The following is a 112,761-nucleotide window of genomic DNA, read 5'->3' on the forward strand; positions in this document are numbered from 1 at the left end:
TAGAATATTGTTGTTATCACACACACATGTAAATTAATTTCTAATTCATAAATTAATCATTTTATGTCACAACAACATGCGACAAAGTAACATCAACTCTGTAATTATTAAAGATTAGTTAATATCAGTCATCATGGAGCCTATCCTAGCCATCACTGGGTGAGAGGCAGGACACACCATGAGCATGTTGCGCGTCTACCACGGTGCTAACACAGAGTAAGAGAATCATTTACACTTAAATTCACACCTAGAGCATGGCCACCACCATGCAGCACCATGCTAAACTTTAACTAAATACCCATTCATTACCTGTCAATTTTCCATGTATTAGTTGGGATTATTATAAAGGTTTGTCTCAAAAACCTCCATATTTAAAATATCTGACCTATGGCCATGATTCTGACATGATGTTCATACTGTCAGCCCCTCCAAGAAATATAAGTGACAGAAACAAAGCACGATGAAGCAGCTGACAATTATATGTGTGAAATATGTGTTTATTGCAAACGAAGAAACCACACTATCATCAAGAGACATGTTCCCGTTGAACTAAACGTACGAAGATAACAGTGTCAAAATGCATATATGTCAATATATGCATATATTCTGACTCATACTTAACTCTTATGTAAATGCAAAACATTCCAGTAACATAAGTTGACCTATGAAAAAATGAACAACAAAACAAGAAAACATATCTTGTTTTGTATAACCAAAGGCGTAAAATCCAAGAAAGAAAGATGCTGTTTTGCATGTACGTATGACAGTGACGTAGATGGTTAACTTAAATGGCTGATTAATTTCTATCTGGTGACTAAATGTCATCAGATAACATTCCAAGTATTTTGTCTAGTTTCAAGTATTTTTACCACAGCTTCACTTTTTTGCTCCTTTTCTCACAGCTACCACACCAGCAAACTTCCTGCAGCTTAGAGATTAAATCAGGTTTGTACAGAGGTGACAGCGAAAAGTTACGTTAATTACTTGTTGGAGTACTTTTAATGTCAGCCTACTCAGAGGAGACAAAACCGTGAGTTCAGGTTTTTATCGTTGTACATCGCTGCTGTTTGGTTTTCAAACAGCACAGCTGACAGATCTGTGGATCAGATTACATCCAGGTGAAGCTATAAACCATGTTCTCGGTGCAGCACCTTCGTGCTAGCTCTGACACTACAACTGCAAATCTGTCTTCAGCGTAACTTACCAGGCTTTATCTAATGTGGTCATGTTGTGATTTGTTAAATGATGGCAGTGTGCCTTTGAAAACTATTGTTTGAGAGCTCAACATCCCCTTTTATATATACATTAAAATGGTGTCGTTTTATCTTTTATCGTTTGATTATTTGTGAGAAATCAAGTGATACAGGAAACACATTGACATTAAAATGTGTAAGTGCAAATGTTTGTGTGACACACTAAATGTGGGTGGTGAATGTGTCAGAGGGCTGGCAGCTCTGTAACAAGAGTACCAGGTTTTCTTAATACAAATACTAAGATGCTTTAAGTTTTTCTGTTGATGTTTTGATGTCTTTTATATTTACATACTTGTAAATTTCTTGATAGCAATTCCACCCAACTGCTAATTTTTACAAATCAGTGGCACAGTTTTTGGATACTCTTAGTACCTCTGATTTCTTCACTTAATGGCACTCTTAGCATTTTTTCATATATATAAAATTTTTCTGTAATAAGTGCTACAAACCCCTTGCGTTCCAAAGTTCAAAGTTCTTCACAGTACTGTACTTTGTAAATGGTGCCATGTGTTTTGCTCTGTGGGTTTGCTGCCACCCTGGCATATGTTATAGTGACACATAAGCGTTAAACGCTGCTGAACTTCTCACTAGTTAGTCTTTTTTTTAACATTGTGCTCCGTTTCTTTGCAATCGCATATCAAAGCCTCCTTCAGAAATATTCCTTCTGTTCTGCTCTGTTCTAAACACAACAGCCAAAAAAGGCCACTGTTTCACAATCTTAGCAAATTAGACAGAATTGTGCAACCTGATAGCAAGATATGTAAACAAATATAAGATCAAATTCTAGAACTAAAGTTCAAACTGTCTTCAGTAGCTTGAACCGACCAAAAGGCCTGTCACAGTCTCCCAACACATGTGTAATTCAAACTAAAAGCAAAAAGTTTACACCTTTCCAAAATGCGAAGGCAGTAAAAATAAATCCTCGCACATATTTTTTCAGACCTTTTGATGCCAGCTTACAGTAGACGCTCTCTGAACTTTGTGCTGAAAGGTATAAGTTCATGGTGGTGTACTGTTGGGTGCAGGCTGCTATGCAAGAGGTGAGAGTTTGCATTCCACCACACCACTGTTCTTTTTTCTCAAACCTCAGACCAAGCATTTGGCTTACTTAACCAGTTAAATTAGTTAAACTAGTGCTCATTTCTCAATGTCCTTAAAAATATTGTTGGATGCATGCAATATTCTGTTATATTTTATAATTCTTTCTTACCTCAAATATTGAAATTTATATGTGCACAATTTCTGCTGCTTCACTGATAAAACACATCTGTGTTGACTGAATTTCTAATAACCAGACCTGACATCCCTTCATGGCCTTCTAGTTCAGTGGGAAGGTGATGGTGTTGTGAGATAACGTGAAATGGGTGTTAAATCTAAGAACGATTCGTGGTGGTGACTCAATATACTATAAACAGAGCTGCTGTTTGCATCCAGCAAGAAGCGGATATACCCACAATATAAACACAATCTCAGTCACATCCAAAACATTATTAATAATTATTACAAGTCATTTATTATGTACAGTGCTGCATAAACATGTCAAGCATTGAAGTGACAATTGCTCCAAAAACAATGCTGTGAAGAGTTTTCATTTACCAATTATAGTTACACAAGGTGCAGTAAAAAGGAAAAAAAGCATATCAGTATCTGGGCAGAATCGGAATCAGAATACTTTATAATCCCCAAGAAAATGATGCTGTTAGAGCTGCTCCAATAAGAAAAGTAACAGATTGAACTAAAGTAAATAATACAATGTGTTATAAAGTTACAATCAATTAAACTTAAAGACTGGCAAAGATCAAGGGCCTTTAAAGGTTTTCTAACTATCTTCAGATTTAGCTACACTTTATTTTTTTGTGAATTTAGAGTTTTGCAATGCTTTCCGTTTCTTCGGGTAATTCCAGCCACACATGTATGATGATTGGTCTACCTCAGGCTTTATTGCACTAGTTGTACTTCTAAAATCATACTAAAGAATAAGTTTAGCACCCTTCCGCAAGTACGGTATAATGGTTACATATTTAAAGATTTCTAATGCCCCCAAATTTTTTGTTGAGTACTACGAGCTCGCTCGCAAAGCTAAACAGTTTTATGACTGACTTAACAGATGTTAATCACTTAGCAAACCACAGGGTGAAATGCAGTTTCTGCAGTTTTTCAGCGGTTTTTGGTCACGTTAGTACCCTTTTATAAATATATCACTACACATGGCATACAGTTTTATGATGGCCGTTCCTGTGGCCTATTTACATGTGGTAAATGCTGTGTGTTGTTCACACATTAAACCTAAAATATAGACCATAAAATTCAACAAGAAACATAACAAACTGCTGGTGGTGGAACATATAGCACTTGAAACCACTGCGTCTCTAACTCTTGCGCAGACAGAAAATAATAACTATAGAAACAGATCCAGAACAGTTAAAGTTGTTGCAAACGTCTCTTTAAATAAACAACAAACAAACAATAAAAAAACAACCTCATCCTCAAGCCACTAAATAACAATGCATGATTATCCAAACAGGAAAATATTAAATATGTTGCTTTTGCAAACATTTAAGGTTGGCAGAGAGTTGGAATAATCTCTGTCGATTTCCCTGAACTATTACACCTGAAAGCTGAACCGAAACTTGGGGAAAATAAAAGACAATTGAAGCGTGATTCTGTACGAGAATGAAACTTCTGTCAGATCTAATTCATCCTTACATTTCAGTTCATAGAAGTATCACTGTAAGTGAGTCCCTTTGATGTGAGCTTGCTGGTTTTGAATCCAGGCTGGTGCCTTCCAGACCTGTGTGGCTCTATTGGTACTGTGGTTTCCTCCCATTCTCCATGTTAGCTCTGCAACAGGTTCCTCCTTGAATTCTCAGACATTTCCAGAAATGTCCTTTGAGTGCTTTCACTTGTGGAAAACAATCCATTTCCAGTGTCTACAGATGCTGGGCATTTGTGATGATGCAAAAGTCCATTTAAAGGTTAAAACCTCTTTATTTGAGACACTATCTTTGAGAAAAGTCACCCTGAGAAAAACAAAACGAAACAAAAAGATTCCTCTTATTCTGTGCAGCTCTTTGTCCCTTAATTCTTTAGATCAGTCGTGATAGTGGGATCTTCGTTCTGTGACTGTTCCCATAACTGAGCTGTTTAGCTGGATCTTGTTACCGTCGAGGAAATCCTTGGAGGAACCTTCAGGAGACACTCTCACTGCGCTGGAGAATGACATGCTAACGTGCACCTTCAGGATTTTCAGGAGTTTTCTTTTGTAGCCCTTACAGGCAAAGAAATAGATAAACGGATCCAAGCAGGAGTTGAGGTTCATCAGACATACGGTGATGTGCAGTGACACCTGAAAGGCTGTGAGCTGACTGCAGTCGGGTTCCGACACCAGCTTGCGGATCATGTACTGCAGGAGGTCAATGTGGTAGGGGCTGAAGCACACGATAAACACCACGGACACGCAGCAGATCACTCCGATGGCCTTGCGGCTCCTGCCGGACTTTTCTGTTAAATGGTTGTTCTTGGCTGTTAAGTGAAGCTTGGAGCATAAGACAGAATAACACACCAGGATGGTGACGACAGGGATAACATAACCCAAGCCAACAGCACCAATCAGTGTAGTGGCAATATGTGGAACTTTATCAAGGTTGGGGTATTCCATGCAGGTGATGTAGCCATCAGGTTCATTGTGGCACATGTTAATGTAAAGCAGTGGGAGTGTCTGACCCAGGACCAGCAGCCACACGCCAACACAAATGTAGCGCACGTTACTGACTTTCCTGAGTCGGGCAAAACGCAGAGGCAAGACCACGGCGATGAAGCGGTCCACACTGAGACAGGTCATGAAGTTGACTCCCGCATAGGTGTTGATATAGAAGATAAGGCCTGAGATCTTGCACAGAGCTTCTCCTAGTGGCCAGTGGAAACCCAAAGCATAGTAGATGATCCTCAAAGGCAGAGAGAGGGTGAAGAGGATGTCGGATATGACCAGGTTGAGAGAGTACAAGGTAGTGGAGTTTATCTTCTTCAGATTGGGACGGATTACATGGAGGGCCAGGCAGTTACCAAACAGTCCCACAAAGAACACAAGGCTGTAGAAAAGAGGCATGAGGATTTTGGCATACTCCCGATGAGCATACAGGGTGGTACAGTTAGAGGTACTGTTGACGGTTGTGGTTGCGGCGGCAGAACCCATCTTAAATTTATTGAGTATCTGCATAAAAGAAAAAAATACAATCACACTTGGTTTCAATCTAGAGAGTAACACATTGCTTTGAGTTTTTTTCTTATTTTTTGTATGTAACAAATTAAAGGAAAAAAAATAAATAAACTGAACTGCTGAGACTTTCTTTATGATGATATGAAACTATTGTCAACATTGGTGTGAGAACACATAGAGGGTTACAGATCCATGACCGTGTTTCGAAAGGGAAGTAAAAGGAGCATGTCTCAAAGTCAATTTCCTCACAGTCTACAAAATTGTTGCGTGAATGGCAGTATCATTAAAAAAAAATCTTAAATGGCAATGCTGACATTATCTTTTAGGTTGTGTTTCTAAACTCTAACAAATTATAAAGTTATATTTTAAAAAAACTGTTGCTATGGACAGTCAAAGCAAGCAAATTGACTATTTTGTTCTTCATGAAAGTAAAACCTGATCTGTCAACAGCAAGAGTTAACAATGAGTTGTGAAACAGTGAACACTGTGAACAAAGTGCTGTAAGGTACAAATAGATTTTTTGCTTTGTAGTGCCATCTTGTGGTTTGAAATTTTGTGCAAACAAAGATACACCTGATATCTGAGAGGAACTGGTGACAGACTGGAACTGCAAAGCACATGTAAACAGCCACACGTACAAAGCCTTGGCTTTCAAACATCACAGTCCCGTCGACCCAGATGATTCATAAAATCCTGAGCCAACCTCATAATGCATTACGAAAAGATAAACGAACACCTCCAAAGGTTGTACATTTATGTCCCGACTGGCTACTTTGTCGCAGCGTGAGGTTAGCATATTTAGCTTTTAATCTGCATATGCAGCTCTTCTCCTTTTCTATTCTGACAGATGATTGTGGTTTGTTTTTTTTAATATAGCATATTTTCCTTTTCATACATGAAATTGGTTTTATATTTCTTATATTTCTGTCTCAAGTGACTACCAGGGAAAATAGCACAAGTCAAGTTCATTTCCAAACTGTTCCAATCCTTTATTTAAATTTTTGACTCACAGGACGTTTCTGGCATAGCGCGTGTGGTTAAAAGTGCCATGAAGGAAGTCAGTGAACAATGCCTCTGCTCAACGGCTATTCTCAATGCAGCTGCAACTCTGTCACATAAACAGCACAAAAAAAAAGTTTATTAAAAAAAAAAAAGCGGTGTTACTAGCTGGCCTTGGGTATGAGGAAGTGAGCTTCCCCAAGGTACTCTACCCTTGAAGGCAGTTGGAGTGCCACATTGTGTACATTGAGACTGCCTTATCATTCTATCTATCTGTTTGACCACATGGTGGGGTGGAGAAAAATGTTTCCTGGCCCACCAATTGCATTTTGGACAAACCTGCAACAACACTGTTTCCTTCCCACTGTCGTCAAAGTGCTTGCTCATAGGGGGTCTTAAGATTATTGGGTTTTTCTCTGTATCTATGAAGCGCCTTGAGGCGATTTTTGTTGTGATTTGGCGCTATATAAATAAAATTGAATTGAATTGAACACTGTGTTTAAATAGTTTCAAAAAGCTGTTGTATGACTTCACAAATTTGAAGTGTGTGTGTTATAAAAGTGTGTTTCTTAAGATAGTTAGTAATGTGATTGTGGTAATGTCACGTTTACACAAGTGAGCGAGTATTTTGTTTTTCTGAATCTGCCAAATTCAATTACATTAAAGAATAAAGGATGAAGATTGTAACGATATTTAAAAATGTTTATTTAAAAACACTTTTTTGCTTTGGTGTGAGACATTTACGTGGAGTAAATTCCTGACTCTAGTCTATGCCCTGTTTTCATACATTTAGTCCACGTATATTAATCTATATGATCACCTGAAATTGATTTTGGCAAGTCAAAAGAGACACGGTGTTCACCGTTACACTACAAAACAAGTTAAAGTTTGGAAAAAACACAGAGAGAAACTTACCTTACAGATGGAACGTGCTGCTCATCAGACTTGAAGTCCCATTTATTCAACCGACGTTATTTTTGGCGGAAAGATATCACAGCTGCCCTGAGCGCGGTACCGTCACACTGACCTGGGTGAAAATAACAAGACAAAGTAATCAAGATCAGTATCTCCTGCCAGTAACCATAGTGACAAAATATCCTGTTCTAGCGCTCAGTTTCTCTCTCTCTCTCTCTGTTTCTTTCGCACCGTTTGCCCGTCTCTCACTTTTCTCGCTTTAACTCAACTTTTTCAAAAGTTTTGTCTTTAAAAAAAACTCTTGCAAAACACCTACTGATAACGCCAAAAGACGTGCTCAGTGTCACTCGTTACATCAAAATAAAACAAATCATTTCATTGGCATTTGTGGTCTAAAAAGTGGGTGGTGAGTCATGTGTGACTTTTTGAGCGGGGGGGCAAAATGTAGGTTTCATACACATGCTGTGCCCATGTGAGTACTCATGGGAGGATGTTGCTTCAGGTGCAGGAGTATGACCGTCAGCATTTTTATAAAATCATATATGCAACACAGCAATTTTGTTTTTCTTAATGTATTATTGTAAAGAGACTGGCCCACAACAGCACCGCACTTCTCTCCAGTAATCCTCAATTCAAGCTCAGAGTAATTCGCTTCCTTCTGATCAGTTTTCCCCTAGACTAAACAAATGAGTGATAGCTAAATGAGTGATAAACTTCCCCTTCAGTCCAAAGATACATTGGCTTTGATGTTATTAGCTCAGGCTCACTTTCAAAGTTGACGAACCACACAGATCTGAGACGACACAAATATAGTAAAGAATCCCCGCAGGCAAATGTGGTAGTCGCAAACATGCTTTGGAGTAAGAGATCAGAGACTGGTTTCACTGTATTATGTGGTTATGCTTTGATATATTGCAGAGAAAAAAGAAAAAATGATTTTACATACCTGTGCTTTTAAATGAGCAGGTTTTCTGAAGGCATCAATTAACTTTAAGACAAAATGCTATTGCTATGCTCAAATTAGAGCTTCAAATTCGGTATACTTACAGCTTATAGCAACAGTTATCCTGTGGTTTTAACACCTTTAAATCACCACCGCCCTTTAGGATACTTTGAATTTGAACGCGCACAACTACAGGATGTGAAGTGTGATGGCAACTGTATAGTGGAGAGCATAAATATCTTTTCTGCACCTTTTGTTTTTCCATTCAGTCATTCAGTTCACTGCTTTTAAGGTGTGGAAGAACTTCAACTTCAAACTTCAAAGAAAAATTAAAAAAATCACTAAGAACATCTATTAAATGCTTGTTAAGGTGGTGGGAAATGGAAATATTTCTAAAAGAATTTCTGTTGTTCTTGTTTTTTTGGGGGTTTTTTTTTGTTGGCCACAAACTTTCTTCCTTCAAAACATGTCTGGTAGTGAGAGAGAGGAAGCAGTTAACTTCCTCATGGCCTGTCCTTGTGCGTCTGACTCACTGGTCTTTAGACAGCTAGAACACGCCCGGTGATGACAGACAAAAGGCAAAGAATTTTACCATTGCTATTCATAGTAGACATATTGTACCAGTGCAAAGGCTAAGCCACTAATAACATTTTTACACTCTGTCCTTGTAAATCTTGGGTTTTTGTTAAAGATATCTGATAGTTTTTTTTGTGACAATAACAACAAAATCAGTTGCGTAAAACAAAGACTAATAAAATGAGAAATTGGTAAAAAAAAAAAAAAAAAAATTTAATTTAAAATTAAACAAAATTTGTACATCCTGTGCACATGGAAGGAAGTTTTGACAGAGAAACAGTGAAAAGGATTTCCTCCTGAGTTGCATATTATGGCACACAAACATTGTCACCATGGCTGTAAAGACCATGCTGCCACACTGGCAGCATAGAAAAAGTAGTATGATCTATGTGTCACTTGTCAGTGTATTCAAATAGTTCATAATCAGTTCAGAACTGTGGTTTGGTAGTATTAATATATAGGACACGTGAAACCAAACACTGCTAATTTTTAACATTAAGCTAAAACCTTAATTTTGCCCTCATTAAATAAAAAAAACAAAAAACAAAAAACTGTTCATGATTTACAAATGTCACATATTGAATTGGCTGGTCCACTCACAGGGTGTATAGCGTAGTTTTTACACTAACAGATTTTAAAAATGTGTAGAGTTGCTTATCAATAGTGCGATAGCAATCTTTTAAAGGCTGTTCAGCTTGTGGTTCAGTATAGTGCAACAGCAACAGGAAACTCCTGTGGCTATTCATCATACTGCTGAAAACAAGCCAAAAACAAATCTACCAAGTAACAAAATTCCAATTGAGACTAAATTGTATATACGGTGATTGCATTAATATTTGAGAGCACAATTTACTTTAATTCATTTATAGGACAATAACAGCTGATGCTGTTCTGGCTACAAGAACTTCAAAACCAAGTTCATATAACTACTTTTAAACATATTTACAAATCATCATTTCAACATTAATGCAATTCAGTGGCCTGTGGACCAATGGGTTCCTGTGATGACAATGACTTTATACAGTTTATTAGCGGGAAGTGGGACCATGTAGAGCAGAGGACATGTCGCAATAACTATGCTCTTGCAATCCTTATACATGTGCCTTTCTCGTCATGTCACAACAGTTTTTCTTAACTGTATCTGGCCGATTATCAAACTCTCTCCGTCAGATCAGGAGCATCTACCCAGGAGCAGTGCTCTCTTCTGGCAAGTGGAATGCACTGCGGGTTGAGATATTTAGATTATGTTGCAACAGGAGAAAGAAAACGAGAAGGTCAAAGCTTCGCTCCCAACACATGGTACACACAGTACTTGCGTCATAGCATAAAGAAGTCACAGGATGGCAGTAATGCCTTTACAGTTCTTCTACCTGCAACAAAAAGAGATAAATTTCAAGTCAGTGTTGGAATCAGCAGGCCTAAAAGAGATTTATGTCACTATCTGTGCATGCAGGGTGTACACATTGCCCTAACTAGAGGAAATTGCATGGAATTAATAGATAGATATTGAAATTTGAAAACTAAAATTAACTGGTAAAATGTTTAAAATGTTTCACTAAAATCAGATTTTCCCCCATTTTCCTATCAATATACAGTGTAAAGAAATTAGGGCTGGCTCAAGAGTTTTGCACAATTAAGCTAAAGCAACTCAGAGATAATTGACAATTTCAGGAATTTCTTTGAGATCTACGTACAGTGGTTAAGGTAGTTTATCTTACACAAGTACTTCTCTTTAGTATCTTCTTTGACAACAACCTTGCCCAGCAAATTAAATCTGTTTTTCTAACTGATTGAACTGGTCTGATCCCAAAGGTAACAGAATCCTGTGCTGTTTCATTTTATTTCTACTCAAGAATAAAAGTCAAATAAAAAGTCTATTCAACTTCGGATGGAATGGAGAGAGTATGTAATCATAAATCTGTGCGTTCATCATTTGTTTGAAGCCGGCTCACCTCCTGCAACCACTTTTCCGAGAATACGCGCTTCTTTTGCGGTTCGGACTCCTTCTGACATTTCTTTGGAGGTGGAGGAACACCAAAGTAACTGCTTACAGGAGCTTGCTTCTTCGACATCTTTAAGAGTTCTAAACTAATGTCTGTCCTCCTCCAGAAAATCTTATGTACGCAAACACGCATTGCAACTTCTTATCTGGTGCGCGTCTTTTATTTTGACAGCGAATGCGCACCTGCAGACCACTTATGTGCAGCCCTGTTTATATTGTTGGAAACCCCACTCTACAGGGACGAGCATTGTCATCTTGGAGGACTGAGGCTCCTGTTAGTTATATTAATAAATTGATAAATTAGCAATATGTCTTGTTTATTTTTCAGACATCAATAATCTGATCCAATAACCAACACCAAACAAGCGTTAATAGCAGAATAAGCTGTTTGACAGTAGTAGAGAAGATTTGACGAGTCTTTTATTGGCGCAAACCACATACTCAACTCAACTCTGCTGCTCAACACACAAATAGATTTTCCTTACACGTGTGGCGAGGTGGCTAAAATGCAGACATTCTGTAATTAAGTGGGTTTAAAAATAATCTTGTAAAAGTTGAAGTACTGTTTCAACTTTTACACTGAAGCAAAAGTGGAGTATACGTACAGGTAAAGGCTCTGAAATAAACTTAAAGTAAGAAAGTAAACAAAGATAACTCTTTATAAGATGTTTCTACCAGCTATTTTTGTCCAAAGCAAACTGAACCTTGTGCTATATTAATGTAATAAAATTATATTAGCGAAAAGACAGAACTCATTTTATTTCTGCCTCCTTTTATTCTTACTATATGCTCAACATAGCAGCACACTGAGTGCTATTCATAAGTAGGAGAAAGATCTTACAGTTTTTCTTGATTGCTTAAACACTATAACCAGTCTCGTGAACCCAAATTTAATAACCATAATGACACTTTCCAAAACGGACACCCACTGTAAACACTGAACTGTAAACACTATGCCCCTGCTTTACCACATGAGTCAGATGTGGTGAACTGTTACTGCAAAACTCTACTCAAAAATCCCTACATTTGTCAGTTCTGACACCATGTGGTCACTTAGAAAGCACTAGCAGTCAATAATGTTCTCACATCAGCACACCTTTAGCTCAATAGTGGAAACACTAGGAGTCAAACTGTATCACAGACCAATCAGAAACTTTGATGGATAGACAAAATGGCCAAAGTCAGCTCATTTAGGATGAAACAATGGATCCAAAAACAAGCAAAGGAAAAGGTCAAGGAGGAGGAGGAGGAGGAGAAGGCAGTCTAGGACACCAGTGAGGAGGAGGTGGATGAGGTAGAGTTGGAGGAACATAATTGACCATCGGGCTACTGTAAATGTCCCTGGTCAGCGTGGAGGGAATGTCACTCTGTGTGCAGCCATCAGCCATGGAGGGATACTCCACCGCCATGCCATTCTAGGACCCTATAACACCATGCTTCTCCTTACTTTTCTTGATGGTCTAAGACAAAATATGTTCCAGTTGGACTACAGGGAACCAGCACAGCCAGAGCACCCTCACTACGTTGTTGTTTGGGATAATGTTAGCTTCCATCGCGCTGCTCTGGTTCATGAGGTTTTCTAACATCTTTCTGCCTTCATAGCCTCCCAGGCAGAACCAAAACCATAGGGTATGGTTTTGGGTGTAGAGCTTCATTTTGACCTCAAAATACGATGTTTGGGAAATTGGGTGAGATGTTATGGATTTGTGTTTTGAGAATACGAGGCATAGTTTCAAAAAATTTGTTTAAGCAATCGAGAAAAACTGTAACATCTAGCTGCACGGTTTTGTACAGCTTCACAGGTACCAATGGAAGTTCAATAAATACCGGGGGGGGGGGGGAGTCTCCCTTGGGATCTCAATTTAAAATAAAAAATAAAAAATTGCATTTCAGATTTCACAAAAGTACTTTTTTTTCTCTTTTCCAATGTCTCTTGCTCCATAACTAGCTGTTCTTACCTTTAAATAGAACTCTGTCTTCCTCTCCTTTCCTGTCTTTCATACATCTTGCTCCATCTTTGAGTGACGTGAGCTCTCATTCTTTTCTCCTGTTGGGAAATATCGCAATTGTACCTTTAACTAGCATACAGAGTGTGCCCTAAGCTTCACAGAAACAGTTTGTGTGTTTGCTGATGTTTGTTGAGCTGATAGAAACGCTACATTTGAAATTACCTACCACTTTTAAACAAAAACAAAATGTCACTCTTTGTGCTCATTTCTCTCTGTAGGGGTAGCTAGATGCTGAAGTAAGAACACCTGAATATTGCGCAGTAAATCATGCATAAATTACATGATTTTGTCTTTTTCATTTGCCTTTTTCATGATAAGCCGTGGTGATTGAATCAAAAACATTCAGGATTGAAGGTATACAGTAGCGTGAAATAATAACTCCTCAAATGTCTTAAACCAAAAGTAACTACCCTGTTTTGAAAATGTAAGCAGTAGGAAGTAGAGATATTTGTAAGAAAATAAATGTAAAAAGTAAAAGTAAAAAGTTTCCAGAAAACTAAATACTCAAGGAAAGTAAAGATAATGGAAAATTCTACTTAAGTACAGTAACACAGGATTTTTTGCTTCATTGCTTCCCACCTCTGCAATTGTGCACCTTTTAAGAAGAAATAGGCTTTTATACACTATAGAGAAGACAGATGGCTGGAAAGAGGAGTGAAAGAGACCATCTATGCCCACTGTGAACAAGCATCTTTGAACAGAGGGGGTGTCTTATGACACCAACTCTCTGGCACCTACAATGCAGTTTTGAGATCCCATCCGAGGTGCCTCAACCCCACTCACATCTTGCATCAGATGATCTCAATGGGTCACATAATGGGGCGAGGCAAAGTCTCACAATGGTTTCGCCCAAAACCTTTTTCACACCTTGGAGCATGTGATGAGGCACATGATCAATAGTGGGTCAACGATACTCTTAACAACTCCCACTAGGGATTAAATACCTGGGACTCTTTACCATTTGCTTTTTACCTGAAGAAGCTTCTCAGATGAGAGCTGAAACCTTAAAAAAAAAAAAACGTTAAAGAAATCTAATCACTTTCTTTCCAAGCTCATTAGATATCACAGATACAAGCAGCAGAATTATTTTCCTTCAAAGAGTGGCTCTTAGAGATAGGGTGAAGAGCTCAGTCATGCAAGAGGGACTCAAAGTAGAGCCGTTGTTTCTTCACATAGAAAGTTGAGATGGTCCAGGTATCGGACAAGGATCAGAAAAAACTGTAAATGATCATTTTTTTCCTAATTTAAGGATCACTTAGACTTACAGTTTTTTCTGATTGCTTAAGCACATGTTATGTAACTATTGGCTAATTTAGCAAAACTCTACACACAAATAAAACAACCTGTCACCCAATTATCCAAACATTTTAGTTCTCTTGCAAAAGCAAACACAGCTAGATTAACTCTTCACACCTTTGTAAAAATGGTGTTTCCGTATCAAACAGTACACACAGGCCATCATCTACTAAGCACACAATGCGCCAACTGCACACTGATGGTATGAATACAAAACACATCTGGCGTTTGCCTTCCCTGTGCACAAGGTAGGCTATGTCAGTTTGAGCTCATACTTCTGTCATAGATCCATAAGCATGGAGGGATCCAAACTTCAAGTACTGGTGTTTAGTCAAACACATCAAAACAAACACAAGTGTTTATTTCCAAGTATAGGATTATTTGCAATCGCCATAATGACTATATGGGTTACGTGGTCTGCAGTGAACATGCTTCCTCTGCCCCCTCCTCGTCTTCCTCTTGCTCCTCCTTGTCCTTGTCGTCCTCTTCATCCTACTTCTTCACCTCCACGTCCTCTTCCTCGGCCTCCTCTACTTCTCACTCTTTCTGCTCCCACCATTGTACTCCGCACACACAGCTTACCTGTATTATAGTGCTTAGGCTGATTGCAAAGTGAACGAATTATCTAAGAAAGTTTTCACATGTGAAAGTGTGCCAGACAGTTGGCAAATTAGTGTTAATGATAGCCATACATGTGTATACTTTTGCTAGGAGTGTGTTGGAAATTTGGAAATTGAGTGTTGTGCAGTGAATTGTGCCTACAGTCTTGCAAAGTGTGTGTTACAAAATTGCAAACTGAGTGCAAAGCAGTTTTTGTGCTTTTAGTTTTGCACACTCAGTGAGTGGTTTTGCTATACGTCTGACTAGTTTTAGAAATTGTGCTACAGGAATCACAGTTAGTGTTTAGGCATTCGGTAAAAACTGTAATCAGGTTCATACAATATACAGTGAATTACTGAGCAGATCTCAAACAAATGAAGCCATTTCCATTAATGCTGCTTAATGTTGTTAGTATTATTGTCTTTATTTATACATTTTCATCATATACGTCAAATGCTTGTGTCCCATATATGAACACATAAAATGTTTCTTAATTTACCTTAATAAAATATGTAAAATCATTCAAGGTAATTCGGATTTACTTAGTAGAACTCATTAACCTTTACTATTCTGATCTGACAATGATGTTGCTTTCTGTTTTAATCATCTTTCATTTTTTTTCATTTCACTGTGTTTTCCTCAGAACCTCAGAAGACTAGAAGTGGAAAAAAATTGTTTCCTTGTTTGTGTAGCCCGTGTCTTGACAAGTGAATAAATTCCCCAGCAATAAAAAAAACAACAAAAAAAAATTAGTAATCATTCAAAGCAGTTTAATGTTTCTTTATAGAATAGTTTATGCACATTGTTTTCGATGTAAAACTAAAGGGCAACATCTCCAGAAAAACTCAGGAAATGCGAAAGGTTAAATTTAAATATGACACTTTGTGCTATAAACAGACAATGTGCACCTGCGTAAATTTGCAAGGAGCGCACACACAAACACACACACATACACACATAAAATACACAGTGTACCCTCACCACAAGATGTGGAGCCCAGCAGGAATGAGGCCTATGATAGGGGAGCAGGAAAGGTGGGTGAGGAAGTGGTGATTTTCATCTGCGTACTCCCACACAAAACTCAGATGTGGGTATGAAAGAGAGAAGTGTGACATGTTCTCATTTTGTCCTACCCGCAGTTCTTCCATTTTGTGAAATACGTAATACTGCTGGGATCATATGAATAACATCTTTGATAGCAGGAGCGTATGCTTTACAAATTTGCTCAAATGGTTCCTCTTACAGTGAAAAATTTCACCCAAGACTTGGCTGGGTATGTGCTTCTCTAACAAAAAAAGGAAGTACAAGCTGCTTCCGTGTTGCGTTAATGGCCACAGTATTTTCAGAAAGAGTTTGGAAACAAACACATAGGTTGGGACATTTTCTTAACAATGTACAAATACATAACTATACAAAATCCCTTTTACCACGAAAACATGGATTAGAGTAACTTCCTTTTACGATTACTGTATGACGCTGTTGATACTAGACTGAATACACATTGTAACCAAAAAACAAAATCAAACAAATTAAAAAACTAAACTAAAAAATAATAATAAAGAAAACACATAAAGAAAAAAAGAAAAGGCCATCATATGAACAAAAACAACAACAACAAAACCACTTGGCAATACATACAGTACAAACAAATACTGGGTGCAACACTAACAGCAGAACAAGGATTTAGTTCATTTTTTTACAGCTAAATTAAGGCACATACACTGCATGTGTCCATACACAATTGATATATATTTTAGATGGAAGGGATTTAAAAAAACACATCAGCAGAAGAGACTACGTAAAATAAAGCCCTTTTCTTTTTCTTTCTTTTTTAGTTTAGCATGGGAAAATAGGTCTGTGGCATATGTTCTATATGTGCATCTTGCAGAATCAGCTGTGGTTTCTCAGGTGTTGCTGCTGCTGTTCTCAGCTGTCATTTTGGAGGAGGCGCCGGAAGTATAGAGATAGTCTTTAAACAGGCTCATCACTCTCTTCTTGTATGTCTTAATGGCAAAAAAGTAGATGACTGGATCCAAGCAGCAGTTGAAGTTCATTAACGAAACGGTAATCTAGAAGGTAAGGGTAAATTATGAAAAGGAAAAAAAGAAAGAGAAATGACGGGGACATTTTAAAATCAATTGAAAAAAGAAAACACAGCAGTTCTCACCTGTAAAGACACTTTAAAGGCTCTCAGTTCTTCACAGGTTGGCTGGTGGTGTATTTTTCTGGCCATAAACTGGATGACATTGACGTGATAAGGGCTAAAACATACAATGAAGGTGAGGAGGATGAGCAGAATAATAGTGTTGGCCCTGTGATTCCTCCTTGAGCGACCAGTTACAGAGTTCTTTTTAGCTGCATCTCGCAGTTTAATGTTGATCTTGGCGTAGCAGCACATGATAATGGTAAGCGGGCAGCAGAAGGACACAACGCAGGCCAGAATCAGAAGATACGGAGTGAAGCGGGAGCCCTCGAAGTTGAAGTACTCCATGCAGGTTCGTCTTCCCTGATGCTCATGCAGCATGCTGCGGAACAGCAGAGGCGCTACCTCCAGAAAAACTAGAGCCCAGACCAGGCAGCACACCCTTCGAACAACCTTTACACTCCTTAAACACTGCAGCCGGTGTGGATGCACCATGGCCAGGTATCTGTCCAAGCTGATGCAGGTCATGAAGCCGATACCTGGTGAGAATGTAATGGAAGTGACACACAGCTTCTGCTTATTGCGTTCACCATCCCAGTTGCAATCTGAGCATTTTGTTTTGTTGTTGAACATTTGGAAATGTTTCATGTATTTCAAAAGTTTAAATGCAATGCTTTTTGAGTGTTAGTAGATATATATGTCATATGTGACAGATATGATGTACTGGTCATGTCTGTAATTACTGACATGTTTTGCATGTGTCTTTCTAAATAGAAAAAAGTGAACTAAAACTAGTATAAAGATCTGGCAGCACCTGTACAGACATACACAAAGACAAGCTCCAAAAGTACAATGACAAAATTTCTCATATTACCTGCATATGTGTTTGTAAAGAAAAGAAGTGTGGTCACTTTGCAGAGAAGGTCACCAAAAGGCCAGTCAAAGTGACGGATGTAGTAGGTAATTCTCCCAGGAAGTGCCAGTGTGAACAGAGCATCAGATAAAGCAAGGTTGACCAGATAAATGGAGGTGGAGTTGAACTTCTGTTTTCTCTGGCAGATGACACGGAGAACCAAACTGTTGCCGCATGTGCTGATGATGAATACCACAGAGTAGAAAATGGGGAAAAGGACCACTGCGGCTCTTTGGTATACAAACACATCACAGCTGCTCTGGTTTGATGGAACTGCAACAGAGTCCAGGGTCATGTTTCCACCAGCCATCTTGCCTGTCACTTTATGAAAATAAGAAAGAATGTCATAATAAATCAACACAGGCAGGAAAATGCATGTAAATACAGGAGCAACAGACCACTGTGCTGCTATATAGACAAAGAAAACTATAATAAGGAATACTTACAGTTAGAAACAGAGTAACCAAGTATTTTTTAACTGTAAATGCTGCAGAGTCTGCTAGTTATGGTTGTAAAAGAAGCAGCAAGGCTTGAAATATCTTTGCAAAGTTTATGTGAAGTGTTCAAATCCCACCTCTCCTTTCTGACATCACACATTACATTTGGGTAAATGTCACACATGAACAACAACAGTAGTTGCATGTTAACATCCTGTCCCCCAGGACATGCAATGCATTAAAATACCCTCATTTAAGATATATTGTACTTGTATCAATTGTCATCCTATTTGCCATTTCAGTTTTTTTAGTATTTTTACTTTTTAATTGGGATGACAATGCTACTTTAAATCACAAGCTGTGAGGCAGGTAGTCATTATGTATTTACATGCATATACATACATATATGTGGCATAAATTTACATACATGCTGAGAACATAACAGTAACATTCATATATGTTATTTCTAAAAGTTTATCGTTATTGGGTATTAACACTTAAAGTGTGACAACAAGAAGCCACTTGGACTGTGATGTGTGACTTCAATTTTGTTTTTGTTTTTTTCCTTTATGCAGACAAAATATATATAAACCATCACAGGTTTGCACTGTTTGTGGTGGCAGAAATCTTGTTTGAGGGGAGGGTTTGTGATGCAAACTAAGGGGGAAATCAAATTAATTTAAATTAATTTGAGTTTTTGTTAGTTGCACAGTGGAGTAACTAAAAGATTATGAGATTTGGAAACAAAGAGGTTGTCTACCAATTCACTAGTCAGCATGTCGAAGTACCCTTGGGCAAGATGCTGAACCCTGACTTGGCCCTGAGGCATCCGTCAGCAGCGAGTGAGGGTTTGTCCCTGTGAGTTTGTGTGTGTGTGAGTGTTAAACAAAAAACGATATGAATGTGTGTGATTGGGCGAATGGGATTTGTAGTAGAAAGCATTACAAGTGCTCAAATAGAGTAGAAAGGGTACTACAGTACATAAATACAAATCGTCTTACAATTTAGAAAGAGAAAGATATGACGTGATCTGGGCATAAGGAGAAGATACAATATATCCTATCTTGTCTTATTCTGTCTTGTGTCGAAGAGTATGCACCTCATTTGGGAGCAGGATTGAAAAAAAGGACCGTGTAGGTTGACTAGAACTGATTACTTCTTCTTGTAGAGTCTGAATATATTCAAAAGCAAGACTTACATGCATACCACAGAAGGAGTTGTGATATGATTTGAATTGACTGCAGTTAACATAGGAGTCACTTTCACTGCTGCTGGCAGTGGGTGCAGCGCCGTTTTGAGAAAGGTTAGATGAAGTGATAGAGTGTGAGGTTTTATTACGTTCCCGTCTCTGAGGTTTTTCAAGTTCATACTCTTATGTAGCTGAGGTAAATGCAGAAGGCCTGAGATGGTACTGATGGAAGATATAGCAGGAAGCTAAAGTATTGCTTGATGTGTGAATGAAACACTAACAGTCTGAAGGCAGTTGTGTCTCCATATATATATATATGTGCATGTACAAATCAAAACCACCAACCCGCCTGAAAGATTAAAAACATATAAACACTCTAAACTGAAATACAAGGTGTTAAATTCTGAGAATAGTTATAGCGGTTACATGTGGCAATGTGAATCTGTGTTGGCAAAGGAAGGTGCAACACGAGCTTCACTGCAAACAAAAGACGCAGTGTGCTCATACTACTTCACTGATGGAAATTAGGTGCCCCAACATTTTGGACTGTTTTGTATTTTAAAGTGAAAACATCAAGACGATGAAGAATAGTCCAGTGGCGTTGATGGAGGGAAATCCCCGCTAATTCTAATAAATTATGACTAATTTTAACTGTGTAGCTACAGCTAGCAGTGTCAGCAGCCACCTGACAGCTGGAGTTGCCATTTCCCTCATGACACATGACTGTAAAACCTTTATAATTGAAACTGATGAGTGAAAAAAACAAAAAAGCAAAAAACAAAAGTGAATGCATGTATGTCTTTCTGTCTGTAAATATGTCTGTGCAGGTTCTCAGTCATCCAGGTCACAGTAATCTAAGTAGCTTGAAAAGAGGTATAGAGTGAGGTCATGTTAAAAATCCATTCAAGTTTGGCTTAAATCCACCAAGGTCTTCAAGATAAACTTAATGATTTATTGATCAAAATTGACAAAAAGCCTTAGAACTTAGAAACTATGATTCTTATAAGTGTGGTGTGTATTGTTAACATATAGAAAGTACCATATAAAGATGTCAAATTTGACCTCTGACCTCTCCTTCAAGGTGAAAGTGATAACAGTGTTGGGAAGGTTACTTTTAAAATGTATTCCATTACAGAATACAGAATACATGCCCCAAAATGTATTCTGTAACGTATTCCGTTACGTTACTCAATAACAGTAATGTATTCTGAATACTTTGGATTACTTAATATATTATCATGCTTTTTACAACAACGTGAATGTACTATTGCCGTGTGATTTATTACTATTACTGAAGGTCCGCGACTCCGAGCTGTAGTAAACGGACCTCTGACTAATACGGCGGGGTCCCTGTCGGCTCGTAGCCGAAAGCTAGCTTTACTTTGTTGTGTGGGTCAACTTTTCTTGCGAGAGACAGAGAGAGGCGTTGAAAGACTGCTCCAACGGAACTTATTGTTTTCGGAGGAAAACACGAACACGGTGTACAGTCGAGTCTTAATAGCTTGGCTGAAGTGGTTATTATTATATTTACATGCTTCCAGCTCCCGTTTTTCCTCGATGACAACTCGTACCTTTCCACTCCCCTTTTTCTCCCTCCTCGCGCTCACAGACCCATAACGTGTATGGCAGTCCATTCTCTCTGCGGACTACACTGCCCATGATGCTACATTCTTTAGAGCTATGCTTGTAGCATTCTGCCTGTTAGCTTAGCACAACAACAACAACAACGAAAAGGCGCTCTCTCACCTAGGAAACACACAGTCGCAGAGCGAGAGCGAGCGTCGCCCTGTAACCATGGCAACCGTAACGCTGCCGCCTGGAACAACAGAACGTAGCTGTCAAACAAAACCCAAACAGTCCTGACCCGCGACAAAATGAAACAGGAAAGTACCGCAGTGTAATCCATTTATTTCAACAAAGTAACTGTATTCTGAATACCACCTTTTTAAACGGTAACTGTAACGGAATACAGTTACTCATATTTTGTATTTTAAATACTTAACGGCGGTACATGTATTCCGTTACTCCCCAACACTGAGTGATAATAATGCTAGATTATGAAGTATTCAGCCATCTTTCACAGCCATAGAACTTGAGTAACATCTTGAGTAACATTCTTAATCCATAAGGTTTGATATGATGTCGGCCAATCCTTTGTAGCTATAACAGCTTCAACTCTTCTGGGAAGGCTTTCCACAAGTTTTAGGCATGTTTATGGGAATTTATTACCATTCTTTTAGAAGCATAATTGGTCAGTCACCGGTCAGACACTGATGCTGGACAAAGAGGCCTGGCTCGCCGTCCCTACTCTAATTCCTGAAGGTGATCTATTGAGTTCAGGACTCTGTGCAGGTCAGTCAAGCTCTTCCACAACAAACTTGCTCATTCATAGACCTTGTTCTGTGCACTGGTCCGTAACCAAGTTGGAATTGCAAGGGACCATCCCCAAACTGTTCCCACAAAGTTGGGAGCATGAAATTGGCCAACTTTCTTTGGCTGGAACTGAAGAACCGAGCCTGAAAAACAACTTCACACCATAATCACCCCTCCACCAAACTTTACACTTGGTACTATGGAGTCAGACAAGTACATTTCTCCTGGCAACAACCAAACCCAGATTCGTCCATCAGATTGCCAGACAGAGTACACGGGCGATGTGCTTTAGAGCACTGCATCTGGCACTTTGCATTATGTTTGGTGATGAAAGGCTTGGATGTAACTGCTCAGTCATGGAAACCCATGCAGAATCTTTCCCCTATGTGCCTCAGCACCCACCAATCCCCACTCTGTTATTTTACATGGTCTACTGCGTCATGGTTGAGTTGCTGTCATTCCAAATCCCTTGCACTTTGTTATAACATTACTACCAGCTGAATGTGGAATATTTATTAGGGAGGAAATTTTACAACTGGACTTGCACAGGTAGCATCCTATCACAGTACCATGCTGGAACTCACTGAGCTCCTTAGAGAAACCCATTCTTTCACAAATGTTTGTAGCAGCAGTCTGCGTGCTTAGGTGCTTCCCACATAGCAAAATTGGTATGGCCCGGATCTGGCCCACACAATGTGCTTACACATGGCCCACATACTGCAAAGAATGACAGCCCTTTGGTGGCCCAGATCAGGTTTGCCAGATGTGGCCCACACATGGGCCAGCAGTAGACACACCGCTGGCTCTGTGCTGGCTCAGAACAGTTTCAGCTCTGGCCGCAGATGTCAGCCTAATGTGTACCTTAATCAAGCCATATAATAAAAAACATATGCCGGAACATGCAAAACACTGCAAAAGTAACATGACAAAACTCTGTTCAGACAGTGTATGGACTGATTCTTTTATAGTGCTTTTCTACTCTTCAGGATTACTTAAATTGCTCTATACAACTTGCCCAATTTCACTAAACTGAGTGCTTCCTAACTACATTCACACTCTTGACATGCAGACTGGAGGAGCCAGGAATCGAACCACTAACCTTTCAATCAGAAGGTGACCTGTTCTCCCTCCTGAGCTACAGCCACCCACTGACAGAGATGAGTAAACCGTCAATAGGTATTGGATAAAGTGTACACTCACAAACCTGTCAAACCTGCATTTGAAACGTTGGCTACCATAGCAGTATAGTATTGCAACACGGCATTTGGGTCTTCTGACTAAAATAGGAGAATAGGAATATAAATATTGCCATCATTGCCAGGCCTGGCAAACATCTGGTTGACATACACCCTGCCATGACACCAGTCAGTCAGAAGTGCCAGCTTGATGCTGGATCCAGGGAAGACCTGTTTTCTATGGGCCTGGGCCACATAAACCAATCCACCAGGTCTGGCCCATATCTGGATGACATACCACTTACCATCCCAGAAGTCATCCAGCAGTGCCGACTTGATACCAGATCTGGGCCAGACCTGCTTGCTATGTGGGTTCTTGTACCAAATGACTGGAACACCTTAATTCAGTGATTTGGATGGGTGAGTAAATGTTTTTGGCAAAATAGTGTATTCCTTAAAACTGTGCCAGGCACATTTGCGGGGATTCTAAATATATAATTACTTTGGACATCTGAACTCTTCTTCAAGGTCAAACTTGTATTAAAAATGTCTTTTATCTTTAAAACTATTGTTAAAGTTCTATTGCCTTTGTTTGTATTGGCAACATTTAGTAAATGATACTAGTATATGGGGATTCTAAATATCCCATTATAGTTTGCATCCAAATATCATGCCCCATTTGACAACTTTCTTTCAAGTTGACTCCAACATGTCTCTTTTTTATAACAGTATAAAATTCTTAAAGTACTTTTAAAAAGAACAAAGAAAACAAAATGAATATATACAAAATACTTTAAAGTAAATTCTGCCCAGAGGGCAACCTGCCTTTGCAGAGCTCTGTGGTCTTTGAGTGCTTCTTGTTTTACAGTAAGCTATTTGACGTTCACTGTGGATACACTTAGGAAGTTGCTTTGTGGTTTATTGGTTAATTGGTTAAAAGATCCCCGGTTTGCAACCAAGAGACACAAACCCAGCTTTAGGGAGGTCACAAGCTAGTGTACTCTTTGTGCTGGTCCCAAGGTAAACACAAAAAATAAGTGAGAAGCTGAAAGTACATATTGTGGACACTTATGAAAGGTACAAAAATAAGGGTTTGTTTTACTTTGACAATGCTAACAATAATCCACAAAAAATATCATAACTTAAGCACATCATGTGATGTGAGGGAGAGAGCCTCAGTTTTCGCATCATCAGGGGCTAGCAAATTTACCATAGATTACAATATCTAACTTTGTGATTTATTAATTATTGATCGACGAGAAAGACTTTTACTAGAAGAGGAGGACAGTTAACTGGAAAAAAGAACTCACAATAACCTATAGCAGGCTTCATCCATAAGTTATCTACCTCCTTGTTTGGTATATTGTCTAATAAATATTAATATAGTCACAGAAGGTCAGACGCAGCTGACTATTGTTAATCCACACCCATAAATATAGACCCCTTCTCACCTAATTTTTGGTTCCGTAAAGTATAGTGCAGTAAAGTACAGTAAAAGTACAGTGGAAGCTCTCTGGCTAGTATTTTACTTGGTTATCCACAAAAGATTTCCAGCTTTGCGTAATTGAAATGGATGGCTGCTGGATAGGCAAAAGGTCACTAATTGTCACCAGTCAAATGTGGTTATAATACAGCTCACTTAAGTCACAATAAAAGCTTCATGCAGACAGTGTCACCTGCAGGTTAGGAGCCTGCTGCACTTCAGGCCTAAATTTCATGCTCCATTAATGATATTGTGCCCTGAGTTAAACATCTCATACCATCTGAAAGATGTGCTGGAAAAGTAAAAGACAGTCGTTCGTTAAGCCCTCACTAGGTGTCCTGAGGGTATCTCAGTGTTAAATTCTGTAGAAGCTCAGGAAGACACGAAGGGAGAAGATTATCACCAATCCTACCCATGCAGGGTCTCTACTAAAGCCCCAAAATGGGCTTCAGCAGTACCCACAGAGAGATTTAAAACCTGGGTGTACAAGAGAAACATAATACACAGCACATTGTGCATTTGAATGATATTTTGTGTTCTGACAAACCTGAAATAAAATAAGTGAAGAAAACACCAGTGGCAGCAGCAGCATAAAAAGTTGCACATGGTAGTTTGTAGTAGCGTGCTTGCAGTTCTCTGGGTTGATGGGTGTGTGACATGAAAGGTCTTAGGAAATCGAAAGTGACGACCCAGCATGGAACATGCATGGAAGTCACTTCTCAAAAATGTGACCTTTTTCTGGTTGTTAAGTCAGGGGTGGGCTAAAAAAAAGGAGGGGGTTGAGGAGAGAGGGGAACAAAGTGATTTGAAGAGAATTACACAATACTCAATGGTGCAACTCCAGTCCATAAAAGAACACCCCAGAAGGCATATCGTTTTAAAGGCACCCTCACGGTGGAGGGGAACCAGGGGTGTGTTGGTGAGCCAAACTGGGAATGACTTCTGGTGTCCACAACATGTGTAGGATAGTCAGCGTGGTTCCACAAATGATGCCCAACCAAATTTGGGATGTTTTTTGCTGCCAAAATGAATTGCGTGTGAAACTTGCCCCACTCACACGAGACACACAAAGTGTACTTTATTAACTTCACTGTGCTGCTGTTTATTTGTTTGGCAGCCAAATAGAAGAAATAATGACTGGAAGAAACAGCAGTTTTTTGAAATGTCAAAAAAAAGAAAGAAAAAAGAAAAGAAAAATCTGTTCTTATGTGCAGTGCTAATTTTGGGATAATTGCAATATAATATAAAACCACTAGAGGGTGGGCGAACATTACAAATCCGAAGGATAAACGAACTCATAAGTTAGCAATAAGCAAAAGCTTTAATCATTTTAAAACTTCTTTTTATTAAAACTGTTATGTCTGCATTATTTGCGTTTGCACGGGATCACTGTGGTAGTGTTAAAATTGCGTGCTTGTGTGAATGCGTGCATTTGTGTGAGTGTGTGCGTGCGTGCATAAGCAGTCTGGTGGACATACCGCAGGGGACTCCTGCGTTGTCAGTGGGCCTCATGTGGCTCGTGTCTGGTCTCATCAGTCGCATCAATCGCCGCCTGCCCTACTCAGGCCTTGTCCCCTTTGCCACCATGCTCGCGTGAAGACTTTCCTTTCACACTTTGGTTCATATTTGTCACCTTTATCACTGATGAGTCCTTTGTTGTTTTTCTGGAAACAATTTAACTCCGCTCGCTTCGGAGAGGCGAGGGTGCTACACGACTCTTGTTACTATGGGAGAGTAACGAGACTGAATGAGAGCGTATGTGCGAAAAGCAGCCGTTAGAAGCTGTCACGGGTGTCTGTGATTAGCAGGCCACGATTTCTCTCACATTTCATTCTGGGCCTGTCTTAACGTAGGGGATCACAGCCTGTTTTTAACACGCACCAAACCATTGCGTGTCATCGTTTCACAGCAGTGGACATGCTTTGAACTTACTGTATGTGAACTGTATGCCAAACTCTTCACGTGTATGAATATATAAAAATCAATACAAACTCACAAGAGTTGCAACAAAGCACCAACAAAACGGCCCATCTAACTAACTTAAAAGTTTGAACAAAGTTTTAAAAAGTTTTTAGGTTGCAAAATGTGCACGTGGTTTTAAAACGAAAGGAAATAAGTAAGAAAGCGTGTTTTTGTACATGCTATTTTGCTTTCTAATGCCACTTAACAATATACACTAATCACACTGTAAATAAATGACAATATTATACACACATTTATCTGCAAAGCTACATTAAGCTGGAATATTCAGTTATATTTATAGAATTATAGAACCTCATGTCATGTCGAACCACCCACCACCCCAGCTGCGCAGAAACTAGCACTAGAGGGAAAAGGTATTCAGTGATTTTCTGTTTAACCAGAACAGATCCGTTACCGGAAAAAGGATCTGAGCTCGGTTAACACAAGGTTTGAAGTTAGTGCGGTTTGCAGGGGTTTTCATTTTCATAACCATTACAACAGGAAGCGCGCAGCTGAGCAGCACCATCTTCAGGCTCAGCAATGAAACAATACTTAAGCACTCTAAACTCTGACTTATATGTTCTTCTATGTGTTTTCATATTACCTGGACTGCTGCAGGTGTATTTTCTGATGATTTGTTTTTTGCAAAGAAGTGTATACATTTTAAAGAGGATGTAGTAGTTAGTGAAACTCTGTTTAAAAAAGAAAAGAATAAAGAATAAAGAATAAAATGCAAGCAGCAGATAAAAGAAACACACACAATTTTATGAAGCAGTAAAAACAGTATGCAAACATGAAAATGCAAAAACGTGAAGGTAGACAATATTATCAATGATATTACGAGCTATTCCAAAAGCTGTGTGTTTATGGAATTCCTTGTCACTGGTCTTCCATCAATATTTGTATACCAAGCTTAAACAAAGCATGCATTCATCTGCAGCCGGTGACTCTGATTGCGTTTAAAGATGTGGCCTTGTTCCGCTGTCCACGCCACGGCCAGTTTTCGGGTCATCTGAGGCGATGTGCATATTTTGGATGTCATCTCGGCTGTTGTATTATTGTTTTATTCACAAAGCATGGACTAATTATTTCAACAGCTCTCTTCATTGGGGAGGAGACTGACAGTTGCCGTCATTGGAGTGATCAGTCTGTTCCTTGGACTCAGCCGAGGCTATTTGATGTATATTAACAATAATTGGTGCCACCGCCACAATGATGTTTAGTAAACCTTTGTGCTATTTTCCAGGAGGATGCCCATGAGGAATTTTTTGAGTAGCTGCTCTGTCTACAGACACGCCTTCAGAGGCAGGACAGATGAGATGACTGCTGTCGTCTGCAGATCAGAGACACCACGACCTAATCATCATTATCACCTTAAAGGGCATAGTATCTCTGTGTTTCTCTTCTGATCAACAGAACCACTAATACCCACTAAACACCACACTAATTCTATTACTGTAACATTTAATTATTAGATCATGCAAAAGAGATTTATAGAATGTGGCACTTGTTATTCTAAATAATTGCAAGATGGCTTTGGAACATTATTTAAATCATTATTTACCCATCTTACAATTGTGACATGCAAGAAAGTCATGAGATTAGGTTTGATTAGGTGTGTATATAAAATAGAAAACTGCTAGCATGAGCTAAAATGATTTTTTGATTATTAAAAAAAATATGTTTCAATTAAAACAAACTGTTTTTGTTTAGTCATTGAAACTTTTTATTGCCTCTGTAAGAAGTAACCGTTCTGGTTATACTTTCTCACTCTTCCTGGAAGACAAGGAATGATTAAAATATGTGTGTTTTGTTATTTTATATCAGCTATCAGATTATTTGGTAAAAGCAAAAGTTGGTTAGTTTGTGAGGATTTTTATTTTATTTATTTTTGCAATCTGGCAACCAGTGAAGTAACAGTGTCTCAAGTTCCAGCATCTAGCAGTGACTCCAGCAGGTTTTGAGTCTGCCAGATTCTACAAGTGAATGAAAGGCAGATGTGTGGTGACAGCACTATGCTCATTAGGCCGAATCAGCCTCACACTGTGACAAGTGGCCAACTTGAGGCTTCGCTCGTCACTCACTGCTTACTCCGTTCAACCAAGACCAGCTCGGACTGTCCTACACCTAATTTAAAACCTTTAACTGTTCTGGCCTTTTCTCTTTTGCCTAAAACAGAACTCTAGGTCTGACAAACTAATTCAATTTTTACCAATAATCTCCTGCTCAGGCATTTCTTTAACTCAACTCATTACCCAGACCTAACCGTGATCCAAACGGCATCTCTGACTCTGACCACTGGTCAACCCCTTCTTCGCAATCCCAGCTGTGTGGTCAGTGCTGGCCCTCAGGACCTCTATCCCAGGGCTGAAGCTGTGCTATCTATTTCAGTCCACTACAGACCAGACAGCCGCCACTGTGGCTTCAGAGAATTCTCTGGCCGGCGATTGCTGATGGTCACCCTATCCTCATATGCTTTAGTATCCCCTTTGTCCAAACTGCTTAGCATCTGATGGGTCGCTCTAAGCCATTACGGCCAATCTGCAATTATAGATGTGTGGCTGCTGGACACAGAAACAGATGTGCTTTGATCTATTTATGGTGTGGGTGGATGGGCTTGGTGTGGGGTGTGTGTGTATGTGTGTGTGTGTGTGTGTGTGGGGGGGGGGGGGGGGGGGGTTATAACAGCTTACGTCCATGCGTGGGTCAAGTCGTGAGGGTTTTGACGTCTCTTGTCTTTACGTTCACTTGACATGCACTCGTGTTTTTCAATAAACAAGAAGTCCAATGATGAACGATCACTAAGAGAGAGCAGCAATCGCAGCTGTTGTGGTCGTGTGTGCATTTCAGCACATATTCACTAAAGTGTGAATGCTCTGCATGTGTGTATGTGTGTGTGTAGCACTAATCTCAGTATGCCAGCTGTAACCAAGCATGTGCAGAGGTGAGAACTTGTTGCATGGAAATTCAGACAAGCCTGCTACCCTAAGTAAAAAGGAACCAGTTTGAGCCCCATCTGTTTAAGCACCGAAATTTACCAAAGGGCAAAATAGTTAGTGTTGCAGTGCATTTTTAACGCCTTGTCTGCTTTTTTTTTTCTCCTCAGATTGAAGTGCTTTGGGTGGTGAAAAATGGAAAACAAATGTACTGTTGACAGCTTTCCTATGCCCAGGGTGTGTGAGTATTTATATCATAAAGGTGCCAACACATCCTAGTTTTACAGGCTGACCATCGCTGCGAGGGGGGTGGGGGGGCAAATGGGGAGCAGGGGGGTTTCCTGTAGCTCATTCTGGTAATTACTAGATCAGTGATGAATAGGCCTTGATAAGCCTGTGACAAATTAGCTTACAACAAAGTCTGCTGTTGCATGAAATTTTTATTCATTTTAAAAGAAGTTTGCTTTATAAAAGTGGGACATCTACAAATGGAACCTGCTGATACCACATTCACTCCCGGCGTGACTACAGTACAGTCTGGACTACATTAAGATTGGTGTAATTGCTGAAAGTGCCGTGGCTGTTTTGGTGTTTCGAGCCAGAGTTTTAAGCCTCACTAACTTCCACAGTCATTTTTCTTTCTTGTCACTTATCTTACTGTCGCCGCTATGCTTGTATTAAAAATTCACGGGTCACTTGTATGGCATTTAGTGCTTGTCTCCAGTGTTCTGCATGCCCATGCTAAGTAGTCAGTTGTGACCACTTTACACAGCAGCAGCAACGCCTTGGGCGAACTGTGATTTCATAATAATATGGTGTCAGTGGCAAGCCTGATGGGAAAATGGTAATAACTCCACTACCAATATGAATAATGAATGGACTCATATCATTTCATAAATCGGATGGGATGTACAACATATGGAAATAAGCATGCATATTTTTTTTGCCAGTGGGTTTTACTGTTAAATAAAAGCAATGCAGTTTAAAGTGCTTTTGCAGGCCAAAATACTACATCATACATAAAACAGTGGGCAGCATGCTATGGGAGCCTACTGTCTACTGTACATTTGACAGAGCGCATTTGACAGAGTGCACAGGGTGAGTCCAGCACTGACTTTGCTTTGTAAGGTGGTCTGTCCTGAGGTGAACCATGTGTACACAGCTTTAGGTCCTCTCTGATGTATGTGTTTCTCAGTCAACTGGTGTCGTGTTTCGAGGCCACTATCCCACTGTGTTTGCTCAGTGTCAGTGTACTGAGGCAAGTACCGCTGGAACACTCTTTCATAAACCTACAAGCAGTTCTTAAATTTCAAGAATTAAGAGTGCTGTGATGTTCATTTTTTGTTCGCCATCCAAATAATTTGTATCTATTTAACTTTTTTCCCCACTTGAAAGCATACTAGGAGCCTTGAAGCTCTTTTCTGAACTGAGCGGTTTCTATCATATTTAAGGCCTGAGGTGTCAAAACCAGTCATTAAGTGGGAATGTGGGAAAGTGTAACTGAAGCAGGCCCAAACATGTTTACTTATTGTGAAATTATTCGCATAATTGCTCAATCCCTCAACAAAATACCCAAGAAGTTAATATTCTGAAGTCTGGCTGAACCTGCTCATTAATTCAGTTAAATGAAGTGAAAGAGGCAGAATCAGAGTCAACCGAATGGGAAAAAAAGCCCTTAAGACCATTTCCTATGATTTGGCTAGCATGTGGTAAAGTCCGGGGGTCAGTATATGTCTTTCCCTTTCTTGTTCCTGAGTTTTTTCAGTGTATTAATCTCACATTGGTTTATGCTTAAATCGTTTCCTTTACTGTTCCTTCCCTCTCTCCTTATTCCTCTCATGATTGCTGGGTCAGTAACTTGGTGGTGGATTGGGTCAGGGGGCACACTCTGGTTTTGTCCACCAGCTCTGGGCTGTGAAGACTAATGCCTCCTGACACTCTCAGCTCCATCAGTCCTGGCAGCATCATTTTTGTAATGCAGAAGTCATCAGGGCCTAGGATTGCGTGAGGGCTCTCATCTGGAAACCCAAACAACCTTAACCTCATTGAATTCCTGTTGATGCATACAAAAATTAATGACTGGTTTAAGTTGCTACTTTGTCTCCTGGGATTACACCATATTCCAAGGGATTGCTTTTCAGGAAATCTCTCTAAGGTTAAATAACCGATCTGGTTTTGAGGATTAAATAGGAAAGATTTTAAAACCCTTGATCATGTGTATGAGTTGAGGGTTTTTTTTGTTTTTTTTTAATGATTTCAGTTAAAAGGCCAAAGTTTAATCTGAATTGCATGGCCTCTTTAACTGGTGTGCTGGTCGTTTCCAACCACACTCCACTTCCTTTATGGGCACTCAAATGAATTGTTGCTTAACCTGCGCAGTGACCCTGCCACATGCTATCTGCACCCCTCTACGCAAGATCCACCACTACACTATTTCCCTTCTGGGCAAGGGTTTTGCTCAGTGTCAACCAGAGCCACACACTTGTGAAGGGAAATCCATAAACCTTGTGTTAGTGCGGAGAAAAAAAAGCCAGCACCAGTGCTTACTCATCTGTTAAAAACGGAGTGATCTGCAAAGTTTGTATGAGAGGGTTTTTGACGGTGCCCTGCTGCTTTGTCAGTGCAGCACATGCTGCAGGCACTGGCATCCCCTATTGCCTTCCAGGTCATTGGCCAGGCTCAGCGGGAGGTGGGCTTCTAGCCCCATGACACGTCCCTGATTCACAGCTGGATCCGTAACAAGGTATCATAGCAAATGAGTCGGTAAAACATCACTGGTTTGAAGAGCATGGAAAATTGTCATGATATCATTTGTAATTCCTGATCTGGACTGCCGTTGGTAGAAGAGAGAGAAAGAGAGTGTAAGAGAGATCTGATAATAAAGGGATTTTATTCCCCCGTATCATCACCACCACCACCAACACCACCAGTATCGCCCCCTTCTTCCACACACCACTCCAGAACCTGACCTCCAAACTGATGCCTCAGGGGGGAGATTCAAGCTAATGTAAGGAGGCAACAATTAAACATCTCATGATTCTCAGCCAAGTGGCTTATAGGTGTTTCCCTTGTAACATGAGAACTTCATGACACATTGTCCACATCCTGAATATGGTTTTTGCTCCTCATTACAAACGACTCATGAGTGGTCGTGATGTGTCAGACCAGGCCAACCCTGGTGTGTTGTAATGCTAGAAGTGATTTTAGGAGATTTTATCTAGGTTAAATCAGTAGCAAATATGGCTAAATATTAGAAGAATTTCAACAAATTGACCGATATTCAGATTTTTTTTACTCAATAAATATTATAGTTTCAAAATTTTGTGCAGCGAAAAAAATATATATAATTGAAGTATATGTTTTACAGATCACTGGTAATGCTGCAAACAAAATGAATCATTTCAAAAGAAAAATAATATATATCTTATTTATATTTTATTTTATATAATTACAATAAATTGTCTCTTAGCCAAATCGTGACATTAATAATAAAGAAAATCTTGGCACAGACTACCTTGATCATTTCTTCCCTACATCATCAAAACAAAACAAAAACTTGCTGTATTAAAAACAGTTTGCAGTAACACTGGATATGTAAACCTTTATGATCTTTAACCTTTCTATGCTTAGAGTACAGTTGGCTGTGAGGCTGTGTGCGGGTTTGATGGATGCAAAGAATGGACAAACATCAGCTCCCTCTAAAACCACAATGGAGACCTTGGATCTAAATGTCATGGTTTCATAACGGATACACTGACATTTGTGTGATGGGATTTAGCCATGGGTTAATATAGCCATTGCTGGCACACCGCATTGATGTCCATCTCACTTGGGCTGTGAAGTCTATCTCACCATTTTCTCTTTCTGGTGCACTCGCAGAGGTTTCTTTCAAAGGGATGAATTGGATTCTATGCTGGTTTGAACCAATTATTTTATCAGAAAAAAACTGTTTGATATGTAGGTTTGTTTTATATGATGTTAATGTGCCTCAGGAGCTGTTCAGATCATTTTTTTTTTTTGGGTGAGTGTTGGGCTTGGGGAGGGGAGGGTGCTACTGGGGGAAGGCAGGCGATCAGCATTAAAATCAGAGCCATGTAAATCTAATCAATTATACAGTTTTTCAGATAAAATGTTGGTAAATCAAAACACATTTTCCAAAAGTCACAGTATAATGAGAAATTTAAATTGGAAACAGAAACCATTTGTTTATTATAAATGCCAGGGTGAGGTGGTGACTTGCCATCCATAAATTTTGTTATCCTTTCATATTCCTTTTATCTATGACTACAGCTTTGGCACTCGTTCAAGATTTTAATGAACCCAGACTTCTGAGGCATCAAGGCCTAGTGATGCATTGTCCATTTGGATGGGGGGGGAGGGGGGTACAGAGCGGGACAAAGGCAAAAAGCTTTCTCCTTTGACATAATATTTTATATTCTGTTGCCTTACAGGGGGGTCATTAGGTGATTGCAACATTCAACAACATAACAGATTGACAAGAATAAACACATATTCTGCATATATCTGGAATTAATACCAGACTGATGAGCTTGTGCATGTGTGTGTGTGTGTGTGTGTGTGTGTGTGTGTGTGTGTGTGTGCGTGTGTGCGTGTGTGTGTGGAAAAGGGTGACTTGAATCAAAAAATAATTTTCTGTGCTTCATGAGGACACGGAGAACCCTCCTGCTCTGGCGCGACCTGTTGTCGGCTGCTTTCTTGGGCTCAGAGGTTCCTAGGGGAGACCAGAATGGAAGTTGAGCATCTTGCTGTGATCCAAAGAAAGTGTGCCAAATGCTATCAAAACTGGATTAGTAGACAACAATTGTGTTCGATGAACAGAAGGGGGAGGGAAAGAAGTAGTTTCCAAGTAACCCATGGATGGAATTTTCCAACTCCATCGCAGTTTTATCACATGTAGAAATGACCTTTCTTTGTTTAGTTGCATGTTTTTAAAAATGTACGTTAGCCTATCTAAAAAAGATTTCAGATTTTTCAAGTGACAAAGAGGAACCAAACTTATTTTTTTGTCATGTTTTCCATGTATTATTAGTCTATGACAAAGATAAAGTAAATAATGGCAATCCATTCCTTCAGTTGTCCCTGGCGTTTTTGGCTTTTTAGTCTTGAAGGTGATGCAGTGTCTATACTTTAACCCCGTGTCAAGGGTGTAGTGTACTGTATATTTAATAATAAAAAAAAGAAATTCAAAATGTAAAAAAAAAAGAAGAAATAATGCAGAATAAAAAATACATTAAGTAAAAAGTACTTTAACTTGGACTTTCTACTTTATGTAAAACTGGGGCAATTATCTTATCTTATTATGAGGAGAAAATAAAATATTTTGTTTGGTATGATCTGTAGTGGATAGATTTCTTTCTTTCATTTCTTACATTTCAAAAAGCAAGATAAAAAAAAGAAACAAATCATGAACTTGAGACGTTTTCTCGACTTTTTCTCAAGTTAAGCTAACAGATACATTTGGCTCTATAGCCCTCATGAAGTAAGCTCTACAATAAATCCAGCAGCACATTCACATTTAAATTCAAACACAGCCCAAAGGCTGTCCTCTGAATGCTGACATTTGGAGCAAATCTCCTGCTGACTTAATCATGGCAAATACTATGTGTCATTTGTGCACCACACTTGGACCTGGCTGATGGTAGCTGTAGTAATTCACCACTGCTGCGAGAGACAACTCCTGGGGTGACGTGCCTTGTGCTCAAATCTCACTTTCACTTTGTTTCCCCCATTTCCTTCCATTTGAAGCTCCGGGCAGTCTGTGCCTTCAAAGAGCAGACAGTTCATGTGAGGACCAGTTCAGAGAGACAGTACTCTGAGATGATGTGTAATCCACAGAAACTTTGACTTTAGTTTTTATGCAGCTGCTCTTATTTTGTTGAATTACTCTTTATTTCTGCTACTTTATCACAACTGTTGGACTGGAAACATATTTCATCCGCTGCACTTTATCCTCGACAGCAGTCTCAGCCAGTTACTCTCTGTTTACCACTCCATGTGCTAACAGCACTCCAGATACGCCCCTTCCCAGGCTGTGGCCAATCACATGATTCAAGCTGCACACACGCGCCGCTAGTGAAGCCAATCGCCGCTTGCTCTTGTAGCGTCATCGGAAAACATGGCGGCGCACATTACTAGAGCTGTGAAACAACTTGTCCCACAGTAAGTCAATTTATTTTCAGTTTATCTCGATTGAAAATGATGATTTGACCTGTCGGCTGAGGAGGAAAAAAACAAAACACACTGTAAATATTTAGGCGCTAATTTTTATGAATAGGTTTTCCTGCTCATAGCGTGCAGCTAGCAGCTGCTGGTCAAATGTCACTTGTTTTGTAGGCGGTGGAGAAGCAGCTGTGTTTGTAGCAACATGTTTTTACAGCCTTGCGTTTTCCAAAATAACGGAATACACAGTTTTTGTTTATTTTTATTGTAGCAACGTGGCTGTTATTTGTTGAACGACTTTAGTAATGTAGTGTAAGAATGTGTGACTCATTCTGCCCAGGGTCGCAGTTTTACAGCACATCTAATGTGAGGTGGGAAACGAAGTAAAAATGTTACTGGGGCCAAGAGGTAGTGTGTAATTTGATAACTAAGTAAAACATTAAACACAGACCGTGTGCTATGCAGGTTTGGCTTTTGTGAGGGACATTTGCTTTTTTTTTTAATGCAACTTTTCCGACGACTTTGCAAAGAAAATATAATAACATAAAAGTTTGACAGTTATTTTCTTGCATTGCGGTAGTCGTCCTCCACTCCACTATTGCCCCTTTTCTTTCCCGTAACTTTTAAAGAAAAAGTTATTTTACTGCTGTTCTCTCTAGTGATCATCTTTGGATGAATTCCCATCAAAATCCAAATATATCACCACACCTCTTTTTTATGTTTTTGTTTTTCTAAGACACATATTTCTTATGTTTGTGTCATATTTACAAGATTAGATCACAGGGTTGCATTCTGCTCCTTGAAAATAACCTGGGGAAAAGTTGCCTTCCTTTGGCAACTTTATAAGTTTCTACCTTGGCTTTGCTGTAGCTGCATTTCATTTTCTTTGCTGTACTTTCGGTCATAAATTGTGACTTCACGGTGAATCGCAATTTTCTCCATAGGCAGCAGAAGATGGTGACATTTGCTCTAAATGTGCACTGTTTGATAGACATTTAACACAGTCCCATAATGACAACGTTCCCCCCTTTCTCCTTAGACAGTGGATAAAAGCCCAGTCTAGAAACGCATTCGTCCTGCAGTGCTCACTTTAGAAATGCTGGAGCCAGTTGAAATGCTGGATATCAAATGCTGTACACTTACGCATAACATGGGATACTCTATCACTTTACACTGTTGCAGACTTCTTTGATATGCTGTGGTTGAGTGATGAATAAAAGATGCATATTCATATGAAAATCAAACCAAAACCACATCATAATTGGAGGAAAAGTAAATGATCCTCACTGTTAAAGGAGCTCTGTGCAACCTCGGAGAGCCATTCTTATTAATGATACTCAAATGAGGCTAGTGTACTAATCTTCACCTGCTCACTGACACAAGCAAAATTCTAGGTGAACTCACATCAGTGACATACTCTAAGTGCTCAGAAGCCTTACTTTGATTATAGGAATATAACCAGAATACAAGCAGTTGGCAACCAGTTGAATTGAGTCTCCTCTTCCAAAGAGGTGTCCTGCAGGTGAGTTGTGCTCAGCTTGTGTGCTGATGCTGTTTCACGTTCAGTTAATGGGCAGTTTGTGAGTAAATGTTACAAAAAATTCAGTGCAGTCATCGTGCAACCACTGATTTTTTTCTCCCTTCCTAGTTGCAAGGAAGTTGCCAGTTTCCAGTTATGCTGCTGTGATAAATGCAAATGCTAATGACTTTTGCGACATATAATCAAATCAATGGAACAATATACCAGCCCTGCAATAAACTGGACTTTCTTCAAGGGTAGGGATGGGTATCGAAAACCGGTTCTTGTTGAGAACCGGTTCCCACTGTTTCAATTCCTTGGAATTGTTTGCCATTTTTGCAAACGATTCCCTTATCGATTCCAGTTGCCCCGAATGACGTCATCACGTTGCGGAGCGTCATTTACCTGGCACTACGAGTATGCAAAAGCATTTGCTCACAAAACACGCGATGACCTTAAATGAATGTCGTGTTTTTAATTCCGCTCCGGACTCGTGAAGTTCAACCCAGCAGCAGCGGTAACGTTTGCACGTCCTCTCCCGTTAATGCGGCAGGTAAATAACAGTGCATATTATGTTAGCGCGATCTGCCTTATTACAAAACCTGCCATTACTGTGCATTTAGGTGACCATGATGAGAGAGACAGACAGAGTCTGGCTCAGATGCTGGCAGCTCTCGCTGCAGTCTACCGGTAGCGTCTCCTTTCAGGCCAGGATAGATGAATGACACCAAGCAGTGACTAAGTTTGTGGTAAAAGGCTTGAACCCATTTGCCACAGCAGATGCCCCCGATTTCACTTTGGTAAGTGAATGTGTTTAATTGTAGGCAGGGACATTACTGGATATTCTTGTGTAATTGCCACAGAACAATTTATGTTATACTTTGTTATTGCTACTGAAGAATATTTATTTTATTATTTTACATTTACAATTTTTTTTCCTGGGGACCCTGTGACACCCCATTGAAGAGCCGTAGGCTGGATCTCTTTAAGATCTCACTGCTGGGTTTGTAAGGCCATGTTACTCCTAAATTTCTATCTTGTTCAAAGAGAAGATATAAAACAAAGTTCTAAGCCAGGGGTGTCAAACTCAAACACACAGTGGGCCAAAATTCAAAACTGGAACAAAGTTGCGGGCTAACGTTAATATTTATTGAAATATATTTATTGCTCCAGATATAAGAATGAATCTTTTCTTATGGACTCAAACACGTTTTGCTGAAAAACTGAATATGGAATAAGCAAAGCTTAATACTAAACAATATATATATATTAGCTGTATAATACCAGTAGGCCAGCTCTGATAGTAATTTGGTATGGCTTCGCGGGCCAAATGTGATTAGGCTGCGGGCCAAATTTGGCCCGCGGGCCAGAGTTTGACACCTATGTTCTAAGCTAATCGACCTTAGTGTTCTCCTTTTTTAAAGAGAATCGATAAGAGCATCGATAAAGAATCGAATCGTTAAACAGAATCGAAAATGGAATCGGAATCGTGAAAATCTTATCAATACCCATCCCTATTCAAGGGTTAACTCAGGTTTTTAGGTGTGGTACTTTGTGGTGATGCTGAGTGGAGGTGTTTCTTTTAATTTAACCTCTAAATGTGGAAAATGTGTGCTGAATTGATATTAGTATCTGGAATACTGGTAGACCAATACAGTGCACATAAACTGGTCATTACAGTCATAAAACTACATTTATGGAATTGCGCCTGATTGAATAAAGTGCCTGTTACATTTTACAGTTAGTCTTTTGTTATTATCTTTAGACACTTTTTTGCCATCAGAACTACCTTCATTCTTTGTGACGCATATTCAACTAGGTATTGGAAACAGTCTTCAGAGATTTTGGTCCATATTGACATCACAGCATCACGCAGTTGCTGCAGATTTGTCACCTGTGCATCTGTGATGCATGTCTCCCATTCCACTACATCCCAAAAGTGCTAAATTGTGATCTAGCGACTGTGAAGACCATCTGAGTACAGTGAACTCATTGTCATGTTCAAGAAACAAGTTTGAGATGCTTTGTCACAATGTGTGATATCTTGTTGGAAGCACCCTTCAGAAGATGGGTACACTGTGGCCATAAAAGGATGGACATAGCCAGCAACAATACCGGGGTAGGCTGTGGTGTTTTAATGATGTTCATTTGGTACCAAAGTGTACCAAGAAAATATCCCCAGACTATTAGACCATCAGTATTCTGAACCGTTGATACAATTCAAGATGGATCCATGCTTTCATGTTGTTTACACCAAAATCTCCCCCTACCATCTGAATGTCACAGCAGAAATGGAGACTCGCCAGATCAACTAATATTTTTTACAATCTTTGCTATGTTTTTAGTGTGAAAGTTCACTAAAGTAAACTGCAGGGGGAAACTGAAAATGTTCCTTACAACAAACCTAATGAGACTCTTATATATGGTCATTTTAAAGGAGCTAACACAGGAAAAGTGGCTAAAGACAAAGCTAACCAGAGACCAGAGTATGTTAGAAGGCAGCAGGCTCAATAAGAGCAAATGATCAAAGGAGTTATGGGAAAATTATGGAGATGAGTGAAAAAGAGAAATGGTTGACGTCCGTTTATCTGCTGAAGCTATAAACATACTAGAAAATGATGGAAGTACCTGAAATTTGTTTTGTTATATAATTCTGGGGAACTTGCTGTTGCTTGCTAAGTAAAACCTGTCATGTAAACGTGGGTGTACAGCAGCTCATTTTATCAGTATGTCTTTTCAGTAGAAGAGCACTTTATTATCAGTTGTTTACTTGATATACATTTGGAGAGATCGTGAAGTTTAATAATCTCTTTAAGTTGACTATATATGCAACGGTATTGCCAGGTCACACTTACCGAAAAATCAGAAATTGGAATTAGTCAAATAAATTGAAATCAGTGCATCTCTACACTGGTATCAACAAGGAATTTTCACCCAGAGAACTGCCACTCTCTGGATAGTTTCTCTTTTTGGATCGTTCTCTGGAAACCCATGGATTGGTGTGAAAATTGCAGTACATCAGCTTTTTTTTTTTTTTTTTTTTTAATATCTAGGCAAGCCAATGTGGCACCAACAACCATAAATCACCTTTCGTCTTCACTCTGGTACTTGATTTGCTCTTCAGCACATCATCTTGACCATGTTTAAGTGCCTAAAATGTTTTTGTTTGCTGCCATGTGATTGACTGACTAACAAGTAGTTGAACAGCTGTACCTAATGAAGTGGCAGGTGTGTGTACCTGAACAACAGGCACAGCACAGAGTAGGAAATGACAACAACCAACTTTACCCAAATGTTTGAGAAGAGGAAATGTCCAGACTACAAATAGTAGAATAAAAGCAGGTAATTTCTTTTTGGTGACAAGCGATCTGTTGAAAATTACTTTAATAATGACTTTGTGTTTAAGAATGACAATTTTCAGTCTGTAATTTAGCAACTTAAATACTTTTAAAGTGTTTCATCATATAAAAGCATATAAAATTCTAAATCAAGATTGGAATTTGTCTAGAAGTTTGACAACACATTAGTGTACTTACATTCTTACAGAGACAGTACTCTTGTTAGGCAGGTATGTTTTTCTTTTTCGCTTCTTAATATTGTCTACTAGCATGATATTATTGCCAAATTAACAGGAGGCGAAAACCAGTTAAGCTAATGGGCATGCCTTTATGGGTTTGTAATTGGTATTCATTAAATTAGGAAATAATACAAGATTCACTCATATAGCTTTTTCAGCTCAGTTGTTTGTTACCAAATAATAATAACAATGGAGTCTCTTCTTCCTGTGTGGCACCTGTCAGGCTTGTGGTACTACAGAGAAGATGATGTCCCAAGTCACTAGGCTTCATCCTCTGCAACAATAAATGTCTTTTTTTTTTCAATCTTTTCATTTTCTTTTTGCTCTTTTTTGCTTTTTGTTTTTGTTATTTCCCATTTTGTTCTCTTTTTTAACATTAAACCAGTGGAAAACTGGAACAACTAATAAACACTGGCCACTGACATAGTTGTATGCCAGTATCGGCCAGTATCAGCTGATACTGATATTTGGCCAATGCAAATGGACTAGGAATAGTCGGAATTTTCATAAATAACAATTATTAAGTTATTTAAAACAAAATAAACAAACAGTATATGTGACTATTTTGTGTTAAATATTTTGCATCTTATTACATGTAAAGTGTGTGTGACACTGAGATTAGATGTGACTATATAAACAGGAGAACTCCTGTGTGGAATTCCTGCCAAAATAAATGAAAATGAAGTCGATGTGTAAACTGCCAGGTATGTGTAGTCATTTGAGAGCAGTTTGGTGAAGAATAGTTGACTGAAAATCTCTCTCCTGCGAGCTAGCACAGCAAAACATGCCAATATTGCTGTAAACCATGGCACACAAGGGCAATGTTATAAGATAGTCATGGGATAGTTAAGAGGGGTATAATGATTCCAAAATCAAGACACAAATGTAAGCAATATTTCCATCTCCACGTATCATGATACCCATGTGTAGATGTTAATACTCAGTCAGATTTTTCAGCTAACAAATGAACTGCGGATCTGTCATAGTAATGGATTTAAATGTTTGTTTATGATGTGTTAAAAATGTAGCTAATTCAATTTTGCTGTCATTTATCCCCACTAAAGAAAAAGGGGAGCAATAGTTTTTGTTAATTTCTGTAGGAAAACATAAGGATGAACAAATTTAAATGTAAACTGTCATAAAACAAACAAACAAAAAAAGACCGGTGCTGCCTTCCAATCTGCTCTTTTGATTTTAATCCTTTTTCTTGCTTATGACTTATAAGTTCATAGAATTCAAATATTATATTGCTGGGATACTGCTGCTACACTTGAGTGTGTTTTTGTTAGATGGTTCACGAGATCCATTGACAGGTGGTTAACAGTCAGAGCTGCTTATTGCTTTCCTACATTTGTAAATTGTCATGCATGTCTCTTAAGAGGTATAATGAGACACTTCAAACAGTTTGCATGTTTGTCACAAAGAACTTTTAGTGAGTTTAATATTCTATTAATGTGTCTGTTCAGGTCAACAACATCGTGACATGTGGCTCTAATTCAAGGCATATGAATTTCCAGAGGCACAAAGCTGATGATCCTGCCACATTAGAGTGTGAAGTGACTGTCACGCCAGTCTGGTGTGTGTGTCTGTCTTCTTTCGCTTGTGGGAATAGCATGAAAAAGTTTGAAAGAAAATAGTTTCTTTCCTAATCTTACCTAATATTTGCTTAGCATGTCATGTTTTTAATACCACTTTGATAAGAGAAACTGTTTTAGTGGATCATTTAGAAATTGTTTTTCTCATCTGTGCTGATATGAACTGCAGAGGTGTATTAAAAAGTCCACATTCTTAATAGGTTTCATAGTGAATTTGCACTGGTGTCTCTGGGAAGCAGTACCTGAATGGTTAAATGGAGCCCTCTCAGATGGCTGGAGCTAGGAGAGGAATGTGTGTGCTTGTTTTATGGACAGCCTAGAGCCCTCGCCCTGGCATTGGCGGCAGACTGCTCTTTGTCACAAACACCCTCGTGTCAAAGATGCAACAGCATCCTGGAGGAAACATTGATTGCTGCTATGAAGTCGACAAGTGATGAAAGTAGCCTAGAGGTTGTCAATTAAGAGAGCCAAGGCCTGGACCTTATAAGTTAATGGGCAGTTTCCCCTCTCAGGGCCTGCTAGGGCTTTATAGCACAGCTTATAAAATCCTTAAGTGTAATGCACCCCTATAATGTTTTCAATTAAGAGAAAGGGCATAAAGCAGCGCAGACACTTGGCAGTCGTGCTAGAATGTTTATAAAGTGGCATTTGGCATAAATTGTGAGGGGAATTTTCAATTGCCCCAGTTGTTTTAAGCAGCAGCTACTGTGCAGAATTTTATTTTGATGGCACTTCATGCTGACTGGAAGCATTACAGACTTCCTGTTGTCTTCCCATTACCAGTTCTTTAAGCTTGGTCATATGGATGCACAGCCAGGAGTTTAAAAGCTTCGTATTCCAAGTTATAAAAGAGATTAGAAACATGCAGAATTTGAATATACATGTCTAATATTATAATGTCTTAATTGTAGCGCAAAGTGCTATTCAGTCTGAATACATTAGTAATTTCACACTAAATTGGCTAATTTAATTTCAAAACTATATAATGCCACAGGAATTTTCATGCAAAGCAATTAAGGAAAATAAAATAAAAACCAACATTTTATTAACTGAAAAAGCAATTAGCAGTTGCACGCCACAGAAAGCCGTGTTTGTAATGCTCTTAGAAGTATACAGTTATATGCAATAATTCTAAATGGCTAACGAAAATCCCTCTGCTCATCTGGTGTCCTCTGTGGCTGAGCTTTCTTTGGCTTCCGGTAGGAAAATAAATGAGTGTTAAATAAACACCAGAGTGTTGACACTTCATTTCCTCATTGATTGGTGGTGGAAGCTGAGCTTAAGGTGTGTGGCCGTAATCCAATCAAGCAAGAAAACAACCGTGGGGACCTTGAGTGAGCAGGTTGGTCAAGTAACATCAAACCCTTCCTTTATCCGTTTTTTTTTTCTAAATCTAACCTTTTTTTTTTCTTTACTGTTCATGTTATATGTCAGCTGAGCTGGTGTTTTATCAAGCTGAATTATGCAACACCCCCAAAATACAGGATATGACTTAAATATACCAACTATACTGATACAGCATTAGTGTCTATATTTAAAAGTGACTATCAAGTAGGGGCTTTTCACTTTAGCCTCAGAATCAATAAATTGCTCTATTACCTGTTGTTGACCCAGCTAAGCTCGCCTTTGAAATCTGTTACAGAGCATTAACACATGTTGCTGTGTGAAAACAAAGCTCTGACGACTGGCGTGGGGACCAGCTGAGTAAACAGGGATGAGAGAGAAGAGCTGGCAGAGTAGAGAGGCCTACACTTGTCCCTTAACTGACCAAGGTGGATCCATACGGCCAACAGATGGATATGTTAACCTGTATCTACAGAGGGGGAGGGAAAAAAAATCCAATCAAAACAAGTATCTCTGCTCTAGCGCTTAAGCCTTTGATCAATAGCACATCTTCGGCTCCAGAGTAGGACTTCTTACGACCTCGGTGCGCACATGGAATTGCATCTGTATAAACACGACCAGGGAGGAATGTGTGAACAATGCAACAAAAGAATTTTGTTCTAGAGACATGCGGTGGACTTGGCTAGCGGGTGGTTTATGTGGTTAAGAATTTGAGCGTGGTGGTCGAATTGAATGAGAAGCTGGGGAAATATTCTGTTATTAATGAAAACAAAAGTGGGGAAACTTGTGTTTTTGCTTTTTAGAGATGTGAGCCAATCCAAGTGCTGTGATGAAAGTATAACGTACAGGTATTTTAGTTCTAACCGCTGAAAATGGATGTAATGCATACATTATATAGGTTTCAAGTGGCATAGTGGAAGCTGTTAAAAACTAAATGTATCAGTAAATCATGATCAGCATGTTTTTGATTGATTAAAAGCCAAATTATAGGTCATTTCAATCTCTTTTGATTGCCATGGCTCGTTTTAACCTACTTACAACTGATTTAACTCTACCGAAGCATATATTGTACAGATGACTGACAGTTTCTCACACAGACTCTGTTTGGTTCTTGCTGTTTAGCCCATGTACCATTAATTGGGTAGCAGTCAAAGTTGTGTGTGGGCAGGATATTACTTCCAGGTTTGGAGTTAGCTCCTCTGTCAAAAGGCCAGAGTTTTTTGGAGGCCCGTTAAATTCATAGAGATTTGGATTCAGTTAACAACTCAGAAACCTGTAGGAGTAGATTTGTGTCACTGGGACTGAGCGGTTATTAACAGGGAATGATATATCTTGTCTCATCACGTCTTCCTCTGCCACGATCATGTTTAGGTCTTCTCACGGCACCAAGGTTGGCTCATTGCCATGGTGATGGTCGGCTAGTTCCAGCGCGATGAGGTGTAATTTACCCAGCATTTCCTGTCTGATACACAGCAAACTAATGAGTAAGAGGCCTGCTTTTATAGCAAAGTGTTGCTAACTGGGCACAGCAGGGGGGGATTGAGTGTGTGTGGTGTATGTGTTAGCGCTGTTCCCTGTATCATTTTGCGCTAGGAAGCTTATGTGTATGTATGCCTATATGTGAAAGTATCTGTAAGGGTCAGTGTTGTGGCCACATGGCTGCAGTTCTTTGATTAACCCCTCGGTGTCAGTGTTGACAGTGGGTCTTCTTATGAGAAAGTCTTTTAGAGAAGCTTCTGAGTTTTAGTCTATTAGAAGGTGAAGCTTTATCTCATGAATTTCCCTCATTAAATAGTCACACACTGTCACTAAGTGACTGCCCAGAAAACCTGATTTTCTGCATTGTGGCATCAAATACCTTTAGATGTCTGATATTTTGCTCTACGTCACAAACTAATTATTGAGTTTTGGTATAAAAATGTTTAGTAGCATCACGGTGAGCTTTGACCACACGTTTTTAATCTGATCATAAGTTTGTCGAGTTTGAACCTTTTTTTCTATCATATGTAATGAAGTTTACTCTGGTATTCCTGAGTGTATTCTCAAGAAGGTGTGCCACTCTATATGATTCATAGAAAATTTAAAATTTAACGACACTTAAAGCTAAGCCTTCGGGTGAAAGGAGTAGATAACTTATTCTTCTTTCACCCGAATTTTAAAAAATAAGGAAAGAAAAATATGATTTATTTGGGTGGGAAGCAAAGAGTTTTTGGTATTTTGCAGAATTTCAAACTTGGAAATTTTGGTTTTATAACTTCTCATCAAATCCCTGGCACCAGCACTGGTTGCAGACAGGCAGCCTCCTGTTAGCACTACACTTCATTAGAACCAGGTTTCAGTGGTACCACACACGTTCAAACAGCAGGACCATCTCCCCAGCATCAAAGGATATTTTATACAAAGGCTTGTCTCTGTGTCTGTCTTCCTATCACTGTCTGCTAATGATGCATGCTGCACACATTTAAACATTGATACCTTCCCTTTTTACACTCTCAAACTCTTAAAGCCAGATTTCACTTCTCTTTCTCTCTCTTTTTGGCTCGCTTTTTCTCTCTTGGTGTCTTTCTCTCTCTCGCTCTCTCGCTCTCTGCCGTTCGTGGTGTTTGTTTGGCTGCTGGGTTTTGTTTGTTTATTGTTTCCAGATGGCAGACGCAGACTTCATTTGTGTGGCTTTCAAGTTCCCAGAGAGCTTTTTACTGCCTTGGCTCAAGCGCTTATCCTGTTTCCTCTAGCCAGGCTTTATGATGGGCCCTTTTATATGTAGCAACTGGAAACAACTGTCACTACCAGTCTACGTCGTTGGAGATGGGGAGAAAGCCTGGAGAAACTTTCTTGCTTATCATGGGAACATCTTCATTACCCGGAGAACAATGGAACGTCAGATGAGGACAATGTTTTGGCTTTTTTCTGAGAGGGCTAAATTTTCTAGTGTCATAAAATTAGAAAGAGTACACTTGATGTTGTTAAGATACAGTGCACAAAATGAGAGTAGGGCAGCATGCTTATAATAGTGATGAAGCTGGTAGTGGTTTTTTTTTTCTTTTTTCCTTTTTCCAGGACCTCGCTGAGTCTAGTCTGGGCATCATTAAGCGCTGTGACATCACTTATTTACAGGAACCCAGGAGGGCAACTTGCCCAGTAAATGTGGGGGAGGACCAGTGCATGTCTTTACTCATCGGATGCGGTTTTAAGACGGGGCAGTAATCAAAGCTCTCGGCTATATAAAACCCACCCCTTCTCCTTAAGGAGGCCTTTTCTTCTGGCTGCTGCTGAATGGGTGATTACCTTGGCATACCAACCTGCCTAATCCCATTTCTAGTAGTGATTTAACAGAGTATAAATGGACAAAGCATTGTGTTTACTCACCTACCCCACAAAAGCTTGTCTCTGCGAGGAAATATAAAAATCTTTGGCCTGTTATTGATTTGGGCTATTGTCAAGAAAGTCGGGCAAGCAGTCATGTTTCCTGAAATAAACACCATTATTTGGCAGATTCTGGGAAGCCAGCTGTTTTGCTGTTCCATTCTTCACCCACTAAAAGTGGTAGCACGTGTCTCTGATGATGTAATCGCTAATCGCAGGATAAGTCTTCCGTTTGTTTACGATCAGCAAAGTCCACGGTGGCTGCCAAGGTAGAAGTCGCGTTGACATATACTGTAGGTTGCAAATGGCAGCACAGTCATTTTACTGACCCACTTGTGACCCTGCACAAGGGGATCTGAGCTAAAGTGTGAGGGGATCAGACTTTAATGTTCACATAATCAGTGGTGTTTGTGTTTTACCACCACTGAGCGCCTGGCTGGCCAGCTAATCTCATCAGGGTTTGGGCTGTGGTGCTGGGGTTAGGGAGAGGACAGTCTAGCACGACCCATATCTCTGTGCCAGGAAGGCTACAACACTCCGGCTCTACTGTGCCGTACCATCAGAATTTACTATGAGGCCCTTTGCCAGAGGGTTTACTACTGAACTGTCTGGCTCAACAAGATAATGCCTCTACTAATGCCCTCTAAAGACACAGACACTCTCACATAGGGTTTGCTTTACAGCACACCAGAACCCTTACTATTAGCACATGCTCATGTTGTGGAGCAAAAACAAACATTGCGGGCAAAACAATTATACAAATAAACAATGTTTAAAAAGTCAGAAGAGACACTTTTACCTTTTGATTTGACAAGGTTGGAACAGTCTTATCACACTGGCAGTGGCAGTGTTTTCGATTTAAGATGTCCTAATTGAGTGAATAATATCCATCCATCCCTTTTCTTCCACTTATCCATTTAAAGGGCGCGGGGCAGCTATTCAAACCTATGATCAAACTATCTCGGCTGCTGTAAATGGAAGCTACTAAGAAGAAAACAAACTGTTGGATCAAATAAATAAAGTGATGGCTTTTTGCATCAGAATAATGCACCAACATGTAAAGAGTGCTGATTTTTTGTTTTCTTTTGTTAGCAGGATTTTTAAAAATTCCTGTTATGGAGGGATTTTTATGAAAATTTTACCAGAATCATCAACTGGCTTTTATTTATTTATTTTTTAAATTTTCTGGTTTATTCTGAAAACCATGTGCTTTGTTATTTAAAGTTCAGCAGCTCCTTAGAAAGCCTTATTGCATGTTCTCATCTGTTTAGCCTTCGGCTGTCTATAAAAATACTTTCTCTCGAAATCTCCGACCTACTTGCACGCAGCTTTTTACCATTTTAGTTTTCCATATGCTGACATTTGATTACATAACAGGTGAGACTAAGTTAACAGTGACATCATTTGAGTACGCTTTATATAAAACAACCCAGGATAATGGCATCTCTGACTATTGCTATAAAAAGTCATCGTGACTAAACACGTACCAGGTGACCTGCCCTCAGGCTGGGCATAAGGGTAGGGTTTGGTTGAAGTCCACTCTTTTTTTTTAAAGAATTTTTGGAAAGCGCAAATAGAAAATCTATGTTGCTTCTTGCTAAAACAGAAATCGGCCACAACCTGAGATGAGGCACAACTAATCTGATGGATGACAGGAAAAAAAGTAGGTCATTTCACCTAAGTTCACCTAATAAACAAGTATCTTGTGGTATAACACACTTGTCACAGATTAAATGTGGAGTATCAACAATGCCCCTCTCATTTAAGAGAAAATAAGCATTTCTTCTTGATGTTCTTGATTATAAAAGATGAGTGGGAGGACCCTGCCTTGTGGAATTGTCCTTAAAAATAACTTGTAATAGTTTACTGTTTAGACATAAAAATTCCAGTTTTAGACCCTTCTTAATATTGTCGCATAAGACTAAAAGGTCTTACAGTATGTATTAAAGTTTGCTTGAAATGGCCTATTGCACACATTGTTGTTTTAGTCAACTGACTCCGTTGCAATCACTTTTCTGCACCCGTGAGAGGTCAGAAACCTGCTCGGTCCTCTCCCTCAGTGCACCATCCAACCACAACATACACACATCCACACTCCAACATGTGCACGCGCACACACAGGAAACAAATCAGCAGCTGGCTGTTTGATGGTCTAATTTAAACCAGTAGTTATTTTTGAGTCAGCTTCAATCCTCTGACATCTCTGCAATTGTGTGGATTGACACAAGGGCATAATAAAGGTAGTTCCTTTATGCGAGGCATGGATAGGTTTCCTGTTTTGATGTTAAGACATATTTCTAAATATTTAGTTTTCCATTTTATTGCAGGGCTAGTTATTGATGTAGCGGCCAGAAATAGCAGCACCACCCCTTTGCGAGCACCTCTCCATCCACACTTCACGTTTACGAACGTTTCATCTGCCTCGCTCAGCTCCAAGTAAAGTTCACAGCTAGTATCAATTCACACCAAAGCTAAACCTACCACAGTGATTAAAAACATAAGAGAAAATCTGCACACCCACCTATGCTTACTTACAAAACTATCTTACAGTAAGACATGTGGGTTCAAAAGAAATATTTGTTTTTCACCCCGTAGTGAGGAGAACTGCATACTGAGGCATCAGCATCATCCATCTTTGAACAGGCTGGATAATACTTCAATTTACAATAATTAATGCAGGATACTCAGACATCCATCTGAGAACACGTGTTCAGATCAAACAAACCATTTAGGCGAGTTAAAATTCTCGCCCAGCCTAATTATCACCTAATAGTTGATGTGACAACAAACAAGTAATTATCTCTTCTTCTGTTAGTCTAACCCAGAAAAGGAGGTACCTCTGTGTATGGCAATAAAGGGTTAATGTGTATGAAATTTAATCCTGGGTGCTAAATGCTTTAAATAGATTTTAGCATAACTCTGCCCTCAAACTCACAATTTTAGTTGACAGACAGCCTCGTTTCTGATCAGTCGATCAGTTATTCAATCAGTCGATCAGTCAGTCGAGTTTTTTTTTTTTTAAACAAAAGACAAAGCAAAAAAAAAAAAAAACGCTCCTTGATGTGAAATGTTAAAGACTTGAATGCAGACTTGCACACATAGACACACAAACACAAGCAGCATGGTATATTAGCTTAGCTTTGAAGTGCATGGATTGACAAAGAGACTCCCTCCAATCAAAGGATTACAAACTCCAGTGGAAAAAAAAAACAAAAAAAACGTGATGCACAAAAGGTGGCCTATGTTCTGTCTGTTTGTGTTTGTCTAAAAGAAAGTCTGTTATGAATTTGTAGTTTGTGTATCTACTTTTGATCTAAATGTACCACATGATGCCTGTTCTTTAAATAACAGAGTTTGTTAAAGATGTCCTACCAGCTTAAGCTCTGGTGTACAAAAGAAGTGTTTGCTGTTGGGCTATATTTTGCATGAATGGTGGATGATGCACCGAATTAAATGGCAGTATAGGCCAGACCACGAGCAAATTGCCATGCCTTTTAGTCCCATCTTCGCTGATGCGGTACTTCCTCAGGCTTTTGTCTTCAGTTTGGGGAACAGCTGTCAGGCTAGGTGCTATCCACGCTCCCCTCCCAAAAACCTCAGTCCACGCGCCACTGCACCCCAAACGCTAAATAGGAGCATTAGACACACCATGTTAAGGGCTGCTGGTGTTTGAGCTGTGGCTTTGGGTGCTTGTCTTGTCCCACGGCCAGAGACATGTGCATTATCACACAGGCACACTCACAGCTGCACACCACACTGCAAAAGTTATCCTTTGCTCCAGATCCCACCATAAAATAATAGATTTATTCAGTTGTGTTAAATGTCCATTGTCCTGTTGCTGACTTCTGTTGTGTCTGTGTGTTGGCCATTGACTGCACTCTGTCCTTTACTTTTTCCCACCCAGCTACAGATCTGCACAGTGAAAACACCCACAAGGCCTATCTACCAATGTGTAGTGTTGCAGATTTTGATTATGCACCACTGGCATCACACCTCAGCAGGATATATCCAAACATGAAAATTAATTCACAGCTAAATGCTACTATATGCAGTCCGAGAGGGAGGGGAAAAGGAGAAATCAAACACAGGTTTACACAAGTGAACAGCCCAGCATTAAAGAGCCAGCATTAAGGAGCCTAAAGGCAGGCAGAGAATGCAGTGTTCATTAATGTGCAAAGCAAACGAAACCTTACTCCCCCACCCGTCACCACACAAAACAACACATGCATGCAAACATGGATACACGCACATGCGATGGTTGTTTCGGAAGAGGGAAGAGCCGTTTAATTTGGGGGAATTTCAACTTGTGTGAAACACTGACCTAAATAAAACAAATGTAAAATACTTCTCCAGCTGCTTAAAAATCAGGTTAATGAAGAAGAAGAATAAAATCAGCATAATGAGCTGAAATTGTAAACAGAGTCTCACTCACAGGAGAGCTCCATTGATCAGTGTAAAATGAGAAAGTTTGGAGAAGCTGCGTGCTGTGTTTATATTGCAAACTTTTGGGGATTTCAAATACCAAGCAAATGTTTTAACTTATAACATTTATTTAAAAGTCACACCGCTCTCACATTCATGCATTTTACTTGGCTGAAGGTATTCTATCGGGATGACTTTAAGCTGCACCTATAACTTCCATTCAGGCTGTCTGTTATGAACTTAAGCATGAAAGTACTTGTGCATGACTTTGTCTCAGAGCAATGCAAATGGAATTGCCCCCTGATGGTTTGGAATGCACCCAGCTGGCCTTTAAAAGGTGATAATTGGAAAATACAGGATGAAGCCACAGTCAAAGTAGGGACCTTGTGTTGGACTGGGTTAGCCACTGCAAAGATGGAGAAGAAAGGAACAAAAGAGATGTACAAGGAAATATAAATGGGAAGAAATATATTAATTTGGTTTTATTCTTTGGATTGTGAAGCCAGAATGCACTTTAAAGTGGAGGAATACTTGCTGTTCCTTCTTTAGGAGGCCTTGTTAAATACTATATTTGCTGTAGTATTTAACACACAGTATTTGAAGTGAATTCTCTGTTCCACAACTAGGAGGTGTGAACTAAAGATGTCACTGATATTTGTTACTATGCTAATGACTAAAATGCTACATTTTGAAAAGGAAGAATATAACCTCTGACTTGGCTTTATGTTTTTGGATGAGGACGATAGGCATTTGTCATTTGCACATTTTCTTACTGAATCTGCCATAGTGAAGATTTGGCATAGAATATGATTTTAATATGGAATTCCACCAACAGGATTTAGAAAGATTGATCACAAACCTGCTGAATGATATTGTTCTAGTTCCTGGGGAAGACAGAAACTATTGAAACCCAGGCCACCAAGTTTCTCAGGTGGAAGCGGCAGTACCACAAGTGGTGGTGACGTGTCATTTTGCAGTGTTACTTAAAAGGAAAAAAATCAATTGCCCTAAACATTTTAAATTCACGGAGGTTTATCTTGCTGTAATACATTAAATCTCTGAGATCATCAGGATGGCAGTAACAAAATTTGTCACACAGGTACATCATAAGCTGCAAACACACTGGAGAGGTTTAGTCATTGCACTTGGTTTTGAAGCTGATGGCTGATCAATTTAATATATTCCAGCTGCCTGGAATATCTAAAATTTAAGACAAGAATAATGAATGAGTCAAGCTGTGTGTCATCATGCTGAAATGAGTCATCATTTCTGCCAGAAGCTCTGGTTGGGTGAAATATGGCTACCTGGTTATATGTCAGTCAACGGTATTTCTGACTCTCATTGGTAGTTACTTCAGTCTTTTGCCTCGAAGTTGAGAAAAGCGTTTCTTATCCACGTCCATCGCCAGCAGTTATTGTGCACATAGTCGCTTGAATTCATGGACCTTCTGTTTTGTCTTTTCACCAGTTGCTGCAAATCACCTCCAAGTTTATGGTGTAGCTTTAGCCCCCCTGAAGGTTGTCTGTATCACTGTTAGATGGTATAATGTTACCTAGCAACCAATGACCAACATAGTGTTTTTGCAACTACAACAACTTCTAAAAGTATTGTATTATTTTAATTTGGCAACAATGGCATCACATTTTTATCCACAAATCATGACTTATGAATGATGCTTTATGATCATCATGTTGCCTAGCAACCATCTAATGCACTAAAATGACAGACTAAACAATACTGTAGCATGGCTATGTAGTAGTAAAAGTAAAACTGTTAATGCACATAGGACCCACCTGTTTGTGATTTAAATAGGCCACACCATGAAAACCATGAAAATGGAGGAGAAATGGGAGAAATTTGTCTTTCTGGCAGAAAACCTTTCACAAGTGCTAAAAGTTGTGAAACCCAAACCATGAAATTTTACTAAACCTAGTAAATTTAACCATACCAAAGAAACAAAACCATGTGTTTACCACCTCTGCCACCAACCAAAACCCCACTGCACTTGCAAAAAGACACCACATATCACTAACCACTTTGTTTTACGCTTTCATTTTCTAAATACCATGATGTCTTTCTGTTGATGTATTTTGTTATTTATTTATGACAAAGTATTGCATAGGACAGAAGTTTTTATCCACTTTGACAAAATGACCGTAGAGCATTTTTGAAAAGTCACTTTTATTGTTTGGCTTCTTTTTAATCTTCATTTATTGATCTGTTTTAATATTTTCAGTTATTTATTTGTTGGCAATTTAAATACACAGTACCGGTTTATGAGCACTGTTTTTGTGATTTTTCATGTAGTAAAATCAACTCATGGAACACGCTCAGGTTTCACACTTTTCTGTAGATGCTCAAAGTGTATGTGAAGAAAAGCTTTATTTCTCAGCAGTGCACAAAGTCTTACATGGTGTGGGATCTTAGTCTGATTTAAAACTGCTGTAGTATAGAACCCATCGCCCAATGCAAGCAAACATTCAAAAATGTTGCCTATAATAGTTGTCTAAAGAAGGCTTCAGTTAACTCATTAAATTTAATATGCCATTTTTCCATTACATTTTTGTTATTTGTAATCAATTCACAGGAGCATGCGGGAATTAATTGTGGAATCTGCTATGGGGAAGTTAAAATACACGTCTTTACTAATTCATAAAACCTGACACAGCATTCTTTTACTTCTCAGGAAGGAAGTGGAGTGGGAAGGTCAGGGGGGCGATACAGGAGCTCTTCCTTTTTCAAAGCATCATTCAAAGCATTTCTTCACTCCTCGTTATGTTAGCCTAACCTAGTGTAAGCTTGTACATCCGGTCTCCATTACTGTGTTCTTTTCTAAGAGAATGACGGTGATAAGGCTCTTTTGAAATCCTGTTTTACTGGGACCCAAAGGAAGGAAAAAGCCTGAAACCAATACCGAAGTGAATACTTGGCCAGGTTTTTTTTTTTTTTTTTTTTTTCAGATTTCTGAGCTTAAAGTAGAATTTTTCATAAGTCAGAATTTCCATTAAAATATTTTTGTATCTTTGAAATACATTTCTGAATCTTAACTTCACCAGGAATTGGATAAATAATAAGAGTTAACTCGGCCTTGTGAAATGACCATATATCTGTGGATTTATAAAGATTTCCATATCATAACATTTGTGGAACACTTTGATCTTTAGGCAGCAGTCCAGTCAAAACAGCACGTCAGTCCTCATGCCCTGTGTCAATCAACAGACATTTCCAGTAACAACATGCCAACACCCATTCTGCACTGATCAGGAAACTTTTGCTAACTCCAAATGGAATCTTCTTAATGGCTTCCTGTACCTGACGCCTGCTATTGCTCGATTTCAGCATTGGATCAGTTTTACTATGCTCACAACTTTCAAGCTTGGCATTACATTTCTTTTGTGTTCAGAAATCACCAATAATAATACTGTCACTGAAGCACTGGGTCCCAGATTTGCTTTCATAGTCAGAACGTCATTCTTAGACTGGATTTAACCAGGATAGTCATTGATATCCTAAGATTATATCATGATGCATTGCAGCTATTATGTACTAGTTATGAGAAAAGTCCTAATTATGTGATTTTTTTTTCTTTCGGCATCTTATATTAATATGTTTGGCATTACTTCTTCTAATTGCAAAAGTAAATTAAATCCCTAATATATATCCCTTTTAGGCACATTCATATGTTACAGCTGGGTAAAAGCAGAAGCGACTTTTGGGTGTTGAGCATTCATCAAAGTTACTGGGATACCACCACTACTTCTGTCCTAAACATTGCATGTATTTCGGCAGTTTGTTTTCTCAATAATTCAGTGACTAAAATACATTTTGATTTGTAAAACAAACTCTAAAAACCCAACAGTAATTGTAAGTGTAGAATTTATAAAATGAAGCAGCTAAAGAATATTAGTTTTTTCATTAGGTTGCCCTGGGTAAGGTCTATTGAATTTCCTAAAAATAACTGGAAGACGTGAGCTTTTTTTGAAACCTTTCAATTAAATATGTTGTTATGGTCACACCAAATAAATTGGAATGAGATGTTGATTGGTCCTGGGACTTGTTACTGTGCTAATAGACATTAGCATCATGTGGTTAAAGTACAGCTTTTTGGCCACATGCAGTTTTGATTATTGCAGTAGCAGTATTAGTCAAATTGTACATTTTTGTGTTGTTGAAATAGGATCTCATTTCCTTGTTGGATTTCTCTCATTTCAGTTGTTTGAGAGTGATTCAAGTCAAAAATCCATCTGATGGCCTTTGTGAGCCACACTCAGAGATAAACTTCGAAATATGAGGGAAAAAATTATGGCCTTTAGCAGAAAATGAAAAAACATTTTTTTCAATGACATGAAGTTTGGCAGAAACCTTTATTTTCTTGTGATTATCATTAGCAAGATACGTAACATGATTTTGACCTCATGTGATGTGATCACACGATATTTGTATTTGTTAAATTATGATAGGATATTTGCATGGAAGTTTTCTCTTTTTTTCTTTCTGCAATCCACACATGGCAGATTATCACGCAATCACTTCAGCATCAATTACAAACGTGGATGTTTTTGTCACTGCTTTTGACACATTGGCTTATATGAAACTGGGCAGCAGTGACTGGTGACTCGTCCAACTTGTCCAGCTTCAAAAGTGTCACTGGTCATGGTCCTTGCTGCAAATAAAGGCTGTTTTAAAACTAAAACTTACTGTACAGTGTGAATTAACACACAGCCATGTTTTTAGAAGCTAGCCTTTCTAGTATGATAAATCTGATCAACCAACTTAACACCAAGAACAATAAATGCATGTACTATTAGTAACAATATAGTTTAAACCTGAAGTCCTCAACTCAGTTAAAAGGGGATACCCACGTGCTACCAGCTCTGTTATATACTGTTCTAATATACTTTTTTTCCTGAGTAAAAAAATGATCACTTTTATATTAAAATGCCTAAAAGACCTGATTTAATATTTTAAGTGAGTTTATAACCTGTATAATATTTAATGTGGTCCTGACACAAGTTGATGATAAACAAAGTGAAAATGTAACTCAGAGTTTAGTTTCCATGATCCTCCCAGTAAGGGAAGGAAGGGGCACTGGTTATTTCCCACCCTCCCTCACACCACACCCTTAATGGAGAAATAGTCCAAGGCTGGGTCTTGATGTTTCCCTGTGACCTTTAACATTGAAACTGGGCTTATGTTAATGTTTTTTTTTTTCTCAAAGCATTGCATCTACTAACACATTATTACTGCTTCAGTTATTGCAAGTATAACAATAGTCTTAGTCCACATTTAGACATATGTCTTTATTCTCTTAAAGAACATTCACAGTATGCTACACTAGGTCTGGGCGATATGGCCTAAAATTCATATTGCGATATAATTTGAAGCATGTGCGGTAACGATATATATCGCGATATATTCTTTTCTTCTGTATAATGTATTTTCCACACTATAAGGCACACCTAAAATCCTTTAATTTTCTCAAAAATCGAGAGTGTGCCTTATGTGTGAATTCTGGTTGTGCTTACTGACCTCGAACCGATTTTGGCGTGCAGAAATCTGTTAAAAAATGTTTTAGTACAACTTTGGCAAGCCGCACTGCTTGATGGATTGTCAGAGCATTACGGCTGCCGTAGTGAGGACCTTCGCGGAGTAATCTGGGTCCAAAACTCCGTCAGCTTCAGGTCCCAAAGTCAAACGAACACTGAGAGTTAAAAACAGTCTAAATTCTTTCATCTTTAATAAAATCATCAGCGTTGCTGCTTTACCAGGTGTAACAATTAAGTTTAACACCCAGGCATCCATGAAAACAGAATTTATTAAATTTAACGGAGTTAGAAGTTAACGGGAAGTTGGCTCACTAGTTTCCACCTAAACATGACATACCATGTTCTGACTGAGAGATTTTTGAAACTAATTAAAACGTACAGCTCTGCTACCACTTCCAAAATAATGAAGACAGAAAACTAAACAGCAGTGGGGTTTGCAGGGTTACTGAAGTTGGACTACCTGGTATATAATGTTGTGCTACGTGATTGCTAGCAACACAGCTATGTTAGCCAGAGATGGGCAGTAAGGCGTTACTGTAATCTGATTACTTTTTTCAAGTAACGAGTAAAGTAAAGGATTACTATTGCAAAAACGGTAATTAGATTACCGTTACTTTCCCGTAGTAACGCTGCGTTACTGCGTTACTAAAACCGTGATTTTTTGCGAGAATGTCTCACGACAGTGACGTAAGCGAGTGCGCCGTTAGTGACAACAGCTGTGTGCAGATCAACAATGGATCACATATCGATTGTGGGAGAGAGTATGAGCGTGCAGCGTTTAAAGCGTGGAAGTACTGACCTTACTTTGAGTTTGATTCCATAAAAAGTGACAAAAACATTAGCGTCCATCGTGCGTGGGAAGAAAACTTCTTTTTACAGCGAAAAAAACCCCTAAACTTCCAAGCAAGCACCGAGTGCGCAACGACGTAATGGGAAACTCACAGAGAAACTCGCGGATTCTTCAACTGACTGCGGCACACCTGCACCAGGGTAAACCTCCGCCTACCGCAGTCCTGCTTTACAGGTGAAAATAGAGCAACAGGACCGCTGAGTCTTTGACTTTATTTATTTTCTGCTGTGTTTTACTTGCATCTATTTGAAAGAGTGAGTGTAAACACACACAAAAAAATATTTTATGTGCTGGAACGTGCAGAAAATAGGTTTCAATGTTAAACTAATTTATTCAAGTCAGAGAATGTTGCATATAATTAAATTTTTGCTTGATGCATAAAGTTAAAAGATTAAAACTGATAAAACAAGTTTAAAAAAAGAGACTTTTCCATTTGATTACATTTTGTATGATGGATTATGTAGAAAAAGTAGAATTGCGCTGAAAGATCTATCGCTTTATCACCTCTTCAGGTTGTAAATCGTGTTTTTAAAAAGTAACTAAGTAATTAATTACTTTTGAAAATAAGTAATCAGTAAAGTAACGGGATTACTTTTTTGGGGAAGTAATCAGTAATCAGTAGTTACTGATTACTTTTTTCAAGTAACTTGACCAACACTGATGTTAGCATAACATTAGCACAGTGAAGCTGGAGGATGAACGCCAACTTTTTTCCACTCGATAAAAGTTAACGCGAGGGATTCTGGTGGTTGGGGACAAATGCAATCGTATAGCAGGATACTATACACGGGCCAAACTTCAGTCAGGAGAACAACTGAGATCATTCATCCACAATACAAGGTTAGTTATTAATATACTGCAACATAGAGCAGCTGCGAGAGAATTCAACATTAATGAATCAATGTTACGGAAGTGGAGGAAGCGCAGTTTTCGGCTTTCCCCATATTTCAAAAGTGCTTCATCTCTTTGCTATGACTCTCAGCATAATTTGCAGATGATAATTGTTGTAGCCACTGCGATGCTTTCGACCAAAACAGGCGCAGCTTGATGACATCATCAACATGCGCTATCGCGATAGAGCGGTATAGTCAAAATCTCTATTGTTGGCCAAATTTATATTTTTTCCATCATAATTCGTTTATATCGCCCACCCCTATGCTATACTGTGACAATTCTATTCATGCTGTGTGTCTACAGTGTGATTTCTTAAATAAGATTACACTGTCTAATACAAATCTTAATTGTAACTTATACACATATCAAAAAGTATGCATCTTGGCAGTAACCATTAGCAAAATAAATGTAAAATATTTACATCAATATGCAAAACAGTTACAGACATTAAAGGTTCAGCAGGTAGAATAAGGAGTAATATATACAAACAGGCCTCAAGCTAGCAGGCTAACCAGCACTCAACGTGCTGGTAATGTATAATAACAGATTTGGTGAGTTTCAGAACTCCTATGGTTTCTTTATCTTACAAACTGCTGTTTGACATGTAGAGAGTGAAGTGAGTAAAAAGTAATGTCTTTGTTATTAGGTACTGATAGACAATATATATTGCCAATTATAGTGTATCAGTTTTCTTAGGTTTTTTAATTTTTTAATTTTTTATTTTGTGGAACCAGTTGATGTGATTGCTAACAAAGTTAGATCTTTCACTAGGTTATTCCCCCAAATGAGTTGAAGATTTTAGAATATCACTCCACCATGAAACGTACATTAAAACACCAAACCAACACTATAATTTAGGGAACCAAGCATGGTACAAAGCAGGAGCACACACAGTGAATGCCGCAGTATAAACGGTGCATTACAAACACAATGCAAAAATCGAAATCAAAGACTTTGTCGGGAAAATCCAAAAAATATGATAAAATAATAATGAAGTATAAGCTGCATCGGTTCTGGGTATGTGGAAAAGAAGTGTGTATATGACTCCTAGTGTTTGCCATAGTTCCCAGGTGATTTAAGGTCTGCACAGCGTGGAATAAATGACTCCCCATATTTTCCACAAGATCGAGACTACCTGCAGAGCCAGCGATAGGTGCTAAGCTAACGGGTGCACTGAGAGCAAAGGGAGACCTACTCTGCCACTTCTTTATAAGGAAGCTGCCATTTTGGCTTTTAGCAGTGCCACATTTAGAAAGAGTAGGGAATCCCCATGGTAAATAGGAAGATTAGATGTAGGTGTGAGCTGAACACTCATTTAAAGATTAAAAAAGGAGAAGAAAAACAAAAACGCAGTTTGGCGTCAGATCGCCACAATATGTAAATAGCGAACAAACCCAATTGTGGTACACAGGGAAATGTGTGTTAATAGCTACCTACTGTGTTTTATGAAAGCAAAACACAGACTTAAATAGACATGCGGAAGGTCCTCAGGTGGAGAGTGTCCTTGATTCATCAGTCCCATCCTCACATCTATGTTGTAGGAATTTTCATGAGGCTCTGTCAGACAGTAGAAGGTTAAAGGAGTTCATCTGGATTCAGCAAAGAAAAAAATTGGATATAAGATGTAATTGGTTTTTTTTTTATAACCTTATTTACATTTTCATCCTTTTGTCAACTAGACATTTTAGTATTGTGCTTTATTTATTTTTGTTTTTTAATCTGCATATAATCTACTTTATTTGTAAAATTTACATTATCAAACAGTTCTGGTGTGGGGGAATATGGGAACACCATGAAATGAAGGCAGCGTTTGTAGAGCTCTTGCACTTTCATGGGGTTTACTGACTCATCAGTGGCTGTGTTGCGGTGAAAGCCGGTACAAGAATTCTCTCCATGTGGTGCGCAACACCTGCCGAACACAGAGCTCTGACAATCTTACTACCCAGCTTCCTATTTGCATCACAGCTTTTGCTACAGGAAATGTGTTGTTGATTTAATGATGTGGTGGTGTTTTTAGGTCTGTTGTTCAGGAGAAACTGCTGGAATTCACAAGGTTATAAATGAATGTGTGTATTAAATTCGGATACAACTTGCTTTATATTAGCAAATAATTTCATAATAGTTTTGTAGCTAATTTGCAATCTCAAGTTTGATATCCAGTGAAAACAATACTTAAGAAAAATGATTGAAAGAAGTGTATTTCTGGCCCCTGTTTACTTTGTTTCTTGTTTTTATACTTGCCAAAAACTCTAATCACTTACTTAGACAAGCGAGAATCCAGATGTTGTCGTTCAGGGCTGATGCAAAATGTACAGGCATACCTTATTAATGCAGGGTCCCACTGGACCAACTAGAAGGGCTTTCAGCTTACAGTCCTTTTTATGTGGCATGTAGGGAGGGGCTCTGGGATGCTTTGGGGGGTTGTGGCCTATATAATACTTCCATGGTTTTGGCAGTAAGATTTTCAAGAAACTTCCTGGTGTGTCAGGATCAATCAGGCCTAAGCCAGTCTTAATTAAAGGCTCGGGGCTGGGCAGAAGTCGAGGGCAAAAGGCATCCCCGTTGGTTAAAAGAATGAATTGTCTGTCATTACAACACTATGGGGAGTATCAGCTTTATTACTTAAAATTCCTCTTTAAAGAGACTGACCATTCAGGCTTTGACGTGGACAAATTATAATATAGTAGTGCCTCATAAATAGCACAGTCAGATATCATTCTGCCATCTTGTGACTTGATGAAATTGACAGGTTGAACCAATTTCATGTATACAAGAGGGATGTCCTGTATGCATATCGTGTGATTTTGGCTTTGGACATTTGACTATGAGAGAATACCAATGTTCACTCTGTTATGAGAAATCTTCATTCAACTCTGGTTACTGCTTACCGTTTCTGTCACAGTGAGAAGTACTTTATAGTGCACCATCTAAAAGCCCTTCATGTGTAGTCCTTTTTCTCAGTGCTTTTTGAAGTATACATATGTTAGGATCTTGAATCTAAAGGTCAAATTTATAGTAAAAGATGTCTTGTTTGCTGAAGCAGATTTATTTATAATAATAATAAAAAAAAGATGCAGTTATTATATTAGACCACTTGGGGGCACAGGCAACTTACAGGGATGGAGCTTGAAGATGGGGTGTGAATGTTGTACATGGGGGGGTTCATTAATTAAATGGAATATGATCCAAAAGACTCAATGCTCTCTCATAACACATCATATCCCACAAGAGAGAAAATAAGGCAAATACCACAGATGTCCCCTTTTTTCCCTTTCCTGTTTTTCTGTGGTTATAGTTTCCTCCAAATCCAAACGTCAGACAGACAACGCCTTAGTATGTTTTGGTCTCCTGAGTGGATCTTTCCAGTACACCCATCTGTCAGACTTTTTTTTTTTTTTTGAGGTCTGAGGAGGGGTATGGGGGTGTAGTTGTGTCTGGGCTCGAGCGGGTAAATGGGTGGGGGCAAGGAACCAGACGCACATATCACATCACAGGCCAAATATCCTAATGCTCTGATCTACCTTCTGATCTACTGTCCCAGTCATATCCATATCCAGGTTCATATCCACCCAGACACACCCCAGCCTAAGAGCTTGTATAGTAGGTCTGTTGCTACCATGCTTTCTTTTTAAAGCTAACCCATATAAGTGCTTTCCTGCGTTATTCACTCTGTTCTGCAGCAAAATTAACCAATGCTTTTCCACCTGTAAAGTCAACCAGGTATCATGTCATCAACTTCATCTTCAAATTGTGCGGTTTTATTTTGAAGTTAATTTGAGGTGCTAGTGTTGCTGAGCAGGGACAAGTGTTCTCACCTGCAGAATTGATACCCTTAATGCATTCATATAATGGACGATTATGTAACACTGTTAGCTAAGATGGAAAGTATAGCCACCTTGCCCGCATTAATGCATTCAGGCTCCACGGTGTCACGTGGCTCCAGTGATCCACAGGGCTCAAGATGGCAATGCTGTTTAGCAGTCAGGATATGTGTGCCTGTGTGCTGGTTAGAATATGTGTCTGTGTGCTGCAGTGTTTGTTAGATTAGCTCAGATATGTGTGTCCATATGGTTTGGCGGTGACACATTTGAATCCTTCTGGCCTGGTGCCAAATATGTGTAGATGATGCTGTGCAGTGTGTGGATGTGTTTGTGTGTATATGTGCCACTGTCTTTACGCTGAACCTTTTACCTCACCTTGCCTTGTGGCGTTTGCTTCCAGATAGGCCTATTTAGGTCGTGTGAGATCATATAGCCACAGCATCTATCATGCAGCCAAACGAGGTGGGAGGTGGATTAATTTGGCCCATGAGATGCTGTCATGGGAAGATGATGTCGTGCATGCTAGCTTCCTTGGTTTCCCATTGGTTGAGAGGCAGCGAAAAAGTAAATGCCAATCAGTGCTACCTTTCCCCATATCTCTCTTTTCTTCCTGTGCTACTGTGACACAAACCTAGTGACATGAGTTGCGGAGAAGGCTCCCCACCTCTCCTCCGCCTCTTTTCTTCCGAGCACTGTAATCCTGACACTAAAAAAACGCCCCTCAGAGAACAAGTGTCAGCCTCAGAATAGAGTGTGCTGTCAGCTCCCCCTTTTCCCCCTTCTGGTTCGCATGTTAGAAAGTGTTAATGTTGATCGAGGTGACAATTAACTATGGAGTGATCACAAGTAATGCCGCTCACTCTTAGTGCTGATCACTAAAACGTTAAGTAATTGATCTCGATATGACTGTGACTGGGAAGATGACATAATGAGGCAGTCACTTTGGTGAGTGTCGTGTAAGCTTGTCCACCAGATGTACTTCAAGCCTTTGCATATGCATATTTGAATTACTAATATCAGCAGAGCATCTATAGTTTTGCCTTTGCTTTGAACCTTAATATATACACATATCTATCATATATCTACATGGAATGATTTTCTTGAAAGGAACTAAATTTCCTTTTGAAGCAAACCGTTATACTGGGAAGCACACCTATCTACTGTTGCTTCTACTGAGATGGACCTCTGATGGCTGATTCTGAAGAAAAGAAGAAATATTTTGGGGACACGGCACGAGATACCGATTGCATTTTAGCCCTCGCTGTCAAGTTGTGAAACAGCCTTTAGATATTTGCATTAAATAAATGAGAATGTCTCTCATATCCAGCCCTGTGTGGCCAAAGGTTTACTGTCGCAGATGCATGCTCCATCTGGCCCTCTCCTTATCTTCATTCTTTAACTGTTCAGGTACACAACCATGGTTGGTGATTATTTTGCATAACATTTGTTAGATGCTTAAAATGGAATATTTCTACTTTAGTATTAGAGTGAAAAAAGATACATTAAAGAAGTCCTGTTAGATGGAGCTGTCACAACATTTCCAAATTGAGTCATACCTCTTTGTTTGTCTAGCTTGGGATTTTGGGTAATACAGGGTTGAAAGGGGTCAAGTGTTCCCCCTATCCCAAGCAAACATGGACATGGTGACAGCCGATGCGACAACAAATCTCCACGAGAACTATGCTGTCCTGCCAACATTGTCCCCGCCTCTCCGCTACCAGCACAAACCCCTCACCCCTCAGCCTAGGGCTGTGATCCTGCATAGCCAGTATAATGAAGCCATATAAGCCTGTTATTTGCTGCTTTACGGCTTGTTTTATGAAGGTGAGCTGACAAGCAGCTCCCAGAATGGTTCCTGCCACTTTAACAGACAGCATTACCAAGAGAAAAGGAGCTGTGAGGAAGGAGGGCAGGGCTCACCGGAGAATGTGCTGGGGACCTTTATGTTAGCCCTGCCAGGGCTTTTGATGGGTAGAGGTCTGGCTGCAGGCTATCACTGGTAAATTTTACGTCTTCCATCTTTTGTCAGGGGGACATTATTGACGTTTGACCTATGTTACTATTCCCACCTCCTCTTCACTAATCAATTACCACATCGATCCATTAATCAGACAGGGTGATGGCCAGTGAAAGGGCCCATGGGTATGTGTGAAGAATTGTGGGATAGGCCTCAGGCTATCGTGGAGGAGGGCCTTCATTTGTGGAGTACAGTGTTTAGAGTTTGGCTTAACAAGTAGTGCCAACCGTTGATTTAAAAGAATAAATGTGACTTAATACAGAAGATTTCTTATTCAAATGATGAAATGTCAATGTTTATACATTTGAAAGCTATTTAATAATTTATGCAAACTTGAGCAGATTATGAAAATTGCATTCATTTTGCACTAATCATGGTTTTTATTTTAAATTGAGCTAACCCATTGTCACACACAAATACATGCACACATGGCTTTTTTGTGTTTCATCATATTGATGGAAGAAAAGTATTTCATGTACTGGGAAAAACACAGCTTTTTTTCAGCTTAGATGTATTCAGGCTCAAAAGCATCATCTAGCTTTGTTATTAACGAAGCATTATTTAGTATGACTTGTGAAATGCTGGGCCAAATATCAGCCATTACACTGTTGCTCTAAAAACAAGGATCCTTTTGAGTGCAAGCAAACATTTGTGTCCGTCTGACTGTTTCCATGGAGGTTGGGCAGTAGCATAATTATGTTTAGGACACAAACAGAAACAGATCAGACACACAGACAGCCAACAGATCAAAACGGAAGCTGTGGGAGAGGAATCCACCACGCTTTGATTTGGTTTGGTTTCGGTTTGGTGTGTACAGACTAAAGCCGTCACCCCAGTCTGTCTCTGCCCTTGCCAAGTTGTTTGCCAAAACAGGAAAAGATTTGGGAAAGAAAGTTAGAGAAAAGCCGTGGGCTGTTTCACCCCCCCCCCCCCCCCCCCCTCCTCAGCACACACACACACACACACACACACACACACACACACACAGTCTGACCAAGGTCCAGCCAACTCACCCAGCTCTTGTGGGTTTAGTGAATTGAGAAGACACTTCTTGTGTGGATTTTTCAATTCTTCAACATGTCATTTGGCTGGGAGTGCTATTGTCCCCTGCCCCTTTTCTCCCTGCTCCTTCTGCTGAGACGAGTCGTGTCATCCCCTCGTGATCAGCACTTTTGTTGCTTTTGTTTTTGGCCCTACCTCAGAAGTCCATCTTGTCTTTTATGTCACTGCCTTTCATGCATAAGGGAACAGTTGTGGCCTGTTGTGGGGCTGTTCCACTGCATTTCCACCAGTGGGGTTTCCTTTCATTCTCTTCAAAGTACTACAATGGGGCTCTGAAGGCCTGAATGGCCAATGCAGAGTGCACAATCCTACAGAGCCCGCTCATTTTGTTTTGTCAGAGTCAATAAAAATGCTAAGTTAAAAGCTAACCCCCTTATGCCCTCCTCCAATAGACCGACTTGTTTGACCTTTAAGTCCCCCTCTCAATTAACTTTTAATAATAAATTCATTGATTTAGTTTTTTGTCTTAACACTCATTTCAAGTGGATTATTCTGCATGTGTTTAATGTTGTGTTTTCTTTTACATTCTGTATAACTAATTAATCAAACTCATAGTGTGCATACAGCATGACATTGTTGAATACTGTCTTGAGATTTGAGTCTTTGACAGACAAAGACAATGCGGGGAAGCTGGAGTGATATCTGCCAATCATCATGTAACATTGCAAGCGACTGCAAAATATAAGACCTGTGTCCTTTGCATCGTGGCTTTTTGCTGTCCTGAGATCTAGATTAAGATGTATCTATTCAACCAGTTTTATGTGGAAGGATAAAAAAGAAGAAGAAAAAAGGCTGCTGTCGTCTGTGAGCATTACGATGGAGGCCTTGCATAAAAGCATTGTGGGCCAATTTGTGAGCTGGAAGAAAGCCGGGGACTTTGAGAAGGATTACAGGTAGGCAGACATTGGCTGCTGAAGATAACTGCCATGACTTTGTCCTCATTGTGTAGATTAAGGCATAAAACCCAAACTAATGAGATTGGAAAGGGGAGAAGATGTGAACGGGAGGATGTGTAAGGTGAGGGACATTGTTACTGGAAATAGCTTTTAAAAGAAAAGCAAGAAAGATGTAGCATGAGCAATGTTATAATCTGACATTTTCAATTTCTGCTGCAAACACATGAAGGTTTCTTTAGTTGAATGAGTGAAGACTTGGGTTAAAGAAGTTTTTTTTTTTTAGATGTAAAATTAAATAATCTTTATGATGGCAGTGGAACAGCACATGATTCTATTGAGGGGATGTGGATTATTCAGAGCAAAATGAATAAAACAAATCCTATCCCTTGCAAAGTACAGTCAATACAGATGTCAGCAACAAAATGCTAGCGTGGCCAGTAAGCCATTGTCTCTCCTGCTTCTCTTGGTAAAAGAGAGACTAGCCCCCAGTAAATTCTGAAACCCCCAGCTGATCTATACTGGAGGGGAACGGATTGCTCATCCTGAGCTCCAACTTGCTAGAGGGCAAGCAAAGAAAGCAGGGGGCACAAAAGTAGTAGAAAAGTGTTTGATTCTTTCCTCTCCCTGTCTTGGGTGTCTCTGGTTAATTTTTCAACATTTCTCTGCCATCCAGTTGTGTCCTCAGTCCTGAGGCAGTGTGAAAAACAGAAAACAAAAAACCATGCACATACAGCATCATGCTGAGAGGAGGACCATGTGCGGGGAATGCTTCAGCTCTTTCATTCTGAAAAAACAAAAAGTGTCAGACAGGCAGGTGGACATGAAGGTAGGTAAATATTGATGACTTTTTGACCATTTTATTTCCCACCCGCAGACAGCTTTCTGCAGACAGAGGGCTTGTTGATGCTTCAGTAACATTGATTTCCTCCCTACTCTTTATTCATCTTTAGTTTCACCAAATTTAATCTTGAATCTTAAACGCCACAGACCTCGGAATGTAGTTTGCATATTAAAAAGTAGCTGATTATTGTGGGGTAGAAACACAGATCTTTAATTTTGTGCATTTTAGACACAGCTTCTGCCTGCACCACCATGCTGGAGATAATTGTAGAAATCTACATATTGAGAGGGAGGCTGTCACTGGCGTCTGTTTTGGAGTGGGCCTCTTGTTATCTCCTGTAATTCATGCAGTTGGATGAATATGACCACCTGAATTAGGCTATTATGCTGCCATGTGGAGGGCAGTAGAGTTACAAGAAACTGTGATCATCATGTCATGATAATGAAGCAATTACTACAGAGTATCCGGAATACAATATTGAATGCCAGAGTACAATAAACAGTGCTTTGAAACTGTTATGTCACACACATATCTTATGACAAATTGATTATTAATCATGGTCTACAGTAGTATGCAGTTAAACCAGCAAGAACATAAAGTAAAAAATTGTAATGATAAAGTTAAAGAACACTGTTGTGTCCCAAGTTTGACCAACCCCCACAAACACACACACTCAGATACAAAAAGGTTAAAGAAAAATTAGATTAAATGAAATTAAAATACTGGATTTTTAGTATTGTTAAAAACAAATGTATTCATTGTAAATACCATAAAGACTAACATAAGGTGTCTAAGCGTTGAGATTTTTGATCTCAATGACTCGAAAACCTGTGTATTTGTGTATATTTTTTTCATACATGTACAAGTTTCATTGCAATAGTGCATCCCCATACCACTACAGATACACTGATAAAAGTCCATCTCGTCTTTAGCCCACCTTTCAAAAAGCAATTCCACATTTTGTTTTATTCAATAAGCCTATATTATCCAAGAAACAACATTTCTCCCAGAAACACTTCATTTGTTGTCTGTCAGACTTACAAATGTTTGCTCATCGGTGGACTTTTGTCCATTCTAAAGAACAAGCAGGGAGGATATTTGTGGAAAGCTGTTCTTACAATGTTTGTGGTTTATTGTATTCATATTTTACGCAATTCTTTCCAACTTTTTTGGGGGAAAATGTTTTATAGAATTGAAAGATAATTTTTTTTTAATTTAAAATATAAATTATGTAGCAATAAGCTCGTCTATAACAAACAAGGCCTTTCCTGCTCAGTGAAACTATTAGTAACTACTACTAGTAGTATAGCTTGAGATTGCCATCTTTGACAGTAGGGTCTACACTTTCCCAACCTCAGCAGATGTTTGTATCCATATCTTGACTGCTTCTCTCTCCTCTGAGTAACTGTGATCATTCCCACAGCAGCAGGCTTTGTCACTTAAACATGCAATACCACCCAAAGCTGTGGTGAACTTTCATGTGTTCACAGGACCCCCAAATGCCAGAAGCAGAATCTGAAACAGAACACAAACTCCTCAACGGTCTAAACAAGTTGGCGGAAGTGTGAAATCGTTACAAAGTTTGACATTTCTTAGTGACATGCCTGTTACCTTGAGAGATTGAGAGACACATTGATGCACCTGCCTGGATTAAATAACAGGGGATTTCAGAGATAAGGACATGAATATGGTGAACGTGTACAGTAGTCAGAGTGGGGTAGATAAGATGTGTAGTTCAAGGATTTGTGGTTCAAGGTGGATTTATTGTAATTGGAGTCTACAAAGATTCTGACAGTGAGTGTCACATCATCAGAGGCTAGTCTGTTTGAGTTGAAGATCAGTTGGTTGTTCTGTACTTGTGAACAGCTTTGTCCAAGACACTGTCTGGTGTTGACGAAAGACACAAATCTGCATGTAAAATACTAATTGACAAGTTACTGTTAGATGGCTGGTCCAAACATAGTATACCATAGTCGGGGTTTGTACCCATGTACAGTCTGACACTGAGCTTACCACCCTTTTTACTGCATTCTACCCACCACCCCCACCTCTTTTAGTGCCGCCAGGCCTGTGTCTGTTGCTGCCTCTCTAATAAGAAACATTCGCACCCAGCACCATATAACCCACTAACATATCGCTACCTCTGATCTAAGACCAGTAAACACAGTCAATGAGGCAAGCCTCAACCACTTTACAGCTGCTATATGGTCACATAGCCCTGAGTTGTCATAACCCCTCATGTAAAAAGCCAGAAAGTAAAAAAGGAGTACAGGGGAAAACAGCACTCTAGGGACTCTTTAAATATGTAGAATGCAAATATATCATGCATTGATCTAATAATGTGGAAATATCAAACAGATGTTGTATGATGTAAACAGAAATCTAGAAGTTATGTGTGTATTTGGTTAGGATGTTCAGATTCCCATTTGTCGGAGCTCTCCTTCATTCGCTGTTGTGGTTGCTTGACTATATAAGCAGTGTCTTTAGGTTTTCATGAAAACTTTAATGCAAGTTAAATGCATGTTTAATGCAAACAACCACACTCACCATCTTTAATCCCAATGCCAAAACAGCAAATTAAATTAAGTTCACCATTTTTCGTCAATTACCAGTTACAATGTGAAAAATTAACTTTTTGGTTGTAACTGAGCAGAAAGTTAATCTTTATATGTTACAGAATTTACCTGCTGCTTCTGTCTTCTCCTACATCATCTATAAACACTGGTGACCTGATGCCACTGGAAGCTATTGACGCTCATGCCATTGTACTGGCTCCACTATGTTTTACAGATGATGTTTTATTCTTCAATGATGAGCTTTTACAGATCTTCTGTATGCGTTTTCTTCTTCCCATCATTCTGGTACATTTTGAATTTAGGGTAAAGATGGAGAATGTTTTTCACCTGGCTGGAAGTCAGTCCTGCCAGTTACTGACCAAAAAGCTCCCAGGAGTGGTCGATACTAGCAGCTAGCATCGACCACTCCTGGGAGCTTTTTGGTCAATTTTATCAAGAACATCTTATAATGGGATCACTATAAGTGCAACGTTTGTGAACATTCAGACTACACCCATTATGAAAATATTATTTTTAAACTCCATATGTATCATATATCATATCAAAGCATACGGAGAGTTATGAGCACATTAAAATTTAACAGAAGCGTAAATACCCTGTCTAATCAATGAGTCAGGGCAGAGCTATGGATGTAGCTGCACTAGTCACTGTCTTCCACATGTAGATTTTCCTTTGCACCTGGGCGTCCTTCTTATTCTTAATCATATAAACTACAACACCTGTAGGTGTATGCTGCCCACTTCAGCACTGGAGGAATTGCAGACCGGGTACATATGTGGCCTAAGGTATCCACTGTAATGAAAAAGTACAGTAGCGAATTCAGAAAGAGTATTTTTCTCTATGTCAGACTGCACCTAACTTTGATCTTGACTTTCAGTTTGATTAAAACTAAATGAATTTAAAGTTTCTAGACTGTAATTATCATGACTGTGTCATTAACGTGTTGGTAAAATGCAGTGCTTAACAAATTTGTCATGAATAACAAGAAAACACAAATAATTTATAAATCTGTCAAAAACCTGTTTACAGATTTTAAAAAATATAGTTATTTATTGGTCAAATAAACTAAATTCACAGTTTTGTATCCAAATTTGAGCTGTTACAGTGAGAAGTCAGAAATTAATCAAGCATGACATCCAGCCAAAGTATTTTTTCTGATCAGGAAATGAACTGTAGTTTGGCCACTTAATCAAAAAATAATAATTTATCATTTTTTGTCTTTTTTTTTGTCTTTTTTCAGTAAATTGATTGGATATCTACTGTAATTATACCTTAGCATTTAAAATATTTTGATTAAAGGGTTACACACATTATAAAAACAAACACAAACATTTGTTAGTTACCAATATTGTTAATTTAGGGCGGCTGTGTCATAAACCTTACTCTGGGTGGTGGTCTAATAAATTAGTTATGCACTGTGTATCCTGTGAGAATCAGCTTTGTGGCAGTTCCCACTTTGGTATGTGTCTCCAGAGCCACATTTTGGCATTACAAAGCCAGCCACTCAAGTGTTGCAATGCAAAATGACCTCAAATTTGATTTTATTGTGCAAGGTGCTATTTCTGCTTGCTGAGTGTCAGTACATGCCACATATAAATATAAGAACTTTTCACATTCATGGCATTTCACACAGTCTTTTTCAGCGTGTATATTGCTCATGTTCCCATCATGATGCCGATGAAAAAGTGATTTATCGATTGGTACTTAGTATAGCGTTGTAACAGTTCCCCTGGTGCAGTGTGCATAGAATAGAATAGACTCATTTCATTTTGAGACTCGCCTGGATTCTTGGACCCGCTGTCTTTCTTTCTAGTTTCAGTGCTGCTGTTTTTCATCTCTTTCTCACCAGTTTTTGGTCCTTTAGATTTAAGTTCCTAAACGTATTGTGAGCTGTACCCATTTTAACGGGTCTACAATTTGCATGGGGTTGGCCGTAGTTCTCCCTTCAAACTTTGTCCCCAAGCCTTTTGTAAACACACTCAATGCCTGGAAGCACTAAAATGCTGGAAGCATTTTAAATTGGTTTTAACTGCCTGCTACAACTGCAACATCTCAGTGTAGATTAGGCCTTATTGGGACTGGAGGGCATGTGGAAGCGTAGTTGACAGGATTAAGTGGCTATTGAAGTCACTTTAGCTCCTTTAGAGAGCGAGAAACATGAAAAGAGAATAACTCAGCCCCTCTTTACAGAAGGGATATCCCCTCACTTGCTTTCTTTCTTTCTTTTGCCCTCCTCAGGCAAAGAAAGACACCAATCTACCAATAGGATCCTCAGACTTCTGATACCCAGAAAGAGTACAGCAATGTTAAAAGGTGTTTTCAGGAACCTTTCCATAGTTGCAGGAGCTGATGAATGTAGTACCCTATTATTTCTGTGTCTGCGCAGCAGATTCTAGGTCCTATTGTAGTTTTTAGAACTCTGTTTTTGGAGCTCCTGCTGTCGGTGTCTCAGGCATGCTATAAGAGGAACTTTTAGTGACATAGGCTTTCGTGATGGGTACAGATATAAATACAGCATTGGCAACTACAATTAAAAACAGTGTAAACAACTTCTTTCTCAACAGAGAAATGAACTGACAGTGACTCCCAGGCTTTGAGCCTGTGTGCACACAATTACTTTTGGGTTTTCATTCACACAGAATCGATTTATTTGAATATCACATTATCTCCACAAGAGGGCAAACCATATTAATGAGAGACATAAATATTTATTTATACAGAATGGACATCCGGTGCCCTGAGAGAACTCTGCTGTAAGAAAACATGAAACAACAATTGTTTTCATTAATGCAAAATGAGCAATACTCAGGAAGTGCTCAAATCCTCATGGATCTGTGCTTCATGAAGTTTCCCCCCAAGCTTCTCATAAGGTTTAATAAATATCTATTCAGTCAGCACATATCAGGTTCCAGAGTTGCGACCATATACCGTCAGTCTTTCTGGAGCTCAGCTGGGTTTTGAACTCTCTGCTGTCATTACAACACGATTGTTGTTAAAATGTTCCAGACCTGAAGTGACCCCACCTTCTTTGAGCAAAGGATCAGCAGGTATCGGGGAATTTCCTTCTCTGTTTTTTTTTAAATATTTTTTTGGCTCGATACCAAATGTTAGCTGACTATAATATCTATAATTTACTTACTACTACCACTGACAATGCAATTTGTGACTTCGTAACATGGCATACTTGCAATTTAATTTTAAATTGCATTATCTTTATGTATACTTAGTCATTTGGGAATTATGTGACTAAAAGAACAGATTATTATGTAAAATTGATTTTTACCTTCAGAGCTCATGGTAGGAATAAAGATCCGCACTTTTAAGACAAGTTTTTCTGTGACTCAGCACTAAACAACAGTGACTCTGATACTCATTCACTTTCTGCCGTGCCTAGATATTCAGCAGCGTGGCAATAATTAGCATATGAGTGGCTCGGTGTTTGGGTGAGTTTGTTCTCACAAAGACTGCCAAAGCACAGGTCAGCGTCTCTCATTCACTTCAATGAAAAGCTGAAGGGCAAACAGAACTCCCAAAATGAAATGCATCCAGACTTTCACTCAAGTCTGAGTGAGTCCTCCTCACTGGATCTCCATGAGTGTTATAAACACTACATATATTATGAATGCAGCAACAGCCTTTAATTATTCATGGCCCTTAGCTACTTATTGATACTGTGTGTGCTCATGAGTAATATATGCACCAGAGACATGAATTAGTGCATTCATAGTACACCTGCCTGCCATTTCTATGTATGTACTCTGTGCACCAAAGCATGTATGTTTATTTCCTTACATCATCATGTCCTTATGTATGTGTATGTTGTTGTTGACAGAAAGGGCGGGTGGCTCCGGGCCGCAGTCTGGCAGTTGTATGCTGAAGCATGGCGTCATCACTATCACTCTGCAGGCTCCTCTCTGCACTACATACCCCGCAGGGCAGTTCTCTACTGCCCTGGCAACGATGAGCGAAAATTGAAGAAACTAGCCTCACTGGATGTCGACTGTGCTGTGCTGGACTGTGAAGATGGAGTAGCCCTCAGCAAAAAGGTACATAAGTACTAAGATGCATGCTTGTAAATGAAATTCAGCTTGGTATTAATAGGATAGCGGGGAAGCCACAAACACTCCCATAGCTGTCTGATCTTGGATATATTTTAATTCCCATATCTCTCTATCAGACAGGTGCTTGGTCTTAATCACTCAAAGGAAAACTACCTAAGTGAGATGTTTATAACAAGCACATTTCACCCCATTATGATAGTATAAAGACAGCGCTCCCCCCCTCAACCGCATTAGAGTCATTTAAAACAAGGTGACCATGTCCCACTGGGATAGCAGTGGGAAAGCACCAGATGCAGCAGGTTAAAAGCATTCTCCTCCTGCCCACGCTACCTCCTCATTGGCCCTGCTGGACTTCCCATGAAATTGTGATTGGAGAGTGGGATAAAGAAGGGGCCCGGGCAAAAAGTTAACTAACAAAGGTTTTTAAGTCATGATAATAAAGATGATTGATATGGCTGGAGGCTGTTCCTGTAGTAGACAAAGACAATAAGATGATGGCCTGTGTGACTGACAGCTAAAACTGTGACCCTGCGATGGTGTTGGTGGGATGTAAGAGCTTCTGTCTTTATTGTGTGATAAAGGAGAATGTGGAGAGGAATGCAGCACTGAAGGAGCCATTCAGGCTTCAGATGCTGGACTGTTGCACTGTCAGCAGGTCCATGTCCCCATCTTCCTTGTGTTTAAGCAGAAGTGTTTTGCTCCAGCATATTCTTTACACCAACATATTCATTTCACCTGAAACATGAACATTTTGGGGGGCTGAATTTGTAGGCAACAATTGCAAATTCAGAATTTTGTTTTTCTCATTTTCAAAAGGTCTCCTCTGTCCTCTGTGTTAGCTACTGCTGGGTTATGCCTATAGCCCCAGTATGTGCTTTTACAAATAAAGTGAAAATGTACATAGCTACAGGATATACCCATTTATTCAAACTGCAGAGTAATGTCCCTCAGCAGGCATACCACTCTACCTTCCACTACTACTTCTCTGAGTAATTCACATAAAAATACCAATACATTAAATTCTGGAAAATAAAAGCAGAACATAGCGTCAGAACAGATTTGAGCTTTTGACACTTTTTGACATGTTGGCTTTCAGCACAGTGTGCAAAAAGTCTTGTAGCCTATTATGTGTTTGCTAGGTCGTGCTGTGTAATATAAAAATTAGTAATATACTCAATAACAAAATGCACCTTCCCTACTGGCACCCTTTCTTCACTTTCCACACTCTTGGCGTCTTTCTCCACTGTGGCAATTGGAAATCCATGGGGGATGTTGTGTAGTTCTACCTTCCCATAAGATGATATTTTTTCCTTTTCGATGAACAGTTCTTTGTGTGAATGTGTGTGTGTGTTTCTGTGTGTGTGTGTGTTTGTGGGTTTCTGGGAATACCACAAACATTTGTTTTGGATTTATAAATTTCTATGTGGAAATGAGTTGACTGAAATAATTGTTTTACTTTTCACTGTGTGTTTAAAAAAAAATCTTTTTCAAATTATTTTCATTACATAGCCTGGGGGGGTATTTATCGCGATTTTTTTTTTTGACCCCTTTAAACCATCAAAGCCAAACTGACAAAATATTGTGTCTTAAGTCTGGCATTATTTTCAGCAGTTCTTGTGGAGAGAAGCAAAACACGTGAGGAAACAGGTGCTGATACAAATTTTTACATTTATTGTTTTTGAGAAATTAAACAACTAGTTAAAGGAGGTGAAAAATCTTGTCAAAAGGTGTTACATGCTTCAGAGGTGATGCACTTCTAATGATGCACTTCTAATTGATGCCTGCTGCCTACAGAGGCTGTGTAATGGCTCATATTTGATGCTTTATGGTTATATCTACACCCAAAGCATACTTTTATGCTTTTATGATTATTTTATTCAGTTATGCACACATAAATCCAATAATTGTTCATTAGGCTCTCAGTGCTGCTAAAACACAGACGAATTACCTGACAGCTCTGTACATAAACACACCTGGAGTCAGTGAAAGAGAACTGATGCTGCTCTTTTGACGGACGTTGTGTAATGTGCGCACACAGGTTGGTTGAGAGACTATTTACAGTTTATTGACATGAAAACTCAACACACCACTAAAAATATTATTAAATATCATCAAAGGAACTTTTCGTTTAGTGCCAAAAAAACGTTGCCTGTTACTTTTTTCTTCCACGTCTTCCTGTTTTTATGTGCTTTCTCTTGCGGCTCGTGGCTCACAGTAAGTTTAGTCAAGTACCTACATTAAAATTTTTGCCAATTTTTGATGCGTTTTGGCTCCTGCTTAGTTTTAGGTTTGGATGTGTTTGTTGGAAGTCGCTGTGCCAAAAGCATCTGCAGAGTAAATGTAACTTTATGCAAATCAGATGCAGATGCTGCTGCTGGACACGCATGCATCTTACTGCCCAAGTAAATACCAAGCTCGATTGAATAATGCACTGACACAGTTGTGTGTACCTAGTGAATGGTAATTTGCAGGAAGCGTTGGAAGCATACCCCGTAATTGCTTGTCAAAAATATTACCCTTACCCTGTCTTTTATTAACTCAGTTTGAGCTGTGCGTTGGGACCAACTGATCTATAAATGGATGAGAGTTAGCTATTACAATGTGGGTGTGTGTCTGCTGACAATTTCAACACCGTATAGCCTAGAAATTATTATCTTCACCATGACAACTGCACAGTCTGCACTGTGGGTTTGGCAAGGCATGCCAGGCTTCAACAATGTCCTAGTCTCATAATGCATATCTAATGGGAGCAAAGCAATGACCCAGCTTGCTAAATGCCATTCTGAACCACTGTTTTGGTGAATATAACAATGGCGAGATGGCGAAATGTTGAGTGCAGTTACTGAGTATGCATGAGTAGGCCTTAAATGGGGCTACTGCCCACCACCACACTCCTATTATGTGTTCATTAATGTATTCTTTTCATTATCTTTCACCTTCACCTTAAAACAGGAAAGGATGTTCATGACAAAAAGGTACGTGGTGAAAGTCACTCTGGCCCCCCCTCCCCTTTTAAATTGAAATCCAGGAATGCTGGCTTTAATTGCCTGCCACTTTGACTCTAAAAATGTCTGCACTCCATCTTGGCAGTAATGCTGGCAGCTTAAGAGGTAGGGAGAAAAGAAAGGGAGTAAAGGGTAGGAGCCACCCAGAGCTTGCTAACTGTCGCCACGGACCCAGAGGGGAAAGAAGGAGGAGGTGAGAGGGGAGGGAAGACAAGGCTGACTGCTCTAACACTCTTACACATATCATCATATCTGTATGATCAGTGGGGTGGAGGAAAAGGGAGGGCAGGTTGAAACCCCAGAGCGGAACTGACGGCTACACCTGTCCTCTCTCCTCCTCACTCCCTCGCCGTCTTGTTCTTTACCGTCCCCCTCTCTCGCTCATCTCCCCTCTCTAGGGTCCGCAGGGTTAAGATTGTTTATGTCTCTCTCCCCCCATGTTCTGTCTCCGTCTCTTGGTGCCCTTTGGTCCAGTATTCCTCCTGGTGTTTCTCTTTCTGCCTCTCTTTTCCCCACATGGGTCCCTCCATCCTCCATGACTCCCCCCTGCCTCCCTGCCGCAGAGATTCTCTCCTAATCCCTGGAAGTTTGGAACTAATGAACTAACTGCTGAGCCGCTGCCACGGAGCTTGGTCCCAAACTATACTGTACTTCACACTCGATTTCCTCTCCAGATGGCATAGTGGCGCGGCCGGCACAACGGGGAGCACCTCTCACACACCCGCACGCGCCTGTAAATGCACACAAGACCAGCAGAATACAAACATGCACACATGCATGAGTGTGTACGTGTAGTCACATACGGACATTCGCACACAAGTACACACAGATAAACACATACACAGATTGTTACAGTTGGTATCCCACTGTACATCAGTGTCCTGCATTCATTTCAGTATGTTACTGAACTAGGAACAGTTGTTAGGGCTTGAAAGGAGGTAATTCACTTTAAAGTGTAGGTAGTATATACAACTAAATAGAAAGTCGGTGAATAAATGGAGTAATCAGAGCCCAAAATAGTGTTTAAAGTGCTAATATGAACAGAAATCGGTCAGTAGTAGACTGTAAGATTAAATAAACAGAAGGTTGTGATTACAGCCATACACTGTACCTTTGGTTTTGCATTATTAAATCTCATTTATATATAATACTCTTACATTGGATGCACAAAGTCTTCAGGCCTCCATAGAATAAAATGCAAGGCAAACTAAAGCATTAACACATGAACAGAATATTGAATGTGACACTTTTACGACAAAAATAAACAAATAAACAAAAGTCTTGTTTGTTAGAGGGCAGTTGTCTATAGGTGGATAATAATGTCATGCGCCCCCTGTAGTCTAAGAAAATATGATTTTTTTTTTACCAAATTGACCATATTTCACATTTTCAAAATGAGTAATCAAATTATATTTACAGCACTTTACATTGACTTTACTTTGTGCTCTACTTAGTGACTTAGGAAGTGATGGTTAAGTGTACATGACAGCATCTAATTCGTAATGCATAGTGTTAAGCCAGACATTTCTCTCTCTTTGTCTTTTCTCTGTAATTCTGTTTTTACAGTAACACTAATATCCACTGGTCTTGGTACTTTCAGTTGAATGACACATTGTGGAGTGGATGTCATCATTATAGTTGTATATTAACTTTATCTCATTGTCAGTCAATGCATGAGCTATGGTCTATGCATGAACTGTGTCTGACACCAGAGAATTGCAACTTAACATAAATTATGCAGCCAACTGTCAACTGATACGTGACCTCAGTTCACTGCTCACTGTGTTGTTTCAGAGGACACTCAAAGGCCCGCTCCCTGTTTAAGTGGATTCAAATGAATAAACTCTTGACAGAAAGTGCTCCTGGGGAATAATGGTAACCGGTAGAATTATGAATGCTAAACATTTCTATTTATTGTGTATTATACAGGATGGGACTGCACACGTATTTACATCCTTGTACGTGTGCTTGTGCATGTGCTCTACACCTCAGAAGACCCCAGAGACTCCAGAGAAACTCCCAGTCTGTCTGCCAAAACTCACAACTGAGATGTAATGCACTCCGCCAGAAAGCAGACCCTGTCCTGGCCATACGAGAAATACCATCCAGTCCAAACCTTACTGTTTAGAGTGCGTGCGTGTTTTAAGTGTCATTTGTCAGGAATCAATTGGTCTGTTTGTTGAGAGTACCATGGGTAGAGTAACCAAGTGGTCAGGGTGTACAAGGGAGGGATAACAGTCCTGTGATTAGCATCCTTTGTGATGAAATGTTGATGTATTTGTTGATTTTTTTTTTTAATTTATAAATTTTTTAGCAGCAGTACTTTTGTGTGTCTGTTTTTTTTTCAGTTTCAGAAGTTGTACACTTGCTATTAACAGCTTTTTTTCGGCCCCTCTGGTTGTGTTTTGAAACTCATTTGTGCTACAGCTTCAGTGGACTGAGTGCGAGGAATGAACCTGAGCAAGGCAGTGGAAAATGCCGAGATGGAGAACAGAGAGGTCCTCTCTGCCTCTCATTATCCTGTTACACTCTTGTGTTTTCACTGGCCAGCACCACTCTGTGCTACGTGGCTTGCGCAACCCACCCAGTGCTTAGAAAGTAACCCAGTATGAGTAGTGTTGATGGAGAGGAGTATAAGGCGATGAAAACATTAAAGAATGGGAGGAAGAGAGGGGATGGAGCAGATGGGAGGATGAGATGGGAATATACTTTAGCTCTTATTTCACAAGAGATTTAAATATAAAATTTAATATTGTGTTTAAGTATTGGTGGGCATTAAGGGAACAAGAACTTGAATTACTAGTTAGCGCTATAAATAACATACACTAAAACCTATGAAAAAGTTTCTTGCTCTAAATCATAATCACTTGAAAATAACATTTGTATATATAACAGTGAAAAATGGCAATATAAGTTGAATATGTCTGTTTTTTGCACATCTTAAATGTATGTCTTATTTTTTTTTAATATATCGTTCACCAGTTCTTGTTTTCTTTTATTTTCTTTTTGCTTATTTGTCCTTTAATTGTTTCATCTATTTTGGGGCAGATACTAAATTGTAGTAGAGGTAAATGAAAATCCACTAGAAAAAGAGAGCATATTTCTCCTTTACTGGCTTCTCTTCATTGGCTCCCTGTTAAATCCAGAAATGAATTTAAAATCTTTGTCATCATATACGAGGTCTTGAATATTTAGGCCCAATCTTTTTCTAAAGACCTTATAGTACCATATCAACACAATAGAGCACTTCGCTCTCAGACTGCAGGCTTACTCGTGGTTCCTAGGATATTTAAAAGTAGAATGGGAAGCAGAGCCTTCAGCTTTCAGGCCCCTCGTATGTGGAAGCAGCTCCCAGTTTGGATTTGGGAGACAGACACTATCTCTACTTTTAGGATTAGGCTTAAAACTTTGCTTTTTGACAAAGCATATAGCTAAAGCTTGATCAGGTGACCCTGAATTCTCCCTTAAGTTAAGCTGCAATAGGTTGTTGGGAGCTTCCCACGATGTGCTTCTTCTTCATTCACCTTTTTCACTCAATGTCTTTATACAACACTCTGCATTTAATTCCACAGCATGTCTTTGTCCTGTCTTCCTCCCCTCACTCCCAATCAGTCATGGCAGAAGGCCATCCCTCCCTATCCAGTTTCTGCCGGAGGTTTCTTCCTGTTAAAAGGGAGTTTTTCCTTTCCACTGCCTCCAAATCACTTTCTCATAGATTGTTGGGTTTTTCTCTGTTTTATTGAACTGAGCTGTAGTTAAACTGCAAATGAGCTTTAGTGAACCTGTATATCAATAGCATGAAGGTAAATTAACATGTTTTAATTGGGATTGTGCTCATTTGGTCAGTAACTATATAGTGCAGCCTTCAAGAGTGCCTACTTTAAAACAGAACCCTAAAATGATTGTGTTTAAGTCTGATTCATGGTTGAATCTCAGCAGGAAATTAATTATAGTTCTGTGGTAATGTTCAGAGAATCTGTACAGCACACAAATTTCACCTTCATGCATTTAATATACCTTCCACATTTTCTTACCTTGTTTTTTCCTGATATCTCTAATTTTAACTGTGTATGCGTCCATTCCATTTTTTTAAACTGCTTAGTCAATTCAGAGTTGCGAGAGGGAGAAATGTGGGACGAAATACAGTCATTCACGTTCACATTCTCATCTATGGTCAATTTAGACCAAGGGAGACACTAATGAACCTAACCTGCATGTTGTTGGACTGTGGGAGGAAACCAGAGTAGCTGGAAAGAAAGAAGCCACACAAGCACTGGGAGAACATGCAAACTGCACATAGAAAGGCCCTACTGGCAAGGGGATTCAAACCCGAAAGCTTCTTGCTTTGCTTTTAAATGCACTTTGGGAGAGAGCTTTAGCAAGTGAGGGCACACTTGGAGAGATCCCAGGTATATTGCTTGGTTCTGTATAAGTGGGTGGTTTTAAGGGGTGCAGTCTGTAGTAAAGGGTGTGGCTGTGAAGACTGGTGAGGTACGAGGTGCTTTAGGGTGGAGTTTGAGTGATTATAATAAATTTGAATCAAATGCATTGTGACAGGGACTCATTAAAGGTTCGGGAAGACTGGGGCTTACTGAGGATTTTGGATGATACACAATGAATATGATAATGTCAAAATTGAGTCTAGATGTAATGAATGCATGGATGAGAGGTTTAAGTCTTTAAATCAGCTGAGAAGCAGTAAAATGGTCAGACTTCATTGGTGGGCAGATGGTGAGAAGACAAAAAGCATCACTCAAAAAGGTTGTAAATGCAGCAAATGTTATATAAATATATGTATGGTGAATAGGGATGGATACCGGTACCCATCTGACAAAAACGGTAGTAACCAGACTGAAAAGCAGCGCACATTTCGGTGCTTTATTTCGGTGCTTTTTTTTCTCCCTGAGATGCCCTACACTTTGGATTCTAGCCAATCATTTTACCTTTCTATCTAAACAACATTGACTGGAGGTTAGTCCTGTGCAGAGTGTGAACCAAAGAATCATCTGCGGTACAGGAACAGAAATCTCATAGGTGACTGGGGATGGGTACCAGTATCCGGTGCCATTATTGCACAGGTCCTGACATAAACGGTAGTAACCAGACCAAAAAGCAACGCACATTTCGGTGCCTTTTTTAATTTGAGATGTCATACACTTTGGATTCTAGCCAATCATTTTACCTTTCCAAGGATAGTAGGTGGGCCCGGGTACGTACGTTCTTTTAGAGCAGAGCTACGGGTTAAAAATGCCCAAGGCGATGCAGTCAAAAGTCTGGCTGTACTTCACAGCAAAAGATGCAAACTCAGCAGCCTGCAACAAGTGCTTTAAGGTGATACTGTGCAAAGGAGGTAACACCTCGAATCTGATTAAGCACCTGGCGACGCATAGCGTTTTTTTTTTTTAAAGCCGAGAAATGCACCGTATTTGATAGCTTGTTGCAAGACCTCACACCGACCACATCTACTGTGGGTGTGTAACTATGACGGTGTTTGCTAGTTCACCTTACGTGCATTAAGGTGAACGTGGTTAGCCTACTTAACATAAATTACACACAAAAAACATTAAGCTACTCACCCAGAGAAGAACGGCTGCTGTTGCCATCATCATTCGTCATCATTTCTGCTACACTGGCAGGGCTAGGGGCCAGGACTCTCCTCTTCGGATTCTTGGGGGATGTTGCTAACTCTGGGTCCGATAACAGGCACCACACCTGCAGTAGATGTGGTCGGTGTGAGGTCTTGCAGCAAGCTATCAAATACGGTGCATTTCTCAGCTTTTAAAAAAATTGCTATGCATCGCCAGGTGCTTCATCAGATTCGAGGTGTTTACCTCCTTTGCACAGTATCACCTTAAAGCACTTGTTGCAGGCTGCTGAGTTTGCATCTTTTGCTGTGAAGTACAGCAAGACTTTTGACCGCATCGCCTTGGGCATTTTTAACCTGTAGCTCTGCTCTAAAAGAACGTACGTACCCGGGCCCACCTACTATCCTTGGAAAGGTAAAATGATTGGCTAGAATCCAAAGTGTATGACATCTCAAATTAAAATTCGGTCTGGTTACTACCGTTTGTCAGGACCTGTGCAATAATGGCACCGGATACCGGTACCCATCCTCAGTCACCTATGAGATTTCTGTTCCTGTACCGCAGATGATTCTTTGGTCCACACTCTGCACAGGACTAACCTCCAGTCAATGTTGTTTAGATAGAAAGGACACATACCAATAGAACTAAACACACACATACACACAATTCTGATATTATAGAGCAGTAATCAACCTATAGTGGGTTTGTTTTGGTTTTATTTGTTTATACATGTTGTTATTTGGTTATTCGTCAAATGGCACTGTTCAATGTTCTTAGTATCTGCCAACATAGTGGAGTTACTTCTTATAATCAACAGACATTGATCCAAAGCTCACAAAGAACTGCCAGCATTGCTGAGAGTTTTTGTCAGAAAAAGATGCTGGTTTAGGAGGAAGGTCTTTGAATGAGCTGGGTTCTTCTGTAGTTGCAACAAGCACTGAAGTTGTTGTGATCACCATGAATTTGGCAGTCTCCCAACTCAACATGACAGCATTCCAGGAAATACAGACGAAATGCGTCTGGGATGTATGAAATGGAACTACATTTGTGACTTATTGAGGAGCTGCCCACGCTTTTCAGAAGTCTCTGTCCTACTGCTTGTCTTGTGTAAACTTACTAAACTCATTGGCTTGGCCTATGGTATTGATTAGAGAATAGTCACAATGTTGCATCAATCCAAGACAAAAGTAAATATATTGTATAGCCACCCTCAACCCCCAAAACAACTCCCTGTTACAGAGTCATGTAATAGGGGCCCTAATACAACCCTAATACGGAGTCATATATATATATATATTGTATTGGCCATAAACTCAGAAAAATGTGTTTTGCGGTATCAAATCAAATTGTAAACAATTAGACCAGAGAACTCTGCTTTGGTTTTAGAGGCCCAAAAGCTATCCTGGAATAAATAAAGATTTTTAAAACTACAAATATGAAATGATAAAAAACCTGCAGTATCCAAAAGATCAATAGTTTGGCACTAGTTTGGAGAAGACTGGTGGAATCTGAATTTTTCTTATTTTACAGAATGTAAAATAAAAATGTAAACTGTATTTTTTTTTCATGGATTGATATGGTATCATGGATTTCAGCTTGTAATGAACTGTAACCAAAGATTTTTAATGAGCTCCTTTCATGGCTAATTAAAGTGTGTAATAACTAGCTGTTTTTTGCCTCATGCTGTCAGCTTTGACCATCAATGACAGGCAGGTTTCATGATTTACAAATTTCTCCTCCTCTTTCCTGCTAGTTATGTCTTGTTGTCTGCACTGACAGTGTAACAGATAACACAGAGCGCCTCCGACTGACAGAGTGAAGGCCTGAATCTCCTCCTGCTACGTCTCAGTTATCTGCGTAGCCTGAATTAGTCAGTCATCTCACTCCCACTTTGTAGAGTGCAGCATGTCACTTGTCAAAACGCATCCACGATAACTTGAAGCCTACAAAAACACACACACACGCACACAATCTGGCACACACTAACAAAGACAGATGAACAAGTGCGGACAGTTACACTTGAGGCTGGCAGCCTTCACCTGCGAGAGTCTACAGCTCATTGTAAATGGCATCACGAGTTACACAGCAGGGTGCAAAACACCCGATCTTAAAAGGTATTAAAAAAAGGAAAAACAACTACACGCATTGTGACTCATGATCTTGCACTCCTTAGACATGAAACCCTATATCCACTTTCAGGCTAAAGATACAGCACTCTACTGTTTGAAGGCACAATGGAAATGATAAAAGTGGGATGAACATATAAGCTGTTCTTGTGAATGCAGGTGCACAGATGTGAGTAATTTTTTTTTAGAATGACATTGACTTTTTAATGTTGTAAATAATGCTAATTTATGACATCTTAATGTTTTTGCTATTTACTATAACTATAACAATATTATAACAATATTGTATGAGAAAAAAATAAGTCTAGCCCAAATTATGCCCTTTAAAAAAAAGTCACATATCCTCTGTATATCCACCATAATCATGCCTCTACTGAAAAAACAATTCAAGCTGAATGAAGGGACAGACTGTGTGTACACGTATACATGTATAGACTATCCAGAGGGGGTGTTTGACGTTCCCTGTTTCAAGCAACATGGCAGAAGGGCTGGAAGTCCATGATCTGATGCTAAAGAGGAATTTGGTCCTGCTGTGGACTGCACATATACCAGTTTGGATGCTGTAGTCTGATTTGGTGTCTACAAGGCGGTAGCCATGCTGTGTCACATATATACAGCACTCTGTAGGATTCTGAGTGTCAGAGCTCAGGCTGTGTGTTAAGAAGCTGCCCTCGCTCTCCTGGAAGGTCAGCCTCTCTGCACTTGAAAAGCTTCTCATGTGCATCTATGCGTTCGACGGCCCTGCCTGCCTGGGTGACTGCTTGCAAGCTTGCCTGCCTGTGTGTCAGCCTCTAATGATGAGGATGATGGAGGGAATCAAAGAGGGGATGGCACTGACGTTGGGGCGAGCTCTCCATAGGACACCAGGTGATTGGGGAGGGAGCTTTGAAGCAACTTGTTGGATGGCTGTCCATTAATGTAAAATATCTTCTTTTCAAAGAGCTTTATTCAAGCTCAGAGTAGCGGAGCCCATAGGGGTCAAGGTGTCTGGCAGAATAATCTCTCTCTCACTTTAGGCGGAAAAGAAGATAAAAGTAAGGATAGTGAATAGTGACCTGGGGCCTCATTTATAAAAATGTTCTATGTTTGAACTTAGTCTTAAGATCGTGTGTTCAGATGTCTAGATCGCGTGCTTACAATCGATTCATGAAAGATGCTGAGGACTAAATAAAGGTGCTTAGACAGGCTCTGAGAATGTCATTTTCTGTTTCAGATCACAAAACAACTTAAACTGACTGCACCTGCCTTGTAGCTTCCCATTTTATAATGTTTAGTGGATAACAAAAACAGAGAGATGCTATTTTGGAAGGCAAGGCAATTATGTGCAAATAAAGTCTGTCAAATCTGCAAACTAACTTTTCACTGTCCTTCCATAACTCAAGGACAAGAAAGCCTTCGGTGTGACAAACAATTCCTGTCACCTTTCACTAACATATCTTATTGTTATGTTCATAAAAGGCAGCACAGTGGCCTTCAGTGTGGAGTTCGCATGTTCTCCCAGTGTTCGAGTGGTTCTCTCCTTCCGTGTACTCTGGCTTCCTTCCACGGTCCAAAGAAATGCACTTAGTGGGTAAATTGGCCATAGTTGTGAATGCCAGTGCAAGTGGTTGTCTATTTCTTTGTGCTAGCCTGCATCAGGCTGGCCACCTCCAGCCCTCCCACGACTCTGACAATGACTTGCCGAAGAACCACAGGCCTGAGTGTCTCTACGTAAACAGCAGAATAATCACTTTTTCAAAATTAACATTTTCTTGGTGCAAAATAACTCACTGTTATAGTGTTCTATGTTTTCCATCTTTAAGGATTCTTAAAGGATTCTTAAGATGAAAATTGATTGTAAGAGTTTTTTATATGAGACCCCAGCCCGTCTCCTTGACCACTTCTGCTGCCGTGGCCTTGGAAAAGAGAAGAAAAGACATCTGTCCTTTTCATGAGTGATTTCTGCTTACATAAGAAGAATTTTATACACGCGGGTCACCAGTATATCAGGTTGAGCCTTGAGAAAGATATTGGGAGCGTTCCCGTCTCTGATCTGAGGACGTTATAAGCACGCTTTTTGATCGTTTCTGGGTATCTATTTATTTAATTTGGTCAGGGATCAATGTGACTCCTGGCACATAAAACAGCCAGCAGTTCTCACAGATCAATTTTCTCTAGTCACCATGAACTACGCAGGGACAGACAGAATTTTATCCACCAAGTAGCAGGTTTATGAATAGTGAGTTATGGTTGCGTAAATCGTCTCCGTCCGTTTCAAGTTACTGCAATCGAGTTGCGGGTCTGTGTTGGCTTATGGGAGCGGCATTGAGAAAGGAGGAGAGAGCAAAATTTGAGTAAGAGTCAAAGATCACAGTGCCCTCATCATATGGTGTGACAATCCCTCTTGTCTCTTTCAGTGAGGCAAAAAGGAGACAAAGATGACACACAGCAGCTCAGCCTGTTCATGAACCCTATTAAATCCAAGGAAATCTTTGATATGTACTCTGATACCGCATTTTATTGATGCTGGGAGGGTGTTTACAATATCACATACAGTTCTGCATTCCAGGAGATCAGAGCTAGGACTGGTTTAGTCCTTGTGACCCTTGAGAGTACCCCCTAAACTCATACAACTGAACCAAGGTTGACTCTTGTCCGCTTGAGTTTTTACAAGCGTTTGTGATATATGGGCTCAATATGTTATGTCTGTCTATATGTTCTCTTTTATGCACACACTTATTTTAGTTGTCAGTCTGCTGATTATCACCCTGTTTAGATGCACTACTATATGCTCTGCGTGATCCAGGGAGTTACATCACATGGCATCGTGCCACATTTGCCAGCATTTTTCGGTGCAATATTTGAATTACTTGAAATTTATTTCACGAGTTATCGGAACATTTTTGTGGTTCACCCAGCAATTGGCATCAGGTTGAGTGTACATTTCTTAACATTTTGTTAGTGGTAGTCTTTGAATCAGGAGAAAAATCCCAGTATGAGAATTCCCAAACACACACACATTTATACACAAGCACTCAAAGGCTCCAGCTTCTGATCTGAGCTGACAACTCCTAAGCCACCGTTTCCTCATGCTACTTAACTCAGACCACATTTCTCCCACTGAGCCTCTCTGCTCTCCCTAGTCTGGCTTCTCTCCCCATTCCATCCATCTTTCTCTCCGTTCCTGTAGCCAGCATCTGGTTTGAATATTGCAGTGCGTGCTACTGTGTTACCGATAGAAGTAGGGAGTGTAGGCTTCTCTTTGATTTTTCATCATCTCTCTTCCTGCTCAGATCCTACAATGCCTACGTTGAGAGAACAAAGCTGAGTGTGCAGCTTCTGTTCTGACAAACTGGATATAGATGCACTACAGAGGAAAAAAGAGTGCAGATCTATGTTATGTTATTTTGGTTTTGTATTTTCATGCACGTTTAATGTTTCATTTTGAGGTCATTCATTTCGTATTTGTGTGCTTTGTCGGCCGCTCATTTTGATCACACAGTTTGTGTTCATAATGCGAGGTTTATTTTCATGCTCATCTCAGTGTCCAAATTCACTTTTGTAGTTTCCTTGATGAAAACTGAACTTTTCCAATGATTTTGCAAATTTTAAGAACTTGCATTTTGTATATGTTGAATCAAAGTAGGTAGTTTTCAGCACCAGAGAGATTTTTGTCCTTTTTAAGCATTTTGTTTTAGTAGATAACTACTATAGCAATGATGAAATCTAACTGTACGTGCTTTCACCATGCAGAGTTTTTAATCTAACAATGTCACACACTTTCATTTTTTATTTTAAAACAACTATATGCTGCATATTCAAATCATGGTTTCTTTCACAGACAGAAGCCAGAGAAACTATTCCGAGGATGCTAGCGGAATTGGACCTGGGCCGTACAGAAAAGTGTGTGAGAGTGAACTCGGTGTCTAGTGGCTTGGCTGAGGCGGACCTGGAGGTAATTTTGAAGGCCAAGGTTCTCCCTCGTGCCATCATGTTGCCCAAAGTGGAGGACACACAGGAAGTGCAATGGGTGAGTGAAAAATCATCATCGTCATGTATAAATAACTGTTGTTTTTCAAAATCAAAACAGGCTCAAAGTCACAAGTTGAGTTTTTTTCTGAGCCTATAAAAAATGTATGAAAAAGTAAATAAATAAAAAAACAACAGCAAAAAAACAGCTGCACTTAAAGTTCCCATTGCATTTCTTTCTTTGAACTCTGACAGTCTTTTAAAAAGCACTGGTGATCTTGCACAAACTCATGAAGTAAGAAGAAACCTCGAGAATCTTCAAAGCAGTCATAACAAGCTTTCCCGTTTCCAAGTAAAAGAGGGAATCGATCCCTGTCAGGGACAGACAGAGTGTTTTTCTTGGCTGCTGCTCAAGAAACAGATGACATTTCTTCGGTTTAACTTCAGAAGCCTGATAACTTTCTGTAAGAGCGCAATGGTGCCTTCTGCCTCTGGTGAACTCACGGAGGACTGCTGTGAACAGTGTCCTGTTGTGTCTAAGAACTGATTTAATCAAATGTAATACCCGATAGCCAAACCAGAATGCTTCAGATTCATTACTTTCTCTTATTCTTATACACCTTTAAATATAGCATGTTGCAAATGTTTACGCATGTGCAAACTTGCAAAAAAAGCCTAACCACGACTGCACTGCCTATCAAAAACTGAAGCCAGATATTAAAAAGGTTGATTCTCTGAAAAAGGTCGCTAAACTGAATTGATAAATCTAATATGAAGCAATAGTGTTAGATGTTTTCCTGGTATTGGCCCTACCTCTGCTTTCTATAGATTAAAGGTAGGGCCAATACCAGGAAAACAAACCAAGATGGCCAAGACCAGGAAAACAGATGTAGAGAAGTCAAGCCCAAAAAGTCAGCAGACATTGACATCATTAATGCAGACCTGTATGATCAGCTCCAGTCACATGCCAGGGTAAGCAAGATTTATTCCCAGTCTACTTACTGTTTGCATCGACATCATTTGCTGGCCTTCATTTTCATAAAAAAGGCACAGTGCTCGAACTACGTCTAAATGATTTTCTTGCTGTCACTTTGCATTGAGTACCCCAAGCAAGCAATGCAAAGTGGGGGATATAGCTTTTAAAGTAACATTTTTTTGGTCTCTACTATATCAAGCTGCATGTATTCAGAACAGTTACAGTTGATTAAACAACTGCGACACGTTGTGAAGGTGTATGTCTAGTCTGCTTCTTTTTTTTTTCTTTTTGCCTCTGTGTTATTACATACATGCACACACGCACACATTTATGCTCATACTTGGTCTGAGGGAAGGAGCAGGAAGTTTTTAACTAGTGGCTTTAATTATAACATGTCTATTTCCTGCTGCCCTTTCTTTCTTGCAAGTATAATTGCTGACAGGTGTTCACTAATTCTCTCCCCTAGCTCCTTTCTCCCTTGGCTGCTTTTATTCACTTAAGAAAGTCTTTTTTTTTTTTTTACTTTAAAAAAAATCCACTTGTGTTGTTATGCTGTGACTCAGCCAACTTAGAAAGCTTTAAGTTGTGGATAACTGTCTGTTTATGTTATGTGGTGGGTTTTTTTTAATATTAATGCAAAAACTTAAGTTAGCCCTTTATATTGTTACTGTACCCCTTAAGAGAAAAAGCCTGTAGGTAGCTTGCTTGTTTTAAGCATTTGATTTATTTGCCAGTATGATTTTTGCATCAGTTGGTGCATATGTACCCTTAGACAAAGTGAACTTGGTGGCACTCGATGAGGACCTGAGTCTTATCTTTATCCCATCCCTCCCAACTTTTTCAGTCTCTAGCGCTTTGTACTTTTTTTGTGCGTCTGTGTGCGCATTCATGTTCCTTGTGTTGTAAACAAGTGTCTGATTTTCTCCACTCTTGTAAGGCAGTGCAGTAAATCCCCTCACTTGTTTATTTTCCTCCCTTTTTATTGATATTAGCTCAGGAACCTCCAGACTGATTTGTCGCTAAAAGATGGACTTGCTTGTTTCTCTTTGTGTGGAAATCTTTTCCTCTGTCTTTCTCCTCTCCTCCGGCCCTTGTGTGACTGACAGGCCTTATTGGGCTGTAACAGGCGTAACTCCCTCCTTTGTTTGAATACAATTCTCACAAAGATTTCGGAGCCGTGTGCATTCTTTGCCCACCACACTATTTGGTGTGCACTGGGACCAAAAGAATCGCACCCTGTCCCGCTCCTCCTCCTCTGCTCCTCCTCCTGTCCCCTCCCCTCATCCCTTTCTCCGCTTCCCCTCTGTGAAATGAACACTTCAGCTGGCCGGAAACATTTAATCTGGCCCCCTTTTGAAGAAAATTAATTGAAACTTGTCCCACTATAGCCTCCTTTCTCTAGCTCTATCTCCCCCTCCTTCTCTTTTCATGATTGGGTGGCGAAATTATCAGAGGCCTTGTTTGCAGCGTGGCTTTGAATGAAGAGAAGAGGTGTTATTTCTTCTTTTAACGTTACTTCTTTTTTCCCTTTTTGGGCGGAATAACATTTTAAACAGGACCTAGTTTTAAGAGCCATTGATAGCTAATGGTTGCTGCACCCATCTGAGTACCAGTGAACAAGGACTGTAGTACCTCTTGTATGCAGTGTAAATCAGACCCTTAAAGTGTATAATAGCTGAGGAGGAGAATACAGCAGAAGGACATAAACATGTAATCAGAAAGCCTCGGAGGCTTTTCAGCCGGCGGTACTGCGTGGAGCTGTCATTTGTTTCCCTTTGGTGGAAACCAAACAGTCCACTCAGCCTTGTTAGGGTTTGCATGGCGCAGCGTTTTGGTGGTAATCTCCGTGTGTAATATCAGATAGGTTTCCCCACAACAGGCCATATCTATCTAGTTTCCTCTGTCACAGAAATAGGTTTATCTACACCCTCTTTTCACACTCCCTCTCGGACCCCCGCACCCCTTCCTGTGTTTGTGAAGGAGGGGGGGGGGGGGGGGGGGATATTATGCTAAGCCCCCAGCGTTAGTTTTTATGTTGCCATAGCAACCTTGCTCCCACAGGGTTGTGACCTCAGATGATTACAGTACAAAGCCTATTGGGTCTTGAAAACCTCTTTGAAGATGAAAAGACTTTGATGGTTTGTATTTATGCAAATCTCTCAGATATGATTTATCCAACTGAGATTGAATGGAGAGATGATTAAAATTGCCCCTATTTTTTGAAATCCTTCAATGGAGGCCCACTCTTTCAGTTTTGAGAACAAGAGTGGTGAGTGTGAGCGTGGGGGTTATTTTGCTCTTCGTTTAGAAAAATAGTAGCACCGTACCTGAGGTTATTTATAACCGTCCTTTCTTTTTTTTCCCCCCAGTGTGTCAAAGAGGAAGAAAACGGCATGGGGGGAGGGTGGGGGGGACATGGAGGTAGACATTTCTACTCTGAGCTTTTGCACTCTCTTCTTTTTTGTCTTTTTTTTTTGTCTGGCTTTGAAAGGAAATATCTGACGGAGGGGGCTTTTGTGTGTTTCCAGATGATAGATTTAGGAATTTGGGCTACCCCACTGGCAGTCCAGGGCTAGCTGTGAACTGGTCTGTTGGAAAAAATTGGAATGCTTTGGTCTTCAAAGAATTAAACTTGGTTTTAAAGGCCTACTTAGGTGAGCTTGCATATTAGCAGGAGTCGTGCAGGATAAAGGCCTCACCAAAATGTCACATCACACTCTGATTGTTGCTCCAGTCTCCCTGTTCCCTGCCACGGAGGAGGGACGCAAAACAGAATAATGTCACAGTAAAACACACTCAAAGACATCCTAAATCTTGTTTCTTCTCCCCTTTTCCGTATTTTGTTTCTTCTTTGGTTTTGCTGTGTGTGAGTGTGTGTGCATGTGCTGGGGCGTGCGTGTGCACATTTACATGTGTGCACACAGTCTCGGGGGAGCACATTCTGTAGTTGTGCAGAGCCTCTGAAAGAAGGTAGAGCAGAAGACTTCAGACGAAGGGGGGAACCCTGGTGATAATGTAAAATATTTCATTTCACTTGCTTTTGTTGCCGCTCTCCTGTGCTTGCTCTCTGCGCTATTTGAACCCTCATAGATGTGCCTCTGAATAAGGACCGAAATGGGAACAGTGCAAGTAATAAAGGTGTCAAGATTTGTATCAAAAGTGAGTTTTTGCACATTAAGATTTTTTTTTCTCTCCACCTTCTCTGTCTTATCCCACAGTGACTTTTGAAAGATGTGTCAAATCATTTACAATTGTTACTGCTGAATATTTTTTTTCCTTCCAGTTTTTAAAATCACACACACAACCACACAATCGCTCTGTGCCTCAGATTTCTCTTTCTGTTGCGTTTTCTCATTCGCTTAACTAATAGTGCGCTGATAAGTCCACTGAGGGTTGCAGCAGAGTAGATGCACAAATTATCCAAGAAATTGTAACTGGGTTTAAGATGATTATACATATGGAAATTCAATATTCCTATGGTAAGTGTTAAGACATGTATCGAATGCTCCAAATAAGCACAAATATCCTGTGTATTATCTTGTACAGGGTAGCGAGAGCAAATGAGTTTATTGCATTCGCTTCACAGAAACAGTGGGTTTTGTTAATGAGTGCACGAGCATGAAATGGTCCCCGTGTGCTTAGTTTGTTGACAGGTTTCAGCACCACTTGAAAGGATGGGCACTGACAGAACCCATTCGCCTCATCACCTTTGTGGAAACCGCTGTGGGCCTGCTCAATTTTAAGGTAAATTACAAACAACATCTCCCCCCTCCACACACAAAAAAAAAAAAGGAAAAAAAAACTGCATGCGTAAGACATTTTTCTGTTTGTCCATTGTTCACTTTAGATTAAAGACTGCATCAGTGAGCAGAGAACTCCACATGTCTAAAATAAAAGGGATTCAAAGCTTTCAGACTGTCCCCCTCAAAACGAGCCTTTTGAGGCTTTTTTTTTCTACCTCTCCGTCGCGTGTCCCTCTCTCTGACTGTCCTCTTCAGACATGCTGACATTTTTTAATTAGAACCATTTTAATATCGTCACAGTGCAAAAGTTCTTAATGATATTTCAGATAGCATCAAAGTGATTTTTTTTTTTTTTGGTAATAGTACATCACGACCTTCAGCTACACGAGAAAAGAGGGCACGGTTTGGGGCATTTGGGGAGAAACCAGCTGTCATTGCTTCTTCTGATTTGTCTTTTAGTTCTTCAGCCTAATTCTGGGGCTGTGGTTGGAAGTATATGTGTTTTGGTGGCAGGGGGTGGCTCTGTGTGCTGTCTTGAGAACACCCTGTAATTTTTTTTTATTTTTTTTTTGCCCAGACTGAACCCAGGGTTACAAGCATGAAAAAAAGACTCGCTGTGGCACAGCTAGTGGTGAAATTAATTTGGAGGCCAACAAAAGCAGGAAACATGTTCATATTGTTTCACAGCCTTCGCCACAGACAATCGCATTCAAAAGGGTTTCTTTCTTTTTTAAAGTTTTACTTTCCCCCGTAATAATTGGAGCCATTAGTCTTTGCTTTTGTTGTTGTTGTTTGATTTTTTTTTTCAAATCTTTTTTGAAGAGCAATGAAATATAATTTGAAAAACTTTTTGTTTTCCTTTAGTAAAATAAAGCAGCTCCACGATGTGTTAGTGATTCGTGTTTTCTTAACACAAACTACTGTTCTGTTATATGCAAAAATGTAAACATTTAATCATTTAAATAAAAAAAAACAGGAAACATTTAAGATTACCTTACAGGTTTTAAAAACTTTACTGCTTCAGTCTTAACAAATTAAACCTTGTGTAAAATAGCAGGGAGGCTTGATATGCAACTTTTACTTAAGAGCCGCGAGCCAGGTGTCTGTTTACATACCTGCAGGTGGCACCTTTAGTGGGCTGGTATAATAATATGAGTCATTGAGGAAAGAAAGCTTGGAGTGTAATTGGGAGAGATAAATGATGTGTGTTATTATATTACCTTTATGTTAAAGATTTCAGAAAGAGTAATTAGGATAGTTTTGTGGTGACGAGTGTAAAATTAGGAGCATTTGTTACAGTTTAGCCTGTTTTCGTCTGTTTTACTTTAACCCATCTCAATCGGGCTGGTGTTTGTTCTTTCCAGGCGGTGTGTGAGGAAATTCGCTCGCTTGGTCCTAAGGTTGGTCTGCACCATGATGGCGTGGTGTTTGGCTCTGATGACTTCTGTGCAAGCATAGGTAGCTATTTCACATTCTGACACTGCTGACCCCAAATTCTCTTATTCTCCTCCTGGATTCATGGCAGAGAAGTTCAAATTGTGTAAAATGCACAAGCTTAGTTGCTAGTCTTTAAATATAATGCATGTCACATGTTCTCAATTTTGAACACACAATTGCAGAACTGCAGGAAAAGGGAAGACATTTTTTTCCAGTCGAAATAAGGGATGATTTACAGACGTGGGATACCTAAGTGATAAATGTAAATGTGCTGGAACTCAAAGATCTAATTCACTGAATCAGGTCACATGAGTAAAAAAGGACATTGTGTCTAAATGATTATTCTTTGGTTTTTGTTTCTTATCATTAAACCCAATGAGTAGGTTTGTTTTAAAGGACAGAGTTAATGGGTAATGAAGCACAGAGACCAGTGGTTAATAATCCCAATCGACTGTTTGGCAGCAAGAATCGGAAATGACAGAATAAACCTTGATTTATTTATTTTTTATTACATAAAAGGATGTGTCAGTGTACTTTATGTAATACCTGCTGCTCATCGCCCATCACAGTTTCATCTAACCTACACCTACTTACAGATCAACAGCGTCTCTTTGAGATCTTGTCTGGCAAACTGTGCATGTGTCCTTGGACTTTTTTCATAAGGTGCCACACGGACCAAGGATGCCAGAGAGCTCCTTTATGCAAGGCAGAGGGTGGTTGTGACTGCCAAAGCCTTTGGGCTACAGGCTATTGACCTGGTCTACATCGACTACAAAGATGTGGAGGGGCTGAGGCAGCAGGCCAGAGAAGGCGCTCTCATGGGCTTCACAGGTAAAGTTTCTTGTTTCTTTATCTGAAATCTGCCCTTGTTCCTTCAAGTCATGACTTGAGACATCACGTCTGTCACTGTGATTTACCTCTGATTTCTGCATTTGCTTCACATTGTTCTCATCTGTTGCTCTTACTTTACCTTCCTGAATATAGCATGCCAACGGGCATCCCTAACTTCCTGTTGCAAGCGGCATACAGGCAGTTCAGCTTTCACTCCCTCTGCCCTCTGTTACATGTGGGGGTTTTTTTTGTTTTGTTTTTTTCTCCAAATGAGAATGGGGAATGAACCAGCTGATAAATGCTTTAAAATGTTACATGAAACACTCTGGGAGGTGACAGAGCATCCTTTGGCTTTTCATTTGTTATTTATATACTTGTATTGCACACTGCAATGAAGATCTCACATTTCTTTTGTGCCTGTATGAATGGGTGTGTGTGCACTTGAGTATGTATAATTAAAAGGAGTTATTAGTGTGTGATAGTGTGTCTATAGCCAGGTCATGCTTTTTGTGTGTGCGTGTGTCTGTGTGTGTATGTGTGTGTAGCCCTGCAGACTGCCTGCAACAGACCACAGAAGGCAGGACAACCTGTTCCCACAGTGTGTTTTTGCAGGCACTGTTCTTGCAATCCTGCAAATAATTCTTTGATATTTTTGTACCATTTTTTAGATTTTAAAATCCAAAATATATGTAGCTTTTCCCCCCGTGTGGTGTAGATCCACATAAACTAAGGCAACACATGACTGAATTTCATGGATTTGTAATGGCTAGGATTTTTTATTTTTTATTTTTTACCCCAGTTTCAGATCATTTTAGCAGAACAGCATCGGACATTAGTCGCCAATCACACTGGGAAAAGATGGAGAAAAAATAAGCACTGGCACAAAAAGTGTAAATCCCTTTGTACACTCTTCTGAACATCTACTCGACACACACGTTACCTTGCACTTAAAATCAACAAATCAGTCTGGAGTTGAGCTTCTTTTGTTGCTTTTGATTTTTTGGTTTTGGTTGTCTCATACAGAAACCCTTCCAGGTGACCTCATTTGCCACCTCTATTCTCCGGTGCAGCATGTTTGTGTGCATTCTTTTGATTGTGTTTATCTCAGAATTACTCTATATTGCACTATAGCCAAGTGCCTTTTATTTTTATTTTTATTTTACATTTTTCTTGTTTGTTTGTTTTAATTATGCTGCTATTTTACTCAGAATGTATATTATGTTTAGTACAGGGGTTCCTCACATTAATGCCATTATTAGACGTGTAATATACTGTTTTTGTTTAGTTGTTGGACTCGGCGTGATTCCAAGCAAAAAGAGAATCAAAAGAAATCTGAAGTGTGGTTTACATGAAGCAAACGTTTTAAAAACGAATTAACAGAAACGGTCATTTGAAGAAATAAATGCTTTTGATTTGATATGGAGCAGAACTGTTTAAAGCAGTGGATTAGTGGCTTTCAAGCCATGGGCACTCTGTATAATCTTAGTTAGTAGCTATTACTGGCCCGAGTGTGCTTAAGCAATAATGCGGTGCAGCCAAAAGCTTCTACCTGTGCAGTAATTGACCTTGGCACTAACTAAGCCGCATACAGCACCCATTAGTGCTGAGCACGGAACACACTGTTCAAACCTAAACACTCGCTGCTGTTTACTGGTTAGCAGAAATTAAGCCAAACTCCTATGCAAATATATGTTGGGGAGGAATATCATCCGTTGAGTTCTTTATCAGTTCACTCTTTACTTTGTTAGCACTTTTTTTTAATGCGCTATAAATCAGGTTCCTGTTAAGGCTCAGTGATCCCTGTGAAAATGTTTGCTGCTCAGAAACAGCACTGTTCCACAAATTCTCTGCTCTTAGGGACCACATTTCACTTCCATCCCTGGGACCCTGCCCATCATTCGCTTGAGAGCACTTTGCTAAATAGCAATCCTCCAATGAGATGCCAGCACCACATGGCAGGCCGGGATTGGCTGGAGGGCATGATTGATGTATTTTAGGAGAACCAATGGGTTGTAACTGAGGGCACCTGAGTCACCCTTGTCTGCTTCTTCGCTCTGTCATTCTCCCCTTGTCCTAAACAACCACACACACCCTCACACAGACGCAAATAGACACCCTCTTTCCATATTATAAACCTGGTGGTTTTCTGTGTGGAAACATGCCCCCGTCTTCTGCCCAGAAGTAAAACAGGTGGCAGAGAAGGGTACACACACACACACACACACACACACTCGTCCTCTCTCACTTCTGATTAAACATACAGGCACAATGTTCCACTGAAAAATTATCACATAATATTTGCTTTCTACCTTTTTTTTTTATGTTGAAATGAATCAGACTAACTGTTGCAGTGGCATATGCGCAAACACATGCACACATGCACAAGCCTGCAGACATACAAGTACACATTCATACACAACTCCAGAGTGGCCTGGGGAGTCCTCGGGCTGTTTGTTCAACAGAAAATGTGCTGTCACAATCTCTGCTTCACACACTGAACCCCCATCAGCAGTCACTGGCAGTTCGCAAATACACACACACACAAACACACAGAATGGGTTTTTGAACATATTTTGTCATATGCACACTTTCCTAAAAGGTGTCTATTTATTACAAATGGCGGTTTATGAATTATGTGGGCTCATAAATAATTGTTCGAGCCTTTAACGATGGCGTGTTGATTGTGCGAGCGCTGCGGGTTTGTCTAGGGTTAACCAGGGTGAGTGGAGCAGGATGAAGAGAGGGTTTCTCTCTCTCGCCTCGTCTCCCCTCCTTGCCTTTCCCCCTCTCTCCTGGGCCGAATTCCCCCCCCCCCCCCCCCTTTTTTTTTTCTTCTTTTTTTTTAGCCCGTGCAGCACGCCCGCCCGCTCAGCCACCTTGAAGGATTTGTTGTTGGCGACAGTGCTAAGCCCTAAAGTGTCGAGTTCCTGCTGGCTGCCTCAGAGCCGCCGTTCTCACCCAGACGTTTCATAACCTTAACTTATCACTACAAGTTTGATCTGCAAATGTACATGGGATTATGTCTGTGCCGTTCACCCACATTTAAGTGAGAGGAAGTGGGAGCGGGAAGGTGGGGGGATTGTGGCAGATGGAGCCGGAAAATCCATGTTGGGATTCTGTTTAAGATCAGTGTCATTGTGAAGGCAGGGTTGCTGATCATATGGCATCCTAAAATTAAATATAGAAAAATGATACGTGTCAATTCAGACATTGGATTATTAACTGTTTCACTGTGGTTATAAAATTAACACTTCATATACACTGCACTGTCTTATTTAGCCTTGTTTTTCCTTGTCAATTTCCAGTGATTTACTTACCTGTGTATGCCCACAAACTGTTCTTTCACAAACTGTTCCTTCATCAGTAAGTGTGTTTTTTTTAGATGACTTCTGTCACATAATGAAGTCTTACTAAGCATTTAGTGACATTTCTGCTTAACAGCAGGGCTGCAAGCAGAGCGGAGACACGTTTTATCTGTCATAATGCATAGCATCGTCTGGCCCCGTTCAGCTTCCTGACTATCGTCATTCTGAAACTTATACAATCCTCTCTTGCTTCTCCTCTCTCATTGCCTCTCGGCCTCAGTCCTTCCTAATTCTCAGCCTGCTTTTCTTTTTCTATCATCTTTGTGCAGCAGTTCACATGAAAATAAGCAGTTTATCTGGTTTTAGTCGTGCACGAATTGTATTACTTCTATATCAACAAGTAAAAGCATTGTTTTTAGAAAACATTCTTCTTCTTCTTCTTTTTTTTGGTTTCGTTTGAAGGCACTGAAACCCCGCTGTTATAATTAGCACAGTTAATTTTCTTTTTGTGTGTGTGTTTCTCCGTAGGTAAGCAGGTTATCCACCCAGGGCAGGTCCAAGCTGTGCAAGAAGAGTTCTCCCCCAGCAAGGAGAGGGTCCAGTGGGCCAAAGAGCTCATTGCTGCTTTTGACCAACATCAGAAGGAGGGAAAGGTAATGTTAACATCCTTTGAGAAAAGTAAAACTGCATTTTTTTTCAGACTTTGAAAAGTCAGTGGAGTTTCTCTGTGATGGCACTGTTTTGGTCTAAAATGTCTTAACATTTTTTCTCGTAGCTGATAAAATGTAAGTGTGAAGGTGATCTTATTAATTTGTTATAATTCATCAGCTCCATAGATGGGTGTGTCATTTGCCTTAAATGTCAATTTTTTTTTTAACCCAAAATGTGACTCTGTATATTCTTTTTGGTTATCAGTTTGTTAGTATTGGCTCTTAATCGATTTTTTTAGCAATTGTATTCAAGCTGCAGCGACAATTGAATTCCATTTTTATTCTTTTATACAGTAATATTTTTTTGTGAATCATTCAGAAGATGCACTGACTGAAAACCTTTTTTATAAATGATGTAAGAGTATTTCAAGTGATCCCTCCCCCTTAAATGGTCGTGTCCAGGACAGTAAAATATCTGTGTCGACTGTCTGTTGACAGGTCCGAGGTCTTTCTCTGCTCTATCACTCAGACCGATCTTTTGTGATACACAATTTTTGTGATACACACCTCTGTAGTTCCAAAGAATACGTACTGTACACCCCTGGGTGACTCTCAGAGACAACATAGGAGGGTGGAGGGGTGGGGGGAGCTGGGCCAATTAAGTGTACAATATTATTGTTCCTAATTTAGTGCATGGTTGGATCCTGTGTGCTGAGCTCTGTGGTCTATCTGCTGAGGTAATACACAATCTGCCTACACCTCTCTCACTGCCAGGGCTGCTCCTACTAAGCATCGCCCGAGGGATTCATATCTTACCCATCCCTCTGCTGTGTATGCATGTGTACGTGTCTTTCTGTGTGTGAGAGGGGAGTGCGTACGTAATGGTTTGAATGGTGAGCAGGATTTGTCCCTTTGTCTTACAATGTGACAGGTGCTTGCCTTTCATAATCTTTACCTCCAGCCACTGACAACAATTTTGACTAAAGGGTTTTTTTTCTGCAGATTTTTTGTTTTGACTAATATGTCTGCTGCTAACTGTCAGTTTAAATAACACTTGAGGGTTATATTGTACGGCAGACATTCCGAGCATTCGTCATGCAAATCAGGATCAAATGCGTTTTATTGGGCACGTCTGATCTTATGTTTCTCTCTGTGTTCTCCCTTGTGTTGCAAACCTGTTCAGGGTGCGTTCACCTTCCTCGGCAGCATGATAGACATGCCCTCGCTGAAGCAGGCTCAGAACATAATAACACTCTCTGCCGCGGTGCCAAGGAAATAACACAACTGGTGAGAAGAAATGGCAGGAACCACACGACTAATCTGGGACGTGGAGGTCAAAGGAAACTGGAAAGGCTGCTGATCTCGTGGCTAAAGTGACATTTCAAAAACTTTTCAGCCATCGTCTCATTGCTTCACAAAAATGCAGTGTGGAAACTGTGGATTTCATTTGTGATTTTTGGTTTTATTAAGGTTGATTTATGTAGCTTTTTTCCCTTTTAAAAAAAAAAAAAAAACTGTTGTTAATTTTGCTGCTGAGGTCCAATTCACATTGTTTTCAGCAATACCAACTCTGCAACTATCATGTGTCGACAGTATTTGCCTCTTAAAACTCACTTACAAGGACTATTGCCCTTGCAGCTTTCTTGGCATGCTCTGCAGTGTGTGTGTGTGTGTCTGTGTGTGTGTGTCTGTGTGTGTGACCATGCCTCCTCTTTCTCCTAGGTCATGATAAATGCTCTCCCATCTCCACGGTCCAGGCAGCTGGGCAAAAGGGTAAACAAACACAACAAACCACTGTTGTGGATCTATTCATTGGGCCCCAGACTTCAAGTCAGGCCTCAGCCCCCTGCGCAGGGTCTGACTCACAAACATCAAAGTCCTGCTTGCTTTTTAAAAAAAGAAAAGAAAAGAAAAACCCAGATGGAAGCAAATAAACTCACAATTTAGCTTTTTTTTGGGTATCATTCTCCTTAGTAATGGCATGCAGCTCTCTCTGTGACAGCTGTGAGCCTGTGGTTGATTGTGTGTTGATGGAGAAGGCGTGTGGCGTCAGGCTCACCATTAACTTCGACGAAAAAAGTACACAAGCTGGTAGCAGTAGTCTTTATATGAATCATTTATCTTGAGATTAAGGTGGTCCGATATTAAATTGGCATCTAAGGAACTTTAATCTTATAAACAGCGAAACATAAAGATGAACTCGTTAGCGAGCGAGGCAGAGAAGTTTGTCTCATCACAAACAGAAGCATAAAGGGGCTTTGTGAAGTGCTTGTCCGTGTCTGACTTGCACAGACAGTGAAGTGGGTGTGATGTTAGAATGAGACAGATTAGTGGCCATGTTGCTCCAGCAGACCAGGACTGGGGCTTTGTCTCTCTCTGACTGTGGATAGGAGGATAATTGGGGGGGTGTTGAATGGTTAATAGTGCCATTGGTGACCATGGTAATGAAAGGCGCCATACCTCCTCTACCCCACCTCATCCACTTTCTGTCTCTCCCTCTCTCTCTCCATCACTCTTTCTCTATCTCTATCTCTTACTGTATGATCTATTGTGTCTGGGGCAGGGTTGGTGTCTGTGCCAGGCCAGGCCCAGACAAAAAGATCGAAGCCACTCCTGGGTCCAGCCAAAGACCCTAACAGTAAGCTGTCTCTTTGGCATTTGGCCACATAATTTTTTTCCCCACCCCTTCAGCTTGTGTGTGTGTGTGTGTGTGTGTGTGTGTGTGTGTGTGTGTGTGTGTTTGTTGTCAGCCAAATTATACCCTGAATTTGGTGGAAAACACTGCTGCTGTTTGACTTCCACTAAATAAACCACCTCCTCAAAATATTACTTAGGTAGAGTTATTTTGCGAGGCTTTGTAGGTCATTCCATTCAGAACAGATCTCGGGCATCTTTATGCTCATCCTTGTGACAAAAACTGTAGTAATTAAAAGAGATGAGTTCTTTTACCTCTGGGTTGCATTATGAGCTTTGATTATGGTGTAACTTTGTTTCAAAATCACTCAGTGGAGACTTTCATCAAACTTTGAAGTACTTTACTTTAACTTTTTAAACTTTTAGGTGTTTTGTTATTGATGCATTTTTGATCTGAGTGAGAATTTTTTAAAAAGTTGCAGAAATAAAGATAAAGCAAATGAATAAAATGATTGACTGTCTAGACAGCGTCAGTCCCCACTTTATATAATGCTGAGTCTTAAATATTCCCTCCATCTGTATACTTTATCTTATGTATTCAGCAAACACACCTTGCTTTTAATGTGAAAGTATGCAGATGGATGAAATATTTAGTATACTTTAAATACATACATTGATTATTTTGATTAGTCAAGTTTTAGTTAGTTTTTTTGTAGCATTGCCGCCATTAATAAAATAACTGTTTAGAGCGCAGTAGAATGAGAGTCCAGCAATGACAGCGCGACCAGTCTGATGAGACAAGCTGGCTTTTCCAAGTTGCTCTGTGCCAACAGGTGTCCCCACAGACAGGAAGGCAGATTTCAGAGCAGAGGAAGCAGCACATGGCATCATGCAGCGACAAAGCAAAAAGGGCAGCTCGTCTGTGGCTGATCAGGAAATGATTTGGTCACTTTATGTTTTGAAAAAAAAAAAAAAAGAGCACAACACCCTCTGAAGGTTAATGAGCCACATATAATATCATGTTTACCTTCCGCCCAATGATCTTGTTATTATTGGGTATTTCTTAATCCCCCCCCCCCCCTTTCCTGGTATCTTTGCACTTACTTAGACGACTTTCCAATTCCGTAACATTTGGAAATGGGGGGCAGGCAAAGTGAACGATGTAGGTGACATCTCTGTAGATTAGAGGAATGCATCCCTGTCTGCCTGTGTAATTCTACATGACATTTCTATTATGTGTGGAACTGATAAAATCTTCCCAGCTCGCTCGACTGTTGTATTTAAATACATCTCTCCGGTATTCCCAGAGAGATTAAATTACAATTAACACGATTATAACCTCACAAAATTGTGACGGGAATCAATTAGGCTGCAAGCAGTATTTCATAGCCCGGTCATGTGTTGGTCGAGATTGCTTTCATAAATAATGAGGGACAGCGCAGGCGGAGAAAATGCATGTATGCAAAACACTGTCAGAAGAAAATTAAAACGAAATGTTTTACATATTTTTCCATTAATCTAAATGGGACCCGTGTGGCAAAGATAGTTTTATTCTAATTCCCCAGCCCGGGGATGCCCAAATAATGACTTGATGTTTTAATAGACTTGTAATGACAATATATGACAAACTAATTGCAGCAGAAGATTATTCTAAAGCAATAAAATACCTCGTTATTGCGCTTGGCGCACAGTTTGAGAAGTGTAAAGCTATTAGCAAAAACGGCTTAAAAATAAGGTGTGCACAGCTGCTCAATATAGAAACATTTCGTTTACGATAATTAACTCTGTTTCAATATTTAGTAATATTGTTTTAAATAAATGAGGACATTTTCAAAGTGACTGCGATGGGCCGTGTTTCTACGAAACTGTGACGGCACTGTTACAGTCGCTTCTTAATTTTCATTATATCACTGCCCTCAGGCGCACAACCCCGCAAAAATGTTATCCCTTACCACGGACTGCTTATACAAAAAATAAATTATATATATATATTTTTAAAAGGGCTTTAAATAAAAAGAAATTATTCTTTTTAGGTATCATCATGGCCTTGCAGAAATACAATTTTCAGGTGTTTTTTTCTTTTCTTTTTTAAGAGTAAAAATGTGGCACGTGTATTTGAACTGCAGGTTGTGTCAAGTCACACAGAAATGCTCTACCTTTACTTTGATTTAGGGTCTTTTTTCTTTTAATATCAGCTGCTGTATTCTGAATGGTCTGCCTGCTTGGCAGCGTCCACACAATCTTCACTAACTCGTTCTTGGCGGAACCTTTTAAATTTCTCCCACTGATGGCAGGGGCATGTCCACTCTTCTTCGTCTGCTCCTCCCCCCCCCCCCCCCCCCCCCAATAAAACAAACAAAAACATTGCGTTTGGATGATATGAAATGAAATTCATCGCGGCCCTGTCTGTGCTGCGTGATTCATCTGGCACATGTGGACCATTACTAACTTCATTTGAGGAGACCTTTTGTCTGAGTGTCCCCATCACCGAGTGAAGTCCGAGAGGATGGGACGGCGTGGGAGGAAATCAGGAGAGATATCAAACCCCAAGTCTCCTCTCACTTTTAAATTGTGCCATAAATCTTTTCTTTTAAAAAATGCAGTGTGTCTAAAACTATTCCATAAATTATATAATTTTCATGACCTTTTTTTCTTCCCAATGCAAGCCGAATAATGACGACGCTTCATTCTCCTCACGGGTATAAATATTGTTCTAGTTTCTATCCACCTGCTAAAGACCCATCCTGACGATGATGGGCGGGATTTAACTGTATCTATTGAGCTGAAGCCCCCAAAGCCGCGCAGGCCTCTGAAGGCCCTCTTGGTTCTTTTGGATGTCCGGGGTGTGTCCGTTTAATGTCATCTGCATTTAGTGAAAGAAGATAGTGCAGTTTATTAACAGATGTCAGGCTGGTGAGATCTAACCTTTGGACGGGTTAGAGCTTGCTTTTGCCTTCAGAGCAAATTAGGAATGATGCCCTCAAAAGTTAAATTATGGTCAGATTTTATTATTTTTAAAGGTAAGCTTTTTTTAAAAAGAAATCTAGGTGACTTTACCTTCCTCCAGGCTTTGTCTTGTTCGAACTTCCCCCTCGATTCACTTCTTTTTAACGGGCTCAGATCAAAGGGGCTGCCCGCCCCGACGGAGACCAGTAAAATCGGCCCGCTTTGTCTGCTGTTGCCAGGAGTAAGGACGGGTGTCCGGGAGGAGGAGAGGGAAGAGGGGTGGCATGGTAATGAGCCTCCTTATAGAGGCTCAAAAGTCTCAAAAAGTTATTTCCCCCTCCTCTCAAATGTCCATCTGTCGTCACATTTTAGTATCTCTATTTTTATTTCGTCTATTGACTTTACTGAATAAGGAGTTTCAATAGCTCCTTATTTTGTAGTCGACTTCATTTCCGATGAATTACAAAAAGCAGTTTTAGAGCAAGCGTACAAACAGGAGGCTGTCGTGTGCTGTCAGAATGTATATATGTATTTCTTTATATCCCATCTGTGGGCTTAATGAGACATCACCTCCATATTTGACTATTTTACCTGAATAAACTATGAAACCGATTCTGCTTAGTTTTGAGGGGGGAAAAGCCACTCGGTTTTTGTTTGTTTTATTGCAATGTCCCTGAATGCATCAGCAAGATGGAAAGTTTACGCGATTGGGGCTGTATGTGTGTGTGTGTGTATGGTCTTTAAAGAGGAGGGCCAGACATCAAATATCACACCTGCCTCTAAGAGTCGGTATCATCTCCAAATGTGTGATGGATTATATATTTATGACTTGACAGCGATTAAAAAAAAGTTGAAAACAAACTTATTTATAGAAAGATTTACGGCTTCCTCACAACCTTGCAACTTTTTTAAAAAATCTTTTCTTTCTTTCTTTTTTCCTGGCAAAATATCTGCTGTGGTTGGGCACTGATGCGCACCCTGTGATCCTGCTCTCTACACGCCGTCCCTTTGTTCGGTTTACCTGAGCAATATCAATATCTGCTCATCCTCTATAAAAACGCCTTCACACTGGCTTCATTTGTCGAGTCACACATGACGGTTTGAAGCAGAACAGACAAACACAAACGCACAACAACAACAAAAATGACAGTCGGACCTGTTAAAATGGAGCATAACTGACGAATAAGAGGCTGTAACAACTTTATCCTTCCGAGATAAAAGTTTAAAGGGTTGTGTTTCTCTGCTGCGCTCACAATTTGCATGGGAGAACAATACAAGGGTTTTGCCTTGTTAAAAAAAAAATCACTGAACTGTTATAAAAGCGTCATAAAAGCAAAACGCAACGACGTGAATTCGGCATTATTTGCACTATTTTTATTTATTTATTTTTACAATCTCGACAAAAACAGAAAATGAGGAGGAAGGGGGAAAGCACGCACTGATGTGGACCTTCCTCCCACTCCTCTCTCCTCTTTGAGCAGGTGGAGGCCTCGCACCTGCACCTGCGCACACAGCTGCGCGCACCTTGTTATTGCTGCCGCTGCTTGACGCACAGATGAGCACAGCGCAAACCCGACAACACAGTCCCGACAATATAAACCTCTCCAGCGCCACAGTTCTTAGCCTCAGCATGTTTCACTTCATTTTATAGAGAGACGCCAAAACATGCTCTCTTTTCAGGAACTGGATACGTATAAGCAATTTTCTATCCAAATAAGAAAGCAAATAAAATGCCTTCACCAAATTATCCGCCGCCTCCTTTTTAAAATTAAAAACAACAACAACAACAAAAAAAACTGTTAAGTGGGAATAATGCTGTATTTATCCCGGTCGTGTTGCCGTCTATCTCTTGTTTGTCATGCTCCGGACTTCAACATGACACCATCTAATCCAATTAAACACGATAACCCTGGACTCACTATTATTCTCCTCTTTTTTTCCCTTCGAGTTGCTGACAAGCACTCTTGGTTTTGTGTGAAAGAGAGAGTCAAGAGCCCTCTCTTAATCCCGGGCACGACTAGAAGTGATTGAAAAGTGAAAGAAACCCCTTATTGGTCCTCGAGCTGGATGGTGTGTTCTTTGTCCGGTCCTGTGGCTTTTTGTTCGGTACGGTCATCATGCATAGCAGCCCTTTAATTTAGGTCTTTAAAGGGAAATCACGTTTATTGAGTCGGTGGCAGTTATTCGTCTGCGTCAGCGAAGAATAGTTTATTGAAACAAAATGAATAAATCTCCAAACATCTAGAGTCTCTTTATTATCTCGCTAAATGGGGAAAAACTTGTAATCCAAACAGCCCGCTAATTGGGATTTAGGAAACATTAATCGACGTCTAAAGTGTGCCTAATTTGCCCTTTTTTGTTTAAGCAGATTAGGCCTGTGTCTGTTATGAAAAAACAACTAGATAACATTCAGCCCTGGCTTTTCGTCACCGCCTCCAACCCCTTAAACCTCAAACACAAATAAACGACTGGTTTTACGGCACCTTCTGGAATTAATTACTTTTCCCCCAGTATTCATTAAGCCACGTCTGGAGTAGAAACTTCCACCGATTCTTAACAAAAATACAATAAATAATCATAAAAATTGAAAACTCAGATGAACGAAATCAAAGTTTCAAAATGAACTGAACTCGCCACAAATTAAATGCGTTCTTTTAAAAGTCGCGGGAATGCATTGCTGAGGATTTTATTCGGAGCTTCGTCTAAGCAGGCCGGTATAACATATTGTGGATGTGGCAAAAATGACAGGTAATTGACATTAATCCGCTCGCTCTGAGACTCAGGGGGGATCTAAAGTAAATGGGGATACGGTTAATGAAGCACCACTTGCCCTTTGGATCTCGGTCACAGTGTGCGGCGGGGAAGTTTGAAGAAACTTCATTTGTTTAACTTTTCCGACGTGCGTCATAAATAAAATGACGCAGGAGAGGGCTGGTGTGGGACTGCGCTGCAAATTAACAAATGAGAAACATTTCGGAGTGTCATTTGAGCGCATTCTGTTGCAGAAGAAGAAAAAAGCCACCAGCGACTCGGTGCAGCTTACTCTTTAAGTGATTACTCAGCGCATTGCGCCGCTTTAAATGACATCTCAGACGGCGTCGCGAAATTGGCGCTTGCCTAACCAACTCCAACCGTCCAGCAACCTGCATGGTCGTCATTATGCTTATTATCATTCATATTGGGAGCTCTCCCCATTGGAAGTGTGACGAGACAGACAGAGGCCAGGTGAGAGCGGTAGGTTTTCAGAGTGAGGAGTCGGACCTCGCCTCTTCACGCCGCTCGGTGCTACAGGGGCCTGCTTAATGAGGGCGCCTATGGGGGCCCTCCTGGATGGAGAAAGGTGTCTTAACCTCGTCACGGCCGGTCAGAATTGAAGCACCGACACCTGCGCGTCACCCTCCACCTCCTCCTGCTCCTCCCCTCTAGCTCCCCCCCCGGCAGGGTCTGCCACAGCCCCGCATCCCCGAGAGTTCATACTCTGTGTACAACTTTTGACAACGATAATGACGCGCATGGTGATGCTGAAAATCTAAGGAGGGGCTGTAGTAGGGAAATAAGAACTGTAGTAGTAGTATGTGTAGGGGAGGGGGTGATTCTGGCTTTGCATTTCTCCTCAGGACCAACACACTCCTGATAGAAAAGCACCACTCTGCAGCCTCCCCACTGAAGTGATGAATACATAATTTGCAGGCTGGTCTTCTCACAATCTGATTCCGTTCAAATGCCTATGAAATGTGCGAGTGCTGGAGCTGTTAGAAGTGAACAGTGCACCTGCATAATTACCTCACGTTATGTGATAAATATTCCCCAGGTGAGAGTTACAGGTTATGTTTTACTTCTTTTTTTCCTTTTGGTGAACTATCAGTCATGTTAATAAAATATCACCATCTCTCAAGGCCTGTGTCACTAAGATGGATAAGCGTTGATGGTTTGTGAGCTATACTGTCATTTACAATGGCAAATGTCTGTGAAGGGCCAGAAAGGTCCCCGTCCCCAGTGGAGCTGGCCTAATTATACAATTAGTCTTGTGATTGGGACAGTCCCGCGCTAAGTGTCCTGTGGGACAAGCAGACACATTATGGCTGTCATCAGTGTCTTCACAGCAAGTAAAAGAGTGCTGTTTATGTCCTTAGATGGAGGTGGAGCGTTGTGATTTCTAGCCAGCGTTAAAACCAAACTTGCCCTTAAGTACAAAGTGTAAGGGAAATGTATGGCGGATGGAAATCTGTCAGGACACCATTACTGCCATAGGTCATCTTGGCATTCAATCGTTCATGTCTTAAGCCTCATCTGGGGCCTCAGCAGACCCAAACCACATCTCTTTGAATCCCCAGGTCACATTGAGACCCCCATATCTCAATCTTATTGCCCATCCAGCCATATTTCCTTTCTGGCTTATCCCTGGCCAGTTGGAAACATCAAGACTCCACATTTTCTTCTGCTCATTCAGAGCCATATCGGTCACCGCCAAACCCAAGTATGTTTAAAAGAAGGGAATGGGTTTTCAGGCTGCTTATGATGTTTGGGATCCACGCAGACATCTCCATGAAGTCAGAGGGAGGTATTGGCACTGCATGGTTGAGGAAGCAGTGGCGCCTCCATACTCGAAGCTTTACTGCTAGCACACTGCCTTATCACATTGGATTAGAGCTCCTGCAGTGACCTCGAAGCTAAGGATGATTGGTAGCCAACTTCACCAGTTTGCCCATGATGAACATATAGTGCTTCAGCGATGTAAAGACAGCGAGATGTTCGCAGGCAGAGCGCCAGTCACACTCTTATCTGGTGTTGGCACAAATAGCTCCTTGTCTTTTCTTTATTGACAGGACTGTGTCTTGAGCTCTCTTTGCTCCTCCTTATCTGGACATAACCCTCTTTTGTTTTTTTGTCCTTTCCAAGTATGCCCCGTCCTCCCTCTCCCCAGCTGCGACAGAGTGATTTTCACTCTCTAAATGCTGACCTTTTCTGCAATAAACCAGATGCATCCAGGGGCCATCTTTCTGATGTTGCAAGCATGATAGTTCTCCACAAATCTGGTTCTGATATCAATCACTACAAGCAAAAGAGAGGCTTTCATTGCCTTTTTATTTTATTTTATAAAAGGCAATGAAATAAACTGGTGGACTGGCACTATGCTTCTGAAATTATTCTTAGCAATCAAAGATGGGTTTTAAGATATGTAAAGTGAGAAAAGGAAGGGTATTATATGGACTTGAATTTGATAAGCAGGGATTCAGGTGGTGAACGTAAATCCTATTTTATGGAGAGGCCTCCTTCATGTACTTGACCCAGGTCAGTGCATGAATATAAACTGGCTATATTATGGAGCTTGTGTCATGCCTTTTCTCTTTTTTTTACTTTTTTTCTTTGGAGCTCAAATCAAAACATTTTTAATTTGATTGTGCTTTTATATCTGAAAGCAACCCTCATTTATGTGCCAGATATGAATCTGTTTCTTTTAGATATACCTAGTACCCTGTAAGCAGTTCCATCCCTGGGCACGAATCAAAATATCCTTGACTTAAAAAGTCCATCTGCTTCGCTTTGATTGAGCATATAGTTCACTGTTTCCCTCCACCCCTCTCATCCCTAGTTTCCAAGTACGATGAAGCCTACATCCTGCATTTAGAGGCTTTTAGGAAAGCCCTGTCATTCAATAAGAGACTACTGGGGCAGCATGCTCACGCTTATCTGCACTTTAGTTTCTACTTTCTGGCCGGTGGGCAATATAAGGGCCAGGTAGCAGGGCCTGGCTCATGCGGTTGTCCGTGGACGACCTTGCTCTCCTCACCTACTGCCTTGGAGTGGCTCCCAGTCCTGGGATGGGGGCTTTGGACCAGCACCAAGTCTCTACCCCCACAGATGTTACTGAGCCACCAGATATTATGTCAGTTTCTGAGTGATGTATCACACTCTTCTGAGTAGCAGTGCACCTGCAAAGTACCCATGATACATGTGACAACATAGGAAATCAGTTAAGTAACCCAGTCCCTAAAAGACTTAGTTAAAATGTTATAATTATGCCTCTACCAGTGACGCACTGATCGTTCATCCCAGAGATTATCTACCTCCTAAAGGACAAGGTAAAGAACAAAGTGTTTATCATCAGGGATGACTAACGTAGAGCTTACATTTAAAACAAAACAATACACAAATGTTTCTTGTTTAAGCATTAGAATAAAAAAAATATTTATTTGGCTTGAAAATATGCCACATGTAATTGTTTCAATTCATTCACATAGAATTATATTAGCTCTTCAAATTTAATTTCACAGTGCTAACATTACAAATATCCACATGTGTATTGTGTTTCAAAGATGCCTGGCACTTGTTAGAAATGTGTTCTGTGAGCAGGTTTTTACACTTCATTTGTGCTTTTTTTGCTTGAGTTTCTTTTTCTTGTGCCCCTCCAGAATATTTTTTAGGCTGAAAGCACAATAATTAGTCTTAATTCGATTAGTGTAATATATATAAAATATAGTCCTTATGAGGGACATTTTTTGGATATGTTTTGACCCAAAAAAGCATTTAAAATTAAGTCATGGAAAGCTTTTAAAAATGACTTTGAAACAGAAGAGCAAGCTGTTGTGTACACTCTGCCTGTATTAGTGGTACCACTTAACAAAAAGTTAGTCTAAATGTCAGAGCAAGAATAATTTTCCTCATCACTCAGGTTCTGTTTATATAAAATGATAAAAGCGCCCAAACCTGCAAAGCTCCTACATGTCTTTGTAGAACAGGCAAAATATTATAATGGGGAGAAAAAAACACCAACATATTTTTGCTATTAACGCTATAAACATGATGATGTGCTCACAGTAATTGATTTAATGAAGTTCCTATGAAACTAAAACCAAGTAGGCTACAGGTCAGTAGAGTAACCCCCCCTGCGTGCCCACTGTCAGATGTTTAAAGTCCCGGACTCCTTTGGGAAAGACATCAGGGCTAATAGGTGAAACCACAGCTGTTGATGTCGGGCTGAAGAGGAGCGACATGCAGAAGTCCGAGAGCACCGAGTGTAAAAGCAGACGAAGAATTTTCACTTCTCCAAGCGTTCCCAATCCATGTTTCTGGAAAAAGATTCATTTCCCCTCCTCAACAAAAAAAGAAGAAAAAGAAAAAAAAAACGCAGATGTTTTAAATCGCATCCTTTAACTTGGAATTCTAATTTTTTCCTGCAGGTTGGAGTGCAAAGTGTAAAACTTAATGGCTGCAGAGCAAACTGAAAAAGGGGCACTTTGATTCTGCTGGAGGAAAAAGAAGAGAAAAAAAAAGGAGGGGGTGGGGGGTATCGGCTCTAAAGGCAGCCTTGGAGTTGCGAATGTGGAAGTTAAGCGGGAGCCGTGCAACTGAAACTGAGCTGCCTTGTTTTCTGACATGCTCATGAAACTTAAACTAGCTAGTAACCAGGTAGGGAGCTTTGAAAAATGGCAAAATGCCTGCACTGCAAATATGAAGCCAGTAAAAACAAAGTTCCCACTCACAAAGTTATGCGCCCAAACAGGTGGAATCCTGTGGCAAGACGCTCTTTAAAGCTGTAAGTGCAGAGAAACTGAACTTGCTCGTAAGTTACCACCATCATTCAGAAACA

At 39.9% G+C, this 112,761-nt stretch overlaps 3 protein-coding genes across 8 annotated transcripts; 1 reads left to right on the forward strand and 2 right to left on the reverse strand.

Moving 5' to 3' along the window:
* Positions 1-547: 547 nt before the first annotated feature.
* Positions 548-8,520, reverse strand: gpr183a (G protein-coupled receptor 183a). 5 transcript variants are annotated; one of them, XM_082507747.1, is made up of 3 exons: positions 8,431-8,520; positions 7,384-7,495; positions 548-5,463 (listed from the first exon to the last, which is right to left on the reverse strand). In XM_082507747.1, exon 3 carries the CDS (start codon positions 5,443-5,445, stop codon positions 4,345-4,347), a length of 1,101 nt encoding a protein of 366 aa, XP_082363873.1. In that variant the 5' UTR covers positions 5,446-5,463; positions 7,384-7,495; positions 8,431-8,520; the 3' UTR covers positions 548-4,344. The 5 variants fall into 5 exon arrangements, with proteins under 5 accessions (XP_082363873.1, XP_082363874.1, XP_082363872.1 ...); XM_082507748.1 differs by lacking the exon at positions 8,431-8,520 and adding an exon at positions 8,330-8,423; XM_082507746.1 differs by lacking the exon at positions 8,431-8,520 and adding an exon at positions 7,700-7,800.
* Positions 8,521-15,578: 7,058 nt separating this feature from the next.
* On the reverse strand, positions 15,579-26,067 carry LOC309690761 (G-protein coupled receptor 183). Of its 2 annotated transcripts, none has more exons than XM_082508091.1 (4): positions 26,001-26,067; positions 17,827-18,186; positions 16,977-17,491; positions 15,579-16,878 (listed from the first exon to the last, which is right to left on the reverse strand). In XM_082508091.1, the coding sequence occupies exons 1-4, from the start codon at positions 26,062-26,064 to the stop codon at positions 16,714-16,716; spliced, it is 1,104 nt and encodes a 367-aa protein (XP_082364217.1). In that variant the 5' UTR covers positions 26,065-26,067; the 3' UTR covers positions 15,579-16,713. The 2 variants fall into 2 exon arrangements, with proteins under 2 accessions (XP_082364217.1, XP_082364216.1); XM_082508090.1 differs by lacking the exon at positions 26,001-26,067 and adding an exon at positions 21,238-21,429.
* A 9,459-nt stretch (positions 26,068-35,526) lies between these two features.
* On the forward strand, positions 35,527-102,745 carry clybl (citrate lyase beta like). Its single transcript, XM_082508918.1, has 8 exons — positions 35,527-35,600; positions 73,756-73,969; positions 88,521-88,709; positions 93,267-93,368; positions 94,732-94,825; positions 95,468-95,635; positions 99,469-99,593; positions 100,774-102,745. The coding sequence occupies exons 1-8, from the start codon at positions 35,557-35,559 to the stop codon at positions 100,867-100,869; spliced, it is 1,032 nt and encodes a 343-aa protein (XP_082365044.1). The 5' UTR covers positions 35,527-35,556; the 3' UTR covers positions 100,870-102,745.
* The last annotated feature ends 10,016 nt before the right edge of the window (positions 102,746-112,761 follow it).

The sequence above is a fragment of the Aulonocara stuartgranti genome (assembly GCF_965226115.1).
Source record: "Aulonocara stuartgranti genome assembly, chromosome: 16".
In the NCBI taxonomy this organism is placed as follows: domain Eukaryota; kingdom Metazoa; phylum Chordata; class Actinopteri; order Cichliformes; family Cichlidae; genus Aulonocara; species Aulonocara stuartgranti.

Excerpts from the sequence above, each read along its gene's own strand:
- clybl (XM_082508918.1), top strand. The coding sequence starts at position 35,557 with ATGGCGGCGCACATTACTAGAGCTGTGAAACAACTTGTCCCACA. Across the intron at positions 35,601-73,755 it reads GTGAAACAACTTGTCCCACA|AAAGGGCGGGTGGCTCCGGG; the intron begins GTAAGTCAATTT and ends TGTTGTTGACAG. Across the intron at positions 95,636-99,468 it reads CGCTCTCATGGGCTTCACAG|GTAAGCAGGTTATCCACCCA; the intron begins GTAAAGTTTCTT and ends GTTTCTCCGTAG.
- gpr183a (XM_082507747.1), bottom strand. The coding sequence starts at position 5,445 with ATGGGTTCTGCCGCCGCAACCACAACCGTCAACAGTACCTCTAACTGT.
- LOC309690761 (XM_082508090.1), bottom strand. The coding sequence starts at position 21,397 with ATGGATTACACTGCGGTACTTTCCTGTTTCATTTTGTCGCGGGTCAGG. Across the intron at positions 18,187-21,237 it reads TGCGACTGTGTGTTTCCTAG|TGACAGGCAAGATGGCTGGT; the intron begins GTGAGAGAGCGC and ends ATTTTCATAAAG. Across the intron at positions 16,879-16,976 it reads CCTTTAAAGTGTCTTTACAG|ATTACCGTTTCGTTAATGAA; the intron begins GTGAGAACTGCT and ends CTTACCTTCTAG.